The sequence below is a fragment of the Anopheles moucheti genome, chromosome 3 (assembly GCF_943734755.1).
Source record: "Anopheles moucheti chromosome 3, idAnoMoucSN_F20_07, whole genome shotgun sequence".
NCBI lineage: Eukaryota > Metazoa > Arthropoda > Insecta > Diptera > Culicidae > Anopheles > Anopheles moucheti.
The window spans coordinates 75,763,183-75,887,763 of NC_069141.1; the positions used below are offsets into that span (position 1 = coordinate 75,763,183).

At 43.5% G+C, this 124,581-nt stretch overlaps 10 protein-coding genes and 2 non-coding genes across 15 annotated transcripts; 7 read left to right on the top strand and 5 right to left on the bottom strand.

Moving 5' to 3' along the window:
• The first annotated feature begins 18,572 nt into the window (after positions 1–18,572).
• LOC128303834 (uncharacterized) lies at positions 18,573–43,487 on the top strand. The gene is made up of 9 exons (XM_053040910.1): positions 18,573–18,980; positions 26,703–26,820; positions 27,308–28,889; positions 37,955–38,199; positions 38,681–38,936; positions 41,021–41,189; positions 41,267–41,506; positions 41,568–43,174; positions 43,253–43,487. Exons 1-9 carry the CDS (start codon positions 18,892–18,894, stop codon positions 43,351–43,353), a joined length of 4,407 nt encoding a protein of 1,468 aa, XP_052896870.1. The 5' UTR covers positions 18,573–18,891; the 3' UTR covers positions 43,354–43,487.
• Positions 43,488–65,425: 21,938 nt separating this feature from the next.
• Positions 65,426–80,093, bottom strand: LOC128300995 (uncharacterized). The gene is made up of 3 exons (XM_053037275.1): positions 79,206–80,093; positions 71,264–71,405; positions 65,426–69,370 (listed from the first exon to the last, which is right to left on the bottom strand). Exons 1-3 carry the CDS (start codon positions 79,247–79,249, stop codon positions 68,666–68,668), a joined length of 891 nt encoding a protein of 296 aa, XP_052893235.1. The 5' UTR covers positions 79,250–80,093; the 3' UTR covers positions 65,426–68,665.
• A 2,727-nt stretch (positions 80,094–82,820) lies between these two features.
• On the bottom strand, positions 82,821–82,985 carry LOC128306096 (U1 spliceosomal RNA). The gene has a single exon (XR_008287525.1). It is a non-coding gene; the product is annotated as a U1 spliceosomal RNA (small nuclear RNA).
• Positions 82,986–83,356: 371 nt separating this feature from the next.
• Positions 83,357–84,506, top strand: LOC128303213 (uncharacterized protein F13E9.13, mitochondrial). The gene is made up of 4 exons (XM_053040087.1): positions 83,357–83,487; positions 83,546–83,628; positions 83,696–84,036; positions 84,104–84,506. Exons 1-4 carry the CDS (start codon positions 83,415–83,417, stop codon positions 84,435–84,437), a joined length of 831 nt encoding a protein of 276 aa, XP_052896047.1. The 5' UTR covers positions 83,357–83,414; the 3' UTR covers positions 84,438–84,506.
• On the bottom strand, positions 84,342–85,047 carry LOC128303214 (39S ribosomal protein L52, mitochondrial). Its single transcript, XM_053040088.1, has 3 exons — positions 84,942–85,047; positions 84,736–84,869; positions 84,342–84,666 (listed from the first exon to the last, which is right to left on the bottom strand). The coding sequence occupies exons 1-3, from the start codon at positions 84,985–84,987 to the stop codon at positions 84,481–84,483; spliced, it is 366 nt and encodes a 121-aa protein (XP_052896048.1). The 5' UTR covers positions 84,988–85,047; the 3' UTR covers positions 84,342–84,480.
• Positions 85,048–85,354: 307 nt separating this feature from the next.
• Positions 85,355–86,321, top strand: LOC128304350 (respirasome Complex Assembly Factor 1). The gene is made up of 3 exons (XM_053041529.1): positions 85,355–85,551; positions 85,776–85,879; positions 85,952–86,321. Exons 1-3 carry the CDS (start codon positions 85,444–85,446, stop codon positions 86,145–86,147), a joined length of 408 nt encoding a protein of 135 aa, XP_052897489.1. The 5' UTR covers positions 85,355–85,443; the 3' UTR covers positions 86,148–86,321.
• Positions 86,322–86,656: 335 nt separating this feature from the next.
• Positions 86,657–86,821, top strand: LOC128306098 (U1 spliceosomal RNA). Its single transcript, XR_008287526.1, has one exon. It is a non-coding gene; the product is annotated as a U1 spliceosomal RNA (small nuclear RNA).
• A 146-nt stretch (positions 86,822–86,967) lies between these two features.
• LOC128301346 (F-actin-uncapping protein LRRC16A) lies at positions 86,968–95,843 on the bottom strand. 4 transcript variants are annotated; one of them, XM_053037774.1, is made up of 19 exons: positions 95,661–95,843; positions 94,838–94,935; positions 94,701–94,751; positions 94,459–94,587; positions 94,305–94,388; positions 93,857–94,245; positions 93,495–93,780; positions 93,339–93,416; positions 92,391–93,277; positions 92,052–92,304; positions 91,807–91,982; positions 91,571–91,733; positions 91,420–91,491; positions 91,213–91,233; positions 90,704–90,965; positions 89,578–90,366; positions 89,448–89,507; positions 88,870–89,165; positions 86,968–88,620 (listed from the first exon to the last, which is right to left on the bottom strand). In XM_053037774.1, exons 1-19 carry the CDS (start codon positions 95,695–95,697, stop codon positions 88,528–88,530), a joined length of 4,224 nt encoding a protein of 1,407 aa, XP_052893734.1. In that variant the 5' UTR covers positions 95,698–95,843; the 3' UTR covers positions 86,968–88,527. The 4 variants fall into 4 exon arrangements, with proteins under 4 accessions (XP_052893734.1, XP_052893735.1, XP_052893738.1 ...); XM_053037777.1 differs by lacking the exon at positions 86,968–88,620 and adding an exon at positions 88,767–88,796; XM_053037775.1 differs by lacking the exon at positions 91,213–91,233.
• A 331-nt stretch (positions 95,844–96,174) lies between these two features.
• Positions 96,175–100,035, top strand: LOC128300290 (ubiquinone biosynthesis protein COQ9, mitochondrial). Its single transcript, XM_053036306.1, has 4 exons — positions 96,175–96,314; positions 98,731–99,410; positions 99,495–99,704; positions 99,774–100,035. Exons 1-4 carry the CDS (start codon positions 96,266–96,268, stop codon positions 99,810–99,812), a joined length of 978 nt encoding a protein of 325 aa, XP_052892266.1. The 5' UTR covers positions 96,175–96,265; the 3' UTR covers positions 99,813–100,035.
• LOC128300288 (uncharacterized) lies at positions 96,407–98,640 on the top strand. Its single transcript, XM_053036304.1, has 2 exons — positions 96,407–97,382; positions 97,454–98,640. Exons 1-2 carry the CDS (start codon positions 96,659–96,661, stop codon positions 98,620–98,622), a joined length of 1,893 nt encoding a protein of 630 aa, XP_052892264.1. The 5' UTR covers positions 96,407–96,658; the 3' UTR covers positions 98,623–98,640.
• Positions 100,036–100,051: 16 nt separating the features above from the next.
• Positions 100,052–101,925, bottom strand: LOC128300289 (suppressor of cytokine signaling 6). The gene is made up of 2 exons (XM_053036305.1): positions 100,858–101,925; positions 100,052–100,781 (listed from the first exon to the last, which is right to left on the bottom strand). The coding sequence occupies exons 1-2, from the start codon at positions 101,742–101,744 to the stop codon at positions 100,487–100,489; spliced, it is 1,182 nt and encodes a 393-aa protein (XP_052892265.1). The 5' UTR covers positions 101,745–101,925; the 3' UTR covers positions 100,052–100,486.
• Positions 101,926–103,937: 2,012 nt separating this feature from the next.
• Positions 103,938–108,659, top strand: LOC128303008 (scavenger receptor class B member 1-like). The gene is made up of 6 exons (XM_053039861.1): positions 103,938–104,118; positions 106,920–107,011; positions 107,083–107,304; positions 107,377–107,661; positions 107,753–108,347; positions 108,424–108,659. The coding sequence occupies exons 1-6, from the start codon at positions 103,938–103,940 to the stop codon at positions 108,657–108,659; spliced, it is 1,611 nt and encodes a 536-aa protein (XP_052895821.1).
• Positions 108,660–124,581: the final 15,922 nt, after the last annotated feature.

Genomic DNA, 124,581 nt, shown 5'->3' on the forward strand with positions numbered 1-124,581 from the left:
GTCTTCGTGCTCAATCAAGCCATTCGATAGTGCTATCAAGTGGCAGTGGATCTCGAATGATAAATAGTCTCACCGGTGCTCGCCCAATTCGGCATCCCGAAACCGCTCGGACAAAAGCCGTCCGTGGACAGGTAGATGGATTGGAAAAGATCATCAACCATTCGCCCGGTTCGTAAAAACTAAATAAACCCATAAACAACCACTCCGGGGCTTCCCGTGGTTTGGTTTTGCTTTACCGTTAGCAGCTGTACTTTTGCTTTCCTTCCTGCACGCGCGACGTAACATGTTTCTTCCCCAACGGGCTGTTGTTTTTTTTTGCTCGCACTTTCTCTGCTTTTTTGCGTTTCGTATTCTGATGGGCTCTTTTTGCACCCCATTTTCGCCCATACGCCCATGGTGCGGGTATCATGTTTAGCACGGAAATTATCGTGGTGTGCGAAAGCGGCTATCACCACCAGCGTGCTGCAATATTAATGAACAAGTAGATGCGAGATTTTGCACTCATTGCTCGTTCGTCTGCCGGTTGCTGGTGTAAATGAAAAAAAGCGCCGCGAACATCCGTCTCGCTTTGCGTGCGAGCCCAACGTACGCTAACCTGTAGCATATCCGGCATTGGCAATCGGTGGGAAGCGAACAACGGCCGACATTTTCGGGCACGATTTCAAATCGGACTAATTGATCCCTCGGGGTATCGGAGGACACACAAAAGTTGGACAATGCCAACTGAGTCGTAAAGTCTTAGCTTATTCCTCGTGACAGCCGTCAAATACACAGCTGGGCTGTGTTTTGTTGTATGAAGCAGCTTCCGGAGTACTGTTGAAGACATTCATAAGTTGAATTCCCGAATTTACAGACAATACGAAATATTCGACAGCTTTGATAAGAATAACATGTCTAATATATCATATATAATGATTAAATCTAAATTAAACTGTTTGAAACTGTGTATAAAATAGTGTTTTTTCTCCTAAAGTTATATTCTCTTACTTTTCTACTCGGTCTGTCTACCTTTGTTTGTCTTAAGGAAAGTGCTTAAACTTCCCAGGAGTAAAAACTTTTGAATGTTATCGTAACTATCCCAATTCCTAATCCCGTGTTTAGCCTCCTGGAAAATTTGAAAGCACTTCTCAGCTAAACCATATGCTATAGAAGGGGATAAATGAAACGATATTAATCTGAGTATGCACCAGCTGAGTATTCTCCCACGATTTTACAGAGTTTCTCCATGTGAATGTGCATAGACGAAGTTCAGAACCATCCTTGCATGCACTGCAGCGATTTTTAACTTTCCTTCATTTAGCAGTTTAAAGATGCTGCAACAGAACCGTCGGCCTTTGAGCAGTTCATTCTGAATAACTCTCATGTATAATCCCACCATACACAAGGTGAAGGCATCTTCTCATTAATATTCTTTTCTTTTTAGGTGAGAATATGACGTTGGCCAATGATGAAGGGACGTAAATAAACGTTTTTTTTCATTCTGCATTATGGTAATTTTCGTTATATCTTTCGGGACTGTGGCAAAGTCTAACGTGGAGCGTGAAATTCCGCACAGAAAATGGTACTAGACTTACTTAATTTGTTTAAAATTACTTATTTAAGTACGTAACAGCACAGTTCGATTAAATTTTACCAACTATTCACAAATTTCATAATCATCGTAATAAACCTGGCTTATATATTTCATCTCATATGGCATATGAACATCAGGTTGTTTATTCAACGTTCATTTAATTTCAAAGTTTGTTAAGAGACCCTGTGAAACTTCGCCAGAATTTCAATTTAATTTAATTCTTCTAACTGGCTTTTTCCGCATACATCATTGAGTAACATGCAGGCAATAATAAAATTAATTAATTTTGAGATTGCATATGGCAACCTTTATTCCCATCAAAACCTTGACTATTTTCATAATTCAATTTATAAAATAAAGCTCATAAAACCCGATCCAATGACGTCGTGTAAAGCATGCATCAAAATGTGTACAAAAACAGGTAGGTATAATCGATTAACTTCGTGCGATGGAGTGCTCACCTGAATCGTTTTTCATGTGCACTCTTTTGATGAGTTTGTTTATCAGCGAGAGTGCAAACATGTTATACCCTGTGCAAACAGCGCAAAGCTCGGCAGTGTCCCGGGTTTGATTGACAATGCTACCTATCGTTGTCACCCATCCGGCAGGTGTTGGCAAGGGTCACTAACAGCAACAACGAAAAATAAACTAACAGGCCCGAGTTTGCATCCCGTCTGCCAATCCGACCCACAGGACATATACGCACCAACTGACACCTCTGGGCCCGGGACACGCCGAGAGTGGATTCGCCCAAAAATAGGATTCAATTTCGCTGCAGCTGTCAATATGCTCCAAAGCTCCTGAAGCTGCGGCATTATCTAGCGCCACTCGAGCACCTCTCGGTAATCCAGCACTCCCGGCACGACCAGAGAGGAGATTGGATTTACGTCGGGTGCGTTTGCAACGAGACGGTTTTTTTTGTAATGCTCCCCCTTTGCGGCACATCGTTCCCACCAAATGTCAAGCGAATAGACGGCCGAATCAAAGATCTAGCAAGCAAACATCCGTCGTCTACTGCACGACTGCTGCTCGCTGGTACACGTTGGTACCAGGGTGTGAATGGCGCACAGCAAAAGACACTCACAGCAGATTGGGTTTGCCGTAAAAAGGATTCACGTGTGCTTCAACTCGCCGTCGCCCGGGGGATGAAGATGGAGTGGATTGCATGTTGGCAAGATGATAAAAACAAAATTTTATACCCCCCGTACTGTGGTTGGCCCGTAACCCGTCCCGATCCCGCACAAACACAAACAAACCAGAGGGCGCTCTCTCTGCCCCGTGGAAGAATGGTAATGAATAAGCGAATGCTTTGGGAAGGCAATCTTTTGGTAATCCGGTTTGAATTGTTTCATTCACATGGGAGATCAGTTAAGACACAGTACATATACACTACGGGAAAGCTTAACCATGTGACATCCATCAGTCAAAATCCCTTTTGCCCAGCGTCATTCGGAGTGCTGCTTTAATCCTCTGTTTGCCGACGCATCCACTCAATGACTGCTCATGAGCTCCCACCGATGTGTGGGCAAACAATGAGTCTCGATGCAATGCAACACAAATCCATCCCATTTTCCCACCAAACACTCCCCTTCGCATCATCCGCCAAACCCCGCAGTAACAAGCAACAATCGGTGTCTGAAGAGCTGCATCGTCGTACTCGTCGGATGATGGCACGAACGCCTTACTCTAGCACAAATTGATTTGGAAGACACTGTACTGCACCAGGCATGGGTTTTGTATGAGACCGAATGGTAGATGGTGAAACACTTCACCTTAAAACCAACGCTCTTCAAAGCTTTTCAATGAATTCTTCATAAACCATTACGTGCTTCGGGCGCGCTGGGCAAAGGGAGAATAATGCCACGAGTGTGCTAAACGGCGCACTGCTTTAAAGTGCGCTTACGAGTAATTGTTATTTATTTGCAACTCTCCGTTTGCTGCAAATTGACGCCCGATTGGTTCACCCCTTTAAAAGCCCATCGGGCACAGGCAAGCAAGATTAATGGATTCCCAGCCCCGGAAGCTGGCACCGTTGGTGGGAGTACATTTTTCACCTGACAGCACAGCAACGCGGGGCAACTGTGTCTCATAACCAGGCTTTTTAACCTCCGGCGGTGTGGTGTGTGCGCGTCAAAATTTTTCGCTACATAATGCAGCGCACATTTTTTAAGGCAACATTGCTTCAACCCAGAACAAAGAGCGCATACTTTACGGTGCCATAAATCATCCATTCGCCTAAAAACAGCAACAACAAAAAAATGCGACGTGAGTTACGTAAGCTTCTCGGAGAATTTTGTAAGTTTTGTACAGTGGGTTTGAACTTCAGCCTCGAGGGGGGCCAGGTAAGGAGAGAGGCACGATTTATCACCACAGAGACGGATATGTGCAATGTGGCAAATTCGAGTAGAGTGACCTTTCGTTATCGGTGTGTTTTTGTTGTGAAACAGTGCCGTACATCGCATGGGTATTCGTAAAATTTTTCCTTTTCCAGACGTCTGTCCAAGAATGAAGCGTTGGGAAATGTAACTGAAAATCCCATTATCAACTTTGGCATTTTGCTGATCGATTTATATTTAAACCATCTCACTGTTCTTTGAATACGAACAACGTTTTCTTCGTATATCGTTATTTTGGCCGAGGAGTTATTTATGCGGAGTTGAAGTTTCCTTTTGTCAATCAACAAGTATCTCGAACAATACGATTTATTTTATTATACAGAGAAGCTATCCTTTTTACCTCCGGGATACTTAGTTTTCCAGGTGATTGATCCACCCACTTTGAACCACAAAATAATGACAAACAACCTTTTGTAAGTTCTTCGTAAACATACTTCACTTTTATCTCATTGTGTAATGTGGCACTACTTAGGGGGAAAACAGTATATCTATTGCTGTTATTTTTCCAGCTCCTTCTCCTTATTCCAATTCCAAACCTCTTTGAAGTATGTCGTCAATTAGTGACGGTTCGCTAAACTTATCATCGTCCACCAATCAATACCTTTTGGACGCTGGTTCGTATCCAGCGCAAACTTTAACCAATCAAACCCACTCCTATCGCTCTTGAAAGCCTTGTTATGATATCAATCCCATGCTTTTCCATGAAAGTGGGGAAAATGGGTAAAAGAAAACATTTCCCTATGCTCGATATGTTTCATGTCACCTAATTAAATAACAAAACCCGCGCGCTGTACACCTTTTCAAATGTCCGTTTTACCTTAATTGGATAAGTTGCTCGCAGGCGCTTTGTTCGGTCCCGCATTGGCAAACGTTGGACGTTGCCCAACACCAAGGCATTATATCAATTATCATCATTCTTTTGAACGGAAATCCGGAACGGGCACCTGTCCGTATTACGTGTTGGATTTCGGTTGCCACCATTCCTTGCAGCGGCATTCCTGGAAGTGAACTGGAAAAATTATCGTTTGCTTCGTTTTGGGCACAACAATTTGAACACACTACCCACTGCTGGCACTAACTATCACGCAGCAGTTAGCAGCATTTCTAAATCCGTTTGGAAAAATATCGTCCCCATAATAATAAATTCCCTGAGCCCGGGGGGGGGGTGAGTGAGACAAATTCCAGCCTAACTTGCTTGCTGCATTGCTGATACTCCATCGGCATGAGGCCAGGGTTCTGTAGTGAAAGTAAACGCTACGCAGTGACACATGATGATTGATTACAAAAACGATGGCAATGGGCGTGGTGTCTGAGTTGTCACGTTTCGATTAATCTATCACGACATAAGCCTATGCGTCTTTAGTTCGAGAAAACTTTTCGTTTTTCCATTTCTCTGGTAATAACTCGGATATAGAACTTTCGAAATCCACAAAATGGGATAGTTTTTCCGAAGCAAACAGTCTTATGTCAGCCTAAAACATATGCGTAATTGGAAGAAAGTGGTATGTTATCAAAACAAACAAACATTAAATATGTTGAAGCTATAGAAAATATTCAAGCTGCATCGTAGCGATATCTTATAAAAAGGACACACCATCAGCAAACGTTTATGTGACGTTTTTTTGGTACAAAAAGATCTCCAAAAATGCCCAAATGCACCAAAACATGCCTGGTAACATCCCGAGCTAATACGGTACCTTTTACAGCTTGGTTGCCACACGAAGCGACGGTGAAGCTTATTTGTATTGCATTAAATATTCAAACATAATTTACCCTTTTCACTCAAAGTCACACAGAGACGGGCACAGTGAAAATCGGGAAAAGCCCAGGAAAACGCAACAGCTTTTACCAACGGAAAAATAAGCTGTTTTTGCTAAAAAAAAACCCGGCAACACCACTGACAGACAACAAAATAATGGTTGTGGCGTGTGCGTGGTATATTGCAAAAGTTTAAACACTGCGCTTTAACTATAATCACATCCACGAAATGGACGAATATACAGCCAGAGCTTTAAATGGTCGACATTAGAAAAAATAAGAAAAAGAAAGAAAGTTTTATAACAGTTTGGTCATTTCAGTTATTTTGAGAGATTTTGCCAAAAAGGATCTTGACCTGTATAAATAAGTTACGAGCTAAGCAAAATTATAGACAAACCAGCAAATATATAATGCCATAAGTCGTATCTGTGCTGGGACCAATTTGCTAACTTGACCTACTTTGTAAAAATTCTCAATCAAATCCGTAATACCATTAGCGTTGCGCCCAAACAACAACCAAAGGGTTCGATCGGTTCTCGCAACTTTCTCACAGGCAAGAGAACCACACACAGACACACACACACCAAAACATCACTTTCGGACTTATCGACCGTCGGAAAATTTTCCAACTACAATCTAATTTGCTGCGGAAATTGACTGTGTAAAAATAAATAAACCATCATTAACCGATCCTTGCTGGACCGGTGTGCAAAAATAGGCCGAGTGATGCCACAACACCGAACGGCACAAACATTGAACTGCCAACTGCCGTTCGATCTTTCCTTATGCCCCGGTGGCCGAATGTATGGCCGAAAATAACTTCACACACTTTGGCCGGGGGGTGCTTCACTCGCATCTTCATTTCGGTCTCGAAACACATGAAAAATAAATATCATTTTAGGCACTTCGCACAGCGTTGGTACCTGATGCCGAGCGCTTCCAGCAAGCGGGAGCTCCCTATACCTTACGCATACGCTAAAAGCGTGAACGGGAAAAATTAATTAATCGAATAATAAAAGCTTTCACGTGGTACGCATAACTTTTTGATGCAGGCACCATCCGGGAGGAATGATTTGTGAGCGTTTCGCAAAAAAAAGATGGTAAAGGATACATGCCCATGAGTATGCCTATGTAGATGTATGTATTATTGTGTAAATAATATACCGACTACATTTTGGTGATTTGTTGATTATTGGGTTCTAAACGTAAATGTGGTAATCAATTGAATATAGTTAAAAAAACATATTTTGTCGACGTAAATTAACGCTTTTTTTGATAAATATTGACAATGATTTATTGGTGTAGTAGGTTTAGCATGTTTGAAAACATTAAAAATAATTAATAAAAGTTGACATTAGACTCAAATTTCATATGTTTACTAATAGGTAGCGTTGAAAAATACGAAGCTGCATATTATTTTTCGCTTAGTTTTGAATAAAAACGAAAATAAATTTAAATGGAGGCGCATGGTGCTTTACATACTTTTACAGCAAAGAGGTCCATTTAATATAAAAAAAGTGTAGAAAAACACAAGAATTTCATATAAATTGCTTAAATGTCACGCAAAAAAGCAGGGCGATTATTAACTTTGTTGATTAACATCGGACATGGCACACTACAAAAATACCCAACACTTGTTTTTGCTTCTGTTTGGTTGGTATTTTTATATTTGAAATCCACAACTGCTGTGAGTATTGTTTGCCGATAGTCCAACCTTCCTTGTTTCATTTCCAACCCGCGTGACACTGCCTCAGTACGATTGCCATTTTTGCCACATTTATTATGCGAAGATTAGTGTGATGATACATTTCCTACCGACCTTGTGCTGCCTCTGTCTCGCCGGCTTCCGTTTTAATTTCGCTTAATTGTGATGAATTTGTCCACTGGCAATTACTGTGCCTACCTCTGTTTCTTTTTTTTAGATTCATCATAGACAGAGACAATTTACAAACCTCCCCGGTGGATTTCGTATCTATTCGTCTTTGTGTGCAGAAATACATTGGACACCACCGGGCTCTACTTAAATTCTCATTGCTGCCGCTCTTGAAGGCTAGCCAAAAAACTGGAGATGTCATCTTTCTCCCTTAGCGGTGTTTCTTTCCATCAGTTGAAATAAATTGAGCAAACCTAAATTGTTACCACCGCACGCGGAAGAATGGTGAATAATTTACTTATTTCACAATTTCTAGCTTCAGCTTTTTTCCATCCTCGTGCTATTCTGCGCTTCGCTTTGCTCTTCGTGGCAGATGAAGTAAAATATGAAGTAAAATATAAGCACAGTGTTTTCTGTAGCTGGCCACCAACCGGAAAAATCTGGTGACAAATTTTAATTTCATTTTCAAATGAAAATATATCGCTTTCTTATCATTATAAAGCAAATAGACATATGTTTTGATAATGCGCTGATTCTACTAGATTGATTATCCTCTAAGGGTGGCTTCAGTTCCTTCTATTTCAACACAATTCATTTAAAATCCCAAACTTCTCCACAAGCTGAAGACTAAAACAGTTCTATTACACTTGCTCCATTATTCTTTAACAAACTCCAAGCTTTCGCTTCCTTCCATAAACGAATTAGTGTAATCACATCATTTATAATTTCAACTCTACCTACTCAACGTACTGATTTACGTGAATGCTGTGCAGATTTATCAAGATCGATTCTATCACCCACCTGGCATCAAGCCATACCTTGGCAAAGGCACTGCAAGAACTCGCATCGATCGGCTCAACTCTAGACCAAAAACGCTTCTCATGAATATTTCAATCACAGCAAAACCACCCAGAAACCAGTGCTTCCCGTGATGGTTACGCTTCACAAAGTGGCATGCTGGTGACTTGGTGTACTGCCCTTTGCTTGGGAAACAATTTCGAACAGCCAAACCTTTTTCGGCATCATTTCCTGGAACCGCATGCCTGGAAAGTAATCACACGGAAAGATAATCGCATTCCATCCCGAAGGGCGATTTCCGTTGAACAAGCCTATATATTGACGATAAACAAAAAGATGCTCGTTAAATTCGGAGCCATTCGTCCCGGGGAATCGACATAGTTGAGCAGCGCTGCGCCGCACAAGCTTCGAGCGGGAAAATCGATGGAACGGTCACGAACCATACATTCTGTCCAAGGTTTGAAGGCTTGTGCCAACACCGATAAATCACGGGAATGAAGCTAGTGCCAAGATTTGTTACATCGGTACAATAATAGCAATGCGTCGAAGTTACCAGATATAGTGCCACACATACGTTTTGATCCTCCTGGTAGTAAATTTTTAATGAACCATAATCTACCAACAACTTTTTCTTGTACAAGATTGTGTGTTAAGTGAGAAAACCCACTCATTGGTACACGGGTAATCCATTTGAGGTGTCCGTTTTAGGCAAAAGTCAATTATTGGAACACTCATGTTTCGGTTGCTTTCATTCGGACCTTTCATAAATTCTAACCTTTACCGATGCGAACTGTGGGAATTCGTACCATTTCTATCTGTTGTCTATTGTTATCAGTTCAGTCCCTTTTTCGGTTAAGAGCTTTTGTGTTGTTTCTCTGCAGACAATCATTTCTGATGGGCTAGAATCGCTCTAGAAGGCTAGAATTCTCTCCAGATTTTCCAATAATAATTGATCGGCCTAGATTTTGGTTTTCTATTTATCTCTTGAGATGTTTGTACCCTAAATTTGTGTGTTTTATATTTAAGTCTTTGGAATATGCATCAGCTTACAATATGAATATTCCAAACAGATTTCTACTTCTTAGGTTCAAGCCCATAGTTTGCAGTGATTTCAAAATGTTTCTTGACGTTCCGTCGCTTAATTGCAACTATCTGATAAGCAATAAAGTGCCTACAGCGTCTAGCTACCTACAAAGCTCTCAATTAGACTGCCACCATTGCTTACAATCAGAGCCACTATTCATGGGACGTGGGTGACTTTACGCAAACAAACGTACGAACCTACTCGTTAGTTTGTTTGAGACGCGGCTTCGTGCATGAAATGTAGTCAATTTCAAACCGTAATCATCATCGGTTCGCACAGATACGTGTCAGAATCGAAATCGTGTTGCGATTACTATTATAATGCGAGGGGAAGCTAACAATTTATTTCAAACACCATCCGTTCGTTGGGTTTTCAAACGTTGTGGTGTGCAGATGAGCATGAGTTTTTTTATGTTAAATATGGACAATGAATTACGTATAGTAGGTTTAGCATGTTTAAAAACATTAAACATAATTTATAAAAGTTAAACGTTAGTCTCGAATGTTATTAAAAAATTAACAGATTTACAAATTAACAAATTAACAACATTAATTAACAAAATAAATTCAAATGGAGGCGCATGGTGCTTTACATATTTGCACAGTGAACAGTTCAATGGTGTCCATTTAATATAAAAAAGTTTAGAAAAACAAGAATTTCATATAAATTCGTTCGTGGGGTTTTCAAACGTTGTGGTGTGCAGATGATCATCTTTCTATCAATTATGTTCATAGGATATCTCGCATTGTTTGCTTTTTCGTTCTAATAAAATATATTAAAACTGATGCTTGAGGTCTAAAATTTATCAAACCAAATATTAATTTTCAGTACAGCTTTAAAACTTCGCCCCGTAACTTATTTAATACTCAAAGATGTTCTAAGGATATCTCCCAAAACGAACAAACGCGTGTCCCAATATTGAACACGCATTGCTTATATACCCTTTTTTCATAATTGTGGTTTACCTAAAGGACGCAGTAAATACGGCATACTCCTTCATCATCTAGAACGTTCATCGGCATGTATATGTCGGATCACAAAACTGAATGTGAGTACCGATTTTGATAAGCCACATTGAAGGCACAGAATGAGTCAAGTCCTAGCCTAAACCGATAAGAACATATTTCTACCCTGCGATGTCTGGCATCGTGACACATAATGTCGCATCTCGATATCGAGCCATCAAATGTGAGTCGACTGCATGCATTCCGCTTTGCAGTGAATGAACCCGACACTCAACATGAAGATAACTTTTATCGATATCCCATTCTATGCTGCCGCCTCGTTGTTGTTCTACCTGCAGCACCAGAATTGTTGTATTTTAGCAGCAATATTACGTGCAGTATAATCGATATCCACTTTATAGCACGTACCATACCTTCATGCGCCAGCTCATGCGATTCGTAGTTCATTCGTACCTCACACACCAGACAGAAGTCAGTTAATACCTGCCACGAATACCTTTCGACGCTCCGGTCGGGAACGGATAAATGGGGAGAAGAATTGTAAAATTGAATTCCACATCATGCTGCGTAATCTGTCATGCCGTCGTCTAACCACCGTCGTGCGTATGCGATTCGCCATACGCAGACCATCGATTTCCGAACGATGCTTATCATTGTGATGGGGAGAAACTCTACGTCAAAAGTTTTTTCCTTTTTCGCCCTTTTTTTCTCTCAAAAGCTGAACATCCCGATTCAACTTTCCTGGCTAGATGTCAATTCTGTTCTACTTCCAACGGAATGAATAAAAGGTTCGTTCCCACCCATGATATTGCAAAATGTTCGTTGGGGCAAACAGCTCCTTTTTTTGTTGTTGCAGGATTTCACCAAATATTGCAACAGCAAACGGAAATGACTAAGCTTTCCCCTAAGCAGCTTATTCTGAGTGGTGGGTTTTGTTAAATGTTTTATAAGTAAATTGTTTAGCATGCGCGATTGAAGTATTCACAAAACTGACACGGTTTTTCTCCCTTCGATAACGAGTTTTCATGCGTTAATCCGAACCGAATATCATGCTTTTCGATGAAATTTCGGTATATCTGAGAAAGATTATCCCCTGCCTTATCAATAACATAACAGTTTATTATGGTATAGAATTATGAAAAGAATATTTTCACAACATTCTCATTAAAGCAAGCAAATCTCTTAATGTCAACTCCAAGCCCACCCTCATGAAAGGTGGTGATGAAATTGGGACAACGAGTACGTTAATTTCGCCCCAGCGCCTTAACGAACGTTGCGTTCTGTAAATAGACTTCTCTCCCAAAACTTAATGTAATTTATTCCCGTCAGCCATTGAGCTCGATTGTTTCCTGCCGCCCTGTCAAACAGTGGATTCCTATGCGAGGGGCAAACAAAGTCAACCGGTTGATGATGTTCGCTAATTTAGCGGTGTTGCTATCAAATTTGCAAACATTAGTTCACCTCGTTAATATGGTAATGGATTTTACGGTCACGAGCGGCGAGCTACTTTCGCGCATAATTATGTAGGCTTCCGTTGGATTCCGGCTTTAATGCTATAATGCACCGCACAAAAATTTCCATTCCGTCAAGCAGAAATTGTTGAACGGACGAAAAACTCAATCAAGCCCCATTCAGTTGGGTTGTTAGTCGTCGGAATTTCGGAAACAGAAGATCAAAACGAACTGTAATAAAAGCATTCCCATTTTCGCTGAATGATAAACCCATCTAAACCAATATGTATTGGCTCGTATTTGGTGAAGAAATATTCACACTGCCCCCCCCGGAGGAAGCCTATCAAAACATGCAGAACAAAGAGAATCAATCGATCTTGCCTACCCCCGGAACCGTCACGGTCCGAAGGTGTTATTGCCAAACATTCGTCATGACTAAACAAACGATTGGTAAACACTTTTACCTCCCTAATAATGGATTTGCTTCTGGGACGGTACAATGGCAACTAACCATTCATCGATTCGTTTGCCCATCTTCGGTAGCAATCGATCGTGGCATAAAAGAGTAACATTTCAATTTTGCTATTCATACCGTGAAACGGTCGAAAGGTGCTAGAATTTCAATAAGATAAAGTAATTTCCGTTTCCTTACGGGTACTGCAAGAAGAAGAAAAAAAACCGGTTCCGTTGCGTTTTATTGCTTTTTTGTTGTTGGTGCGTATTTTATTTGACGAGAAAAACTGCTGACCCGGAGTACATAAAAACGCACATTAAATATGTGCTTAATGATGAATTTTTAAGTGCTGTACTGTGAAACTAACAATAACCAAACTAATCCAAACTCTCAGGATTTTTTAAGGATTTTTTAATAAGCATAACAACGCGTTTAATTACTTGATTTACTCGCATGGAAATTATTTGCGTAGAGTTGACATCTTTTTTTTTTCAAATGTAACGACAGCATAAAATACCTTACGCCGTACATTCGGCGTACCATCACAGCGTTACATTATATATGCGTAAACATAAACTTTTTAATGGCCTGCTAAACGACTAACTTTCTGGCCGGTACCTTTCCCAAGCTGCCACCCCGCACTCCGAGTGCACCTTCGGCCGGCACAGATTTATTCCGCAACACCTCCAGATACCGGTCCGGTTCGGTTTTGTAATATCCGGCCACGAATATTTACGACGCTTACTACCATCCGCGACTAAGGCGGAAATAGCTCTGGAAACGTGCCTGTGGTGAGAAACAAAACCCGCTGAAACTCACTGGCAAAACACAAAAACCAAACAGAAAAAAAAGCTTTCCCATCATCCACGACCCCGGCTCCACCCCGACATACCGGCACGTGATAACGGTTCGGACAGCCAACATGCAATGAACTGTAATGGCGTCCAAAGTGGGGGGAGGGGTGGGGTTTGCCTTGTTGCCTGCACCTGAATCTGACCTACACACTACTGAACAGAAATTGCCCTCCGTGGCAATTTAAATTCAATACACAACCGAACTTTCGCACTTTAAGTGAATCACGGTTGCTTGACGTGCAGCGGAAAACGTCTGAAAACTTTTGAGTTGCGGGAAATGCTTGTTGCTTGCCTGAATTTGTGGTGAATTATTAACAAACATGCATGTGGTTTGCTTTATTTCTTACCATTTAAAAGTAAACAAACTGATCGTTCTATTTTTTTTAACTTCAATGTACTCATTCCCAAGTTAATGTATGTGTTTCCTGATTATTGACCATTCCCCACAAAGATCTAGTGAATTTGACCGGTAGTTTCTACTGACCTACCTAGGCCTACAAAACGGCATATTATTCAATATTCTCCTGCTCTACCAATCGATCTTCTACACCGACTTTCATGGATCTAACCTCACATAGACTGGCCCCAGGGACACATAAGTCTAGTAAGCTACTCTTTGACTTTGAATGTCCTGGGCAAACAAATATCCGGAAATATCCTCTGTCAAGAAGACATTCATTGCCTAACAGAACCAGCAAGAGTCTTTCATGGCCGCGATAATTTGGACACAGTTCATACAGCTCGTCATGATAGTAAAATCCTCACAAACATTAATTTTTCTAGTACGACTAAAAGGGTTTCGTCAGAATTCAACAGAGTTCGGGGCTCAATTCTTTGAACTTCTGTTCCTTCTTGGTTCCAAGCTCAAGAAAGCTTAAACTCAGGAGGGCGTACTGTTTCTGGTGTAGTAATTCCTCATGGGGTTTGATACCGGTCTTATCGTGCCCGTCGCTTCCACCAGCTTAATCCCTATTCCTATTCTCCACTACCACCTATGCCACCGGGTATTCCGACCGTTTTTATAATTATTAATTTATACCTATTATTATAACTATTATAAGTTATACCTATTATGTCCAAGATTCAACCATCACATCAGTTAATTATGGCAAACAATATATTACTACTAAACTATACCAAAAAAACATTTCGAAATTTAAATGAAAAGTTCCGATTATTTAGGATTGTTGGACATTAATACGCCCTTTTCCCTTAATGATTAATGTCTTATGCAGTATCTATATGTTCTATGTTTCTTAACTGATTCTAACTGTAGTACTAACCTAAAGCCCATGAAGTAAAGATTGCCCTAGAAAAAGCCACCACAGAGAACCCAAAGACACAGATGGAGACAAGCTAATACACACGAACCAAAATTTTCACGCAACTTTTATTTTTCTACCACCACAATCTCCATCATGCCATTATACCATTCATAATGACGCTTGACGCGTCACTTTCATCGCACTCATCGTCACCCATAAAAATTGCGCCCATGCGAAAGGAATGTGCCGCACAGCTGGTGCGCTTCACAATTACTTACGGGCATGGCCCAGAGCTAGCCTTCTGAAACGGCACCTTTCGAAACGACGTTAAGTGGTTTTGTTAGACTTCTTCAGCGTTTCAGAGATAAACCAACCAACGCATATCTAAGACAGATCTGCCTTAGCTGGTGGAATATGTGGTTGATAGCTAACAATCATCAGCTTGCTTTAAAGTCCTGGCGAATGCGGGAAACCAGTGTGAGGCGAGTGTTTTATGTGGTGTTTTTGACATTTTTTTTTATGTTCTTGTAAAACATGGCAAAGTTGGTTGCGCAAATTCTTGTAGATCCTTCCCTAATACTTTGGCAAGCTGTAACTGCACCTTGAAATGTTCTATGCGTATCATTCAATTCGAAGATGCCACAGTAAACCGTATAGCACGGAGCTTAAAAGTTTTCTTCTATGCAAATTCAAAGCAGAAGAAACTTTCTGCATGAATATTTCATTTCATTAATTTTTAATTAAAACACTTTGGGTTTTATATGCGACTTGCATTAGATTATTGAAACAATGATTCATTTTCCTTTTTATATATGAAACAGTAATAATTTCTCCCATAGATAAATGACTGCGATTTTCTAATGAAATGTTTCATCTGCCACAGCGTGACGATTGAGCGATTCTTCATGATGTTTCAATTCATTTCCATGCATTTCCCCTTTGCAAACGATTTTCCATTCACGTTAAACTGTGCGAATAACGATGAAAATCCTTCCTATTCCACCATTAGTGCATCTGCTTTTTTACCAACCTTTTTCCATGAAATTATCGCTTCGCTAACACAGTTATGGCCGTGCACCATTTTTGCATAAACCCCACCGCTCGCTCCTGCACTGTCCGGGTATGTTTGCACGGCCCAGGGAACACAGGTGTGTAACATGATGCAGCACAGTTGATTGAATTTTAACCCGCCTTTCAACAGGTGCAAATAATCTAGCGAAGTGCACCTGAAAGAAAGCGGGATGCATTTTCACAGATATCGTTCGCAGCAACCGTGCGATATTTTATATTGCACAGTACAAGCGAAAGGCGTTTGTTTACATTTGCACTCTGCACATGATGCAATGACGACAAATTAAACGATGCACTATCGCTTTCACCATGGTGTGTAGGCCTTGGACAAAATTGTTCAGCGAACATTGGCAACATTATGCAAACTTTGGGCCTGATGCGTGCGAGATGCGGGCCTGATGCGTGCGAGTTCTGATAACTGATAGCGTTAATCCCATCTTTCCCGTGTGCTATACGCATCGTGCTAAACAATTTTCAATCTCTCTACACCAACCCACCGGTTTTGCAATCGATACACCTACTGTTAAACGGCTAAACAGTCGGCCACATCCGAGCCGCATGCCTTCCAGCGTACTTTGCAATGAAAATTAAAATTAGAAGGGATCGCAAATTGCTCCTAAAATGAACGTTCATCATCGTTCTTATCTACCGTACCGGATCTTACCGAAAACCCGGGGTGGCCCGACAAGGGAAAATCGATTCCGTTCCCGTTCTATAGTGCTTCCGATCCGTTCCGAACCGTACCCGATGCACGATAACTCGTTGGTAAAGCAATTCAATTTTACTTTCCAGTCACCAGGCGTTCAACGGCTTACCCCACCTCATGCCATGTACGGGACGCAGATTTTCCAACGAATTGCAAAAATGAACCTCCCCGCCCTTAAGGGGCTACCTGGGAGAGGCTTTTGCCCGATCATTACGCGAACACAGGATGTGCCGCTTTTGATGATGAAGATCCGTGATTCTGCACCGTGATTGCTCGCTAATGAAATGGAAAATTATGAAATGGTAGCTCGGTGGTAACGTGGAGAAAATTCATTTACATTTTAAAATGTTCGTTAAACTGTTTTGCTTGTTATTTTGGTTGTATCAAGATATTGTCAGGTCAGTCGGTTAGCACAGGTCAATACGATGCCATTTTATTTTAATAACTTAAATAAGATGTAACAACAAAACAGGCACGAGTTCCAAGCCGTAAACAATGATTTATAGCAGCGATGGGGCGATAGTGTAATTGAAAACGTTGAAAACCACCCGGTGTACTTATCAGTTTTCATTTAGAAATCAACCGGTCAGGTTGGCAGCCTGGGGAACGGCTGTGTGTATGGGTTGCTTTAACCGTAATTTTATGACACCTCGTTTTTCATGTAATCTCCAACGTAAGTCAGCAGTTAACACTTTATCGCTTCGGGGCTTTTCGTGGCCACTCCACCCCGCAAAAGTTCAACGTCCCGCTACTGTTTTATCGGTACAAAAATATCCGGACTGCGGGATGGCATTTGGTGCTCACTTCCCGCCATCTTTATTACTCGCCTTTGCGTCCGGTCTTTTGCTTCGTTCCTTCGCTGGCCGTTTGTTAAAAACCATCAGCGCTTTCGGTCGCGCTTTATGTGAGTTTATTCCACTTTTATCAACACTGCCAGAAACCAGAACCCCACGTTGGGGTTTTTGTTTATCACCGTGCACCACTCAGCCGAGTTCCCATTCTGTATCTGTCCTGTGCCTTGGCCATTTCTTTCAATTAACCTGTAATCAAGTTAAAACTTGTCTCTTCTTAAAGCTGCAAAATGCATTTGTGCTGCCTGTAGGTACTTTAACAATTTGATCAGCCAAATGGGTAACTCCGGGTTGCTCCATAATCTGATTTTGACGAATCAATAATCCATCAGCAACGCACAAATCCCTGTTGAAGCATCAACATCGGATTTCTTTTAATGCTGCTCGATTATGCAAATCGATCCGAGGAATTGATTGTTTTTTTAAATTGAGTTAAAGAAATACTTTCCATCAATACTGAGTTGATGAATGAGAATTGTTTACCTACTGCTGTTATCGAAAATACTTCGCCCTTTGTGTGTTACTTCAATTACATTTGTGTTTAAGAATTATTTTGTTTAATATTACGTCTTTTTAACGAACTTTGCCTGTCTTTTTTTATAAATATTAAACACTTTCCTGTACTTTTATTTCTAGTGTCACCTGAAACTTTATTTACCTGAAAAGTGAAGAATTTGTTAAACACACTTTTCAACAACCTTGTTCAAACAAAACCTCCTCAGAGACATTGTTCGCTCGCCAGTTGCGAAGCGAAATGCCGGCGGGCATCTTTGTACTGCAGCGAGAATTTAAAGACTCTTATTAATCTCATTGATGTCAGCTGCCGTGGATTCCTTTTTATCATTCGCCGCTCCATAAACGCAAAACCTCGCGCAAAAACTTGATAATAACGATACACAAAAGCATCCCGAGAATGTGAAGAGTTCAGACAAATATTCAGGCGCCCGAAACAACAAAAGCCGTCTGCCTACCGCTATCAAAGGGGAATATCAGCATCCACACTCCAGGCAAAGGAGGCTAAAAAAAGGGCCAGGCCCGAAAAAAAAATATCCGCCCTTTACGAAAGAAATGCAATTAATGTGAAATGGGTAGGAATTAAACATATCTTTTTTCTCTCTCGGTTTCTTTTCACTTTCAGGTTCTACCCTACTGCCCTGAGGCTCGGAGGGCCATCCCTGCGGTCCAGATCTGGCTAAAGTGGCTGACAAGCTGCCAGTGAATTAAGTGTAGCTCATCCTATTTCATTTCATTCGTTCGTTCGTTCGTTTTGTTTGTGACCTTTTTTTCGTTTTGGTGCGTCTGTTCACTCTGACGAACTCGAGATAAGTGAAGAACTCAAAGACATCCAACGGTGGAAGCTTTAGTCTACAAAAAAAAAACTCATATTGAACCTTACTGTGTATTATAAAGTGTGATTCTGGTTTTGTCTAAAAATAAAATCATCTTCTGCTAGAAGGAACAGTTGGACAGTGACAAACTATCTAAAGGACTATTAAACCAAAACAAAACCCTCTAAAACAAAACAAAAACAGCAAAAACACATTCAGGACATTACGATATCCTGACACCTAACCCAGTTCTTGCCCGACAGTTGCAGTTGTGCTACAGCAGTGACATTCCTCTAGCGAGCAACGATTTCCACTAGTGTCCGGTAAAAGTCCACAAAGAATTTAGACATTTTACTCCCAGGAAGGAAGGAAGAAGGAAGAGGAAAAAAAAAACAGAACATTCCAGATAACACAAAAAAGGCATAATACAACCGGTCGTGTATGAGTCTACTGGGAAACGAAAGATGTTCGGTTCCAAATTGCGATCATGGATGGAAAATCATATTGTGCGACCGAGAAAAAAGGGAAACAAAAATAAATCCGGAAACAACGGGTAAGTCGAAACGGATGCTTTTTTTTTCTTTGCGATGAGAATGCAGCAATGGTGGGCTCGGTTGAAATTGTGTAACATCCCCAGGAACAGGAAAGGGTTGAAATCTTATAGCATCGGAAATAGCATGAGCGTAATATGACAATAACAGCGAAATATAAAAAAAGAACAAAATACTTTAAACAGATCCCTGGTTTCAGTAACATATTGTGCCCAACAGTCGACCAACTCGACCAGTTTAAAGATAATAAACTATACTTCTTTAAAATTTATTTCCTTGAATATAATGTTTATTTATAATTCCGGTTTTAACTATTGCAACAACATTCAAATTCAAATAATAAAACAACTGTAGCAATGAGGCATTTTGGAATAATAGTAATTTATACAACTTTTGTATCTTTGTATTTTTTCATAATAAAATTTACAATATTTTTCATAAATTTTTTATTAACGGTAATTATTTACCTTATGAAAATTTCCAAATATTTTGCCAAATTTCTCTATCTTTTTAATTCATATTTAAATTTATTTACTATTTCTTTTACTACTCTTACTAAAGGATTTAATTATTTAAAGTTTTTAGTAAAATTCCTTTAATTCATTCCTCACTGTTGAAAAAGCTCTTTTCCTTTCATGTTTTACTTTTGTTTATTTGTTGGGAACTCTAAAAATTCCTTTCTTCTCTGTAACTTTTTTCTCGATTTTAAATGATTTTCTTTGTTCCTTTTTCGGTAACGACGCTGTGCACAAAATAATTCCCTCGAAGCATTTTCGGCTGCTTCCCTTTCCCTGACCTTATCAAACCCAAGCTTGCAACAGAACTTTCTTTACATCGAAACACTTTCATTGGATGTTTTTTTCCTTAGTTTTGTAACCCCCGGTGCAAAATAAAATCATTTCATGCTACAAAACCCACCAACAATGCCCCGAATGCAAACCTAGGCCTAGCCCTTCGCAGACAGACAGACAGACATTTTGTTGTAAGCAAATGGTTGGCTAGTGATTTGACGTACAAATAATGAAACCGAAAGCTTATCAGCCCACCCAACCGTTCGGTGTGCGGGAGGAGCCTTTGTCACATTTCTGCTGGTGCCATCATTTGCTATCGATGCACGTACCTGGAACGTGCCCCGTGCGGATTTCGCTCAACTTTCACTAGCAAAACTTGCGACGCTTAGGCACTGCAGTAGCAGCAGCAGCATTCACTTTTCGCTGTTGCAATGCAGATTGACAAAAGGGCAGAGCCGTTTTTCGCTCTGTCGGCACAACATGATCAAAAGTATCTAACGACCATAATCAACTTTTATGCTATTATGGCTTGATTGGTTTCAGCGCTGTTCAAACTTTGTTTGTTTTTTTTTGGGGAAAATGTTTACCCATCCTAGACTGCAGCTGCATGCCACCCGTGAGGTGATGTGGTCGCTTTGTCTAATGCGCAATTTTTGTATCTGTTTAAATTTCACACATTATTTTAAGTAAGCTCTTAATGTAAATTTATATGTAAAAATTGTATAAGGCATACATTTTATTATAAAATGTTTTGAGGTTATAAATTGAATTTTGAATACAGGGTTTTTGAGATGATATAACAACCAAAGCGCCACAAATGCAGCACATGACATTTCAACGGCCTTACTAGACACCACAACCACAGTAGGCATAGTACAATGCAAGCACATGATATTACAATCACAGCACAGCGGTTAAATGTCATGATTAAAATCCAAGGAGGCAATGCCTTAAAAAATTTGTACTCTTTTCAGCCAATATATGGCTAATAGTAAGGCAAAGAGCCATGATTAATGTAATAAAATAAATAAGTTAGATGTATTAGAATATAATACAATAACTAATTTGTTGACCTTTATTGAGCTGTACAAATGTAGCTTTTCAGTGTTTGACTCTGGAACGGAAAGTGACAAATGAACTTCAGATAAAGTTTACGATAAAGAAAACATTCCAAAGTAATTCTCAAGAAACCTGCAGTGTGTAGTTTGTACTTTCTCTGCAAGTCATCTGCCTTTGTTTTAATAATAATTCATCATCTCATAAAAAGGATACCATTCCTCCACACATGCACATTACGTTCGTCGCTTGCCGCAAGTTGAAGCATCCCCCATTCATTGCTTGTATGTTTGTTAACATGTGATGTTTGTTTGCCGGTTGCTGTTTAGAGTATGCTCTCAATTTAAGCACACAAAAACTTCCAGCAAAACATGGAAAGTTTCTCCGCGCCCTAACACTGTCCACGAATCACAAGAACGTCAGCAAAATGGCGCCCCATCTAACTAGACAGTTTTTTTCATTACTCAAACGTTGCACAATGCTGCAAACGTACGTACGTACGTACTGTAGCGGTGAAGCGTTATGAAACGGAATGAACAAAACCAGCCAACGTGGAACAACGTCCGGGCAAAGCGATGAAGAACCTTTTCGCTGCCAAGCCTATCCCTTTATTAGACCTTGAAATGCGGTCTCCACGAAAGAGCCTTGGCAAAACAATTGCGGTACTTTGTCCGGGTACTTCTGGAATAAAAACGAAGAGGGGACACCAGGAAAAAAAAACACACAACCATGCCTACATCACTCGAAATGCACCACATGATTGGGATGACAATCATGATGATGATGATGATGTTGATGAAAAACTGGCTGAAACTAACGTACTATTTTTACCATTGGCGAAGTACACCTTCCCTAATCGTGGTACAAGTGCGCTCCACCGCACGGTGACTCGCTTCAACATATCCACACGAGGCTCAAATTTTACACAACATCCTTAAACATTGCGAAATTTGCCCACACATTCGGCCCCGGAGTACAATGAAACTACGAAGGGGATGGAACGCCTACAACCCAGACATTGTTTACTCTTTAGGCTTCGTATCTTTCCCGGGGCCGTTGTTGTATTCAGCCGTCTATCTGAGCTTTTCGAGACAATTCCGTACAGGCAATCCATCATTTTTCGGTGTATGAGTCTTCATGTTTTTTCGCTTATCTTCGTGCAAAGCTCTCGTCCACTGTGTAGCCCAACAGCGCTATCCTAATATTTGCTTCCGAGCTGAAAAATAACAGAATGACGACCGCGAAATCGACCATTGCTCGTGCTCCGTGATTTCCGTGCCAACCGACCGAAGATAGACTTGAAACTGCAGAAGGCACAGTTTAACAACAACTCTGGGTCCTTGTTTTGCCAACGAATCCTTATCCACTGCGCACCAGTTTCAATCCAGCGCTTATGTGTCACTAATTCGATTTTGGAACAACCGTCATGTTGTTGATGGAGTTGGACGCATCCGTCATCGTGTGAGTGCGACCGAACGCGCTTTCTCTAAATCGAGCAAATACCCCCATTTTAAGCTGACAGATGTCAACCCGCCGACGGTACGATTTGATTTTACGCCTCAATTAAGTGACAGCTTTCAACACTTGAGATGCTGATGGAGCTGACGTGGAGCTACGGTGAAGATAAGGAAACAGATGCCAAATAAAGCAGAAAAAGAGCTACCCAAAAAGCCCGGAAGAACATTTTACGAGCCAATAATAAATAAAATCGATTTTTCCGATTATTTCCGATGCTTGGCATGCGAACGGTCCGACCCCAAAGGAATGTGCCTCGAATGGATGATTTAAAATCGCTAAATTCCGGCAGACAAATTCACTTCTTCTTCGTCGGCTTCGAATGGCAATAAAGTGAGGCTACCATTTCTCTGCGGCGCGTTGCTGTACAGAAAGTAGGTTTCAGCACAATTATTTTATGGGCCATTCGATGCCACCCGGCGAGAGTGAGAGAGATTTGGCAAAAGATTGTGCAAAACCTATATTGTACATTGTCTAGACAGATTTGTGCTGGGATCCAATCCATCCCACCGCGCTGACAGTCAGCGCTCTGTTCCGGTGGTTGGCAATTTGCCATTCTGCTTTGCTATTTCCCGATTGTGTGCAAAGCACAAGAAAACAGGGGAATAATTTCTGTCTAATTGACTCTTGAGCTTTATTTATTAGGGTGGTTCCCGTAGTCTTCCGGTGGGAGTTTTGTACAATGTATCAACATAACAAAAGCGTTCAGAATTTTTAGCAGCATGTTCGGATGACGGTGCTTGGAGCATGGAATATTAAGGGAAAAACTTGTAAATTTTATATTAAAACACAATACGAATTTGCTTTCATTCGTTTTTGCACATTTTTTTGCACAACAGAAAATCATTACCAGCAATATTTATTTATAGCATCCTTTATAGCATGCGATAATTTGTTTGCGCCTGTCAGTAGGCAATACGCATTACAAATATTAATTTGTTGGTATTTTCCGCAGAAGCTTATTAGTAATGTTGCTGCGATGTTAAACATAAAAATGATTGCAAAAATAAAACTCAAATCAGAGCGAGCATGTAGAGCTACAATCTGCTTTGCATAAAATACTCATACGATACTTAGCCGCATAAATGAGTGCATTAAATTTCTGCCTGCATTAACATAACATCCCATCAAAATCCACGACATGTAGTAAAAATGTGAAATGTGTCTATTCTAATTATACCATTCCATCTGCTATACGAGCAGAAATCCAGTGCGTCCAACAGTCATTTGCTGGCAAACCTTTCCAAACTCCCCTGTTCCTTCCATTCTCGTCTGCCAGTCAAAAAGCTAACGATACGAACCTTTATCAAAAACGACAGCATCCAGCATGTGTGTGTGTATTTGTGCGGGTGGATGGGAGGTTACATACTTGTTTATGCGCCATTCATCGTGCATGAGCAACGATTCGCGACGCCGATGTGTAAATGAAATCCGATTACAATTTCTGTACCGTCACGTCGCATTTCAACTACGTTGACATCTGCATCCGAAACGCTTAAACTCGGAAACTCCGGGTTTTGCGAAGTGTAGGGATGAACAGCAATGAATTTCATGTTGGATAAAATTTAATTTCATGCTGCAATGGCTTATGTCCGTGTGTGACATCGAACCAGCCCGTGCTTCACGATTCATTTCGATAGAATTGGAAATGCTTCGTTATAGCACATTTAAATTGTATCTCCATATCATCGTCGTTTTTCTCATAATAAATTCAACCTAATTATTAACTTTCATCAGGTACTGTCCATAAAGTTTGTAAAGCAAAGCGGGCACACCTGTTCTACCCGCTGCTTCATTTGATCGCACAACAGCACGGGTAACGATGCGGCTTACAAAACGGCGGCGAAACACTTCAGTCGTGTTTTACAAAACTCACCGATAATACTATCACTTTACGGCAAAGCTGGTGCTGGCTTTGTTACAAACACTCTCTGCTCATGCTCGCCTGATGGAAGCGACCGTTACGCTGAGTTCTGAGTGTTAATGCTGTTCTCAGCATTCTCATGATACCAACACACAAGTGATAACATTTATGAGCTAGTCATGTTTCCCTGCATGTGCCTCTTTAAATCCTAGCTACTCACATCCCACCAACGCGCGTCTCAGTCTCTTCGGGTAATGGTTTCTGCTTAAAAGCTACACCCCATATGAGGCAATGGTTATGTTCGTTTGCTTCCATTACTTCTAACTCCCAAGACACAACCGTAAGCCGTAAGCTGGTCGAGATTTAATTCGTTTCATTAGTAATTCTATCAATGTTTGTTTTTTTTTGCCATTTTGGGACTTTCTATTAATTCCGACGTTTTTTTGTTTTGTTTCATTCGTAGAATGTATAAGAGTTAAATATGTTTTATCTTGATTGTTTTTTTCACAAAAAATTCAGTTCGAATTCATTTAAAAATACTCGATTCGAAAGGAACAATGATTATTTTATTTATTATAAGCCTATTTTTATTATTTAATTATAAGTTATTTATTTAATTCAACATTTTATATATTATAATTATTATAATGAAGGGTCATTCACCAAAGGTTGCACATCGCTCAATTTTATTCGGTAAAAGTTCGTATACTAATCGTCATTTTCCTTTACTTTTTCCTCAAAACATTATTCCTAATTGCAAAAAATATTTTGTAAAGTAGTTCTCTCCACCATCTACTCATTTTTTAATACACTTTTAATAGTGTGCCTTTCTTTGTTTTAATTCCACCAACGAGTGTTTGTGTGTGTTGAAGCGCCTAGGTGCTTCTAAGTTTCATTTTTCCCCCGGGAAATGTGCTTATAAAAATTTATCGACCAGCCGGCCGATGGAATCGAAAGCTACTTGCTTCTTCCTTCCTGCTTTTTCGCCCTAGAAAGTCCTGCGGTATATTCCCGGGGCCCGGCCAAAACACACGATTGGACCGAAGGCTTGACAGAATAACCGCAACAGAAACTAAAAACCATCAAAAGAAGGGAGCGATGAATGCGGTGCTTCCCGTTTGCTAAACTACAGAGATACGGTGGCAAAAGTTAGCCCATTGGTACTGGTTGTGGCCGGTTTTAATCTAGTCTGTCCCGCGTACGTAGCCACCCATACGGTATGAGTGGTTTCGGGTTTCCTATCCATTTTCTTCGCTACGGTCCGCAGTCTAATGCTCGTTCGGGGTTTGCGATGGGAACAAAAAAGGAAAAAGGGATCATGAGTGGAAGCAATATATTTAACGACGCTTGTTATCTTTTTGGGCATTTTTCTTCGCCCAGCATAAAGATCAAAACCAAGTGTAAGGAAGGGAAGAAATTGCCAAAATACTTTGCGACTGATATATTTTACCGCTAGATTAAACTTGGCATTAGATATTAAACGTTTATACACCGCGATCAGGGAAGGTTAAGAATTTTGAACGAGACGAAAAACTATTTTTATTTATATGTTTCCTTTTTAATGACACGTTACAAAACCTGTCGGGCGGACACGCATAAACTGGAGCTGACAAAACTATCATTTCCTGGTGAACGAACCTTTCAGGCTAAACGGACACACACATTTCCGTCTGTCTCGCACACGTCTTTCACCTCTCACGAGCGAGCATTTTAACCGAAAGCAAACTAATTTCTCCACCTCTTGAAGTTCATCAAACGAAAGTTACTCGGAAGGCGGGTTTGGAGGGAAAAAAGAATCACACGTACACCTCGCACATGACACGTACTACACTTACAAACGGACCGGAAAAGTGTCTGGAACTTTCACCACTGAACTGCCACCGTTCGACCACCATTTCGTCATGCACCTGTGATTTACGATAAGTTTTTTTTCTACTTTTGCAACCAATTGAATTAGCGGATGCGGAATGCTTCGCTTGCAAACATGGGGTAGAAGAATTTGGCTAATCCCAGCTGAGACCGTTTACCCAGTACAAGTGCTTGTAGTTTTTCTTGTTTTGGTGGGTCTCTCACTCTATCAAGACTGCCATACATGGGGGGGAAATTCTTTGTACTTTCTGGGTAAATTCAATCACTAAAGTTTATGTTTTGTACCACCTCCCAGCCTCAGTTACACCAAACCTCAACCGTAAGAAGCCATTATTGAGCGTTCTTTTATGTCCAGTTGCTGCTCCATAGCTCTGAATAATTAATATCTTTTCATTTATTTGGCTGCGCTTGAAAAATTGCCCCCCCAGTAGGAATAATTTATATCACTACATTTCAATTAATCCTGTGTGAGCTATTTGCACGACCCAACATGACCTTTTGACGCAAGCGGAATGTAAACATTAAGTGTGCACTATAACTCTTCCACCTCTGGCAGCGGTTCGACTGCGTGCAATTAATTGGTACCGTGTTTTAATCCTCCACCGCCTTATTTGCTTCACTATTTGCAGCAACAACTTCGGTGTCCTGACGACGCAAAATGGCTACGGCAAGAGCGGTTCATTTGCAGCAGATTCCAACATCGGTAGCCCTGCGAGACGCAGCGAAGTTTCACCGATACAAAGCCATGTAAGATTGATTAGTATAAAAAATAGCTATTTTTCATATTGTTTATAAATTAATATTAAGTGTTCAAGAAAACAGTTTAACAAAAGCAAACGTTGAGCAAAAATAGTATGATAATTCAATTAATAATGTTTATATTTACATAAGCAATATAATTTTCTCAGTACTTTTTGTTAGATTAGAGCAGGCTCTTTTCCAATTTTGATTTATTATATAGATAATTATATAATTTTTAATTATTTCGTATTTTTGTGGTGTTATGTAGTTCGAAAAAAGTCACAAAAAATTATAATAATATTTTTTATTCAACTAACTAATATCAAAAAAGGGAATATTCTAAGATTTGAGACGTATTTTTATGCTACGCACCCCTAAAATATGGAATATGTTCGTTAATTCGCTAAAATTATATATTAAACAAATAAATAACTGCTTATGTAGCATATACGCTCATGACAACTTTTCAAACAAACCGTCCTCTCGTTGACAGACAACTAGTCGCCGCGGTTGGCACTCACCAAACCAGGACAATGTTCCGATTTCACCGAAATCCGATCACTATCCCGCACACCATCGCATCCACAGTAGACAGGCGCACGATGGAGGCGCCCAGTACTGGACAAACGCGTACGGCACCGTGAATGGGCAATCCGGTCCATCATCGATTCACCATCAACAGCAGCAACAGCAGCAATTCAATCCCGGCGTATCATCGCCAAAAAGCATCTCACGCAACGGCTCATCTTACACGCTTGAGTCGGGACCGACCAATATCTACTACTCGAAAAGCGTCGACTCGTACGCGGTGGACGGTGCGCTCCCGTACGCCATGCCGGAGTTTGACTTTCACGCCGGAAATGCCGGCCCACCGCGCGGCATCATGACCGGGGCGGGATCGGTTTCCGCCGGCCATAATGGGCACCTGATGACGGTACACACACCAACCGTCACGCGCAGCACCTACTCGACCGCGACCAGCTCCAGTAATGAACTGCTCGAAGAGCTGCATCCGTTCGAGGGGGCGCGAATCAAGCGGCTGCATCCGGCTGCCACGCGCATCAGCTCCTCCTCGTCCTCGTCCGTCAACTCGACGCACTACGGCGTGAACGGTAACCACAATAACAATAACCATCTGGCCAGCGGAACATTACCCACGCACTATGGGAGCTCCAACGGACATCACCAGCAGGCGAGAAGTCAAGCGGTCGTACCGTCTGCGTCCAGCGAGAATAAATATGGCAAGCTTCTGCAGCAACAAAACTCATCTTCCAAACAATATGGTCCCTACTACGAACAACAGCACAATGGCAACAACAACAGCTTACACTACTCCTCCAACGGTTCGGCAGCACCGAACTCCACTAATGGTGATGGTGGTGCTGGCAGCAGAAATGCTTCACCACTTCCTGCGCGTGGCTCATCGGCCTGCACGTCACCTGTGCTGCGTTCTGCTGCACCCAGCGTCAAAAGTAATCGCATTATCAATGGCAATAATAATAATAACAATAACAATAGCATTCACCTCGACGGTTCGGCATCCGGTGGCACGAACGGCAAAACGAACGTCGGTGGAAGCTCATTGACGGCGAGCTTTACCAGCAAGTTTCACAAACTGACGGGACATCGTTCGAACGCACCGGAGGGTGGCAACACTAACGCTAGCAACACTAAATTGAATCATGTTAATAACAATAACAATAGCACCATCACACTCCACCATGTCCCCGGCAACTCCACCAGCGCTGGGTCATACCATCACCACCACCATCAGCAGCAGCATCAGTACCAAATCAATAACGTCACGACACATCTGCATCCAACGGCGCAACCACTTCCGTCGGGTAAACAACAACCCCTGTCGTCATCCTCGTCGTCGTCCTCACCACCACCACCACCACCAGGGGCGCAGGCGGGCGGACACGGACCTGCACCTTCGCCGGGCGTACACCATCTGCATCATCCATCAACGCACGGTCACCACCATCATCATCCGCATGGACCGATGGGTCATACGCTTTCATCGCCGGAAAGTGCTTACTCGACCGGATACTCTACCGACGGCACGTCACCGGGTAAGTGTGTCACGGAGCAACTTTTCCTATCCATTACCTTCCCTTTTTTTTGCTTTTGCTTTTGGCAAACACCTCTTCACCAACGGCCATGCGTTGGCAGTGCGCTTTAATCGGCAATACGGTCGGGGCTTTAGTCGTTCCGAAAGTCATAATTTCAGCTGCAAGATGAGCGTTATCTAAAGCCCATGATGAATTTATCCGCCTTGTGTGGCGGGTAGTAAAAACACACGCGGCTAAACTACGATTCGGAAGTGATAAAAATGTATCTACTTCTAATCAACGTTCCAATAAATAAGTCGCCCAAAATGTGTCGTAAACTATCTTTGCTCTCGATAGCCCGAACGTTCTAACGTCGGGAACAAAGTCCTGCCAAAGGAAACGATATACTGTCGGTAGCCGCACGTCAAACGACTACAAAACATTCCACTCTTGGTGGCATCGTCACCGTGTGCTTCCCCCTCCCCGTTTTATGGTGTGCCATTATTTTTTTATGATCCGGAAGTTGCTTCAATCAGCACGATATGATCGGCACCGTCAATCTCTCGCCAGCGCAAGTGATACGGGACGTCCGGTTCGTGTTCTTAATTTGAATTGCTTGTTGTAAAAATGAAAAACAGTATATGATCAGTTAAGAACGTGCCTCATTTATTATGTTCCTTTGTATGCCGTATGCCACTATTCACCATATAAACGTTGAACGACACGTTCGGCAACTGGTGGAGGCAAAATTTCATTAAGAAAAACTATTAACAGCTTGTGCGAACAATCAGCAATTTATTGGTCTGGACGGTGTTTTCAATCAGAAGTCTAGCTATAATGTTGTGATTAAATTCTTAGATCGAAATTGGAGTTGAACGTACATAATGCCTATCAACGTAAGCACGCATCAGTAAACTCGCATTTAGACGAGATTGTCAATGAAAACCTCAAGATGCCTTGCATGTCAATGATCGACTCTCTTTGATTTTGGTCTTGGTAAGTTTTTTTTCTGAAATATTGAAATACTTTATTATATTCAAACGGAAAAATAGTCAAGAATAGGAATGAAAATGGAGTTAGGTTTCTAACCACACAGCTTGTTGAAGAAAATCTCTAGCTCTATGGCACAAGCGAACTTGTCCTCACTCACTCTGGAACACACTGGTTGAGTAAATTATAGAGTAAATTGATAAGTAGGCGTGGGAACTTTTGTGACAGTTAGATGAAAAATTGTTTACGTTTTTCATCCTGACAAAAAAGTGTTGCTACGTAAAGGGAAATCTCCTGAAGAACGAATTAATCGGCCATTTAGAGATCCGAACTTAAAATGACAAAGTTACCAACAACCCATTGGCAGATTCTACGGCATTCGATGTAGAGCCGCTTAGGGCCCTTTCATCAAGGGGGACTCCAAAGAAAACTGGGGTGTAAAAGGTGTTTGTATTCACCTCTTTTCGTGTGAGGTAAGAGAGAAAAAGGGTCCCTTGAAGGTCGGCAAGCATTTACGGGTAGGCCCCAGCTACCGTACCCCATCATGGGCTTCACGTAGTTGAATCCACCACAGTTGCTACGTAGAATGCGTATTTTGTTAGTTAGTTTTTTGTAAACACTCTTTCATCTAAATGTCAAAATCAAGCTCAAAATGGCGAACTACATCTGGGCCATACTTCGACCTGTATACTTTTTAGACTTGGGTTGCTAGATTTATGCAGTGCAACTTTCCTCCATGAACAACTTTGAAGGAAGAAAGCAATAGTCATAGTCTGCTTTGATGATATTTGCCGGATGCAGATGTTGGTCCAGACTATTCCGTTGATTGGGTGGATGGGGATTTCCGTGCTTCTTTCATATCCTGAAGTTCCTCGAATAGTATCCGCCGAAAATTTTATGTGATGATGATCGCTGCTAAGTTAGTTTAGTTTAAGAATATTTTTTACTGAGACGAGATATATATGAAGTTCAGTTGTTAGCTAGTTTAGATTCTATCAAGTTGATATAAAGTGTAATAGATCTCTAAGCCAAAGCCTACAATATACCGGTTCTACTGTTCTACTGGTTTCTTTTGGCTATTTGGCCAAGTTTCCTACCTATTCCAACACTCAGCTTTATAAATCAGCTCAGAGTAAAGTATCCTTGGAATAATTGGATTACCTCAAAATCCTTGGGGAACTCAAAAATCATAAAGCGCTTACGGAGAACACAAGAACATAACCACGTGTAGTATAACCCCCAACGAGAGCATTTTACTGATTGAGGAAAACACCCACCCCCTGTACGTACTTACACCTGAACATGCTTGATTTGCATATGGTAATTTGCTCGTAATTTGTTGGATTATTATCCTTTTTGCCACGGTTTTACCACATTTGCCATCAATCCTCATAACCGTACACTCGTTAGAATGTCCGCATCCTGCTGTTGTTGTTTTCTGGTGTTGCAATCTGTTTCATCCCCCCAATGATAAAATGCAAAGGTCCCGAACACAAACCGGGGGGAAGCTCAATAAAAATGAGTACCGCAATTGTCGACCATCGTGCCACATATTTCGCACAACACAAACGCTCAACTACTCGCCCCGGAAGTTACCGGTCTGTAACGTGGCCATTCGGGCGGTAGTATGATCTATGCCCGGGGCAAAAGGGTGCTATTTTCCATCATCACTCATCTGGAGCATTTGCCCAAGGTTTGTGCAAGCAACTTTGTCGGTTTGGTACCTGTTTCGCAAGTATTCTATTTGGGTCTCACAGGGACTACTGCCACTGTTGCCCGTACAATGGCTGGAAACGTCGAGGCACCAACAGACTACCGCTTTTATGCTAATGCGATTTACTTGAATACCTTTAATGTTGGCAAACTTCCTCCGCTTGCAGACGGTGCCCAAACTGAATGCGGGATCCCGAAAAAAAAACGCAAGACAGCAAACTGTTGGGCTAAGTTGATCTCCATTACGTTTGGCAATCTTTCGTGCATGAAAGTAGCGAAAAGGAAAATGGTATCGTCCCGTTTTTTTTTTGTTGCTGCGAGAACCTTAACGTCTTCGCCTCACGTTTTTGCTTGCTGCCCACAGTAAACCTCATTTCAGATGGTCAAATTTCGGGATACTCACACCACAACTTACACTTGCCTTCTCAACGATGGTGGTGTGCAGCAAACATTGCTCGCTGTCTCCGGGGCATTCGCTTGCTTCCATTGCAATCAAGAAGCGTAATCTGCTGTGCTTCTCGGCTGGTAGATCAACACCTTCGTGCTTTAGGTACAGGGTACCATTATCATCAACAGTTGTGAACCAGCTCGTGAACTAGCAAATTTACTGCTCTACTACCCTCGGGGAGATTTAGCGGGACTTGCAGCACCGCGCACCCCAAAGAGGTAGTAAAACAACAGAGCAAAACTACTCGCACGGAGGAGTTTGCTTCACCGGCTCTAAATCTTCAACAATTCATATCACACACGCATATCAGATGTTGCAGCACTCTTTCCCGAGCGATCAATCAAAATTCAACCAACACCACCAGGCCATTGCTGTGTCATGCGCGTCACTCACACGCACAATCCTCCTCCCTTTGCTTTTCCCGACAGCGCACGGTCATCCTCGATAATGATACGTTTCATTCGCATTTTCTCGCCCATTACACGTTTAATTGAATTCTCCAATCGAAAGCGGGAAATGTAACAGTCAAGTCATGTAAGGCAAATAAAATTGGCTCCACTAGCTTGTCCATCGTGGAGAGCGCGCGGGTGCCATTTGACTACAATCCAACCTGTCAGTTTTGTCGCTCATTTTGCGTTTGAATATTTCACGCACCGTGAAGCGTGGAGTTACGATGGAAAACTTTTCTTTTTTATTGTAATTCAGTGACCGGGTCGGGTGGAAAATATTGTTCCTTTTTTGTTCGTTTCCATGTGGGGGGGGGGGTGGGTTGACATTTCCGATTATCACTTGACGTGCGTCAATTTTCCTCCTTCCCACTGTAGGCGGATTCATTATTTGGCGCTTTTATACACAGCCCATTGTTACCAGATTGGAGTTTTCCAGAAGGCGACGGCTGTGTGCGTTGTAGTTTGGGTTCTCTCTCTATCATCCACTTCCAAGCGGAGCACACGAACAACTGCTGTCAACCATTACGATGCAATTAAGTACGAGTTTTATTGATTCGTTTGGGTTGTACCGGACCCCACCGGCTGTACCCGGACATGTTGATCTTGATGCCCAACCCAACGAATCTGAGATCGTTAATTCATTAAACTTAATTTCTCTCCCCAAACCGCACAAACATAAACGTAGCATACTCCTGGACATGGCATGTTGGCCATCCCAACAGAAGGCTCACCAAATGAGGGTCGTGGCAGTAAAATGATTAGCCTACAATCAAACATTTTGCTTATCGATCGTAGCCGGTCGTGATTTCCGTTATATTCTATTATAAATTTGAAAGTTATTAAAAATTATCACGACGCTTTTTTACTAAGCTTTAAGTTTTTTAAGGAACTGTTTTATTTTTCATGAACTTTATCAATGTTAATACACTTAAATTATTGAACTTGAATTAAAGGAACAGAAATATAAAATAGATCAGCTCAGATACAAGTAATCAGACTGTGAAGATTTCGACAATTCAATCTCCCCAAGAAAACCTTCTACAAATCAATTCTTAAACAAGCTTTTTTGAAGTTTTGTTTGCTGTATTTAAATAGTCAGCTTGTATCATTCAATTAACATCAATATTAACCTCCCAACCCATTCGTATGAATGTTTCCTTTTTCTGCAGTACATCGAATTGTGGTTCAGCTTAAGTACCAATCTACCTGAATAGAAATTCTTACGTCTGACTTCAAATCACCCTTTGCAACATGCTTCGAAACACCATTATGAAATTTTTGAATACCTATTTTCAATCCCACTACGCCTTTTGCGCACCGTAACACCGCACGTACCCAACCCACCGGGCCATACATTTCAATCTTATGCTTATTGCTTATTGCTACCAAAAGTCCACAATCACTTCATTCTTCGCCGGTCGATGATGCTGTCGAGTGCCTGTTTGCATACACATGGCCGTGACATTAGGGGCTTATTGGAAAGCATCCAACAAACACACACACACATCCAAAATGGCATTCCCATTCCCGGCTCGCACAACAATGTTTCCCAAAGCATTATGATACTTTAAGTTTCCGCCTCGTCTTTCAAACCATCAAACCGAAACCGAAACAAAACCGAACTGTTCAGGGAACATTTCCTGCAACATTGCCCAAAAAACCGGCTGCTTCTGCTGAAATGGGGCCGAACAACATACGGCAGACCGGGGGGAGGGGGGCAAAAAAAACGCACCCCCTACATTCCAACGACTCTACTCCGTCAGGCTCGTTCCCAGGGCTGTCGATGCAGGTGGAAAGCGAAATGCCTTTACCTTTTCCAAATATAATAAAAATAATAATAACTTGTCAGAACGTAAAGGATCCCAATCTCCAGAGCCATTTGGTCGGCACCCCGTGGCAACCATTTTGCCTCTTACCGCCCCATTCTGTCGAGTTTTGCCCAATTTTGTGGAATGTATTTCGGGAACGAGAAACTTTGTCTGGTACGAGCGAGTAGGCAAATATAAAAAATAAACAATCCACCCTCCCCCACCCAACACAACAAAACAACTGAGAATAGAATTTTGCTGGGGGTTGGTGGTCTGCGACATTCATACATACATTTCGGGGTAATTTCCTTCCCCGACCTTCCCCGACACATAAAGCACAGCCCTTTGACTGCACTGCAAGACATAAAGAAAAATCACAGCTAACTTATCAACATTTGTATGCTAATAAACTGTTTACCAGGAATCGTGTCTCGCCACCGCTACTACCCGGTCTGGCCAGAATCGTCCCGGACCGGGTTGGAAACATGGCACCGGATGTTGCCACTACGCCACAGCTATAGACGAAAAAGCTTTGACCCAAACCCCAACCCCTCCATGCAAATGGGGTGCGCCTGGTTAAAAGACGCATCGCACCATTTCCAGCCGGGAGCCGTTCCACGTGTCGCTACGAATTTAAGCTCCAGTGCAAACTGTAACTAACGTTGCGAAATCTGTGTGAACCTTCCGTGGCGGCCGGCGTTACAAGAGGCTTTTCAAACTTATCAGCTGCAACGCTTGGACCTCACGGTGGTGGTTGTGTTATCCCACGGAAAAGGCACGGCCACAGCACAGCGATGATTTGGGTCAGCACGTCCAAACTGAGCCGTGTTATGCAAATGACCTATCATGTTTTCATGCGTTCCGTTCCACCGTGAACCACTCCACTGCTCAGAACCAGTATCATCCCCGTATCAACGCGACGAGCGATGAGACGTTGAATGGGAGCAATGGGAGGCTATCCAACTTACAGCAAAATAGCTTTACCGTATCCATGTCATCGTTGAGCAGTGGCTACCAGGAAAACAATTTTCCTCCACGCTTTCCCGGACGGCTGCTTTCCCTTTATTTCAATTCCACGCCAAAGCGCCGGGTGGGTTGGTAGGATCGCAACTTTAAACTTTGCCGCTGTCAGCATCGATCGACCTAAATCAGGATTATGATGGTTGAAAGTAAGTGTTGTAAGGTCGGCACGGGCGGATGTGGTAACGAGGCAAACGGTACTCGACATCGACATTACACTTGTAATCGCAGCGTATTGAACGAGCTGCTGTCGATATAAATTAGGCCAATGGTGTATGTCTCATTCTGGGCTATAAATAACTTATCGTTGTACTCTCGATATCTTGTATATAACAAGCTATTTTAAACACGATTTCAAAACATTATGGAATAAGGATACTACGACAGTGATGTCGTTAATACTAATATGCTTACAATATACTTATGTACTAAAGCTATTGAAAAATGGATTAGAATTCAACAATTTCTTACATCTTTTCTACAAAGAAAAGATGTCATCTTCATATTGGACATCAAGAAACTTTCGGCTCAGTCTCAAAACATCAGCTGTGTAGAAAGTTGGAGACACACATTAGCATAACATAAATTTGAATATGATTGAGTGTAATGTTATTCAAACTTCATTCAGAATAGGCGATGAATTTAGAACAAAGACCTGAAAAGCTTCGGATTAGGTCACTTTGCAGAAGGCTTCAAAGTTGCAAGTTGGGCCTATTTGAGATGCTTTTTTGAGTTTTCTCGGCAGATCTTTGGAGCATTTTTTAAGAATGTTTGGAGATTCAAACTCCATTCAGAAAAGGCGATGAATTTAGACAAGCTTCGGATTAGGTCATTTTGCAGAAAGCTTCAAAGGTGTAAATAGGTCCTATTTGCTTGAGTTTTCTTGGCAGATCCTTGGATCATTTTCGAAGATCATCAGATCATATTTTTGAAAAACTTATCAAATATTTGCAAAGGAGATACCCGATCTAGTTCTCCTGGAGTTTACTCCCATGAAGATGACTCCCAAGACTTAAGATGGTCTTAGAGCATACACATCCAATGGGTATCCACAAATCGCATCCCAAATAACTATGTCGTGTCCTATTCTATGTCTCTCGGACATGTCTATTCCATGTCTGGAATGTTGAATGTGATATTGAAATGTTGCCTCTAAGCTTGAATTTGAACTCCTGTCATCTAGTTTCTTCACATTAAAGATGTCCGATTAAAAGGGTTATTTACGTAATTGTAGATGGATAGAAATATTGAAGGCTATTTCTAATCATCCTTGTCTTAAGCTCTATTAATTTTACTCATGTTTAGTATTCTCATTGCACTACTCATACCAATGAAGAATGAATAACGCAATTGTTCGAAATAAATAGTCCATTAGGATTCTCTTTTAACGAGGTTATTCCAGCGTAGCCTATTACCTAATAGTAGGCTCACAGTATCTTGTCACAGCATGGCTCACTGATAGAGAAGTTATGTGAGACTCTGGAAACCTTGGAAGTTTCCATATTCAAGCATTATACAAACCCATCTATTCAGATGATGTCCAGATTTAGCCCATCTTTTTCATCATGATTCATCGTTGAAATATTCAAATAAAGGTGCACACCATTAGGAATTAAATTCTTACTCACTTCGTTCCGTATTCTACAAACACCTGAATTTAAAAAGCTCTGAACGCATAATCATATTCAGATTCCGATCCGATCCGCAATAAAGGAAAACAGATTCCCACAATAAGTTCCAGGCATCACACGCTGCTAACAAGCAAAGCAACACCCAATATGCATCAAGCAGGCTCTGGCAGGAAAGCGTTTAGAAAGCGATTACGATTCACGATCGTTTCGATTCGATCAATGCCATTGCATAACAAACACATCCTTATTAAATCGCTTTTTCGCTCCCTGCCTGCCACAAAACCAGACGACCGCCCGGAGTACAATTCAAAGCATCTTTCTCCGGTCGCTTGATTTAATGCTCCCCACAGTCATCCTCAACGTTCGAGTGCCTCATCGAACGAATGCAGCACTTCATGGACGGCGCGAAAAAATATTTCCCTCCCACACTCCGCAATATACAAAACATGCAATTGGAACATTTCTGGATCCTTGTTCAATTTTATTGTCCCACGTCCGCCGTCTCATCGATGCGGAGTCGGAAGGAGCTTAGCGAAGATATAACGAAGCAGCTTCCCACTGTTCCCAAACCCACACACACACACACACATGGGATGAAGCGCTTCCTTTTTTGTGGCCGTTTTGTTCCACCGTGCGTCAGGATGAATGGTTTTATTGCTTGCTCCACACGTCCTCCACGCCCTTCGCCCATCCCAATCCGTCTACCGACAGTCACTTCTCTTCGCATTTTTGGCACCACCAAAGGAATCCGAATCGTGTTTTGAGGCCCCTTTTTTATTGTGCTATAAAAAAGCGAAAACACACCCATTTGTCAACTGAAAGCTTTCGAAGGTGGTAACTAAATTGAATAAACATTGCCAACGTTTAGGACTCTCGGTCCTAACACGCATACTTCCGGCTGCGTTCTGGTTGCATATGAAGGGTGTTAAAGTTGTAGAGTATGCTAGCAGAAATTCTTCAATTCAATTCTACCAGCACATCTTTCCCAACCATTTTCACCACATTGTTTTCCCTTCTCTCCGTACAGGTGGTTGTTCCTACACGCCCGAGTACTACATCAATATCCGCACCGGGACGCACTACTTCCCGAAGGGCACGACACTACCGGGTGCACTCCACGGCCGTACGGCAGCTGCATTCGATCGCACCGGATCGGCGATCGTGCCGAGCGCATCATCGGCGGGCAACCATCATGAGAATGGTTCCAAATTCAAATGTGCCCTTAATCGCATCGAAGAAAAGCACGTGGAGTTCTGTGTCGACGGTGAAACGGTAAGAGCGGCTCCCAGCTCGAGGGTGGTTCTCGTTGATAGTCCGACTGCATCGACTGACACGGCTTTACCGCACATCTAAACATCCTTCAGCTTGAAAAAAGTTCATTCCCGCCGAGCTTTTCTTTGTTTTTTCTTCTTCATTTAAGTTTCCGTCCGCCAAACCTGTCCATTTTCTGTGTCCCATTCCACGTCCCGGCATGACTGTCATCGTACTTTCCTTTTCCACATCTCAATGCAATGGCACAGTTTTTTTTTTTTTGTTTTTGCCCTCCCACATCTGTTTTATATCACTCTTGAACATCCGCCACGGGCAGAGACACGTGCATAAACGATGCAGTTTGTCCCGTTCCGACAACAGACCGACCAATTTACGCCGCCCCAGAGACTTCTGTGCCGTGCTTCAATAACCGTTTTTGTTTCCAGCATCCACAAAGGGTTCAATGATTGGTTCTATCTGTTTCGTCCCATTTCCCTTTCAGCACGTTGTCGGATCACGGGCGTGTGCAACCCCAACCCCGGCTGCACCCAATCTGTCGAGCTTTAAGCCCACTTCCGGTGCAGCTGGTGGTGGTCCGGCGGGCGGAAACGGGCCCGCCGCTTTATCGCAACTTCAGCAGCAACCGTCAGTGGTAGCACCGCAACAACCACAGCAGCCAAACCAGCCGCCGAATGCAGTTGCGATGAGTCCTATTATGCAGAAGAACCTCGGCATGCAGCACTACCGTAGTATTGAATGTGAGTATAATGCAAATAGGTAACATCGCATTTGTTGTGCCTTTTTTTGTGTGTGTGAGCGAACTGCTTTCATTTCCTGCCATTGTACTGCTGGTGTGCAGCAGAGTGTATCGAACCCCTCGAAAATGGCGGCTCGTGGCATCATTTGTAACATTTTCTCTCGCTGCACAATTTTTGCAGGTTATTCGCATAAAGTACCATTGTCTGTTGCAGCACTGTAAAATGCAGCTAGTGCAGTCGGACTTCCCCAGGAAGCCGGATGCAACCGGGGCTTCAAACTCGTTGCACCGGATAGGAAATAAGATCCATCCGAAAGATTACACACCCCGAAGGGCTCACGAAGCCCGAAGTTATGAATGTGCCCAACGACACTTGGTGCCCATTGTGCCAAGAAGCCGGGCGCGTGAAGGCTGAACTTTTCACCACTCAAAACCCATCTCCACGGATGTTCGGATACATTCAGCCTATGGAAGCGCTGACAGGAGCAAAAAAAAAAGAACGGGAACGAAAACTTTTCTTTCCAGTTCCGCTAAAAAGCGCAACTGTGGAAGCGCAACCACTCCACTTGTTACACCCGTGTGCACAATAGCTGCCGTATGTCGTGGAACTTGCACTTGCGTCAACGAACACCGGGAGGGTGTGTTGGTTAAATGCATTTCGCTGTAACTTGCCGGTGGGACAAGTTTGCTGTTGCATACATTGCGAATTTAATTACACGTCCTTTCGCACTTTGCTACGGTGCATTCGTTATGAGTTTGCAAAAAGAGGACATTTTAAGTGTACTTTAAGATTAGTTTCTGCATGGTGACATTCAACAAGCGACTTCATCTTCTGTCTCTGAGCTGAGTATCAATGTCGTGAGAAATCATTCACCTGGTTGAATTTTATTACCATATTACCATGACTCATGAATAGTCATTATGGTCGTCTGAATGTGTTTGTAGTCGGAAAAAAAGGAAATTTCCCATCGGGAAAAATATGTTCCCACTGCACAATATGACTTGCGCTTGATACTACTTGCGTTTTAGGCTCTATAAACCACAAGACAGTAAATTTAAGAACAGGACTAATTTTAATTGACACAAAGTCAATTGACATTTAAAGTTTAAAGTTTTAATTGTCATAAACTCCAGCAACTGCTTTTGCCGGATGACTTTAGATCATTTGGATGATTTGTTGACATGTTCTCCAATCCTCCATCGACTTTTCGTTTGATTTGCATTCGCATTATGCGGCGCTACAACCGACATGCAACTGCCACAACTGTCAGTCCATTATCCAGGTCTTTCTGGTGGACGCATCAACGTCATCACTCTATCTCAATTTAGGTATACCAGGCCTCCGCTGTCCATGTGGACGACTTAAAAGTACTTTACGGGCTGGGTCGTCCGGTGTCATTCTCGTGACGTGATCATCTTTTAGTGACTTCTCCATTATTCTTTCACCCATGAGGGGCCTAAAATCTTTCTGAGCATTTTCCTCTCCAACAAGGGTAAGAGGGTTTCGTCAGTTTTGGATAAGGTCCATGTCTCAGATGCGTTTGATTTGACTTCGGAACTTTTGGAATGCCTTCTCCTTTTGAGGTTCTTTTAAAAAAAAAACGTGCAGTTGGTCGCATCTTAAGAATATTGGATGGATTTGAGATCTTCATTAACCTCTCACGGCAGTGCGTCTTCCTGAATTATCGAGTAGTATAATGCTATGCGTATTATTTATTGATGGACATACTGCTTCCCGGAAGATAGTTTGTGATATCTTTATAAAACACTCAGAATATGTCGGTTCTTGCTGATCGTCTATCACAGAAGTAGCTGTTTCAAAAACATGGAGTCGTCATGGTTAATCTTCATGATGGAGTTCGTAAGGATTTCATCTAGTGTAAAGAAATTCTGAATTCTGAAGTTGGGAATTCGCAATTCATGATGAAGATTAACTGATTGCTTGCCGATCAGATTTGACCAGGGCCTTTAAAGAAATTTTTAAAGCACATCAGTTGACTTAGAATACGCCAATACACGGGATTTGGTCAACTTCTTCAAGAGTTGCATATAAATAAGAGATCTATTCCACTTTTTCTATTCCAGCTCCATCTCCTCGCCAACGGTGCAGAATCCGAACTAACCCTTGGTTGACGACGGCGGATGGAGCACTTGCCAGTGCCAACTGTATCAAACGAACGGAACAGGATTCGGGATCTACCTCGTCCGGTATCAAATCCAGCAGCGGAACAGACGACAATAAAAACGACAACAAGTAACGCTCGATACCCGTTGTTCTGCATAATAACCTCATGCCACTAACTATTCTTTTTTCGCGTTTATTCTTTCCAGCAAACCAAACGCACTATCCGACACAGATTCCAGCTCGTCCACGGAGAAGATCGTCAACAAAAAGCCATTCACACCGAAAAGTCTTAAAAAGATGTCGGGAGACATCTCGCGGCTGGACAGCAAATCTGCACCGGTAACGCACGGTTCCAACCAGGACAGTGATGAAGACGCTACCCTGAACGAGATGATGGGCAAATTTGATGAAAGTTACCACTACGAGAAGGAGACTGACATATTGAGGTGAGTAGTTTATCTTTGTGATCGTTGATGTGGAAATGACCGAATCTTCTCCGCTTTGCAGTTGTAGCGACTCGGATCCGACGGACTGTCCGACGGATATCGATACCGGTCAAGATGCGGGCGATGAGTGTGACACGGACGATCTGCTCGATCTGGACTTCATCGATACGGGCTCAGTGCAGGAGGTGCCAGATAAGGAAACCTATCGGCATACGGCCAGCTGCTCAATCCATCACTTCCCGGAGCGTAAGGCGTCCTGCAAGCAGCAACGATCGCAGAGAAGCAAACGCACCAACGAATGTGGTGGTGGCTCCAAACGACGGAAGAAGCTGGTCCGTACGAGAAAGAAAACGTCGGATCAGTCATCGGCACTGGGTATGGGTGATGGTACGGGCGTTGTTAGTCGCGGTTGCCGCAGTTTAGGAGGCACACCCGTCTCGTTACGGCGGAACCAACCGGATCCAGAGTCGCGAACACCGACCACCGGTTCGCCGCTTACCAATCGCTGCAATTCGCTTACCTTCACCGAGGTCCATTCGCTGCACAGTCGAATACTGGCCATTTCCGAGAGCGAAAAGGCACTGCTCAGAGCCGACCTGGAGGCGGACGTTAAGTACAAGCAGTTGATTCACGAAGCCGAATCGATCCTGTTCTCGATGAAGAGCAATAGTTCGATTTGCATCAAGGACCTAACCACCGTGCCGCCACCGTTGCCTCCGCGCGAACCGCAGCCACCGTCTGTGCCGTCACTCGCGAAAGAAACGCCCACGACTGCTACCAGCACCATTGCTAGCCCACGGCGCGTTTGCAATCCGCCGGCCAACAAACGGGTGGAGATGTTGCGCAACTGTGAAGCTGACCTGAGACGCGAGTTGGCCAAGACTTGTTCGCAAAAGTGCACCGATGGAGTCGGTAACACGGCCGAGCTAAATCCTGTCGAAGGGGTCATCGTAAACAAACGGTTGGAGGTACTGCGCTACGAAACTTCCTGCTCACTATCGGCGCCGAACAGTCCGAAAAATACACGCGTCCTGTTGCCTCGCAAAACCCACGTCACCAACTTTATCCACCATCAGGCCCGAGCTCCGTGCTCGTCGGAAGCCAACCAGGCGAACGATCTAAAACAAAGTGCCAACCTATCGCCACCTCCACCGCCCCCGAGGCGATTGATGTCAAAGTCACCGACCATCATGCGGAGACGTTTCCGCAGCCAGAGCCCCCATCTTAATATTGAGTCCGACTCTGATTCGGACGAGGTCAGTCGAAATTTGGATAGCAAAACGAACGGCAAGATGCATCGTGCCAATCACAACAACAAAGAAAATCTTACCAGCCATCCGCAACCAGTCTGCTTCCCGCAACCTCCACCTAGAAACGTTGCCGGCAAGCAGATGAACAACTATCGCCACACGATTCATGGTCCCGCTCTCGTAAATGGTGAAGATGCAGCGAATGGCTATGACGGTAACACCGTTGAAGGGATCCCCAATGGCAATCCTGGGTCGATTGGCATGCACAAATCGCCGCTTATATCGTTCCGTTCGGTGGACATTGGATCTCCGGTCACTGATGATAGCTATTGTCCGCAGAGCGAGCCGCTGAAGCGTAAAATATACACCTGCAGTGCAGCATTTGAGAAAATACAGCGAAGTCTTCACCATGATCCAGGTGAAATTCCCTTTCGTAAATAGAAAACAAAAACAAAAAAAACATCTCACTGCTATCTCCTTCATCTCTCACTTTCAGATGCAAAACAACAACTCATTATCGATGCACTAGCTGAAATAAAACGCAGCCTGGAAGACCAAAGTGTGGAGTTGCACGAGCTTAACAATACGGAAAATTAAATTTAACCGTCAACCACTAACGCTCTCTGGCGGTGGGTTAACGAAGCATCAGCACCGCTGCGCCATCTAGTGGAACCGTTTACTGCGCATGTGGGTTGTGTCTACGCTAACCTACTCGATGCGATTCGAGCCAACAAACGCTGCGCGCTCCGCATTGTTTTGCAACTTTTCTTCCCTTTTTTACCCCCTTCGTTAGTAAGTAGTAAATTTTTCAATGTTTAGTCCACGTAACCTGAATTATTGGCCGATTGTTCATTTTGTTACACTAACGTAAAGATATCTAAAATAATTAAACTTCCAAAAAGACAAAAAAAAACACTACTTTAGAATTTCGAATTCCATCCATCCATCCATTAGGTTGTAGAAGTGTTGATTCAACGCGTTAGTAATCAACCAACATAGACGCCGATGACGCCAAACGTAGTCTCGAACTCTAGTCAGTATCCTTAGGATAGAAACCACCCTTATCCCCAAACCCGATCTTATTCGATACCGTCATTAGTCATTTATCAACTAACTAGTTCTCTTACTCGATTGCATTCGAACGATAATCTCGTGTGGAACAGTAACAAACAAAGCGACTCGATATTAGTTTATAGAAATCTAGCAACGATTGCTCTAACTACGTTACGTGCAATGAACGTTTCTGTTCTTATCGATTTAATTTTTGTGATTAAATGTGCTAAAGTACAAGTAACCAAAGCTGCATTCCTTATTAGATGTAGTGATTGAACGTTGTTACTTATTACAATATGCAGAATATGTAATGGCGAGCAACAACTTAATCAGAACAAACTTAACACTTATCCTATTTGTAATACTTTAGTTGGTTTTAATTTCAAATAAAAACGAAACGTTAATGAATACATTCAACAAACTATAGAAAAATAGTGAATAGCTAGTTTTGTGAATTTAGATCAATTTGGTTATTGTCAAAGGTGTTTTACTGGTTGTTTTGTTTCATTAAAATAAGCATTCGTTATGTTATTTAATTGTTGGTTTTTTTTATTGCTTCTTTCATGATTGACTCCTGTTTTACTGGCTGTATCCATCTTTTATCTTTTCACTTATCTTATCTTTTTTTTCACAACTTATCTTTTCACTCTTTCATATCTTGCACTATCCTTTCTTTATTGTATTTTATACTTTAAAGCTCTTGTAGCGCCTTAAGCGATGTTTTTTTTTCTTTTTAAAATCACATACTATACCTTTAATGGGTAGAATAGAATAAATTTTGTTATATTAGCAGCGTAATCACACACAAAAAGAAGAATTGCGATTCACATTTAAAGGACCAAGCAACGCGAGCTTATGTGCTTATTTGCCGAACGAAACAAACAAAAGCCGTAAATGCCTTTCCCAACAAGCTGAGTATAAGAACTAAAGTCACAAAACTATTTATTCCTATGCAACAACTCAATCCAATCAGCAAGCGAAACAAGTTTTATGTAGTTGGGTTATTGTATCATAAGTAAGGATAAATAACTTCATGGCGTACAACATAATGGACTAGATTTCGTAACGATATTTATATTACCAAACGAGTAAACTTTTGTGGTAGAGTCACATTGACAAACACAACACACTTACATAGGGACAACCAGGGCAAATACGCAAAATTATCGCGCAATTTATTCGTACTAAATAATTATACACTCGATACCGTAAGCGTACTGTTATTGCATTAGTTGTAGGAAATAATAATAAAAAAGACACTCACACAACACAAAAACAAAACCATACAAACCCAATCGAGACAACGTCAGTGCTTTTCTAGGACTTCCGTTCGACCCGCAGGATGCTAAGAAATCAGTAAACAAATATGCAAAGTGTACACACATGATAATTGCCCGGGAATGAATCCTTACCAAGCGTGATTAATTGCTGACGCACTGCAGTGGTAGTGAAAAGGAAGTTGGTAGAACCCCGTCAAACCAAAATACAAATGAAAAAAATGAAACCCTACAGCTTCCCGCGTACATCCCGGACATTGTAACTATACTCATTTACACGATCGTATACAATGGCGCTCGTGCGCTGCATAACACTCAACAAAAGTAAACTCAACCAAACCTCGTATTTAATAAAAGAAAAAAAACAAGAATACTAAACTTTAAAACAAAAACCAATGCTCTTTCGTCCCTTGTTCGACTTTTGTTCTTCAGGATTTGTGCAGCAGTTATTTCCGCACTAATCCCACATCCAAGACTGTACAAAACCTGGAACGTTTGTACACGACACAAGTGGAGCCTTTAGTATCAAATTTACCCCCGAGGCCGTCTTCAAACTGCCACTTGAAGCTTATAGAGCCACTCTTATCAGTGCCCAGCTGTCCATCGTTTTCGATCTTCGCAATTCTTGCCAAGAATTGAATCATCTTCCCACCCGGGGAAACGGTTCCAATTGAGATTTTCGCTGTGACAAGATGATGTCACAAATCTCTTGTTACCCCTCAAAACCGGATTTCACACATAAACACGAGCGAATTATGAGCGTCGCTGGTGCAGACACTTCCTGTTGTCATCCAGCTTGCGTACTAGTGGTGTGAAATTCTGTCCACAGCGAGTGAGAAGTTTCTTGAACCTGGCCGTTGCCGTTACTGAAACCGATAATTGTAGTGTACAGTTGGAGTAAATTGGAAAATTAAATTCGAACACGATTACGGCAACCAAAAACCCCGTTAGCCAAACATCACGCACCTTCACGACACACAAGCTTAAATGCATAAATCAATGTGTTTGCGGTTAAGAGCACCAAATACTGCACAAAACCAACACTAACTTTTCACCAAGAAGCTTATCTCAGCTCCATTCAACTCGTTCTCGAACGGTTGTATTTTTGTACGTTGTCTTCCTTTGTGCAAAACTTGCGTGCCGGTTCTGTAGGAAGAGAAACAACCGAAAGTTCGAGATAAAACTGAAAACAGGATTTAGTTAGTGTAAATTCGTGTGCCACGTCTTCCTCAGCGGCGGCTTGTGCTTGACAGATGAGACTTTAAATGTCTGCTCATTATACGGCGAATCGTTATTAGTGCTTATGGCTCAGAGGTTATATATTCCTGTTTAACTAGCTGAATTCTTCGACTGACTGGAATAATCTAGAGCTAGCGTTTAACCCCAGCACGGAAATACTTTCAGAAGGTTCCGTGTTAGAAACACTCAGACAAACAATGTTTTCGGTTGAAATTTAGATCAGAAGCAAAGGGTGCTAAACACTGTAAAAGTTAACTTGTCTGTTCCAACCTCCTAAAGATCGTCTGCATTTGAGTAAATTGGTTCAACTTAGACCTAAACCCTGTGACGCTGAATGATGGACTAACGAACACAAAGAAAATGGTGGGATCAACTCACAATACTATATTATGGGCCGTCTATAATACAAGGTTCAACTCTTAAAAAATGGCTACATATCTCTGTGATTGGATATTCTTTCGAGCAATATTCAGGTGCTCTTTTACCTATTACATCTACTGTTTTTCAGATAAGCGGGACTTGCAACTTCCAAATGACTTTTATTTCACACAAAATAGGCAACGAAAAGAGGCGACTTGACACAAAATAGTGCAGTAATAGTCTGTTCCTCAATGTTTATCAAATTGTACTCGAAAACAATTCATAATACACCTATTTTATTGGTACTTTCCTGCTAGACATCTTCATTATTACCTCCTACGACCTATAAAACAAAACAAAGTGCTAAATCCCAGAGCCAGAGCTCGACCGGCCTCCATAAACCCTCCGACCAACAAAGCAAACTGCTATCAGGTGTGTTTCTTGGTACAATCAGCGAAACAAATCGATTACAAGCCACTTTCTTTCCTGGGTAGCAACCGATTGTGATATCGTTCTGGCCGGAACAGCTGATTGCCCGATTGGTGGGGATTTCTGTTGTTGTTTATGTTCGAAAACTCGCCCTCTTCATAAAAAAATCTCGGAAATCTCTCTCTCCACACAAATTAACTCGTGGGGTATTAGCAGCCCACCATCTCACTGCGGCCAGTCCCCTGCCAACGACTGCGGTTGCCAACGGCTGCGCTGGCTGATAACGAAGCCGGCCCACGCGAAACGTTCACAAACCCTTAAGCACTACCCTAGCAACAGGTGGGGACAACAACTCATCAACAACTGATCCAATATCTTCTTCATGAACCACTGGACTGAAATGGATTATCGCGAAATCTCTCCTTGCACCGGAGAATGTATCGATAGATTACGACGTTTTGTTGCTATATCATAATCACTAATCCGTGCCTTTCGCTTCGACCGATCAATATCAACAACAACCCGTGCACGTGTCCTTGAAACCTGTGTCACTAATGCTAACCTTTTTTAAAGCCACCTCCCCTATAACAATTCTGATTAACCACAGCATGCACCTACGGACAAACAATCACAGAACGCAACGCAAAACATATGGTGAAGTGCATCAACAGTGCAGCAACAAAGCCTCCCTCCCCCGCGGCGGAGTTTGGCGTGATTAGACAAAATTATTGATAAGCGGTAAACAATTTTGTTTTGTTTTGCCTTCCGGAATGGCAGAATTGAATATTGCACGTACGACACACGTTACTGCGGGTTGTGCGAGTGGGGATGGACGATTCGATAGACGATTTCGACGGACCATCATGAACCACCATCTGCTAAACGTGTTTTTGCTAATCCAAGCAACAGACGACACACCTTCGGATGTTGTTGTTCGCGTGTTGATGAGCGTTTCGTGACGAGTTTTGTTGATTGCGATTAGAAAGATTAATTCGACAGAAGAAGCTTTTCTGTAAAACAAAAACAAGGCGTATGGGGGGTGTTGTTTATTCATGTTTTTGAATATTATTTTTATGTTTTTAGCTATTTTATTCTGTACTTCTTTATATGGTGTTTTAGTTGATATTGAACTATTTCACACATTAATTTACCTCTTTTATCTTACTCTCTTTTATCTCTATCTGTCTGTTTTAATTATAAGTTATTTACTTATTTATTTATTTTACTATTGATTTATCTTTTCTTGTACATATTTCAAAGATTTTTAGATATTCTCTTGGTATCATTTTCTTTTATATCATTTGTTTACTTCGATTCTATGCACATATTCAACCGTTTCTTAATTTTTAACTTTATTGAACTTATTTCGGTTGTTAACCGAACTACCTAAATTAAATATATTGTAATCCTTCGCATTTGAACGGATAATCTCTTTTAAATGAGACTCCATGACTTTGTTTATCTCTATTTGAAGCATTCCCCACACAAACGCATTCTCAACAAAGCCGCTTGTAGGCAATCGCTCACCTATCTGGACGTCAGCAGACAGACAAGCTGTCTGCACTGTCCCTTATGCAGTGATCCCGAAACACACCTGATGCGACCGACATCACGTATACCTCCACCGAAAGGACCTCGAATCATAACACGAAGGCGCACTCTTGCTTCCAGACGCTTGAGTAAACCACTCGGAACCACCTTGGGACAACAGCTCGAACCAATCGAACCGACGCAAAGAAGCATAATCGATGCCCGATGTGTGGATGGGTGTGCTGCCTGGAAGTCCTTCGGATGACAACGACTGTGAGATAAAAAAAAAAACCGGACTCAACCCACAAGACCGGTTACTGAAAGCTCACCTTACACACGCACGTCTCATGCAAGCGGCACAAGCTTTATTTTTCCCTTCGGAATGTAACAGTCGCTTATAAAAATGATACCAACCAGTGATGCACCGAAGCACTCTGCCATCGTTGGTGATGCTTTGCTGTATTGTGTTGCACTCGCAATGGTGCAACATACTCGGCTCGGTCACACGAGCAGCCCTCGCGTCCCTCGCACAATCATTAGCAAAAGACGCGCTCAGCACGCGGCGGTACATTAGAGGAGCATTAGTGTTGATCATTCATGTTGAAAACTTCGGCGATCAGAGACGACCTTCTCTCGTCGGTGGCCCACCGGACGGTTAAGACCTTTCACGCTTGCGAGCATTCCGATGGAAGCTAATTATCACGAGGCCAACCGACGGTGCCGTGTGATTCAAAAAACGAAACAAAACATAGAAATTCGGTGCCCGCCAAATGCTTTACCACCGCCAGCACAGCCAGTCGCTTCTCACCTTCGGTATTCACAAGTTCATTGCCGAGATTGATTGCTGCCGGTCCAATAAAAAATAAACCCCGTACGCACATTTCTGCAGGCTCGCAAGAACCTGTGTACCTGGACAAAACAAAACAATTCAAGGTGATGACACATTTATTTTGCGCCAAAAATCAATTTCTCGCCGATCACAAGCGTGTTCCGATCGGTGCTTCTCACCGACTCGAAGGCATCATCTGGGTCTGGGTCTGGGTAAAACCTCGTCCCTCTTGCCCGACGAACGGCCCATCAGTAGCGCTATCCCGAAGCAAACTGGCCACACCAGCTCCATAAATTGCGACAGATGACGCACATTGAAAATGGGAGCCTGAACGACGGGCCACACTTAAAAAGCAATACTTGATGATGATCGCAACCCCGCAAGATCGCTCAATGAATAATGCAAATTAATCACTGCTCAAATGCGCGAGAAGATACCCACCCGGCACAGGACTCGCACTTTATCACCGCTGGCAGTGATACCAAAACCGGAAATACGACCAAACACAGAATAGTTCGCCTCTTTGTTTCTCTTTTGTTGGTTCACCATTTTGCTGTCTTGCCCCGTGTGCCGCTCGGTGAATTTCAAAGCAGAAAATCGCCGTCAATAGCTGTGCAAGTGAATAATTAATTATCGTACTGAAAGCGTTTTTGGCCTCGTTCCATATTCACTATGTGACAACGGTAGACCTCACACAGCTTTTACACCATCCAGCACATTGCAAGTCCAAATATATATTACAAAATTATTCCAGCTGATCGGGATCGTTGATGGATGTTGGATGAGTTGTGCTTCAATGTGCAGAATATATCGATTAGTTTATCTGTTACGATGTTATGATCTTCTAATTTATGTATTTACTTGTTTGTTAGGTGTTGAATTTTAAAGAGATTTAAACGGTCAATTTGAATTTTGGTTCAAGAATTTAAAATACTACATTTTGGCAACACTGCCAGTGACAGCGCGAGCAGTGGAAGCCAGTCGCGTACAAGGAGGCATAGCGAAAGGATGTGAATTGCTTGAAATTGATGTTAAAATAAAGAAAAATGAAACACACAACGTAAGGCAAGATTAACCAAAGTATCTCGAAGATATAATCACGTGAAGGAACGCAACATTGGGTAATATAGTTAATTTGCTTTGGTCGCTGGTGGAGTACCTTGGATATCTGTCTCTATTGAACTGATAACAACTGATAGTCGCTTAAAGAGACATTTGTACTAATTTGCGAACCTTGTTGAGCATCAGTATATTCCAAGTGTTAAAGCCTCGCTTAAGGAATTTTCTGTACGACGAGTTACTTCTTAGCCTACTAGTGTGACATCTGTCAAAAATTCGAAATTCTGTACAAGCAGGAAGTGAAGACCTTACTTGGCACATGCGTCGTACAGGCTATAAGCTCCCAATATGGGAAGGAACTCCATGTGGTCATTAAAGTGCTGAAGAAGACCTAAATGTTACTCGTCGAGATGTACTCGGAATATAGAGAGAGAGAATATTATTATCTATTTATGCCTGTAGCTGACAGAGAATGGATTCTGACAAAACTACCTCGAATTAAGGTGATACTAATCGAGATGTATCGAGCAATAATATAAGAATAGATTAAGAATTTTCCAAAATTCGATACTTTTCGCCTGCCAAAATTTACACAACCCACCAGACACGTTGGACACGTTTAAACTATCTGTAATTCCCTATTATTTACGATGGCGTACTTACTTTAGATCCCGTGAATGAATACTGCATGCATTCGGAGCAACTCCCAAAAGATCACATGAGGCAATCAGCAATAACACACCAAATATCGCGTTTTATGGTACTACTGTACGCTCTGTTACCTTTGGTTTTGGGAAATGAAAGTAACTGAGACACCAGCGGCAATAATATACCATAACAATACGCATGGTACTGACCCCGTTTCCAGCAGAGATGGTGTAAACGATGTGGACGACACCTACCATTACGAATCAGGCCAATATGTTTAATGGCATTCACTGAAGAAGTCGCCTGGGCTAACGACTCCTTCATCAGACGTGACAAAGTGATGGAAGGTGTCCTCTTGAAGTTTTGTTTTGTCTAACCGATCCATGATCTTCCCTATCCGAAGCAGATTTGGCGAACATTCATATAATGCATTAGTTTGCAAGAATTGGCCACTATCCCAAGAATAATTACAGTTTCCTCCAGGGAAACAAACATTGGCCTTTTGGCAGTTTCAGAGATCTCTCCGGATTGGGTTGTCCGGTAGTATTCTTATGACATGATCAACCTACCAGCTAATGGTGATGTTTCTTGTCGACACCTGTTGTCTTTAGAAGTGTCTATCGTTTGCTCCATTATCCATACTACTGATTTGACCGCTCAAGAGTCTACACCAGGGATCTCCAAACTTTTCAGTCCACGAGCCGCATTGGTTCTTGTTGGGGACCATTTACACAGAGGCTGAAGGCTCTCGCGAACCGCAGATTGGAGACCCCTGGTCTACACCATCAACTGTTCGAGCTCTAATGAGATACTTCCACGGGAGTTCCTTCACAATCCAATTCGCTTATTGAAATTCTTTATCAAGTCAACATGATTACACACCCGTGATGGATTGCTCCCTAATAATAGCTCCAATCACAGCTCTTACTTCCCTAAACAGCACACCAAAACCGAGCAGATGCGTTCGTTTCCTCATAGCCAATCGTTAAAACCTACTGCGCAAAAGCAACACGTCTCGTCTTCACTTTCGTTTCATCACAGCATATCAACGGATCCCCGTGCGTGTGTTTGTGCGTAAAGCTTGTGCGATGGTTTTGTAACGAAAGCACCCTTTCCAAAAAAACAACAACGTTAAGCTCGTGTCAGCAAACAACCTTGACCGATCGGTCCGGTGCGGCGGATGGCTTTTGAGCTCCAGCCGCAGTGACAGCAACAACGCCGACACGCCCTGAAAATACATCTACGCGCGTGTTTTGACCAGCAAAACTGGTCCGCCGTCAGTGGAGTATCAAAAGCTCGCCGGCGAAACGTTATCTCCGATCCTAGGTACGTATTCCAGTTGCGTGTGCGTTCACGCAACTCACCGCAAACGCACGTTGCATCGCACATGGAAATGCAGCCAAAAGTCGTTTTGCCGTCCGTATCGGGCGGTTACGGAACAGGCGTGGAACTTTCTAGTGATGTACCAGGTGGCCCTGTAACATTGCGAATTCTTATGCTGCGAGGCTTCTAGATGCAATCGCGCAGAGCAACAAGATTCTAACGATCACGATCATTAGCAATTATCGTGCCACCGCTAAATGTCAAACAATGTTCTTTCACCGCAGGTCAAATGCTTCTGGAAGTTCTTGCACCACAGTGTGTACATTCTAGAGCATGCACCTGCTCAAATAGCTTGACTTTGGCTCATTTACAGTGATCTGTTAAATGATTTGCCAAAAATTGAGGTACATGATGTACACACGCATTAAAACGGAACGATTCTTACCGTCATCTCTCTTTGCACACTCTGACGTCAGATGGTGGATCAGTTTCTACAATGTTCGGCAGGTGCTATGACGCAGGTACTTCGATAGCCAACCACGCCATGCTGTTTCCGACAATAGCTTCCTCAAGTACGGCAAGCTTCAGCGAGAACTCCCCTCAAAGGGTCACTTTGTGACGGCATGATCATGAAGGAGAGGAAATACCTGCTACTGTAGGTAATTATCCACACCTCATCCAATTGTCTATTTCGTCGCCTACTCTGTTTTCTTTACGATTTCCACAGAGTTGGGACGAACAAAAAATTAATCGAAATCCACATTCAGTTGACGTCGAAATTAACTTTCGTATCTCGCTGTGCTGCAACACTCTTCCAATGCATGGCTTTAATCTGAAGATCTGGCGACGAAAGACCTTTACAATGGGGGGGTTTTAGACGATCACGGTACGGGGAGCTTTGTGAAGACGGCTGTGTGTCCCTCGAACGAATTTCGACGCGGACAATTAAAGATTACTTATCGGTGGAGGCTCATAAAACTCCTTGACATCGGTAATTGCCGGTAAAATCCGCAACTCGGCACCGAGTACAGTCCCAGAGTTCGCACACTAAGCTTCAAAGCTGATGCAACTTTAGCGATCGATTACGGGATCAACCGCATCAATCTTGATCGTGCAACGCTAGCGAATACTTATGCGCACATGCTCACCCCATCCGTCCCCGAATAAGCGTGTGTTCGCACACGTTTGGCGACCATTAACCTCTGGGTTGCCGTTTGTTGACGTTTTTAGTGGGGTCGAAACTGTTCGACGAGCTTGAGCAGAAAGCACCCGAGGTAGGTCAAAACAGAGACAAAGATTGAATGAACCATCTCCTCAGTCACACGATTGCCAACGAGCAACCACCCCAAAAACTGGGGTGTTGGGTCCTGACGTTTCTTATCTGCGAGCACGTCTTCCGATAGTTGAGGACGTCAGGCAAAAACCGGGTCATCAGAAATTGCACGCCATCCGAGACAAACAAAACAAATGTCTTTCCCCCCCGCGAACAGTGCGCGAAGGCTTGCCCAGTGTGCTGATTAGCTCACCAACAGCGTACCGCGCGGTGCGGTACACCCGCGTACCTTTCGTGTACATCCTGCGAACCATGATGACCTTCTCGCGGTTCCCCCCGCTTGCGATGCGATGAGCAAAAGCGTACGAATAACACACCCCCCAACACATTGCACCAACACATGAAAACAAAAACAAAAGTCATCAATCGCATGATGGCATCTCTGGCGTTGATGACGAAACGGACGCATCGGTTGGCCACGGCAACGGTAAAAAAAAACCAACCCCACCGAGATTAACGCGCCCCACGGACGGGCGGAGTGACGTTTTCTGTCGTCCGACGACTGATTAGACGGCGAAGTAAATATTTTCATTGTTACCCAGCAACTCACACCGAGGGCTCTTCCAGGGTCTCGAGACGTTTAATCTGCACAAACAGTTCCAATATTTAACAAACTTGACGTTTGCTTTAGCTTAGCAGTACTAACACCTTCGTGCAGCAATTATGATTCGTTTATTTTTTCCAACAGCTAGATAATGGAGTTATCATAAATATCAAGGTATTCCTGAATGTTACACTTCTGATTAATCAAGATATGGTTCCAACAGAATCGTTTTATCCAGAAGTCCTTGGATATCGGAACTCTCTAAGTCCCTCTGTGCTCTGTAGCTTTCTGTAGCACTTCCAAGTCAGAACCACACATCGTCTTCTTATGATAACGTCCAAGAATGGCGAGTTCGATTGTCCGGTGTCAATATCATGACATGATCATTCGACCGTAGCCGACCTTGCTGATAGATCATCACAGATCTCGTGGATCTCTAAAGAAACTGAAATGGGGTTTTGCTAACTTTGGAAAGATTTGTTGCCCCAAAGGCTTGTGTAAGCACTTAGACTACTCAATGGGCCGCGGCAAGTGTGTCAAGTGGAGATGTTTTCTGGTGATCGTTATACGATCGCTTGTCAGTCAGCATTCTTTTGCGTATCTCAACATCAATGTTGCTCACCTTTGACTCCAATATTGGACTTTGAGACAATTTAGAGGACTTCGAGGTAGGAGAACCGTAACCCAATGCCGTCCGAGTCATAAGTGTATGCAAGATGTTAATTATCATGTAGAAGATGTCTAACGATTACCACTGAGCGAAATTCTTGATGAATCCTATAAAAACTTAATAAAATAATCTTCTCAAATCGTAAAAGACACTCTTATTAAGTAAGAGTACATAATTTAAAAGGATTCAAAAGAGATTTATTCCTAGTTTTTGTTGTGCTCCGTTTAATTACCATCTTGACCTTCCGCCACTTAGTGGTGGCACTTAAATTCGCTAGCAACTGTCAAGCTTTCATACGCTCATTCACTCGAGATAAAGTAACTAGCGCTAATTTATGCACCTCGCGTGCATGGCCTTCTCCATGAAATTCGTACAACTACGGCCAGTTTCAATTGCGAGGATGAGCAAAAACTTTTCTCCATGTGAAATTAAAACAACCTCCAGTTGATGCCGTGCACGCGCTGCAAACATTCGTCAGGGGGAAAAAAAGATATTTTACATGTGGACATCAAAGATCTTGTACTGTAGCTGTTATTTTTTTTGCAATTTTAATTCAAATAGTACATTAGTGCTCTTCATATCCTGATTGTTGACCTCCGTCCACTAAATATTGCTGCTTGCTGTTACAATAGCGCCTGACAAGCGTTGACTAATGCCAAACAATATCCCGTTCTAATTGCGTCACTGTGGCAGGCAGCAAACAAACAGTAAACAAAGACACTCCACTTCCCGGCGTGATACGCTTTTTTGTGTTTGTTTGTTTATTTATCTTTTAAAACCCGGAAAATCCGTAAAAGCGTTTGTTCACGCAAGAAACAAAAACAAAAAAACCCATTACCATCCGTCCACGATCGCGCTCCAAATCTCGCTGCCAATCCGTGGGCCAATGTCCCGCAATGTTGCACGTGTAGCAACTGGAAAATGGCAGCAACACCCCATCATATCTAGATCTTGAACGTATTTTTTGGGAAACCCCCAATAAACAGAAATTTGGTATGCCGTAGAGCGGCGGAAAGCCGACCAAACTGCTACAAAATGGCATCCGTGTGTGGTTGGCGGCGCCCAAGGACGTCCAGAAAAACAACGCCACGAAATCGCCACACTCCCTCTCTCCTCCACCGGCCAGAGCGGGCAGATGGTGGCAGTGGACAATGGTGTGTGTGTGTGGCGCGATCGCGATCACCATTCGGCGGTTGTAAATAATCACACACCGCAGCCACTTGCAATCCGATTGCTCGATGATGGAACGCGATGCGGCGATGCGAAGCTTCTCGAAATGCGTGTATGCGAACCAACCCTCCCCGAACCTTGCAGACAACGGCCAAGCTTCGTAAGCGGGGAAGGAAGTAGAAGGTGAACTTTGGACTATTCGATGATTACTGCTAAGAGTGTGCCAAACACAAAAGTATCGATCGATCGCGAGATTGCGCTTTGGAAACGCACTTTCGGTACAACGGTGGCACGGGAATGAAGATCATTAACATTCAGCACACCAGCCACAAATTAGCAATCCGTATCATCTTACGCGTTCCTCCGAACCAAAGCAATTTGCATCGTGCTGCTAAAACGAGGAACTAAGATAACGAAATCGTTTTGCGATACCGACGGTAACGCATTCTCAAACTGGTCCCATTAAAAGCTCTTAATTTTGGAAAACATTGAGAGTGTGTCGGAACCCCAGGGCCGTACACGTTATCGGGACCATTTCTCACCCTAACATCATGCTGAAGTCCTCAAAATTCCGTTTACCGTCACGCTGTTGCTGGCTGGATCTTCAAAGCTGTTCGCCCGTCCAGCAGTGCGGAAGTACGAGATGTCTTCGGTGGCCTCCACCAGTTCCAGCGCGCACCCAATTTGATGTTTTTTTAAATCCTGAGGTTGACGATCGCACTGAAGATCACACTGGAGATCACTAGACTTTTTCGGGGAGCTATGGAAGCTGCAAGGTGCAAAGCTTCGTAACCAGTCCGGTATGCGCTATAACTGATCGTGTAGACCACCCCGTTCTGCTGGGGGTTACCAATCCGGAAGTGATAAACCGCAATCGTGGAATCTGAAATCGGTACCGGTGCGATCGACGAGATCGTTTCCGTATTAGCTATTCGTTGTGCGGGCCCCCTATGTACACCACATATGGGCAACGGTAAGTCACCGATCCACCGAGCTGTTGGTGTGATCGAGAGAAACTGTCACAACACAATAATTACTAAGCTGCACGTGAAACTCGCGCAGTAGTTCATGCATTATTTAGTAATTGTGCTCAGCTCTGGTGCACTCTAAAGGTGGTGGCTCTACCACCAATTTACTTAGGTGTTCTGTGCCCATGTATGACAGCTACGGTATGAGCTTTTTCTTCCTACCTGAGCACCTTCTCTGTGGTGCCTCTACTACCCTCACTAGAGAGGGGGTAATTTTGAGCGGATTTGCGCAATAAATACTGCGCTCAAATTTTCCGCAACTGACCTCCATCCGCCAAAGCAAGCGCCAAAAACGAAGAGACGTAGAGAAATGTTCGAGGTCTTCAATCTCAAGGCTTTCCCAATCATCGTACGGTCGGTGGTGGTGTGTCCGTCAGGCTGGCACTTCACTTCAATTACGGCTACCACCACCGTTTGGGATCGGTGTTTGCGTCAGCCCAAAATTACCCACCACCACCGTTTTCTAGACCTGTGCGAGCTAAAATAAACCCCTGGCATGATCGGACAACCAACAAAAAAAAACTCATACCACGAGCCACTTGCCCTCATTCTCTTACCCCCTTGTGCCTCTGCCGCGCCAATTAGATCGTCGAAAGAATGGCTTTTATTCGGTTTCGGTCTACGATGCCAAAACGCGATCGCAGATCACACTGGCAAACCACCGACAGCAACCAAGCCCGTCCTCATCTTACCGGTGCGCTAGCGTCTATGCATTCTAGGCACGTCTTCCAAACGGCCCTGTAGCCCTGCAGAAAAGCGCGTGCGTGATAATGATCGAACTCTAACTTGAAACTATCGGCCATACCTATGCGCGAGGGCCGAACAAACGAAACTCATCAAGATTCGCAATTGATATTTGTCGTGCGCAATTGGTCAATTTTGGGAGGAGAATATTTGAAGAAGTACAAAGCGCTTAATTGGAAGCGCAAAATCAGAACTAATCGTCATTCTCCCCCCTGTTGGCGAGGTGTGTCTGGTGTGATGACGCACATGGTTGGGGATTTTTCATCTTCACGGTTCTAAGCAGGAACCGCCAACCAGCCATGCAATGGTCCATTCATGCGCGGTTTGAAAGAAAAAGCAACATCAACACGGCAGCGTACTGTTTTAACGAGCGCACTTGTAGCGATGCAAACGAAGCGATCGTGAGTTGGCAGGTTTGTTATGTTTTGTTTCGAGTCCTCGTCACATACACACACACTTTGGGCCAATATTTGTGGGCACTCCATCATTGGAAACTACTCAGGTTGAGCTGTACCTCGGAGAAGATCATGAATATGAGAGAGGTTTGTTAACTTAACTTGACATTGATTTTTGTAATTATATGCCTCATTTAAGGTTGCCCGTGAAATCGACAAACATACTAGTTCAATAACAATGAATATCCGAACTACATTTGATAGTACCATGAGACGAGAAAATATAGAAAGTTACCATGACATTGGGGTGCTTCGTATATATCACTAGAAACTGTATAGGATCATACCCACCTTGCGATAAGTGACTTGACCGTCTCTAACTTGAAGTGTCTATGGATGAACAGTGTAAGCTGGATGGGAAGATTTTAAACTCGCATAGGTATATGAGGCATTTATCAACGTTTATATTGTTGAACTCAACGTTATATCCTCGTCGTACTATTCGTTTCCAAAAAAGCTGTTCCACGATTTCAGTGTTTTTTTTTATGAGAATAGGAAAGGATCCTTAGGACCTTTCGGCATTCACTATCGCCCAGCACTGTCAAACAGCTGCACTAACACGTGCTTCATTCTCCTTCTTCAGATTCACAATCACTAAAGAAGTAAACTTTTGTGCCTGACACACGAACATGCTTGACCTGATAATGGATATCCCATTTTCAGCATATCTCCATTAGCTACTGAATCTCGTGTCTTGAAGGAGTCTTCTCGGTCGGTGGAGTTTGTGGAGCTCTTCAGAGAACGAATTGAAATAGCTCTCACGGAATTTCGATCGAATACACTCAACTTACACTCCAGCCATTATGTCTCGCCTCAACCACACTCGCTTCTCAAGTAATTCGTTTCCTGTAAGGATCTCTGCTTTTTGACATGTCCAGCAAGTATGTCGCAGAGAATAAACTTCTAGTCTTGTTGTTGTCTAGTGTCCTTTTTGAATACTTGAGGTATAGCACACACTTTCCACTCGTGCAATAGTTGTTCCTGACAACCTTCCAATCAACCTTCCAAGGAAATGCACGATAACGTAGAGAATTATCGGGTTATATTTTCCTACTGATGATGGATTGTCCGTTGATCCTCTTATTTTAATAAATGTTACCCAGGTATACGTGAGTAACAAAACTCTCTGAACCTTCGACAGTGCCTACTGAGATCTTTCAATCTATGGTTCTCTTGTGCATCCAAATCCAACCGTATCTTCTTCTATATTACGCCATCGACTGTTCGCATAAAGGGTGACGCAATTTTGCAACGTCCAAAACAATGAGATCAATAGTAATAGGATTCTGCAAAATAAATACAAATCCAATCCACCGTTTATTTGCATTCTCGCACTATGCAGCCAAGAAATTCGCAAAAAAATGAATGCAATTATTTAACAACAAACATCCATTACCCATGCGGGGGTTCAATATCTTTCCTTTGTTTTTGTTTTCGCAAACTGGCTGTGTTGCAAGGTAAATGTTAAATAAGTTTAAATAGAGTGCAACTTCCGCAATTTACCAGGCATCTTCAAGTATGGTATCATTCGGTAGAATCTCTTCATGGTCAGAATATGAAGAGCTATGTTGTGAATTCGATAAAATCATAAATATATTTATTGCACAAATACAGATGAAACCAAGGAATCTCTAATCATCTTATTAGCTAGAGTTGGAGATATTCCGAAGAGTTCTGATTCCACTGAATTCTGACCTTCTAAAATTGCTGGATCTCTTGAGAAATATTACTCTGATGTGGAATCGTTTGACTACGTCTAAATACCCAATTTCATATCCATATGTGCTTCAACTGCATATTACTATCTGATCCTACGTAGCGCATTCATTACTTCATTTAGCCATTTCAACTGTTCAATTTGATATACCCGAAGTTCGTTGATGACTAAACTATTGACAAATAAGGCAACATTGTTGTGAACTTCCGGTGCAAAGAATGGACCCTTACCCAAAGCGATGATTAATTCAAACCCAGTTTGAACTCGAGTTTGAACTCGATCCTTTGCGATCAGATATCGCTTCCGTTTGATTACCGTTGCGAACAAAGAACGGACAGCTTAGTAAATTAGCAAATGGATCCAGTATCCAGTTCATCAGCAAAACGTACAGTGATTTATGTCTGCGGCTTGGGTTTTGCTTATTTTTTTTTTTTTGTTCCAACTCGGCATTCACACCACCCACTGCCATCTGATACCAGATAGCAGCAGCAGTCCACTATCTGGATTGTAATTAAACTGTAACCTTCTTGCTTTCCGTACCCGCGTATCCGCGCCCCACAGAGTAGAAAGGTTGCATTTGTTGCAGTGCCGAGTGACAGGCGGAGGGGATGGTTTGAAGGCGAACTGCCACCTATCGGACGGTTAGGCAAACGTGCTGAATGCGTAATTTACCGCATAAGTTCGCCATAGCTTGAAACTTGATCAAGTCTACCAACCATGGCATGGGTGGTCAGCTGGCGTACCGTTGTTATTGCACTTTCCATCGTAAAGAATACAGAAACATTTACACAAAGTGGACAGTGCAACCGTAATGACTTCGTAACTCCGATGCGTTGTTCTAAAACTCCTGATCACTGTTCTGAAAAACAACTTCACATCAGCTTCTGCTAACGTACACCCATCGAAATGGTAACGAGATATTGGAATGGAGGTGTAAAAATGTCTGTTGAATAATGTTCACCCTCACTCAAAAACCGGTCAAACGATCTGTTTAATTCCCGGGTGCAAGGTGCATTCCGGACCAGATCACGCTTTCGCTGGGTGTCTCGTGCGTAGAGACGGTTCAACTTGCCGTGCTAGACACCGCCACCGCCGTGTTCTGTGCGTATGTCTGTGGTAGCGCCACCAGTCCCAAGTACCCAGCCCTCAATAGGGCTAGCCTTCGACGTCCAAAACCCGGCCAATGGAATGCCGTTCCCAGGCAGCCCACATGAAGAAGAAACCATCCCTCGAATCGGTGGGTACAAAGTCCAACCAAAATTTGTCGTCCACCGAGTGTTGCATTCTTCCAGCCAGTGTGCTGAAGTTGCTGTGCCCATCCGCTCACCCTATCGAACCTTCAGAAATACTGCTGACGACACTCTGCCCATGATCGGTAATCAGGCTTGTGCCCTTATATATTGGAAATAAGGGAGAAAAAGAAGAAAAACACACCAACAATCCCAAAAACCAGTACCCCGAAGAATGAAGAATGACAAAAACCGGGACCTGCATGGTAGGGTCGGACCTAGACCGGCCAACGTTCAGAATTCGTTATCGCTTTCAATTTCGGGCCTCGGGTTCTCGTCTATCGCACCGACTTAGGGTTCCTTTCACTCTTTCACTGATACTCACCACGGCGTTCTTACCCGACCCTTTGTCACTTTCCTTCGATTACCTCCGGAGCGGTTCCGTGTTTTTTTTTTAGGGCAGGAAGATTGCATCCAACTGTAACAGCCATAATAGCACCCAAAAAAACCCTCTGCATTGCATCATGATGTATGCGGATCGTGCATCTTGTGACCGATGCACAACGAGAATAATCGTTGGACGTGAAGGTCAAAGCGTACTCTGATTAGCGATCGACTGGCATGCCACACAGCCCGGAGAAAGCATGCCCGCATCACATGGTTCCCGGGCCCGTCCAAAAAGTAACCCGGAACCAGCGCACCCAAATGAAAACTGATTAACATGTGTGGCGCGGTTTCCGGATCGGTGCATAGCCTTCGATGTGCACGATGATCATGCGGACGCCCGTTGTGACACCGTGCCAAGAAGAAACCAACACACAGAGAGAGAGAGAAAGAGAGAGAGAGGTCGAGAGATGTCGCGTCGAATGCACACGCCTGCTGCTGCGATACGATAAGCGCGCACCCGAAGATGTCTGCGACCACGTGATCTTCACGTGGTTAAGTTCGATCGGCGCAGTGGCGTGAGAATGCTGCGACTGCGCGTATGCCGTACACCGGTTTGAGCTGCTTATGGGACACGCATTTCGTGAATGGGACTTTGATTTCGATTCATCTTGTTATTAATTTATTGCTATTGGGTTCGCTCCCTCCCTCTCCACGCTTCTAGCCGAAACCGACAAGGTTAGGGCATAGACCCGAGCCGAAAAATCCACTTGTGATGTGATGTAAAACCGCTTCCTAAAGCCTTGAACAATAGACGGGCGGTGGCGATGGAACCGGTCCTAACCGGACAACTGAGCGGCAACCGAGGGGGCATTCCCGATTGATAAGATCACAATAATGGAACATCTCGGTATATCAGGGTGAATATATTACTGCAACCCATCCTATGCCTACTATGTTGTTGGACACATCCATGTATATATTGTTGTTACTATACATCGGCAGGTGGATTTTTTTATCAGTTAGACACCATTTTAACCAAGCGCTTCTCTACATCATTGCCCACGATGCTACACGACCTACAGCGTCGTCAATGCTAAATAACGATCAAGGTGAAAAACTCGTGCTCGGATGCGTACGATATTGTAGGTTATCCGTTATCAACGCCACTTCCGTAAAGTGAGCATTGCGTGTTAAAACAATTGCTCGACGGTCTAATTCGATTAAAATGCACTTCAACACCGCAGTCAGATCGGACCCAGATTCGGTAGATAGCAAAGCTATTTCGCCGGCCGCGTACAGTTGGCTCCATGTGCACTTCATGCACGAACGAAATTAAATGCCCCTTGTGCCGTCTGTTTTACGCTTCAAGGTGACGCTTGAAGGTGAATCTTATCCTCTTTTTTGTCGGCTAGTAATAAAATTCATTAAAATCCCTTTTGTTTTTGTGTTTTGTGTTTTTTTCGTTTGTTGAAAATTTAAGAGCACATTTAATCTTGTCCGCATTGTCATTTCTCGCTGTAAAGATTGAGTTCATTGGTATTCACGTTGTATTCTCTCGTAAATCTTATAACATTATTTCGAATTGGTTGTTAAGATCATATAAACAAAATGATTATCATTGGAACACTTGTTTTATGTGCACTGAACAATGTGGAACGTCGGCTCGATCAATGGCTTAGTGGTAATGGCGTAGATCTCCACACCACAGGACCAAGCATCAAATCTCCTCCGGGATCGTTCCAGGTTTGACACCATGCAGCTCTCATTTGGAGGTAAATAACTTTAAGGAAAACCAAAGAAGTCGTGTGAAAGACCCTAAAAGACCCCCAACCCAAGAGGAAGTTTCAGTAACAAAATGAATATCCAATAGAGGACATGTGAAACTATTAAAATATGCATTTTTTCAAATTAATTTCAAAGTTTTGTGCGCACACCGTACGAAGTGCTGCAGTTCCCTCCTCGCTCTCCTACTCAAAATGCATCGCCAAGTGGATCCTCTCTAAACGTTGCCATTTGACCCCAACGCTGCTTTGACACCCGATGCCGATCGCTTGCGACAGTAAATCGATCACCACATGCAGTATGCAAAACGGGGCAGGGTTCTGTTTCGTCAATGTGCCCGCACTTTTGCCGCACTGTGTGTGGGGTGAAGTACCACCGGTGGAGAACCGATCCCTATCACGGTGCACGATATATCACCAACCATCGATCGACCGATCGGGTTGTGTTCAACCGAGTGCGATGCCACCAAACCAGGCCAATGGTCACTACTGCAACATCGATGGCACGCAGTTGCACAGCCAAGCGCAAGCACACACCACCAGCAGGTGCATTTAACAAAACGAACGCCCCACGTTTTCACTACTCCTACTATCTTCACCACCTGCCAAACCGTTCACCCACAGCGAATGAAACAGAGTATCACATTCTCTTCGCTCAACTTCGATGTTTGCTGTGTAATGCCTTGACCCATCGCTCGATGATCCCATATAGCCGAGGTGGTAGACGCTATACACTAATCCAACCTTTTTACAAAATCTAAAAGGTATACAAAATATAAATTAATCCCGAAGGGATCATTAACGCGCATGTGACACCCAGGAAGGATATATTGTTCAAACTTAATCATTGTCCACCTTTATACCACACAGACACACCGATTAGTGGACCAACCCCAAAAACGGAAGTTGGATAGATTAGGGGTTTAGGATAATGTTTCTACCCTTTGGACGGCCTTCGACGAAATGAAAAATTGTCGCACTAATTCGCTGCTCACACACAACTCTCACGCGAGCTTTCATCATCACACAACTCAGCTGGACTTTATCCAAGGCGATCGAGATCACTGCTACGCGATCATTATTAACCGCTTACAATTAACCAACGGTGGAAAGAGATTTTTACGATCATTCTAGAAACAAAGCAGTGTCATAAATGTTGCATGCGATTCAGATAGACAAAGAAAGAAAAAAAGGTTTTAATATTTGGCCACATTGCCTTTCGGTATTAATGGCTTTGTGTCATCTTTCTGCCAAATTTCCTGGTCGAAAGATGATCTTGTCTTTTGAAGCAATTCACCAATCAAACCCTTTATCGGGTGAATTACTAATCAACTACGCAACTGATCATTACTGATAATGTAATATCGTAATGGTTTCGTATCACTTCAACAACTCATAATACTGTACACAAATCTAGTCCCACCAATTTATCGTTGTCGGACGTTTTTGACCTTCCTTCGCGAAGGCTGTCGGTGACGACGAAATCTTCGTTATCGAACTACTCTCGCGACTCGAGTTGTTTAAATGCTTCGTATGTTATACCTTACCTTTCACTACGTGGAACAGAATAATATTGCCATTGTCCATCTTCCCAACTCCACGACAGTGTTTCTCAACTTAAAACCGTGTAACGGTGCGGTGTAACAGTTTCATCTATCTTGAAAGCGATAAGTGCTTTACCAAGCAGCACACCACGTACAGTAGTTCCAGCCCTCCGTTTCGTTCGTCACTTTATATCGCTAAATGAAGCACACAAACACACACCGATAGTATTGTTATTTAAATATATGTATATATTTTTTCTCGCTATGTCACGTTTTATTTTTTCCCGCGTTTCATTTCAGATTCTTTTCACTAGTTTCTCATTAAAGATAGACTAAACCGACTTTACACAATTTGACTTACACTGCGCGCCCGGTTTGTGTTTTTTTTTCTCCGTGTGTTGTTTTTACTTCTTCAACATCATCTTCATGCGCATGTCATTTTTCCCTACACGCGTGTATGTTTTGCGTGCACGGCGGTCATTTGCTTCTGCTTGGAATATTCGTTCGATTGCTTTAGGTAACACACACCCGTGTGTTGGGGGAAGCCGTTCCGTGTTTAACTACTCATTCCCGGGCGGAATGTTGCTCCTTCGAAGCAAAAGGCTCTGAGAGCCCGTATCTCCATCCTTCCGCAACGGACGTGAAACAATTGAAGATACGTCCGTCGCATTTCCGGGGGTAAGCACTTTACTGTTTTGTTATCTACGAGCTTTCATTACGTTCTAGCTGCTCTAGTTCTCTGCTACTATTTTGCTTTCGGCTATTTTTGTTTCATTTGTTAATTGTTGTTTTGCTATTATATGTGTTTTACATCACTGCTTCACCGCCGTTTTGCACAACTTTTCCAATTTTCATATCCTTTTTTATCACTATCCTCTATCACGTTCTTTTCTTTCATCTTTCAATTTCGTTTCTTCTAATTTTTATACATCCCGTACAATCTCGCACATATTTTTGCCTGTTTTTAACTTCTTTTATATTGATTATTTTTCTGTTTTTTTTTCTCTCCCTCCCTTTCATTCGCTTTTTTGTGTTGTGCTCTAAAATTATTGTTTCTTTTCATTATTACTTGATTAATGATACGGAATGATTTTATTATCTTTTTGGTGCCTGCTGTGAGTCACCGATTGGTGAGAAGGAAAGTAGAACTTTCTCTTCCCTGTTAACACAACGCCTGCTGAACGCCGTTTATAGCGATCCGTTGTGATTGTTTTACCACCAACAACACTCACTAGCTACAAACGAAACAAAACGGAGCACCGTAAAGCAAATGAATGACAGCGAAGACACACACACGTAATATTGTTTTACTGAGGCACAAGAAAAACAAAACCATTTTAGCTCTAGCATATCACCGATTATGTTTCATACCAGCTCGCCAAGCGACGATTCATGAATCCTTTTGCTTTTGTTTTACGAAAAAAGATACTCCCATTCGAATCAGCTGCCATGCACGATCCCGCCTCGCTCAGAAAACACTATCTAAACGTGATTAGCTTATCACCATGACTTCGCTTAACACTATCCCGATTTGACCCATTGACCGAACTCAAACAAAACGTATAATGCAAGGCTTATTCTAAAGCTTAAATCACCATTATGTTATGTCTCTTGTACCAGAGTATGCATTACGGTAGCAGTTCTCTTACGCCACTCATGCAACATGCTGCACTCGCACACACACACACGCAAAGTGATGAATGATATGGAAATGAACGTACGATTTGGATTTATCAAAACTAAACTAACGTTCGATCAACCGGCATGATGCGCACAAGCATTTAATTGGTGCAAAAGGAGTCCTCCTGAGAAGGTTTTCCCATATTTTGTTTTGTCTAAGCGTGTACTACTTCAAACATCCTCGTGATCGTTACTCTCCAGTTTGTTTCCTTTCTTATCGCTTCGTTCATTTCACGTACTAAATGCTTTCGTCTCTGAAATGCTGCACCGATGATCGATATGAAAGACTTGTTGGGCTTTGTTTGCTTGCCTTCAGAATGCAAACAATAGATTGTTCTGAACCATTTACCGAATCCCGAAACCGTGCCACGAATGCAATCGCAATGAAGGCAATAATGTTTGGACATATATAACGATAACAAAACACAAAAAAAAACACATTTTATTGCCCCTTGTATCCTGATGTTTCTTGCTGCACATTCCGATGGGTGGTTGGAAAATAGTGTTTTCTATAAACTGGATGCATGCAAGCCTAATGCAAACTAATGATAGCCAGGAATAAATAAGTTATTATCCGCAACTCAACAGGGCACAGCTTCTATTACACTTTTGCAGCGTTGCACGCCAAAAATTAGCACGTCGTAATGTTGATACAGGATAATCATGCAATTATGGGTTGGATTCTCAGAATGTCATTATGCTGTATATACCAGTCACTCCATGCATGCGAAACCGTCGAAAGGATATGCTAAAACCTTTCAAACAGAAACATTCAAAGATTTCACTTAAATATTCGAACACACACACACACACACAATCACCCAAACCAAATCGAATGAACATTCGGGACCGTGTTTCTCGCGTGCGCAGAAATACTCTCCTGCGAATGCTATTTTCGCTACAACCGGGAAACAATGTACAGGAGGGAAACTATAAATAATTTAATATACATAAAGCTTGTGAAAAAGAAAGTCTCAAGTACGCAACCCTTTTTCCAGGCAATTGGGAAGAGGGTTGCAATTTAGGATCGTTACGCGAGAGCACGCATGTGTGGTTTTTCTTTGTTTTTAAAGGAAAAGTGGACTACAACATATGAGCATTTATCTGCCAGAAAAGTTTCTCGCAGCAAGTCGCAACAATCAGCAGTGATGTCTTCTACGTTACACGTGTCTACTGGTCTACTGCTTTAGTGTGTCTTCGATGCGTAACTGTGTCTTGTTTTCACTTTCATGATCGATCGAGCTGACCTTTCTTTGCAATCTTTGCCTCAACTACACACACGCGCACATCCCTCTTTTTATCTTTCGCCGCTCTTGTAAACCAATTCCTCACGCGCTTACATCACATATACGATTAAACGAATTTACAATCATGAAGTCTATCACCCAGAAGGTATGTGACACAATCCCGTACCTCTAATTTCTCTCTTCTACTGCATGCTCAGGCACGAAAACAGATCTTCATATCCAGCCGGTTCATGTGAGCGATTTGGATTTGTTTGGTTCTTTGTGTTCCTTTTACTACACTAACACCCGCTGTCATTTAAAATGATTCTCTTTCGTTCAATTGGGATCTTAGGATCGTAGGAGAATTTTCTTTAGGCAATGGTGTCCTCGAACACACCCGCCCCATTTGTGGAAAGCGTCCGAATAACTGCCTCATAAAACTTGAAACACATAATGAACGAACCGGAAATGCAAACCCGCTACGCTGTCCGCGAGAAACCCGACAGCAATCCCACGGATATTACTCGGTGCACTGGCAATCGACGAATCTACGAAAGCAGCAAAAAGGGGGTCCAATGGTTGACGAACTGCCCCGCAGTATCCCCTCGGCGGGAGGGAAGAGAGATGTGTAAAGGCAGGCGCGCGCAATTCAATCTAAACCGGCCCGACATCGCTCTGATACCGTGCCGTCAGATAGTTGGCGGCTTCACTCATCTGCTCTAGCGACCGGTACAGGCCGATCAGATGCGTGCGAAACTGTTTGGCAAGCTCGGCGCTACGGTCCTGCTCTTGGTTACCTTCCGACTCGATACCGGAATCGTTTTCCGCCGACGTTTCGCTGTCGGAATCGCTCAGCGTGCTCGCCGAGTTGGAGGATGCGACCGATACCGTGCTCGGGCGTCGATTGTGACCCTTTGCCGATTGCGCCGCCATCGGAGCGGGACTGCTGTTCGCATCGACCACCTTTTCGCTTCCGGTCACCGTGCTGCCGGTGGATCCGGTACTGCTGTTGGTGCTCGTGGTCACGTCCGTGGCTGTATTGCTGCTGCTGCTGCTGTTAGTGCTATTTGCGGTGGAGTTGTTCGTGCCGGTGGTGTCAGTGTTATTGCTGTTACCCTTGGACGAGGTCGAGCTCTTCGTCGCACAACCCATTACCACCGACTCCTCGACACTGTCTTCCGCATCCTGGCGTCCCCAAAGCAAATCCACTTTCACCACCTTCAGCATGTTGTACAGTGCGAACAGTTCTGAAGTGTTTAGGGTTTCGCGTATCGACGCACGGTTCGACTTCTTGCCGTGATGTGCTCCGTGGTGTTGTGCTTTCGGTGCGGCTGGCACGGTATCTGTTGCATCACCAACCTATGTATCGATAGGGAAGAGAACAACAATACACCAAAGGTTAGACACCAGCTTTTATGCTTCTTTACTTCGCTAATATGTTTTGTTAGTGCTTCAATTGGGCGTCAAGTTAGAATAGCAAATAAATGCAAACACATCCAAAGATTCACCGGATTACAAAGCTTTCCATAAACATTTCACTATCCTACTTCTTGCATACTAGGTGAATGTACCTTCAGGCAACATCGTGCAAAGTTAAGGACCTCACTTAAAAAATGGCCGTGAAGCTTGTACCAAATAAAACTATTTTTGCGTATCTAAGTGAGAGTGCTGCTGTGCATTGACAAGGCAACTTGTCATCATCAGATTACAAAGCACAATAACAAACGGAACGAGCGTTACAAGAGTGACCACAATGCCTCTATTGTAAAGATTTCACTTTCATTTTGTAAAGAAAAAGAAAAATCAGTTATTACAACAATGTGATTGGCAGCATAAATATGCACAAAGACGCGAAAAGAGAAACTTATTTTCCATCGTGCGATTTTCTGCATGCAACAATCGATGGGATCGATGCACACACATACGATAGAGCTTTACAAGGGTTTGCAAAAATGCTCTAAATGTTATGTTTATTGCACACGTTTTATAGCTTGCTTCCGTTTATTATTGTCTTTGGTGTGTTGATAGATTTGGTATTAAACTTCATTGATAGTAGATGCCTGCCTGACTGACTGGAATTATCCCATTAATGACCACACATCTGATAATTTGCAACACTTTAGCAAGTGCACGTTGGCTTCAAAATTAACCATTCCCGTAAAGGGCTATGCTTTCACAGTTCCAGCGTATAAAGTGTCAGTGAAAGGAGGAAGGAAATACAAATGCATCGTATCGCGTAAGGGCCACTGCTCCTCTCGCGCGTTGATGCAACAATACACATTAACGAAAAACCGCTGAATAGAGCAGAGAGTTTGTGGATGTGAAGTTGCGAAAAAATGTCGGTGGATTTTTTGTTTTCTTTTGCGGCCACACTTGTTGTGAATGCATGGGGAAAATTGCAAACCATGAAGCCGCCGCCGCCGCCGAACGAATGGCGCCTCGCCACACAGTATGCAGCAGCGAGCAACTAAACACTTTCTTGGCTTTCTTGACCACCCAACACAAGCATAGCATACGCTACCGAACCGCTGCCGACTGTTTCTTGCCATTTTCATTGTGCGGCTAAAAGCGACCTGCTGAAAGCGGCTTGCTAGCAAACATACCTTTGCTATTGCCACATCAGAGGATTTGAAAAGTGGAAACAATCTACGAAAGGCAAAGCTTTGCGATTTTTGTTTTTCATGTTCCACTGCATAGTGATTATTTGATGGTCCAAAATTGCTGGCAATATTTACTTATTACCACTTACTTATTGCACATTCTAATTTGTAAAATTGATACAAACAAAATATATACCAATTTTAAAAATTGTAGGAATTTTCAGCTTTCCCGATGAACAAATATATCTCTTCAAAAATTGTCTATAAAGTAAATGATACAGAAGAGCTAATTCGGGTTTTCAGTATACGTATTTTAGGACCTCAAATAAGAGAGGTATTGACCAATTGTATCGTAGTGATCAATTGTTATAATTAATTATTAAAGTGTAGAAAAACGATTTTCCTTAAGCATTTCTAGTATTTAATGTGTATTCTTTAATTTGTATTCGTTATTTGGAAGAATATCTTCATAAAATATGAATTAATTTCAAGTGATGATTGTGTAACCTCAACAAATTAATTAAGATGAGATGGATAGGATGAATTATATTTCACTTTCGATAGAGAATAATCCATCCATACATTTTTTAATTGATGCATCATATATTGCATTTACTTTAAAGAACGCCAACATTACAATCAATCAATTTACCTTGCAATCCATTAACCTGCATGGTACCAGTATCGTTTCGTCCATGGTGTTTACGTTTCGGACAAACTTATCCATGGCATTCAATATACTTTGTTTAGAGAACTCCTGGTCATCGTGTCGAGCGATCCGTCGCAAGCAGTTTCTAAAATAAGAAGAAAAAGAAAAAAAAACATGAAACATTTCAAAAATACAAAACAAAACTTAATTACGGCACACAGTAGTAAATAGAAGCATGTGAAGGATACTGAAGGTGAACGACAGCCGGATATCAGTACTTCAAGGGCAGATTGTATGAATGATCGGTGCAATTAATATCGCAGTATATCAACGAGAAGCCAGGGAAGAGATAACTACACGTATGCTTTCCCATACTTCACTAACCTATCGTTAATCAATAAAAAAGTATTGTTATAATGACGTAAATGACCCGAACGTTATCAACCAATCATATCAAGACCTAGAATATCTCATTAATCATGGAAAGCATTCTGGTTCGCAAGTTATGAATTAATAAAGCAATCGAGATACAACATTCCACGCACTCTTCAGAAATGTCATGCAAAATTTAACTACCTCGGCGCACATTTCGTCAACCAAGGAGAGTTTGTGTTTGGGAGCCCTTTTCTGAAGCATCCGAAGCTTGTTTTGCATACTCGAGCATAAACACAGGTTTGCGGTGCTTTTGCACTAACGCTTACGACTAAAAACATTCCCCAAGAAGTGGCACAGCGTCAGCGACGAAAAGGCCTCAAGGTCCACGTTTACGTACACCGCGCCGTGCACAACCCTGGCCCCTCTTCTCTCTTTCTCTCCTTGTCCTCGCCTTCCGTAGCCGATCTACAAAACCGTACAAGTGTATGTTCCAAACACAGGTGCCGTCATACATCCATGTCTGGCTGGCTTTGCGGGGGGATCCTTCATAAATAAAGCACCCATATGTGACTGGCTCAAAGCGCAACACAAGAAAAAGTGGAACGAATTTTGTAGCAAAACAGGCGTCTAAATCAAATTCGCAACAGGGAAAAGCCTTATCGGAAGTGGCTGAAACGGTGGAACACACCTCAACAGTAAATGCAGTCAACATTTCGCATGCTCTTCGATGGCCCAAATATTGAACAAAACCTTCAAGTTCAAAAGCGAACCAAAGGAGAAATCATTGAAGTTACGAGTGAAAACTGTACCGCAGGTAGGCTGCTTGGTACCTCCCCGACATGCCATGGGTAGGTTGCCTTTGACCCAATCTACGCCCAACAACAATTCCGTGCTATTCTAGCACTATAGCCTCGCGCAGACCGGTGAGTGTGATAATTGGACTAGCCGTAATACTACCCTGGAACACGGCGGGAAACGGGTTACACGCATGGCGTAATCAACCAGGAACCGCAGACACGGCAAACATAATCGTGCCCGGTCATGACAGGTGCAATTGGGTACGAATCACATAACGATATCTCTCTATTGATCCGCCAGTAATGATGAAATACCTTTGGTAAAGGGTCGTTTGTCGCCATAACTGAGCGGGTGACATTAGGAAATGTTGCTAATGCTAGATGTAGAAGGGAATGTCTTGTTGCAATCTTCAAAATACAACTCAAAACTAACAAAACCCAAGACATTACACAGCTTATATGAATCAACGTTTCAATGTAAACAATTTACTCTGAATGAATATCAAACCCACTATTGGGTAATGGATGAGGTGGCCATATATTTGCGAACATTTATTTCTCGATACCATTAGCATCGAGGTGTGATCGACTGATTTTTCCACGAATAGTACTATCAGTTCCAGTTTGAGCAGTTATTCGTTCAAGTTCAAAACTGGTACGCGTTGTCACACATTTTCGTACGATACGTGCGCGGGGTACGACGTGGATATTCCATCCTAATCGCAACCTCCCGTAACCTTCTCCGCATTTTGGCATGCATGCAATATCTCATGCCAACGAATGTACAGTAATTGCTGGTCGTGATGCGCGGCGCAACATCGCAATCCTTCACCTTACTTCAAAGGGTATCCGCAGCACCCAACGAAACGCCTCCGTGGCGGCACTAGACCTTCCCCAAAAAAAAAAGGCTGCCACGTCCATCCGTCAACGCGCAGTTTCGCTACTGGAGGTCAATTGTCAAATTGTGTCGCGTCCAAAAACATCGAGTACGCTCACCAAGAGGAGTGTGACATTCCAAAGTCCAGCCTGACCATTCCAACGCCACCAACACCACCACCAAGGAAGGCAAGGCCTCCACGAAGGTGGGCACCGAATGGTTTCGGGTACCGTACCCGCTGCTGGTGGAACCAACACTGCGAGCCTTCCTTTACCACCATCTAACGGACAAACCAGTCCCTTTCATCAAACGTCTCAAGGTCCGGCAGTCGGTAGCGGACGACCATGCCAACTGGTGGGGCAGCGAGTATCACGAATAGACCTGCCCCCCCTAATAATCGCGTACTAGAGATGGGATGGTAATTTTGTTTTTGATAGCAAAAGGCGGTGCACGGACCCACACCATCGGAAGGTCGATGCGTTGTTTGGGGTGGCATTGTGGATGCAAGTGAGCTGCGCGATACTGCACGCATAATTGGACGCAGTGTCTTGAATATTAAGCACCTGTTCCGAAATAACGGTACGTGTGTCGCAGTCAGTAATGTAGACTTTTTCAATTTTGCTTTCACGTCCTGTGTTTGGATTTATTTCTTAAAGCCAGGCGTATTTTGAAGAAACTCTTAAACATCTAAATATGTTGGATTAACCTAACACTTTTTCAGCTCATAATACACAATTTTTATTCAGTCCCACCACTATTTTCCATGCCAATTTATGTAAGTTCAACATGGCTAAGACCAATTTTATTCTGAGGAACGGTATTCTAGTTCTTTACTATCATCAAAAGTAGATGCCTTCGAAATTGTTCTTTCCAGACTTCTTGATTCGAATTGATTACAATTTTAACCAAAAATGGTCCAAAAGCTTAAACTCCTAAAAGTTCGACGCCAATCGGACCTTGTTCGGAACCCAGCCCAGTAAAAAGTTTCTTCAGTTACTGTTGACGAGGGTAGAGGCGAAGTCATAGCAACTATAGGAGTAATAATGGAGTTGATCTTTTCATCAGAAAGTGTGAGATATTAGATTGACAGATGCCTGTAATCAATGTACGATGATCGCACAGGTGCCTCTACATTCTCTGCTATTCTCACAACAAAATTACGATATAATAACAAACAGCTGGGCACGCGCTTTTCAGGTGATTCAACATTTACCTCTTGATACTATTGGGTAAATATGTTTTTCCCTCCCCCCTTCAAATGAAAGCCTGTTCTTCTCTATACAGCTTAAAATCTCTCGGCTACTCTCGCTTTCATCTACGACGTGTTTAAATATGCCACCACCATGGGCCAAACACAGCCGCTGCGACTTTAAACCCAATCGAACGGGGCCGCGCGTGCCCTCTAGACCCACGCCCCACCTTTCTTCCAGCTGGTCTTCGGCCGAGATTGTGGTGCAACACACGTCGAAGATCTATCCCTACTACGAGCTTAAGACAGCAACGCACCACTATTGACACTGCAGGCGATCGCTGGTTTGTCGTGGGGACGGGTTTGGGGATTATTGCTTCACCGTCAACGTCGACTAGAGTCTGGGTCCAACCGGTCCACCTTTGTATGCTGTGTGCGCGGGCGCACACACACACACACAGACACACAAAGACACGACCGTCCAAGGAATGGTCGCGGCGTTCACTCGGTCGACCTTGGCAAAAATTAACTGTGAATGAACGCGACGCGATCTCATCGTCGATCATGCGCTACGAGACGCGATACAGCAGCGCCCTCATCAGCCTTTCCCGGTGACGTTGTGGGGGGCGTACGCCACAAAGCACGCCATCGACCGACGCGGTGCTGAATTGAGTCGGCAAACGCGCAACCAGCAGGTGAATGGTAGTTTTGTGACACGAGCAAGTGCAGCAGCCCGCGATCTATGCCGCACCAAAAATAAAACAATGACACACACGGGATGCCACGTAGCGTTTGCATGCTACCGTACTACTATGCAGCCCGCAGTAAGTGAGACAATAGTTGCAATCGGTCATTTCCTTTTAGCCTAAAGACTATTATAAAAATCACTACAAGAATTCAAATCGCTCACGGATCTCTAGGTTGATTGGGTTCCAACACTCACACTGCCTTGTCCGTAACACTCTATTGATCGTAACCTGCTCAATGTGGCCGTATCGCCTTGCAGTTGGTCCTCCATCAACTTCCATCAACTTCAAATGGGTGTTACATAAACGATTGACCAGCGATCGTACGACTAGCTCGAGGAATTTGGAGCGAAAGGAGACCAGTGTGATGCTGCAAACGCAACCGCCTCACAACATACCGAAACGATGCCTCCCGCTGCTCCAACTGGATGATGGAAATCTTAATCGCCAGACAAGAACCGTTGGAGGAGCCACTGTCGTAGACCTATCCCACCGTTTCTTTTTCTGTTATTTTGCTCCAGCATTGCGGAATGTATTGCGAGTTCCACAAATTTTGGAATGGCAAAACAAAAAACCCCCCTCATACACGGGACGTAACCGGGTTACGGTCGGATGATTTTTTTTGCGAAACTTTCGGACAACTTTCGATGCTTTGGACATCTCTCCCGTACGCTGGCGGGAGTGTCCTCGACATGCTTAGCGAAACCCCGATGCCCCCGATGGCCAAAACAAACAGGCAAAAGGTGACATAACGGCAACGGATCTGTAGTTTGTAATCACAAACATATATTCCACAACAATACTATTGCCCCAGACATCAGGAATAAGAAGTATTGAGAGAACATCGGTTTTGTTGCCGCTGTTTTACACGCGGGACACACATTTCCGGCAAATATTTACAACCATTTCCAGCCATGCAGAAACGGCCACTCAACTTGCGAAGCAACATAAGAACTCTCTGGAATTGTTTACGTTTTGCAGACATTAACACTGCGAACCGTCATGGTGGGGAGGCGATCATTCGTAGGCAATCAAGAAGTAAAAGTTGTTTCGAATTATGTTGTTCGTTGATGACCTCCCGGTTGGGGTCGTTTCATCCCTCCAAGGACAGGTGGGGACTGCCTTTGTAAAGATGCCCTGAAGGTGTGCCAATGTCCTTCGCAAGATCTCTTCCTTCTTCCCAATAGTGGGGTCTTCATTGTCTTAAGTTAGAAAGCTTATCGATCTTTGATTTGTAGTCAAGTTGTATCATGTTGAAGATCGGAACATCGCAGTATTGTCTTAGGCCAATTTAGACGTTGAGATATTTGCAACATCTCACTCATTCATTTCATCCGTAGTGTTCATTTAAATTTCTAAAATATGGTAAACATGACCTAAGCTGCGTAAAACCGACTAGAAATAACCTTGGATTTAAACATTAGTCGTCTAGCTAATCGGAGCTTTTATTCGGAAAACTTCTTCTTCTTTGGTTTGAGATTTCTGGCTTTCTTTTGGCTTTATTTACCTTTTGCTGAATAGTCAGTCTTGCGAACGGGGCGAGTTTGGTGCGGATGAGTTGTCAATGGAACCAATTGTTGAAGCTCCTACCGATTATACCAACGGGGCAATTCCCAATTTTTATTTTTATTCGAGAAAAACTATCAGGCCGTCTAGAAACTAGTGGCTTAACCCAATGGGCCAGTCAAATTAGTTTGAAGACATTTTCTCCTCCAAACAGCGAACAGCTTTTCCCGGGTGCACGCGGCCCAAACCCCCCCAATAGTTATTAGGACATCACTCTATGTACAGAAAGCTAGCAACTTTTAAGCCACCAAACGTGAAGACACATAAAGAATGACAATCTGAAGGTATCATAGTGCTCACAGTAAAGGTCCACTATCAGTACGTCATATTCTTTGTATGATAAGGGTTCACCAAGGGGTAACAACTGAATATTCATTCCCTTTACTTCCTAGCAACAGGTTGGGAAGGGCACCAGGTTAAGCAGCGTATGGCCACCGTTTTAATTCGATCAGCATTTAAATTGCAACGATTCGACCGAGCGGCTTGATGAGCACACACAGGTCAACGGAGTGGTTTTATAAACAAACAGTTGAAAAATAGCATTAATTATACATACAAAAACTTTCCCCCTCTACATCGGGACGGACAAGAAGAAGGTTGGCAGCAGTTCCCATTTGCACACGATCGCTGCACAACAATGCGATTAAAGTATGACCCAGTAAGCGAATAATTAATTCACCTGCCAATTGATTTTTCTGGCGGCTTCATTCTATGGTCATCTTTTTTGTGCAATTCTTCTTCCTTGAGTTGTATAACAAAAAACAAGAACACCTACACAGCGCGATTTCGTACCACTTCCTGCCCATCGGATCGGAGCGACCTTATTTGACGCATCGTTGCAAATTCCAATGTCGGATGATTTAACGAAGGGTGTTATCGAAATGTTGTTATTAACTGGTTTTACCGGTTATGTTATCGCTAAAATACCTTGCAAATAGATAGACGATCCATGCACCATCTGCCATACACAGGCGCGGGTCGATAATTTGTAATAACCCCCGATGTGGTTTATAGCAACAGTCACACACTCTAATCTGTCGCTTATCGCATTTTCCCGACCAGCTGTACTAGTCGATATAACCTCAGACAGACGGGGATTTTAAATTTGCAGACCCAGACCCATGGCTCGGAAGCCAAAAAGTGCGGAACATTCCAGTGCCATAATAATATTGGGTTTCCTCTACCCTCCAGTGTAAATCCATTCACGTGATACACACTTCTTCTAGAAGACTTTTTTTTACAGATTGTGTGCGTGTTTTTTTTTATACGTGGCTTACACATTTTGTAACCTGTTCTTCTCTTTATCCCTCGATACCGTTTGGACCAAAGAAGGAAAAAAACGCGTTGGTCGTGTGAAGCGCGAATGAAGAAAATCATCTGATCGACGCGGAACCCCAATACGCAACGGCGTGTGTAGCAATAGAAGCCGCGCAGTACGTTGGTGTGAGTGTTTTTTTTTTCACCCTAACACTTTCAAGCTAACACACATCTCTAGCGTCATAGTAGGCACTAGCCATGTGTACGTATGTTCCGCCAACAAGGTGCAACGCGTCTAGTGCGCATGCACCGGAGCACATCAAGTGGATAGAAAATGCTTTACCGCACTATAGCATACAGTGGTGCGCCATACAGACACATTCCTGCACTCGAGCGGTGAGGCAATATTTGACACTTCAAAACCGCTGGCCAGTCAGCCGGGCGTTATTATTACCGGACGGATACCGAGAGATATGGTACCGTTTTTCTAACTCATCGATGATCATACGGGTAGGGTCTGTCAAGAACTAGGGCGATGGTATCAGCAGCGTTTGCAACAGTCAAGAGTTGTTGAATCATTTTCTGAATCATCGCTCAACTGTGCTGTTGAATCTTACCCAGATCTACAACGAAATTCTGCACCTTGCCTTTTGCATATCTGAAAATTAACAACGCGTACTGATCACGAACTTCGATCTAAAGGGCTATTGGTGCACTACTTTACCCGTAACTTCGCGATCTTGCCTGAACATAACTGGATGTGCTGACCTTAAGGCAACGCGCGACTTGAAGGCTAAACTGATATGTGCCGACCTTACTAAATCGTATGCATACATATCCAACAATCTAGTCAACCATGGCCCCAAACAAAACGACTTCGGTACGGTGCGTACCACATGCGAACGATCATGTTTCGTTTCGAAGGTGCGTTATGCGTGAGTGATCGATAAATGTTCCACCAGGGCCAAACAGCAATTAGCCCAACCAGTTGCCAACACGCTGGCAAAGCCGTGTGTATATCGCGAAATCGATGATTTGCAGGGACGATCGAAACAGCACAGTCTCGCCAAAAAGAGGAGAAAGAGATAAATAAACGGACACATCGAAAGGACACGAGCGTGCTGTGGATGAAACTTACCGGCTGTTTTCCATGTTTGTGGGCAGATCCGTGTAACCGTTCATCGTCCTGTATGGCGCTTGGTGTGCTGGAGGTTGGATATATTGTCGTGTGGATTTTACAGATGCTTGAACCAACAGGAACAATCAGCTTTCTGCTTCGGATTTTCCTAATTTTCCGATAATTTTTACTTCTCGTCAGGCACACTCGAGTGTGCTCAGACACACACACACACGGCAACAAAAACACGCGCACACACACACACACTGTTACCGGAAAACCCACCGTCACACTATGGAACTATGGAGGCTGAATGCGGCAGAGCTACTTGGATTGTACAAATGTGTTTTTCCCTCGTATCCGACCGATTTCAGGGATTTCCTTACTTTTGGTGATTTTCTATCTTGCTCTCCCGCTCACTCTCTATCTTGCCTTTGCCTTCTCTCGTTGTACGCCCTTTCTGGCTTACGCACGCACTGATGCTGGGGAGCGCGCTAGCGGATATTTCTGATATTTTGTTTAACTGCTGCTATATTAACTTGCTTCGGTTGCCTTGCCAATGCTTCACATGCCACACTGCAATTTGCACACTGCAGAGACAAACACATAACACATACGCACGCACGCACACCACACGTTGGTTCAGCAGAGGAAAACGAAACTTTTGCTTGGCCGAAATTGTTGGATCATTCACAGGGACGACGACGACGACGACAGCCTTCACCTTTAGTATGGCGCTACGAAAGGTGTACGGAGACTTTTCCTTCGACGATTGACTTATACCCGGGGGTGTTTAGGTGTTTAGGATGAATTTCGTTTTCCTGGCTACGGGGGCGGCGAGCCGTTTTGAGTTTCTCTCGCGGACACACAACCTACGCGACGCGGCGGACGATTTCCAATTGAAAAAAATACGTTACTGCCGCGGAAGGTAAACGATTCGTGCCGTACCAAGCTGTACAGTGCACCACACTACCAGCGCACACCGGCTGTGTAAACAAGGCTGACAACTATCGTGCAAAAGGGCGCCCAACTGGTTCAACAAAGTGGAAATGCATTTGTTTTCCAATTCTTTTTATATTACGTCCGAAAAAAACATCACAAAACAATGTTTTAACTAATATTCTGTCGAAAAACTGTAATTTATTACCAGCAGAACCTTTCTGTCACGCACTGTCTAACGCACACATTTACACTGCTACTGTCAAGCGTCGCCTTGCATCTCTTTCTTACCGATGTGACCCATGCGTATGCCGACTCTTTCGACGGATCGGCTGATCGGCCATTCGGCTCTCTGATTGGCTGATGGCAGGCAAGCGTGATAGTGTGTGCAAAATTCGTCAAACTTTCTCATGCCAAAACATTAGCCCTTTTTTTAGCTGTGTGTGTGTGTGTGCTAGCTAACGGTATGAGACGAAAGTTTTGTGATACAAAATTTTTCAAATTTCAAATCAAATTTCCGTTAGTAAAGAACGTGCTGGAGGAAGCTTGTTTTAGATTAATATACCTTAGTTTTACTTATATATTTCTTAATTAATTTACTAATATATAATTGACTACAACTAAATATTTAACTAATTAAACCACGCAGGGGCCGACAATCTACTAAAACATTAGATTTCATAATTAAAATACATTTATACATTTTTGTACCACTCTTTGGAATATTCTTAAATCATCTGTCAATTATAAAAGCAAGCAATTGCAAATGTTGTCAAACCGAACCCACAATCAGAAAGTATCATTTAGTAAAGTACATTTTCTTATATAGTTCTTATAACAGACATAAATAATTGAGAATAATCATATGACGGCAGACATCAGGCCAAAGTAGAAGGGAAGAAAATATAATTGAAAGCAAGACAGTTGTACAGCACAGAAGTGGAAAAAACTACCGCGAGGATCTGGAGGCAGGAACAGCAAACATCGTATGATCGTACGATTTTTTGCCTCATTTTTTGGTCCACTTGAACCCTTTCATACTTCGATCCTCTTTTCTCCATCAGATGCATCCGTTATCCTTTAAGGTAGCTCACCATCTTTATGAGAATTGAAATAATTAAGATTTATTGCCTGATACCAAGATTTGTGATAAATAATTCTAGTTTGTTTGATGTTATTTGCACTGTTTCCATATGTGAAAAAGTAATCCGTTATCATTGAATAGTCCACTCAAGGGTTCGGTGAAGTAATATTGAAATATGAACTGCTCGCTAGAATGCAGTTCCCACTCACATCCTCTGCGGGCAGTATTACGAAAGTTCTAGGTCGTCGTTTCGTGTTTCGCATATTTTATTAATTCGATTGAGCTTTGCGAGAAGCAAGGGAATACGACGACAAAAAAAAACCATGTGGCGTGATGCAATGGAATCATACGACAGGGATCGCCAATTTGCACTGGCCTGATCACGATGGTTAGCATTGCTTTTGTCAAACGGAAAGTTCTAGATCTGGCATGATTTCGAATCACTTAAGCACACTCTAGCTCCTACCCTGTATGGCGATGGCTTTAGTGGTCAGTCATGTCACCCACGATGGATAATTTGTACGGCAAACAACTACTCATTATGCAACGGCTACAATTGAATGCACATGTGCCGACTGATAAGCCGACCCGACATTCACTTTCAAAGATTCATTCCGATACCAGGCCAAAACCTTTGCCGAGAGTATCGCATTTTTGATGACACACCGTTTAATGTCTTTTGATCTGAGTGACAAAGCGCTATCATTTCCCGTTGATAACGCGAACACGCGATTTTGAGGAAGTGCGAATAAGTAGTAATGACAAAAGCAGGAATTTAGGATGTTTCTCCCAAATGTTTACATATTCCAATCGGTACCAAAAAATAAGATTTTTTGATGTCAATGCTATAAATGTCTCTCTCAGATCATCATCCTGCAAAAACCACAAATAATATGACATCACACAGTTTAATGCGTAACACAAAAAGGTTTGAAAAACTTCTATCTTAAATAGCAACATTGAAGAACTAATAAAATATTAATCACCTGTAAGCTGTTAAATATTCGAAAGTAAACCGTCCTACCGTATATTAACTAGTTCCACGCTGTGTCGTTGTGGAACTCAAACTCAATTAAATTCTAGTTCCATACATACTGCGTAGGTGACACTTTGTCTGGTTTATAGCCCTAAGTCCTCAGGTATCTCCGAGTTTCACATTAACAATTCAGTCTATTGATTCATAAAAAAGCAGTCAGTACTAGCTAGACGTTGAAGGGATTCCTTGACGATCAACGTGTTCTCTCCATTCCTCATCTCAAGCGACACTTAAACAAAACAGGTCTTTACAGGTTTTATTGTTAGTAAAATGCTCACAGCTAATATACGGTTCAATAGACTAAACGCATTTATTTGTTGATAAGTATTGGGAATGCCAACCCTTTGTGGGAAGTACCGATGACTGAACGCACTATATTGTGGAAGCACATGTAACGGCATGTGCAGTTCATCTAATTAACGACTTGCTGTAATTATTACATCCAGTTGTCTGCTCATGCACTTCTGTATCACACGATGCTGCACTAAAATACTGTCATGAAATCAGTATCCTGTGTCCAGCTACGCGCCGTTGATTGTTACTACTATATATTATTATTTGTTTTAATCAATTAAAATCGGGATGTGCGCGGACGCACTTCCCGGCTACCAAAAATTGCGCATACGAGTCATCCACGTGAGGGATAATCGCAGGGGTCAACCCAACCCAGTGTGCAATGGAAGAGCCTCGCCCTGGGGGAACCGCCTTGCTGATCACGGTAACCCCTATGCCAGGTAAGTATGCTTTCTGCCACGCACTCTGGCCCACCCCATCGGCCGGCTACATGCAGCCCTAGCGATTGTTAACCGCCGCTCTACCCGTATCCTTCTCATCTCTCACACCACACAACAGCGGGTCCACACTGCGAAAGCAAATTCGCTTTTCAATCCCAGGTGGCTACGCACCGGGAAAACTGCTTTCTTGTACTATGGAAATTTTCCGGACTTACTTTAAGTGTATTGTAATTCAACACTTTTCTTAAAATATTAATCCTAAAAAAAATATACAAACATCTTGAAAAATGCACCGAACTCTTTTCTTTCTGCAATACGTTCGCTCCCTTCAAACGCTATTGACAACCGGCGCCACAGTTTTCCCAATGTTTTGCGTTTGTCAAAAGCCGGCTGGCGAACCGAAACAAATCGTTGCGTTGTCGTGTTGCAGCTAAAGAATGTCCCGATTTTTAGCTCTTTTCGCTAAACCATTTCCCATCATTGGAATGGTTCACGTGAAAGCATTACCAGGTAAGCGAAAGGACTAAAATCTGCTCCGGAAAACTTCACTAGTGTGTTCTACCCACAGGAACTCCTCTGTACCAGGGAAACATGGAAAGCATTATCAGTGCAGTGCGTGCCGAAGCGACCATTTATCGGGAATGCGGCGTGGTAAGCCTGATTGGATACATTCGCACTGTTAAGTTCCGGCTCAGTGAGACTTATTTTCATCCCGTAGGATGGACTGTTGGTTGAAAACATGCATGACATTCCCTACATTCGACCGGCCGACGGTGTCGGTCCGGAAATTACCGCTGCAATGAGCCGAGTAGCGCTGGCAGTACGTGAAACGGCACCGGACATACCGTGTGGAGTGCAAATTCTTGCGGGCTGCAATCGCGAAGCACTGGCCGTGGCAAAAGTGTCCCAGTTGCAATTTGTACGCGCAGAAGGCTTCGTTTTCGGTCACATGGCCGACGAAGGTTTTACGGATGCGTGTGCTGGGTCTTTGCTGCGATATCGTAAACAGATCGATGCGGATGATGTACTCGTGATAACAGATATCAAGAAAAAGCATAGGTTAGGCATAAGAGGAGAATGTTCTACATAGGTTTAGCAGAAGATACTGATTCTATCCTCTTTTCAGTTCTCATGCCATTACGGGTGATGTATCGATAGCGGAAACGGCACATGCGGCTGAATTCTTTCTATCCGATGGCTTAATCGTAACCGGAAGCTCTACAGGTTCTAGTGCCGAACGGAGCGATCTGGAAGCTCTACAAGGGAATACCACTTTACCACTCATCATCGGTTCGGGCCTAACGCTTGATAACTTACCCAACTATTGGACACTAGCACACGCAGCAATTGTTGGTTCCCATTTCAAGGTAAACGGGCATTGGAGTGCGGAGCTGTGCCGGACACGTGTGCAATCTTTCATGAAAGGTGTAGAAACGCTTCGTCGTCAACAGCCGAGCTAACTACTACCAATTAAACGTTTTATTCGTTTAAATAAAGCTATTTTTACGTTTTCTTTAGTAATAAATGACCCTTGGGTTTCAACTTTTCACCCAACTGCTTTCGTGTGGTTTCTTCTGCCTCCGCCAACTGTCGATTGTGTCGTTCTACGGCAAAGTCTACCTCTTTCGAAAGCGTTACGATTTGTTTAGCAATTTCTCGCTGTTGAATAATCCTTTTCTTCTGGTTGGACTGTGGATGAAGAAACAGATCAGTGCACGTTTTTCGATAAATTCACCCCACTATAATCGAAATACTTACCCCAAAGGGTGTCACACGCCCATCCATATAGGTGTAATCGGGAAGATGTGTGAGCGGACTGGATTTGTTTGGATTACGAACACATTTTTTCCTTTCCACATTCAAGACAGCGGCACCACGAGCAGATTGGACTCCTGTCGAAAGGGATTATACGTTTATTAAGCACACGTATCGCTACGCACCTTTTAACACCACGTACTGCCTACCTTTATGGAAAGATCGTAAAAACAGTACATTTTTAAGCACCGGCATTTTACACAATATCAAAACACTCCTCACGGTTCTATTATTTTGATTATCCAACAGCAAGGAATGTTGACAACAGCGGCGGAATATTTCCGCACACTGGTATCTCGCTGGTTCTTGGAATTCGCTCGAAATTAGACATATTGCATTATCTGGAAAAAAATGCTTCGTGAGAAAAACTCATCCTCATCTACTATTATTTTCCCTTGCATAAGATAATTGAAAAAATTAATTACAACGAATAAAATGCATTTCCGCTCAATCAACTCCAATGGTGCATAGCAGTGCTGAAACTAGCCGTATAGATGTATAGCTGTGATGTCACAACATATCAGTCAAACTTGACATTAATCGAAGATAAATATCAATAATATTAAAAAGCGAGCTGTGTGGAACTTTGTAAATTTTACCGTGCTGTGAATGGTATCACTTGAGCCAAAACCCAGCATTTAAGCAATAAAAATGGTAGTTAAAACAGCCAATTCCGACAAAGCATCGAAGACCAAACAGTCTCACATCGCTTCAGTGTGGAACCGTGCTATCAAACCCAATTCGGAATGGGCTGAAAAGGTACACCAGTTCTTCGGCAGAAGGAACTCCAATATACTGCTGCGTTCCATCTGAAACCCTAGTTAGGATTAATAACTTATCGAATGATTTAGAAACTATTTTATATCTCCTTATCTTCTTCCTCTCCAAGGAATTGTTAGTTGAATCTTAACAGTGAAGACAGAATCCACGTTCTGCTGAAACATGCCATACTAATGTCCACGTAATGCTTGCATTTCTTTCAGGATGATTTTCTGGATGTAGTATACTGGGCCCGGCAGGTGCTAAGCATTCTAATTGGAATAGTAATGGGTCTCATTCCACTGAAAGGATTCGTTGCGCTTGCTTTGTAAGTAGTTTAAGTTAACGCAATAAGGAAAAGTCCGCAAATATTCATCTCGTCTTTCAATCACTGCTACAGGTTTGCCTTGCTGAACTGTGGTGCCGTTTATCTGTACAGCACCAGCTTCCAGAACATTGACGAGGACGCGTACGGTGGCATGTGGGAAGTGGTGAAGGAAGGGTTCATGACATCTTTCGCGTGCTTTTTGGTCACGTGGATTATTTTCTACACCGGCATCCATTTCGATAGCGTTGTAATAGAGAAGAGTCTTTAGAATCTTTTCTAAATGCCATTGTTACACACTCATCCATGGGAGATTTGTAAAGCGGAAGTAAGGGGATGCGCTCGTTGTTTTGATTAATTTATTGTATACATTCATCAAATAAAACCCCGTACTGTGCGCGTTTTTACGCGTGCAACACAGAACAACCAAATAAAGAGAATGTAAAATGAATCAATCGAAAGTAGTTTCCTTATTCATCCTGGTGCTAATAATAAATTGTGGTAAGTTATTTATTGGTCAAATTACAAAGCATTATTAAAAATCCATTGCAAAAATAATAAATAAATTCCAAATCAAACACTTACAAATTGAATTCCCTTTACAATTGCATCGTCCTGTCAGGAGCATTACCGTTCGATCGATGCGTAGCCAACTGAGATGAGATGCGAATTTGCTTTCACTGTAGGAGATGAGAAGGATACGGGTAGAGCGGCGGTTAACAATCGCTAGGGCTGCATGTAGCCGGCCGATGGGGTGGGCCAGAGTGCGTGGCAGAAAGCATACTTACCTGGCATAGGGGTTACCGTGATCAGCAAGGCGGTTCCCCCAGGGCGAGGCTCTTCCATTGCACACTGGGTTGGGTTGACCCCTGCGATTATCCCTCACGTGGATGACTCGTATGCGCAATTTTTGGTAGCCGGGAAGTGCGTCCGCGCACATCCCGATTTCAGACACATCAAACAAACTCGGGAATTAACCCAAAGAGCATACGATTCAAACTTGGTGGAAAGAACCAACCGTGTTCGGACTGCAAAACAATGTTCGCTAAAGTTGATCGTTGTTCTTTTTAAAAATCTACAAACACTGGAATTTTATTGTTGGAGTGTAGTATTGTTGGAGGCTTACGCTCATCTCGTGTTGCTCTAGTTTATTCGAAACGACCCACAAACGGTCTAAGCTACGGAAAAATACATACGATTGTTTATTAACGTGTGGTTCTATTAGAGTGTCGGCTCAAGGGATCGATTACTATCCGGGTTCGTTGTAAGTGCCACAAAGTGCTGCTGCACCTGCAATTGCCCATACGCTCAGCCAAGCGCATCTTTATGTGCGACAGAAATGGCTTCCTCATCGGCAGTAGGGGACAATGAAACTTGGAGCTCATTACACACTTAGCATTTATATATTTGTGCTCAACTTTCAATGTCGAAATCATCAAACTTCTCTACCGTGGTTACGTTCTCGAACTCTGAGTATTATAATGCTCAAATGTGGGGTCTGTGTGTAATTGATCTAATGTGTGATCTAGTCTACTATACTGCTATATGCGGTTGCGGTTCGTTTATTCGTCACCATGACAACTATGTACGATTATCGATGTCTCTAGACGACCATTGGTTACTCTTCTAGAATGCTTTTTTTATTTGCAGCTGATTTCGCATATTACTATCCTTATTTTGGCACAGTTCCTTCTCTTCCTAACTTCGTCACACCAGTGTATGTATGTGTATTCTACAAAAAGAGATGCAGATCACCGTTTCCGCCCTACGAGAGCCAACACATATCCGATCATATTTCTGTTTTCAATTGTTTTTTGACCTGTCTTTTCGACCCGGCGTACCTGTGGCACACACTGTGGCATGTATGCTGCGTTCGATAGCCACACTAGAGTACCCTTAACCCCTAAACCTTACCAGCAGCCTTTAATAACATTCCTGCCCGTAAAAAAGATGCCCTGGACGAAGGCAAAGAAGTTAGCAAAAAACAAACCTTCATAGTCTTTTACACGCTAGGTTCTAATAACGCACCTGTTCCGTTACCAAAAAATGTTGGAGGACAATAATAACAGTCTTTTAATGAGCTACCGTAGGGTGTGGCGATAGTACAGCTAAACAAAAAAAAAAAGACTTACATTACACTAAACAGATAATACACATTAAAACACTCACAATAGGAGAGCACCGACTAAAGAGCAGAAACGATAAAAGAAAATAGATCGCAACAATAGATCGTTGTGTACACAACGCGTCTGCTCGCTTTTGGGAGTAAAAATAATACTTTTCTTGGTACGCATTAGAGTTGAGTCTTTGCATTGCCGAGTCTCGGTGTTGTAAAAGATTGTTAAAAGAATATAGTAGATCAACAAAAACGAACCTGTAAAAATATGCGATATAAAAAAGGGGATAAAAGAAACCTACGTTCTGATGTACCCTGCCTTATCCATATATCCTCTGCACCAAAAACTACTGACTTGTCTCAACCTTGTTCCACTACGGGGCCTTTCCTTCCGTGATGCTTTGCAGTGCTCTTGAGCGCAATTTGCTTTGTTCCATGGATGCTCCTAACTGCGTACCATTTGCAGTAGGACTAATTTTGCATTTGTATCAGTTGAGTGAAAAGTGGAGCTCATCCAGCTCATCCCGAGTCCGCGTCACACATCGACCGTGTCTTCGTCCTTGTAGACGGTTGACTCTCTGTACATGGTTTTACGTGATGATTTCTGCAGCCCTTCAACTAGTGTCTCCTGAAACAAGTAAAATTTAAATAAATACAAAACAAAAGGAACGTACTAACAACTAAAAGCAGATGAAAATGATAGAGTTAGGATACGAAATTAACAATCAAGCGAATCAACTACGTGCCGAATAATGGGAAAGGAGTGCTGAATGGAATAATTAAGATGGATCAGTCCACAGTCGACTGCAAAGTGATGAAAATGGTGAACATGTTTGCAGCAAATGATATCAGAACTTAAACCGAATGGGAAACCAACCTCAAACAAAGCGGTAATTTTCTTGCCAGCCACAATACGCTTAATGGGCGTTTCATCTTTCGGTGGCGTTCCGGGCGGTTGTGCGACGGTTTCGTCAGTGCTGCTGCCAGGCAGTGCAGTATCACCATTTTTATTAAAGCTGCTATTCGGACTGCTACTAGTACTACCGCTACTTTTAAAGCTACTACTTTTTTGACTATTGCGGTCTAGCAGTGAGGACGATGAGGTACGCATTACGGCTGATGCCGAGTGAGAGGAAATGGAACTTCGCATTTGCGAATTACGCTCGAGTTTCACTACTCGGTGAGAAGATTTTCGATACGACCACACGCACACACAGACCACAAATAATAGTAATAATGCCGAAAGTAAGTGCCGAAAAACAATGCAAACACACAAACACGTGCACGAACAATCGTCGTTCCATCGTTGGGAGGGGGGGAGCAGAAGTCGCAGGCGGAGAGTAACCGTATGCAAAAAGATAAAGTAAGTAAAAAATAAAACAAAATCAAACTTTTCTCTAACATGCACAAATAAAATCAAAATTGTGTTAGAATCTCGAAAGCTCGAAACTATACCTCCCAGTTTGTTTAGTCCTGCCGCCATGTCCTTGACGGATTTCTTCTCGATGACGGCACCTGCAACAAAATGGAACGTGTAATTAGAAACATTTCCCGAACTAACAAATCCACTCGTTCCCGGCCTTACCTGGCGTAATACCCAGTATACTTCCACCCGTGCCGGCCGTACTTATAGCACCGGGCGTTATGCCAACAATGGATCCTCCCGGCGTTTGGCCGGAGATCAGCACCAGATCCCCATCCGTATCGATGCTGTCGACAGATGGTTCGTTGAACTCAGCTTTTGATTCATGTCCCAGCACCGACCACGGCCGTGGTTTCGGTGAAATGATCGGTGTTTTCTGTCCGGTCCCATTTCCAAGCCGCGACATTCCATGTGGCGGCGGTTCCACGTGGTGACTACTACTGCGCACGGATTCGTTGCTAGGTGATTTACTGCCCGTTATTGTTGTAGCACCATTATCCACCGGGCGTGATTCGCGACTCGGTGTTTCCACCACCTCCGTGGCCGCTTTCACCAGGGGCGATTTACGGTTGACCGATGGTGATACCTTCTCCAAGTTGTCTGAAGAGCGTGAACGCGATGTCCAGTTCACGCCCTTTAGCAGTGGGGATGAGCGATCCAATTTCAGTGGTTTACGTTCTTCCAGTATCGGTGTTGTTTCACCGGATGTCACATTGCTAAAACGGCCACCATCATCGCGGCTCAACGTCGGACTATCGACGAAGCTCAGCGAACTACACTCCTCGGAGGTGGGCGAAACGAGTGGCGTTAGTGTGGATGGGGTGGCCGAACCAGGCCGGAAGAACGATTCAATGCCTTCGTTTACTGCCGTGCCACCACCACCCACCACACTGCTGTTATCCGTTAAGACCGGTTTCTTCGGTGCACGTGTTTTTGCACGCTTCGGACGTCCTGCAATGCGAGACAAACACACACGGAACAATAAATTTGAATCAAATCATTACCACCAGCCATCTACAGGTAAGGTTGTAGTCATTTCTGAATTCTGTTCAAGTAAATGTTGGAAAGGGTCAACACAGTTGAAGTGGCTGAATGAAAGTCAAACAACAAACAAAACCTATATCAACATGTAAAATCACACAAAGCTTGTAAAAAATCGTTCACAATCATCGTTTTCAGGCCATTTGAGTACATTACCCCCATAAAATGCATTAACTTGAGAAGAATCCAGCAAATGGCTCTAACTCTACTAGTTCAACCCGAAACCCCTCGCTTCATTTTGACTTACCTTTTACCAAATGTTGTAGGGTCAGCGATTGACTCGGGAGCTCCGTTATTGAGTCGCAACATTCGTCTTCCTTCGCGTTCGGCGATTCGTACTTCTTCGAACCGCTAGTGTTGCTGCTGCTCCGTGACACACTCGCAGTGGACGCTTCGGTAACGTCCGGAATGTTAGCAAGGCTTAGATTTTCTACACCCAATCCGACCACCGACTGGGGCCGTACCTTTCTTGCGATCGAACGACGCTTGTGTTGCAGTTGCGGTGTTGCCTAACGGGTGACGGCGGGTATAAACGTTACATTAGCGAAAGGTTCAACAAGGCTTCACACCAAAACAAATCATTTCTTTGGCATGGAAAATTGGAAAACTGGAACCGGAACGTGGGGAAACATGCCCCTTTTTTAATTTGAGAATGCAGGTAATACATAGAGGAGCAACATAAATAACACTACAGCCAATTAATGAGGGTGGGGAAGATGCATGCAATAAAAAGGTAGTGACCGCTATAATACTCACTAGGTTTAGGTATTCCAATTTCTGTCGAATGTGTGTGTTTGTGTTTGGGTGTGTGAGAGCACGATGTGGTAAGAGATGGGATGGAAGTAATCGGTGAAAAATGTTGGAATGAATTTGAAACGTTGGTAGAGAAGTATGATGAAAATAATGAGGTACAATTTACAACAATTGCATTGTGCACATTGCCACGACAGAGGCTAAACTTACCGTGGGTGAATCAAGACCAAGTTTCGGCAAATCTAATCCACGCAATTCGAAGTTTGCTATCGGCTCGGTGCTCTATAGTATGGGGGGAGAATAAGAAATGGAGTTGTTCAATTGTTTACCTTTCCACTTGTGCTGTTATTCACCACCGTACCTGACTAGAATTATGTTTGCTTCCATCCAACGAATGCAAATCGTCCGTATAGCTGAGTGGTCCCTCGGCGATGCCCAATCCCTTACGATAGCGTGTTAACGCTTCGAGCACCTCGTCCGTTGCGCGATCAGATATTAAACTTGCCAACGATTGCTCTACCTCGCTAAAGGAAGTAAAGAATGATAAAACAAAACTCTCAGTATAATGCTTACAATCGCTTCTAGCGCACAATATACCTGATGCGATTCATCACTTCCCCACCGGCACTGTTAACGAGGCAGCTTTGCAAGAACTCCTCGGAAATCGTCAATCGCTCTGCACATCCTTTACGTAGCTCGGTCAGTACTACCTGCGAGCCTAACGTTTTGGGACACTGTTCGATGCCAGTACGAAGCATGGTTTCCATCGTTTCCTATAGAATTAACAAGCGGGTTTCTTTTGTTAAAAGGTTCTCTTATCATGCTTATATTGAACACGTTACCTCCAGATAGCTCTTAATCGACTGGTGAAGTTCCGTTTTCATTTTCCCGAGCCGAACCTCTATCGGGTGCGGATCACAGCGTACGGATTCTTGCAACTTCGGGAGCAGCTGTTTGCAGTTTTCTGCATCCTCGAGTAAACGCGACAAGCTACCATCGAGAGAGCTCTGCCGGGAGGACATCGTTTCTTGCGTTTCTGCAACCAACTTATCCAACACTTGATGAGTGGATGAGAGTAGAAAACCATGCTGCAGTCTGTTGGAAAGAAGTTATTAAAGAGAAAAGGCATTTATTTAAGGTTTACGAGGAATCCTTTAAAAATATTCCACAAGCACACGTACCGAAAACCTTGGCCATGCGTACGCTTGAATCCATTTCCATTGCGGAACAATAGTTCCTGCATTTTTCGCATCAAACCATCAGTACGTTCCGGGTGTTGCTTCAGACAAGGCGCTATGTCATGCAACGGGAACGGCATGTTACGCACCGAGAAATTGTTCTCCAGCGCGTACACAATGTCCGCGTACCCTTGCAGTGTAATGTTGTTCCGATCGAGTGCGATCGTTTTCAGCTTATTGTTAATCTGCAGTGCCTTAGCAAGCAACCTAGCACCGATGTCACCCATCAGATTGCCCGTGATGTCCAGTATCTGCAAATGTTGGTTGCTGCCGAGCGCGTTGATGAAGTTGTGTAGATCGGTTTTAAGCCGATTTTCCGCTAACACTAGCTCCTGCAGCTGGAAATCTTCCTTCTGCACTAAATTCACCAACGAATCCATTACAGTGCTGATGTGTTTCAGCTTCATGCCGGTAAAGCATTTGCTCATGTATAACGATCGAATCGAGGGGTTTTTACCGATCGCTGTTAGCACGTGTGCTAGCTCGTAGTCCATATTGTTGTCGCTGATATCGAGGCTCGCTAGCACGCGCACGCCGTGAATGCAAGACTCGAGCACGTGAGCTCCCTGCGATCCTAGCGAGTTTCCGCTCAGATCGAGGTACAGTCCGGCCGTCGATTCATTGCATGCCAATCCCAGGAGGAGATGTTTAAGAGCCTCCAGTGGTAGCTTACAGCTGGCAATGTTTAGATGCTTCAGACTTAGACTGCTGGTGAAGAACTGCTTGAACGAGGGCGGTATTTCTTTGCCTTTCTTCGTACCGAAATTGTTGTGCGATACGTTCAAGTGTAGCAGATGCGTGGCGCAACCGCGCAAGAGGGCTCCAAAGACCTACACAGAGATTTAAGGCATTTTAAAAATCGATTTAAATTCAAGTTTTACATATACATACACTTTCTAATGTTGTATCCGTACGGGAAATATCCAAATGTTCTATTACATTAGGCTGTGCTAAAAAGTTGTACAGATTCTGGAAAATAATGAGTTGAAAATTAAATTTTTGTTTAGGGCCACCTGAGGATTTACGCCAATTCTAACGATACGTTACGTTTACGTCATCCTTAAGAATGTTACCACTCAGATCGAGATACGTTAATGAGTTGGAAATGTTTTGATTTAACGACAGCGAATGAGCCAACTGATTAACCCCTTTGGCCGTAAGGCCGCAATGTGCCAGCGCTAGCTTGGAAAAGCCTTTCGACATTTTTGCTATTGGTCCAGCCAAATGTGTAGCTCCCTTGTCCTCGATAACATTGTGGCTTAAGTCAATCGATCGTAATGCAGGCGCAGAATTTGATATCACAGCAACAGCTAGCTTATGTATAAAGTCAGACCTGCAACGGAATTTTAGTACAGAAGAAAGGAGTAAATGTGTTCAATTCTGGCGCCTCATGCCAACAATTTCCTTACTTTAATCCCAACGATTCCAGGTGCAGTTCTTCTAGCCAAAGCGAACGTCGCAGCACCTGCAACACCCGCTCGAGCGTTTCCGTGGACAGTCGTGTATGGGACGCTTTCAGTCCACGAAAAAAGGTATTATACTCGAGCGCGGCAACGATCGCCATCAGATCTTTCTGCTCCAGATGATCAAAGTCGCGCAAATTGAGAACACGGGCGTCGTGCGAGAGGTAAATGGTGTCGATGTCCCATGCTACCTCCTCCCGGTACTGGACCGCATGTAGATCGCACATGCAGGCGTACTGCATGCTAAACCCACCACATGGTCCCACATTGCGCGGATCGGATGGGCGCAATTCGTCCGAAAAGATGGAAGTACGCTCGATGGGATTTACATCGATCTGTGGAGCAGGGGATAATATTAAATTTAACATCCCAAATCTGCTGCAGTTGCAATTACCTTTCGTATGATGTACCGTAGCGGAACCGTTGGGAATATCTGCTTGATTGCAGATGATAGATCGGTTAAAATTACGTCGGCATTCTGTGGATGATAGGAGAAAAAAAGACGATAGATAAATACACGTTTCGCTACTTTCATTGATGATCCTTACCGATGTGAAACTTCCAGCATCACCAATTGTTGAAAAGGAGTAACTCTTATCGTTGGTGGTTATTGTAAAATGCGTTGGCTTCCGACTTTCGATCGATTGTATATCTAGGTAGTGAAAATGGCAGTCTATCTGCAAGGGGATAAGATACATCGGGTCGTTAAGTTGAACTGCCCTTATCGATGTCCGTATCGAAACAAAACACACGATAAACGGTGAGACATGCACGTCACGCAAAGACTTACCCTTGTCGGTACTTTGGCTGTAAGCAGATACACTCGCACGGGTGTGAAAACCTGGAAGCAGGACACAGTTTAGTTTAACCATAAATGGGTGTTGGCGGTGCTATCATCGCTGAGACAGTCGGCTTACATGTACTTACCAAAACTCTGTTCTCCGTTTTATCGCTTTTTACCTCAAGTTTTACCATGTACTTTACCAGAATTTTGGTGTGGCGGCCTAGAAGAGTCTTTACACTCTCTGGAAATAATAAAAGCATTATAAACTCGCATTAAATTTACATTTTATAAGTTTATTTATCAGTGTCCTATAGAACTGGAATCTCGCTGAGAACAAGCTCGTGAGGGGTGTACGTATCACCTGTTATATTTTTATTAGCACCCAGGTGAATCATTAGCAAAACTTTTGCCAAATATTTTGCTGCATTTTCAACAATTTGTGCTGGGGTGAGTTCGCTATTACGCTTCGAAAGCATGTTGACGGAACGTTCTTCAAATTGACACTGTCCTCTTGAGCACCTTGTGAAACCGAAAAGCTTATCTTTCGAAAAGCCTGCTCTTATCAAACGTATCGATACGATATCACTATCGTCATGTATAGGTCTTCGGTTTACGATCTGCTGCGGTCGCAACTTAACAACACGAATCATACGTGAAATTGCATCATAACAGAAACAGTGCTGCTTGGATGCACTTCCAGGCACCAGCATGACTCAGGCTGCTTGCCGAGTTATGTGGGTTGTGGCTTCGTATCGCATCACCGATTGGTTTGCGGTCATTGTTTCCTCGCAAAAAGGGGGGAGGGCAACTTGGCTGAACATCATCATTCACCAAAGAAAGGACCGTCAGAAAGGCTTCCAGTGATGTGTGTGTCCTAAATTGCAATCTCAAATCTTTCCTTCCGAAGCGCAGTTTCTGCAAACGGTGGGCTGGGTATAAACATTTTCTTCTGCAAACATTATTTACCGTTTAGGTCTTTCGTCAGTTGCGAACGGGTCGACATTATGAAGCGGCTTGGAATGCACGTAACGTAGCCTGCAACTTTCACCACACGACACTAGCTTCACCTACATAGTTAACGATTTGTGTTAAAGCCCTGGTGCCTTCGGTGCTTTATTGGGGGTGCAAACTGGGTGCAGTGATTACAAATTTATAGGCGACGACTCTGACAACCATCTTTGATAATCCTATGCAAAAATTTGATTGGGTCTGTATCCCGCACCTTTGACAGCGGAACAAATGATACCGGGTTTAGGATATCGTGTTGAACGCTGGAATTTTGTGGAATTTTCAAACCGTAATTTTGGTAATTAAATTAGAACCCTGCATTACAACTGTGTCACAGACGGCACATTGAAGAAATCGGGGATGTTTTTCTGTCTTTTAAAAATTTTCTAATTTTCAAATTTCTACCCTTTTGCGTACAAATACTTCAGCATTCAGCACTCAGTCAGCAGATCTGTCAAACGGTGTTGATGGAAGTATTTCAACGAAAAGCATCCTCGAGATCATTCGAATTTTAGCAACTCTAGTAAGGAGATTGAAGCGCACGGCGCCCGGGTGGATAAAATATGTTTCCCCGTGCAATTTTCCATTTTCGCCAGTCATCATACAGCTTAGGTAAGTTGAGATATATCCGTCGTTGTTCAGGAAAGTCGAACTGTTTCGTAAGCGAATGACGTTCGTCGAACCGTTTACATGCGAAGGGTTCAGCTACTGGGGGCGCGATTAGTTCTTGCGTGTTTGTTTTGCTCGGTAGAATTTTTGTACAATGAAAACATGGTAAAGCGAATCGTTTTGTTGTATTAAAATACTCGTAAGATAGTGGAAAAGATTAGCCTTAAAACGTGGATAATTGCCTGCTCGGTCGGAACATATTTGCCAACCTCGTGCGTTACGTCTGAGTGCTGTAATCTGGGCATTGCACATTATTGAGCAATTCGGTAGCGTCAATTTGCTCCCACATGGCATCGGCACCTTCCTCGGTCTCTTCCACGATGGATGTGCTTGAATCGGTGCTAGTAAAACTTGATGAAGGGGATTACAAATCAGCCATCGATATCATTGACGATCCTGCAAACGATACCGCGATAAAACTCCAGTCGATGGACTTGGTTTCACTGATTGCCAGCAATCTAACCGATACCAATGCCGAAAATAAACCCGAACTGTATTCGGCGACGGAAACGATTTTGAATCGTGTAGCACAAAAGTGCAGCCCACCGGAAGTGCTCTACGAATTGATGGAAAAAATCCGCACCACTACGAATGACGAGGTGTTCACCAGCATTCTGAAGACAATGCAGATTTCCGTTCTACGCCTTCCGGCAAAGCGAGCCCGTTGCCTGGAGTGGGTGTTTCAAACAATCATTGACTATTTGGACAAAATTCCGCTGCCCGAAGTGCTGAACAAGGACATGGAGGAGCAGGAAGAAGATCTGTTGGAATGTGACGAATCCATCCGGCGGTTGTTGCAGCTTTATATCACATTGCTGCTGTTTTTGGAACCGATCGTTAAACACCTGGCCGACCAGCCATCAAGCACTGTGTTTTTCGACTCAAGTCTAACGCAGAAAAATGCATTAATATGTTTTTTATTACGCCTAATGGGGAAGCTTTTTCCCATTCTGCAACTGCAAAGAATGGAGCAACCGAGAAAAACTTTGCGCCGTCCGGCGAAATTACCAGGTAAACGTCTACGAAAGCGGAGCCGATGGATCTTCCTCATGCTAACTTCATAACAATTCACCTCATTTCAGCCGGCAAAAGCTATTCGATCCAAGTAGCAGAGGACATGATCAGATCGTTTGTGGTGCTCGTGAAAGATCCACTGTTTCTGCTACCGTACGGAGAAAAACGCAACAATCTAGAAATCAAGCGGAAGAATACCGATTGCGAAGAGAAAGCAAACAACGATTGTTTTCTGTACCATGAAACATACACAACGGAGGGTTTTGCTGTGTTGTTCTATCTTTTGCTGAGCGAAGGTTTGCTGCCGGAAACTGTGCCTCAAATTTACCATCGCCGCTATATTTTTGAGCAGGGTTTGCGCTACGTTGTGACCTTACTGAGCGGCGAACGTACCGTCGTGTACTTCAAGGGCATTCGATTAGCTCAAGCTTTGGTAAAATTGGTAAAGGACATGAAACTTTGCGCGCGAGACCTAGGGGCACCAATCCACAGCACGTTCTGCGAGCGGTATGTTCGCGCATTAGAAAGATCGGGAAGTGTGCGGAACCGGGATGTTGGCATAACCGTGCTAACAGATTACATTCACACGTTTGACGATGAAGGCCGGTACATGATTGTATCGCATATGCTTAAAACGTTCGACGACGATTCGGTACGAGCGTATGCGATCACCGTTTATAAGGATTTAATAAGCGGTGATATGCGTGAGAGAATGGACGAGCAACCTCCGGTCCGATGGTACAGTGGTGAAGTTTTGCAAGACATGCTCACCAACCATATATGTGTGCTGAGGAAAGGGGTTAAGACGGATCTGATAGATAATAGCTATAGCATTACAAGTGCACTGTCGGCACTGTGGGTGCTGTTGAAGACTGATCAACGTAACAGGAGCCACATATGGGACTATTACGGTACGCTGGAGAAACAGTTTCTGCTAGAGCTTAGGAAGGCAATTGATTTGACCCGTGCGCATTACCAAAACGAAATGAAGGTATCTGCGGAAGACAATAATCCACCGACGGCGGGTGTAGCAAATTCGGCCGAGATAACAATTAGCACACTAAACGGAGAGTTGCCACCAGTTATGACTAGGGAGAGAAAGGTAGAACTGTGTCAGGGAATGTTATTGCGGTTGGATATGTTGGATTTCCAGTTGGCTAGAGTTAATGGAGCGATTGAACAAATGAGACGTACTATCGTTAAAAGCGGTTCCAAACTGCCAATGGATACTGAATAAATTGCGTTGAAACATCGCTTGCAAAATAGTTGTTTGTTTACGTAATTATAAATTATTACCTATTTCACACACATTTTGTAACCAATTTCTGTAAATTTTCTATTTTAGGTAGAAATGTGCTGTCCAATTCCAGAGTGATCGGGAAGACAGAAACTAGCAAGACCGCGAGTGGGATTCCTTCTAGATGTTTTGGAAGCTCCGGAATTCTTCACCGGGCGAACGAAAGTTTTGACGATTTTCGAGCACGCGAAGAGAAGAAAGAGCAGGAGTATGCAAAACAACAGACAGCTGGAGCGACTGGTACGGGTCCCGGCACAACACATACCGACACATTTTCATCCACTTCGGACCACCAGGAACCGTCCGATCCCGCTGTTGAACGCACGAAGGCAATGATCCTGGATGCCGCGCTAGAGTTTGTACAATCACACGGCTGGTCTAAGCAGGCCATTGCAAAAGGAGCTGAAGCAGTCAACTATCCAAGCGTTAGCCACGGGTTGTTTCCACGCGGTGGAATAGAGCTCGTGCACCATTTCTACAAGCAGTGCAATCTAAAGCTCATCGACTACCTCAAGCAAGAGACGGTGGATGTGGAAAAGGTTCCCAATCCATCTGATTTTGCGCGCAAAGCGATTGAATTTCGACTCCGTATGCTTGAACCGTACCTGAAGTATTGGCCACAGGCACTCGGACTGATGGCGTTGCCACCGAACGCACCACACTCATTGGCGAACGTGCTAACGCTAGTGGACGACATTTGTTACTACGCCGGAGATCGTTCGGTCGATGTAAGGGAACTTCATCCTGAGTACACTTGTGTTGAAGAGCAAGATTTCTTATTTTGAATTCCGATTCTGTTTGTACCATTTCAGTTTAACTGGTACACACGACGCATTGGTTTGGCGTGTATCTACAAAACAGCCGAACTTTACATGCTACAGGATTCTTCGGTCGGGTTTGAAAAAACGTGGAAATTTCTCGAACGTCGTATGGAAGAGGCTAGCTTAGTGCACGAATTTCTGGTCAAATCGGAAGATGCCACGCATCACCTGCAGAATGCCGTCGGTTCGGCCTTCACAACGGTAAGCTGGAATTTTTTTTAGCAACTAAGAATGTATCCTAATCTTAAAGGAGCTTTCCTATCGTTTCAGGCACGTAACATTCTTGGCCTAAACTTTGATCGTCGATGATATGACTAAACGTGTTTGGACACAGAATATGAGATCCGTTAAAGCAGAAAGGAAGCTATTCCTCGCAGTTAGTCAAAGCCATTTCACAGTCATTACATCCAGTATACCGAAACCCATTTTGTTGGCTCAGGAATGACACAAATAAACGAATCAAGTTATTTAAATGGTAAGAGCTGAACAGAACTGCATACAATTTCGTAGTACAGGAAATTTCCACACAATACTGTTAGTTTCATACATTAGAACTCCTTTTTATTGTTTAATCAATCAATTCTTTTCTTATCTTTGGTGATACAATCGTGACAAGGACAATTATCTATGTACACATTATGTGTTTGTGTGTGAGTGTTTTCTCGTTTCTGAAGACAACTAAGCTTGCAAAGAACTTTATCATCTTCCTGGTTGGAATTTATCTACTTTGCTAAGATGAATGGAGCGAATAGTATTTGTTATAGCGCTGGTTGTCTGTTATGGAGGACGAAACGAACTGTTTGAAACGTGATCATGTTATACAGAGTGTGTTCGAATCGGCCGCTCATCTTCTTCATCTGATGACGAACTCGCACTGAGAACCGAGGCTTGACGTTACCTAATTGAGATTTCACTGGTACAAAGGACATTATGCTGTCCTCTGTAGTTATGGATCGCTACTATCCAAATATCAAATGCCTAACCTAGAGATCATAGAAGTTCTCCTCGACATATTCCTTCAGCTTGTCCGGCAGTGGCAGTTCGTCGATCGATTTCGCATCAATCTTTTGCCGTATGATAAACCGGCATAAATGCTGCAGGGAGGAAACTTCGTAGAATCGATTGACCGGCCTCGTAAGACGGACAGGGAACGGAGGCATTAAGGTTGTGTCCTGCTTCACGTAACTTATCACGCCGTATTCAGATTTTTTCATCGTATCCTGTATCAAGTCTACCATCGTTTTGTATGGTGTGGGTGTAGTTAAGCCTGAAAATGACCTGTAAGAAGGAAGAAACAAGGATTACAACATTCTGCTAGCAAACCCGGGCAGTGGGTCGAGAACAGACAACTTGCCAGTAATTGTTTTCAAAGTCAATACGACAGTGCAGCGTTATGGCGGAGCTTCGAAAGCTGACCGTGAACTGATGCTTTTCGGTTTGTGAATCGCGTACCAGAAACGTCCCATTCACCTTCTGGGCAAGCCGTTTCTGGGCCGCCAATCGTGTCAGTTTGCCCCAGTACCAACCGTACTGTAGCAGATCGATGCGCATCTGTGCCATCATGTTGTCCATGTCCGGAGCGCTCTGGTCGGTTGGGGCGGTGACGGATGATGGGTCCACCAACGATGGCCTTCCATCTTCGGCCGTATTTGGTTCAGTATCTCTACTGTTCATTATCACAGGCAGGTTAGCGTTGGGCGATGAAAACCGTATCGGATTCTGGGCATGCCGCTCAATAACGATCCGTGCAAAATCACTTCCACACGTATCGGCCGGAAGTCGATCCTGCGCCATACCGTTGCAACGGTTCGTATCATTGCAGTGCGTATTTACGGTGTTGCCGTTCGTCGTGGTCGTTGTGCCCAGTGTACTGGCCACGTTCGGCTCAAATGCTTTCACTTTAACCGAGGTAAATTTCTTCTGGAACCGTTTGCGCAAGGTGTAAAACACGCTACCACCTTCGTGTTGACTGTTGTGATTGTTTTCATCGCTGGTAAACAACTCATCCTTGACAGGTCCCGCACTGTTGTCGTTCTTTTTACTGTGGGCCGTGGCCACCACCACGGTCGTGGCCGACGAGGACCGTTTTCTTCGGAGCGATAGGAACCAATTGAATCGACAAATGCCGTCCGCCGACGATGTACGTGGTGCGGTGGCCGCTTTCGAGATGCGGTCGATGTTGGGCCGTTCACAAGCTTCCGCTGCAACGGTGACGCTGTCCGTCTGCTGCTCCATTGTCATCGATGGTAAAATCTTTCGGACTTTACCGTACTGAAGCGACGAAAGCACACACAAAATGAACGATATTCACATTAGATATGGCTGAGTCTTTTGAGCACCACGGTTAGAAATTGCTTTGTTTTAGATTTGGGGTTTTGTTTAGCACGGTCCGTAAATCTTGCACTGAATTACGGGGCCAACGTTGAAGCCATTCTTGTTGATAGAGAATGTACGGAAAAATATCGGAATGTTTCGGAGAGCGAAAATATGACAGAAGCGAGTTGCAGAGAGCGAGAGAGAAATGGTGTCTACAGGGTTCGACAGCCACTTTCTCAGCCATCACAACGAAAAGGCTTTTTTCTTTTTCAAAAATTCTGCTTTGTGGAAATTATAACTTTATTTATTTGTACCATGTTTGGTGAATATTTTAAACTTGATTTTACATCGAGTGCTTTCTCGTTGTTAGTTGTTCAGTTGTGTTTCTCGTTAGTTAATAGGGCCAGTCCTCGGGATTGGGTTCGAATCGATCCGCAACTTTCCCATGCGATTAACGGCCTTAGATGATCTTCGTTTATCTTTTCTGGCCTTTTTTATAGATATTTATCCTTTTACTGGATAATAAAGCCTGCACACAGAATACACAGGACTAATATGTAGTGTTGGGTGTATCTGATTCAGACACATAAATCTGAACGAATCTTTGAACCGAATGAATGATTCGTCAGATGCATAACTCTAAGGGTTAATGTGTTATGCATCCTCAAAGATTAACCTCAAAGAGAGATGCATCCTCAAAGAGTAATGAATGCTATAAGATTCATAAATTAACAAGAAGTCATGGTTTTATACATTTTTGTTTTGTTCTAAGCATCTTCATTAATAATTTCTACACAGAGAAACCAGACCAAATACAGCTAGAATTCAATCGCCATGACTGATGATGAATCTTTGAGGATTCATTAACTTTTAAAAGATTCATCAAGAGAGAGTGAGAGAGTCGACTCATGATTTGAATGGCTCCTCGCTGAAGGTTAAGGATAATGATAATAATATTGATTTTTCCAACGCGCCGTGGCTCGATGATCGTATCTTAGCTTGACCGGCCCCTGTAGCAAGGATTGACTATACGGTAAAAACCCAGTTACTCACTTTTTGACATACACGACCTAGTGGATCGTTAAGTCGAGAAGAGTTGTTTACACCATTATCTGTGTTGTTTAATCAATTGTCTTGACTCACTGCTGCTTTTTTATCAACACAATAACCTCTAGAGAACCAGAAAGGCTTGCTATTTCTGACTGAGCGTCTCCATTTACCCGTATCGGATTGGATTTTACACCGATTCTGACGTGTGAAGACCAGCGCCGTTATCGAATTCAGCAACGGGCCGCCCTGACTAGATCTTGATTCACTAGCTTACTCGTGTTTTACTCAGTTTAGATTCAGAAACCACAATCCTACTTGCAAATCGGTTTCGTCTATCTTCTGTGCTAGAGTATGGCGCACTATGGGAGAAAATGAAATCTTTTACAATATTAATTCTCAAATGTCATAATAGTGCCGATAGTGTAGTTTCACGGTCCATTGGTGGCTTTGGAAGGCAAAAAGATCATTTAACTATAGTTTCTATATTTGAACTGTACTCTGTTTGAACAGAAATATTACAAAACGCACAATGAAGACATTTTCTCTTATGTATGAGATGGCAGTATCCGATCGTGGCAGTGTCGCTGTCCTCAGACACTATCGGTAACGGTCGTTGCTGTGTGTTTGTGAATGAAGGGCTCATCAATCGATGATCGCTTAATGCCATGCTGAGCTATTTCTTCTCCCTTCTGGCGCAGTTATCAGTCTAGCTGACCAATACAAATATAGTTCCCCGCGGCAAGCGATAAGGCGTTCGGCGTGCGTTAACAGCTCCGAGGCCCCGCTAGAGGAAGAAAGCATCAAAAGTGCTCAAAGAATAGATTAAGGACTTCAGTCTAGTGCTGCGAGTCGACAAGTGCGCGGTCCGTGTGAGTCGTTCAGTTCTTTCCGTCGTTGGCCCTCGCTTGATTAAGGGCACAATAGGAAGAGAGTGCTTCAACCGCTTGACTTGTGCCGCTGTGCGTTTAGGGTATAGAGCGTAGTGCGGTCGCCAGCGTCAACGTATGCAAGACATCAGCGTATGGTACCGTAGACGCACCCGTACCGAACCGCATTCAAATCGCCAACATGCCCGAGATGGTTGCCTTCAATAGCCCAGAGACGGTCATCCCGACCAGCGCCGAAACCGACCGACCACGGAAACCGCTGAAACGGAGAACCAGTGCGTTGAACACCATATTGTACTACCTCGACCTAGAGCAGCGTTCCGGTGCAGATGCCAAAGAGAACCAGTGCATCCGAATACTTAGTGAGTTGAGTGTTAACATTGTCCGCGGATTGAAACGTTTAGAAGCCTTACTTGCAACATTCGCAACAACACGCGAGCATGTTTCGCGTTGGCCATCGTACGATTGGTTGATTACGCACTGGGTGTCTTCTGGTGTGACCATGTGCATGACAGCTGATGGCAGGTGAAATGTGATGGCTTCTCAAGTGGTAGATTTAAATAATGAACTACGCCTGACCTCTGGCGCCTTATCTGTTCGATTTATCATGGTTCGCGGGCACCGAAAAAATAAGGGACGGTCGTCGAAAGTGAAACGTAAATGCGCGTGTTGGTTCATATCGCGATCGTACTCGTTTTACTGCACAACATGCTCAACACTCACACACACTCTCTCTCTCTATCCCCCTCTCTCTCGCACTCTCTGTTGGCCTCGTGGAATCATTTCCAAACGAACAAGTGCGGCTGCGATTTGATGGTGTATATTATTTTGCTTTTTTAAGACCGACACATTTTTGCTTCCGCATTAGATTTTACGCGCGCGCACAAATCATCACTCCTGCGCGTTTCCAACGCGATCGCGTCGTTAAAGTCGCCACCGGACCCTGGCGCTATGCAAGTCTTTTCAGCGGTGGTGTCGTCGATCGTCACAGCAGCCAGCAGCGTTATTAATCAACAACGCGGACCGGACGATCGGGTGATATGGGCGATCCATATTCGGGACTGATACATTTCCAGTGCAGGACGCAATATCAATTTTTGTGTAACGAAAACATGACATTGCGGGTCAAGGATTGTGATCTGCGTGTGCGCTAAGCCGAGCAGCAGCTAGAATCCGAGTTCAGGCCGAGGTGTAATGATGATGGAAGCTTCTTGATTCACTTGTCGATGCTCCGCTCGCCGCTAATCTAGCAGGAAGTATGTGAGGCTTTAGATTAGCCACCCTGCTCAAGTCCCTGTTTTGCTGACGCTATTCAATTAGCCACGAAAGTCCTTTGTATGGTTGAATGAAAATGTGCCCGATCACTTCACCTATCGATACTCTGTGACGCCATTTTGCCGCTCCGTGCACCTTGGGTCGTCGCCGGCCCTCGCTGACCGTCGTGCACAATCGGCCATTGTGCGGCCCCGAACCGCCGTGCACAGTCTCTGGCTGTGTTACGAGATTTTGCCCGGCGAGTGCAAATGGGCGGCGAGCATTATCGCGTAGCGTTGATCTTGCCGGTAGACCCCGAGTCATGTCAAGGCAATTGAAAACATACCCTTTTGTGTTGTGCCACGCTCCTCCGGAATCGGAAGAAATTGTGTTTTTTCCCTCTGCTTACGACCGTACGTACATGACACACACATGACACTGATGTCCCACGAAACAAAAAGGAGACAAAGCGCATGCTTTACTCCGTACAATGTTATTCGAATCGATCGGTTGAACCAACCCGTCAAGTGGCCACCAAAATCCTTCCCCACAGCAAGGAGTAGCCGTTTGCGAATGGTTCTCGTGCGATAATCCGTCGCTTTGTCGCTACTGTGCGCTTTGTACCAAGGCCTCGAAAGGTCACGAAGCACGCATCTGAACACGCTGTTGATAATAATTTGAATCCTTTCATCTAGCGCCATAAGTGATTAATAGCAATGTGTGCGAGGTTAGACAAGCGACAAGCGTTTTGATTGCCCATTTACAAAATGTGTTGTCAGGCTTGGTTTGTCCCCCCGATGGGTGGATATCTGTGCAAACATTTAAATCATACAATCCGCCTAGAGCATGGGGTGTTTAACCGTATTGAGCTTTGAAGTAGTTTTGTTGCCAAGCGCTGCTGAGCCAATTGTCCCATGGGTATGATCGATGATAGGATAGCTCACTTCTCAACGCCATTCGACGAAGGGTTTGAATAATTAGTCTTAGGCTTCTGTAGTCATTAATTCGTCTCTTATAGGCTTAGTTTAATAGGGACTATTGGGTCTGATTGTTCTGGAACTCTCACCAAGACATTTTGACCTCCCTCAATCAGTGTTACCCAATCATCTGAACCAACCTCTCTAATGTCCTTCTTCATATGCGCATAGCTCCAATGGTTACTAAATTGCCAAATAGTTATTTACGTTGTCCTGCATTAGGGGATACCATCATCACGATCATTCATTGTTTGCCTTCTGTAGAGGATCAAGATCCTAGCAAACCCAGATCAGAACTCTGAACTAATAGCATTAAGTAATTTGATAGTTTTCGTTTCGATTCTTCCGGAGATTCCTGCAGGACATCCGATTTTCTATGAATTCTTTATGATGGGTAGTAAAATAATTCCTGCAGTTCTACTTTTAGCTCTTTGTGACTTAACTTCTACCAAGATTTTAAAATGCATCCGTATATTATGTCCTCATAATAAGGGGACGATCCTGATTTGTTAGACCAAATTATCAGAAACTGTGAGATCGCAACGCCATTGCCCAGTCTTTTCGCTTGATCTACCTATATGCCCTAATTCTATTGTCTACTAGAGCTTCTGAGCCTGGACATAGCTTTGGACAACAACTAACCCTTGTGCAATATAAATGAACCAAAGGGCGTAATAAGATACCTTGTTCACGGTCTCAGGCACATAAAATTATTCCTGTTGCTTCCATAAGGTATCAGTAAGTATCAAAGATGGTTTGATAACTTTGTCAATATCAAAAAGGATTTGATAATAAAGTTAAAAATATTTTAAAACATAAACTATCTCAACCGTACTTTCTCTATTGCCATTAATTCTTTTACGAATTCGTAAGCTGTCGTAACAAAAGAATATTCTTCATAAACTTATGACTTTCTCTTCTCTTCTTTTCAGTATTTGCCGTTCTATTTATAATATTTGTAGCGAGTGCAATTGGATTCTTTATCATGTGGTGCACGAACATGTACAACAATTCCCTACTGAAGGTAGTTGTCCACAAGCGTTGCCTTAGACCGCGTCCACCATTGATCCAACACATTCTTTCCATTTGTTTTAGCAATTAATACTTAAGGAAAACTCCACTGCCGCAGAATGGTGGGCCAGACCGCCCGTGTTTCCGCTACTTAAGGTGCACGTGTTTAACTACACTAACGCACAGGAGTTCCTCGACGGTAAAGCGTCCAAGCTTCGGGTGGAAGATTTGGGCCCATACGTTTACAAAGAAACGGCGAAGAAAGTGAACGTATCGTACAACGGTGACGGAACCATCTCGTACCGGGTAAGTGAACAAGCGTGAACGACTGGACGACGGCAGTAGTTACGATTCTGTGCGTTTGCTTGCGTTTGGTAGGAGTATCGTGACATCCAGTACCTACCGGAGGAGTCGAAAGGCAAACCATTCGATCAGGTGGTAGTACCGAACGTGGTGTTCCTTACCGGTGTGTCCAAGAAGCGTGTGGAGGGAACCTGGAATCAAATCACCTTCAATGTCGCCGCCAGTTCGGCTGGTTCATCGGCATTCATCAAAAAACCGGTCGAATCCTTGCTGTGGGGCTACGAGGACGAATTGCTAAGTCTCGCCAAATCAATGTTTGGCAATGAAATCGAAACTTCCAAGTTTGGGATGCTGATGACAGTAAGTACGATTAGCGTTGGGTGATGGACAATTCCCGTACAACGGATTGTGGTGAATAAATGTTTTTTTCTGGTTTTCCCTATCGCCACAGCGCAACGGCACGAGTGCGGAGAATTTCACCGTCTTTTCGGGCGAATCCAGTCTGCAGCAGTTGGGCATCATCAAACACCTGGACGGTAAACCGAGGCAAGATCTGTGGCACACGGACGAGTGTGATCATATCGGCGGTACCGATGGTTCCCAATTTCCGCCCCATCTGATGGACCGCAAGCAACCGCTCAAGGTGTTTATCAAGTCACTGTGCCGAAAGTTCCCGCTCGTCTACGACAGCGAGGTGACGGCACTGGATGGCATACCCGCGTGGCGGTACAAAATTCCCACCAATGTGTTCTCCCATCCGGACGAGCACATGCCGAACCATTGCTACTGCCATCTGGATACGGGCTCGTGCCCACCGAGCGGGTTGTTCAACATCACCGGCTGCTCGATGGGTGCGCCCATCTTTGCCTCGTTTCCGCATTTCTACACCGGCGATCGGCAGCTGATCGAGTCGATCGAGGGCGTGGAACCGGTACAGGAAAAGCACGAAACGTACGCCGACGTTCACCCGCGGCTAGCGTTTCCGATCGACGGTGCGTCACGGTTTCAGATCAACGTGCAGGTGCAGAAGGCAGCCATGGTATCGGGTAAGCTAGAATTGTGGCGGAACGTACCGATAATCAAGTTTCATGACAAGTAACGTTTTGCTCCGTGCTGTTGCAGGACTTGACAAGTTCAAGGAAGGACAGTATTTGCCGGTGATCTGGCTGGAAGTTGTGCCGGGAGTCATCTCGGACGAGCTGCGTGCCATGATCTACCACAGCACGTACAGCGCTAACGCGATCCAGATGTCACTGCGCGTCGGTACGCTAGCGATCTTCGTACTGTCGTTCGTTCTGCTCATCGCCAAATGCTACTACCATGCCAGGAGCTCCAGGAAAAAGGAATGCTCGGGCTGATTCGAGCCCAAACCCGCCTGTCCAATATTTCACTATGAATACTCACAAATTCGCTGAGCGTTACGAGTAAGAACCGTTCGGTAACGCCACCTCCATTACATGCGTATGCTCTTCTGCAGCGATAGCACGGGAGTTTCGCACGTAAACCGTACGCTCGGTGTTCGAATCATTCGAACAGCAGGTTGTTTGATACGCAGCTACAAGTGCCCTTCGATTAGACGTTTCGTTTTTTTTTATTATCTTAAGATGAGGTTTAGGGTTCTCATAGCCCCCACCTGCCGGCCCGCTATGCTCTCCGCGTTAGTGCGCAACTAGATGTGTGCCAGTTTAGTAAGAAGTAAGCTAGAATACGTTTTACGTAGTTGTATCTGTTTTGTTTTTTTTCTTTATCTTGTAAATTAGCCTCCACCCCACCCCCCATTCCTTCATGCGTCTTAGCCCGATCTAATCCGTATCCAGCTGTGTGTGTAGTGCGATAGTTTTCCCTGCTTCTACACCACCAGCTCTAGCCATCTGGCCGCTGATTGCCGATATGCATGCCCAACCGGGGAAGGGCTAAACCAAAAGCAAAAAAAAAATCGCTTTAGAACGTGCCTCGATGCGCTGCATTGCATCCCAGTGCTGTGTAGCGCCCCGTACAGCTAAGCCATTAGTGGGGCAAATTGTTTCAGTACTGCGTATTACACCCAGGCATCGCCTTCCCGCCGTACATGTTGTTTGGCCGCTGAGAACCGCTTGGCGGCGGTCTGATAATAGATAATGATAATAGCAAAGCCGTTTGCCGTAAGTGACGTACCACAATGCAGGCAATAAAACAAATTCGTTGCAGTTGTGTGGATATGAAACTGATCGTATCGATGCATCGAACTGCATTGTTTGATTGGAAAGAAAAGAAAAATCACACTACCGGGTATTTGTGTTGCCTCATATGAGATTGATTGTTTCATCATGTTTGCATATTTTTAAGGAACTGTTTTTTTTGTAGAATATGTAAATGTAATAGTTCTTTAAGTTTAGTTTGGTGAGCGTTCGTTACATGCATGTCTGATTTGCGTTTAGATCTCGATCCTCTCCATAAGCATAACTAAATGTACGATTATGGGTAATTCTAATGGAATAGTCTTCGACTGATCGGACGGAAGCATGATGGTAGCGACGCCGGTCTTTACACGAACGAACCGGACCAAAATCCTATCCAGATCAATCCCCTGTAGCAAGGGCTGTGACTATCCGGCCACGTGGTAAAATAAGTCTAGTAAGCCAGAAATTCCAGGTATGACCTCTTAGTTCCGTTCAAAGGGAAGATGTTCAGAAGAATTTTTGGATCGTTATTTGTGGTAGGACAATGGAGAAGTCACTAAAATGACGAACTCTATGAGCTGTATGGCGAACTCATACAGCGGATTAGACGCGTCAGATTCCGGTGGGCTGGTAACGTCCTGAGAGTGACTACCCAGTCCATAAAGTCCTTTAGACTCCGCCAGAAAGACCTGGATAATTGATTGACTGGCGACGGCGCTCGACCTTGAGCGATTTAGGGGAGCAGGCCAAGATCGCGAAGCAGGGGTAGCGTCTGATAAGCAAGTAAGTAGGTGAATGAGTGAGACTTAGTCAGAGTTTGTTGAAGTTGAAGAGATATCAGAAATTTTTGAAGAATTTAGAGCAATGGCTTCTTGAAGAATATCTCCAACGTCCTTCTAGTTAGTAATTTATTCTGGAAATCTTCAGTAGTTCCAGAAGCAACTACTAGATCTTCTTTGGAACTCGCCTATATACACATGATAGGTCTAGTACTAATCCCCAACACAACCCCTCCATCGTAGACAGTAGTACCAAAGAGGGTTACATAAATCCAAGAAATATCCTATATGGTAGTCCATGATCTGTTGATGTTGTATCTTTATATTACCGCAACAGCAGTTATATCCATAGACTGTTACCTATTTCGTGCGAAAAAAACCTCCCCAAACCAATCACACAAAATGGAGATTTAGAAAGAAATAAGCATGGACATTTGATTCCCTCGCATCAATGTTCGATTGTTCACGTAATGTCTGCCCACGAAAGCAAAACACACCCCGTAACTTTCCATACACTCCATACAAATATGCATACATTTAGCATCGTCGATATTATTGCTAACCTTTCTAATATAGTCACCTTCCATCTTTCTCCTATCCACGCCAAAGCCACGGTTGCTGTTCAATGTCTGGGGGCGTTGTGGGTGCAAGAGGACACAATTATAACGCATCTGTTTTGGTCTTTTGCGTTATGTGTGCCGTTTCACCATGAACTATTTTTTGATAAAAAGAAACAAACAAAACGCCATTATCATTTTTGTATAATTCATCAGCACATTTTGCTCACCGTGCCGTGCCGGTTTATTTGAGTGTTGGGTTCTGCAAAACTTTCTTCCACCGAAAACTGTCTGTGCAGGTAGTGGCCATCACGGTTTTGGTCAAAAGTTTGCTAGCGTCATGGTGCGGCAGTACATAAACAAACAGCGTTCTTCACAATTAGCAAACAGACCACACTCTGGGCTCTGGCTTAACGCTTGAAGTTTCCCTCCGCTTGACTAGCATTGAAGTCTTTCGATGAGTAGCCGAAACGCTGTAGGTAAGGGAATTGAAACCAATCGAATGACACACGCGGTCCTCGGAAATCGGAAAGTCCGGTCCATGGGCACATTGAAACCACCGCTTAACCCTCTAGTGCACAAATAATGCGCCCTGGAAAGGGAGCGTAATTCGTAAGGGGGTAGTTTAATGTTGGTGGAAATATTACCAAAACGGTCGCATTTAGTCGAAATATCCTAACGCAAATTTATCACACACAGCTAACAACTTTTAACAGCTACACCGTGGCCTCATAGTGCTTACCGGAGGGTTAGGTACAGTGGCAGGAAAGCAAACACCATTATCTATCCCGTCGGTCAGATCCCCCACGCAAACGCGGCTCTCACCACAGAGCCGCGTATGGGCGATCGCGCAACGCACGGCGGTCGGTTCAGTCGGTTGGTTGAACTCGACACGTTCGGAAGTAAGTCCGCCGCGCGTACGGAGTGGAACCGTCGCACGCACGCACACACACACACACGCGGAAAACCTTTCCCTTACGTCCAAGCCCACAGCTCTGGGTCAGTCCTTCTCGGTGGTTGCTTTACGGTACACGCGTAACACACCCCCGGTGGCCGGTTAGCGGTTTTTTTTTCGGTTCTTCGGTCTGTTTGGTTGTGGCCCAGTGTGTATGTACCCTTTTATGTTGTGCCCATCGCAGTCTGGATTAGTGCCGTGTGTGTGTGTGTACGCGTCTCTGTTGTGTTTAGGTTCTTTTTTTGTTTTGTTTTGCACAATCCCGCAATCCCGTTACGGATGTTTGAAACAAACAAAAAATCGGTCACAGTCCAAGCGTTACGCTGTGGGGATGAAAAACGAGGAGGTAACGGCGTTACCGGCATGTGATCTCCGTTGTCATCTTGTCGTAGGCGCGTGTTATCAAACGTTCGTCTAAAAGGTGCCCAAAATCAAAAACGGCCATCGAGGCTCATTGACATCATTATTAAGTCTGTGAAATGTGGTGTGAGTTAGCGATCGATCAGTTTTTTTTTTCTTTCTAATGCGTTCGTGTACATGCGTGTCTGGTTCTTTTATCCAAGCAAACCACTTTACTTCCTCTTACTTCCGGTTTATTTGCCAGCTTGCCAAAAAGCTTTCTATTTATGTGTTTTTTTCCCGGTTTTCTTTCTCCTGTGTGCCTCATTTACTGACGTCACGTACCAATATCAGTGGTCGAGTTTTTTTTCGTTAATGTTTGTTTAATATATCGTAGCTTTCATCCGCTTCCGTGTGTAGCTGTGTGTAGCCGGAGTTCGATCCGTTTCGAAAGCAAAGTTCACCAGCAAGTGCACCAGCAGTTTCAGTGTAGCGCAACAAGGTTCCTACGCGGTGGCCTTTTACCTATGCGCGAGGATCAAGTGTGATCGTAACCTCCGCACGTGCGCTGAAAAGCATCTCCGTTCCAAGGTGGTGTTGACATCATCCAGTCTCGACTGGTGTTTTTGGGGGCTTTCCGCTCACCGAAACCAGACCGTATAGCATCTGCGTAGAGCGTGTTGTGTACTCGTCACCACCAGCCGGATCGGATCAGCTGCAGCTTGAACGGGGAACCAACCAATCGGAGACCTCAACTCATCATGTTTCTCGGAAGGCGCAACTTCAAGCTGTGTAAGTGCTTTCCCATAGTTTGCCGTAACGTAATATGACTCAGCTGTGAATGTTCCGGGGGTCCTTTCACAATTGCGATCGGGCCATGTAAAGCAAAATCTTCGATGCTTTTTGTTTTGCTTCTTAACACAAAAATTATCTGCGTCCCCCTTGCCGTTGCAGGGGTGGCAAATTTTCTCTTTTCACAAATTAAAAAAACAATAAAAACAAATCATATCCACACATTTCCACATGCACCGTCGTGTGGTATCAACTCTGTTTCTATACCGTTTTTGTTTTTGTTTCACCGTACCGCTCTCGCCGTTGGTCTTTCGTTCCAAACGGCGGCACGAAAACTGTCGTGCTGCATGCACCGGAGCGCGTTTGCGTGGATTTAAAGATTTGCTAACCGACGCATGACCAACCCAATTCCGGTGCAAAAGCTTTAGTAGCAAAGGTGCACGAAACGTACGATTGCTTCTTCATCACCGTTCGGAGGCCTCGAGAAATCGATCAGTTTCACTGTCAGTAGGTCACGTGCCGTGCGCCTGTAAGATCCTTGGTTTTTGCGAAAAGTGGCATGCAAGCAGCGGTGGAAAACGGTTCATGGCGTCTACTGATCCCAAAAAAAAACAAAAAACAAAACAAAAAAACGCAACCGAAATTTTCCACCGCGGCGCACGATTGCGGGTTCGATGCGGTTTTGCGCGCCCGCGCTCACTCGGATGTGAAGCGTTAATTGATCTCGCTTAAATTTGGTGGTTTTGGCTTAACGTTGAAGGTGGGTTTTTTTTTGCTCTTCAGACGAGCAAACGAAACCCAAGAAGGAACTGCGTGTGTGGGCTAATGCATGGAGGTATTGCTTTCGCACAACGTGCTGGTAATTAGTGCTAATGGTCGCAATCTTGCAGCGAGAACGCATTTTAGACCATTTAACTGTTTCTAATGATTTAGTGTGATTAGAAATAGAATGCATGTTAACAAAAGACACAATTTTTATCACATTAATTCTTGTGTTTTGTATGATCGTCCTTCGTTCTCAAGATCGTTGGTTTACAAATACAAATTAATAATTATATGAAAAATGCCTTATTTATCTGCAATTGCAAATATCAATAATTGTGGTTATGTCTTGAAAGAATCTCTAAGACGATTTACAACATTTTTGAAATTGTTTTGGGTTTATAACAACATTCTAACTTAAACTCAAATACTCAAGGGGGAAGTACACTCGGATCTGCGACCTTAAAAAATAAGTTTTCATAATTTTTGTTCCTACAATAATTATAAATGTATGACAAAAATCAAATACACATGTTTATTTCGTAGTCTTCCGGCTACAATAATTAATGCTTCGACTTACATTGGGTAACTCCTTCGGTTGCTACACCAGTTGAAGCGTAGCGCCTCGGAAGCCTCTGTTAACTCACCGAAGCATAGCGCCTCGCTGACTGCGTGGACATTATAGAAGCCGCATCTTTAGCGCTTAACGTAGTTTAATATTTTGTCTTTAATTCTTTAACCCATGAAAACTTTGAATATCTTCAACACTCCTTCGTTATATTGGACAGTGACTTTAAGACTGAGTGTTATAATGTGCACTAGCGGCTGGTACATAGTGTACTAATGTGGAGGAGTACACTACCATCCCTAATCTGAAATGTGTCTTGAAGAGTCTCGCGTAACAAAGCACGTCGAGGCAGTACATCACAAGGACATCTACTACTTCGAAAGGGGTTTTGTTGTTTCTACTTCAGTACGCTCCACATTTTACAGCACAATTACCGTTGATTGTACCTTTAAACTTGAACCATTGATATAAAAGCATCCTAGCAGCAGATTGCTCTTCAAACCACTATTTCAGCTTCCTTGTTGTGTTATTGCTGCTGTACCGTATTATTGCCACTGTGCCCAATGGTAATTATAAAAAAGTGATTGTTCAAATTGTAGCGCAAGTGAATCATTTCCGAGGATGACCCTCAGTGCGTTTTGGGGTTTCCATTTGGTAGCGAGACACTTGTCCATGATTCCTGACATATTAGGTAGTGTTAATTTCAGACTACCCCAACGAATGTGAGTGTTTGTTCTTTTTTTTTTTTGCTGTAGTTTGTTGTCTATGCGCAGAGCGTTCCTAATGACCGATCGCTGTCAATTGTTAGTGGGGGCAGTTAAACAAGACAAGAAATACTTCACAACCTTCACTGACTTATCGGTGTGGATGCGTGACTTCGTTACCAAATGGCCCAGCTCAGGTCGGTAGCGGTGTTGTGCTGTGCTAACAGAGTGCCTCAAAGTATGAGCGTTTGCTTCAATGTCAATGGTAGTAAATGAAATCTAGGCCTGTGCCAGTGTGCTTATTCAATGGCATGCGGTTAGTGGGGAAAACAAAACAATCAGTTACTTTCATCCAATCCATAGCTCACGCTTTGCTGTTTGAGGTTATTTTTCAATTGTTACATAAAATGTATGGAAGAGGTAATCACTTTAAAAGCCTATGAGTTGCCGATTAACTAAACATATTTATAAAATACGATAAATTACATTAAAATGACCCAAACAAATTTTTCCTAACATCACCGCAACAATGTCTATAGATGAGAATTAACATTTTTATTCAAATAATGTTAATATCTTTCTTTAAATGTATTGATCAATATTTTTATCACTTCACAGTGATCCTATTCTCAAGTAATAGCAATTAATCAATTAAAAAAAAACTACGCTAAGGGTAGCTGGGCGAAAGCTTCCGTTCGAAGCGAGTTTGACAGCACTGACAGCATAAACGCCGTAAAGTATGCAATGCGGTGTTACATCGGTTCAAATTGCCTAAAGCAAGTTGTTGCTTCTTTTGTTCGTTGTTTGTGTTATTGATTTGTTGTAACTTGATTACTTATTGGTTTATATGTACTCGTAAACACATTATTTCATACTTTTATGTTTTATTACGTATTACATTATTTTACACTATCGGAGGATCCAGCTGTTCCTGCTCGTGACGCAAACTCGACTCCTTTTATCCTCGCGATCGGGACCGAGATAACGATCTCGGTCCATCCCGAGATAACGGCACTCGTCCACATCAACCGACGAGAGATCACTCTCCCGGAGAGCGTGAGTGCCTCGCTGCGTAACGTATCCAACACATACTATTACTAAATTTTGCTGCTTTGACTCCATTTCATTAAGCCACATCCTTGAACAATGATTCTATAAATGCTCACCACCCTCATTTCTAACGGACAACGAATACATTTAACTGCCTGGTGGCCACCATTTTCACGCCCTTCGGTTACGATCACTCATTTTAAGGTCGTTTGCTGTTTGGTGCGCAGACTAAGCAGTACTCAGCAACTCCAACACACACCCGGACCGCATTCGGTATGCCATAAAGGTCCACGCGCCAATGGTGACCATTTCTTAAAAGGTTACCGCGGTCGGCGCAGTGCGCTGAATATGACCTTCGATTATGACGAGACGGGCGTGCGAATCCTTGCAGGAACACAATGAACCATTGCAGTACGGTTTTTTATATTGCTTGCACATCACACCGTAGGTAGCATCGTTTCATTGAAACTAACAATTGGCGGTGTGTGATTTTTGCCACGGGGGGAAATAATATTAATGGCAATACCTGCCGCATATGCTTTACATGAGCGTCCACATAGTCTTAACATGAGTCATTGGTTTTTTGTGTTTGGTTTGCTGCTGCTAAAGCCAGAGAATTAACCCGTTAAAATGTCACAAACAACCAGCGATAACAATTAGCGCATCGTCAATTGCTGTAGAACATCTTGTGCGAGTGATTCGAGAAGATGAAAATCCGGTCCCAAAACTCTTATGCAAATGAAAACATGTCGAACACAATTTTTGCTCTGTCATGCTCTATACGATCATCGCCGTGCCGTGCCGATGGAGTCTTCAATTATCCATCGACAACATTTAGTGTGTTTAACAAAACAAAATACGCAAACGCATTTATAGAAGATTCTAGTTGAGTCATGGAACTGTGTTAAATTCCTCGGCGCTCTGTATTGATTCATAACTCCGGAGCATGACGTCCAGTTCCAGGAAGTTATGCTTCTCACGCATATCGTTGTCCAGTGACGTGTAACGATGGTTGCTTTGATTGCTACCCACCGTCGAACTGGTCAAACGCTCGCGTCCGGTTTAGTAGCGTTCCGGGCGGCAATTGACGGGGGGAGGGAGAACCAGTACAGGCAGGATCCTCGGAACCGTTTCCTATTACGCCTCTAAACCCTTTTCGCATTATATCACTCGACTGGCAGAACACGTTTGCACAAGTGATAGCAATTAAAGCCCCGTGCCCGTACTGTCACCTCGATGGCATTCGCGATCGATCCTTATTATACAAAATTGTTAGAAGGTCAAAAGAAACGAGTCACCTTGCCGGTTGCGCTACGGTAGATTGCCACCGTTGAAGCGGGGGGAGACCCACTGGGCGAGATGCTGCCGGATGAGGTGGGAGGGGAAAGGAAAGGGGAGGGGTTATCACTCAGAACAACATTTGGAATAATTAGCATAAAATTGCAAGCTTACAAAAGCCACAACAACAGCGAAAAAAAAAACGTAGCCTGTTATCAAGACCGAACGATCGAGAGCCGGGCGGCTGTGGTTGGTGTATTCTAGCTTTCTAGTAATGTGCCACAGCCGCACCGGCACAATGGCTCGTGGCTCCGATTTACAGCGCCCGAAACGACCGATCGTGATCGTCCGGAACTAAGCGCACCGAATTTCGTTGCGTACGCTTAAAACAGGTTGAATTTTCCCACCGTGGCGAAGCAATTATAAAATAGTTTTATAACACACCCCGAATGGTAAAAATGAGATCGTATCGGGATCGCTAGTGCATCGCGATCATTCTGAATGATCGCACCCATTCAAATCACGGCGATATGAAGCAATCCGATGTAAACGCATGAAAAGCAAAGACTGAAAAAACACAATTCCTCTGAAAAGAACCTTAAAAGCATCGAACGCAACACTCAGATCATTTCTCATCTCGTTAGGAAAGGGAATCGTTTGCACATGCCACGTCGGCTCATCAGGCGTTCGTTATTAATGAACCGCAGGGCACAATCACACCCGCGGACCCGTGTGCGTTGCGCGTGAGATCAAGCGAAAATAATTGGCTAATTGTGAAAGGTGATAAATCTCTTTTGCTAGCACAATTTGCACCTTAATGATATTGATCGTATTTTTGCTTCATTTGCCGCCAGACATCGGTGCTATCGGCGCTTGGTTAGACGGGTTTTTGCTGCTGTTTTTGTTCACCTTTTAGCCTTGTTCTCCGCTTGTTCTTGACCGTCTCGCAACCCGATAACGTTTATCGGTTGTCCTTGATGGAATATTCCATTTCCTTCTTTAAAAAAAACGATTTTTAGGCACATAACAACCAAATTCTATTAGCATTTCACAATAAACTAATACGCAGCCTGCTTGAAACAGTCTTTTATCAATAAGATAATGAGTTCGCGGACGAAATCCGGAAATTCAAAACTCGATCAAACGGGAAGGTTTGCTACGAATTTAATTAGGTTTGAATATTTAAGCATGTTTATCGACCCAAATCACGACACCAAACCACCAACACTTCAAAGCTTCTTGAATTTGAGACGCTGAACGTCTAGAAGAATCCCTACCGGTAACCGGTATTGATCAAAAAGTTTAAATATTGTTTTGAATAAATAAACAACATCGTCCGAAACATCACTATCGATGTAAGTCTCACGGGGATAGCTCGGAAGCGCTGGTTAATGGATTGCCTAGAACATTCATGCTGTTGCCCATCTTCTGCCTGCGGACAAGTTCTTTATTTATTTTAACCCTGTTTGTGTGGGATTTTATTTTGTTTTTCGTTGCTTTTGGTCGTTCTCTCGCTCCGCGGCTTGGCGATCATTTGTTGATTTTCTGGTGGCTTCGTTTCGCGTTACCACAATTTGTCCACAATCAAACAGCCCGGCGCGGAGGCTGTGACGACGTGCGAGATGAGAAAACGGTCCCGGGCGCGTTTTGTTGATATGTTGTTCGTTTTGCGTCAGCAGTTTGACCACAACGTATCGTCGGTGTTTTGCCGATTCGTTGGTTCTTGGTCCGTGCAACACACAAAGCCTGATCAAACCGGAGTGTACGATTATTTTTGCTGACACTGCCAGTTTTGGGCAGGGGAAGTACGAAACAGGGGAGGTGTACGGATGGACACGAGGAGGACGGATGAGAGAAAAGACCTTCAGCGTCCTTGCCCTCGCGCGTATGGCGCGGTCCCTTTCCGAGTGGGGCACCGCCATTTTTCGAAGCTCCACCAAACATCGAACGGTTGAAGTGCTGAGCGAGCCGTTTTAGAGGCCATCCGTGATTAGAAACTGAATTTAAAATAGCTTACCCATCGCTCGACAGGCCTGTTTGGTGTTGAGGGCCAAACGCTACCGTGGCACCGTGGCGTTGGTAATTTGTCATCGAAGCAGATCAACCGTTGATGTGCTGTGTCCCATGGTTCATTAGCGCGCCCGGGTTGCCTTCGCACTGTAAAACGGTTTCTTGGCGCGGCTGCGGCGAGCGAACAAATACAGACGGTGACAATGGGGAGAACAACCATCCTTCTTTTAACCTTTCATCCACAGCCCCTCAGAAGTAATTGGGGATTTGCTTTTCGTTGCACAAATAAAGAATGAAAGCCAACAAACAAAAAAACGGCCTGAATGGAACAGCTTTCAGTAATAAATATATATATTTTTCAATGGTGTGAGCAGACATTGCATTGGCATTGTCCGGCGGTTACGTAAATGATCACCGATCGAGATGAAAGATGAACCCATCAGGCAGCAGTACCAGTACCCAAAAAATGTATTTATACCACAAAAGCGTGTGACATTTAAATTGCTCCGACGAATACCGCACACGGACGTTAATGGAAATCAAATTCTTCCCCGTGACTGAGAATTGGCATCCACCCCTAGCGAGTTCGTCCATTTGAGTTCAAGGTTTGATGGGGTAGTTTTTTTCTTCTCCCCACTCTTTGCTGTCATGTTTCAACCCCCGTAAGGTACCAAGGTACCAAGAAGGTGGTTGGCAAGACAGTGCCCGGTGGTGACAGTATCAATAAAAGCAGCAAAACAACGATACACCGTCAACCGTCCGCTGAGCGTCAACCTTCCACAAGCAGCAAATTCCAGCCGGCCGCCATAAATTTTAACTTCTAGCAAACCTCCACCAGGCCCCCGCTCGGTACAATGGAGCCTGGCCCGTTTGCTCGGGTATGGAGGCATTGCTTAATCGTGCGTTAAAGAAATTAAAGAAAGCTCTCGGTGTACATGAGGCCGCGCGCGCAGCTTTATGTGCAGGCTCAGCACACCACTCTGATTCTTCCTCTGATCGGGGGGGTGGTGGATGGTGAAGCACCGTAGCACCGTACAGCACCCCCCGCACAATAGTCAAAGCACTGTACACATTCGTTCCTATGCGAGGTTTTCCCCCAACCCTTTCCCAGCCAGCCCCCCCCCCATCGGGTGGCCTCTGCAAATGACTGTGGAACATTAATGTGGCTGTGGAGAAGAGGAGGCAAGAGAAAAAAAACACCATCGTTGCTATGAAACAACTCGGTACACTGTTCGCCACAGCTCAAACTACTCCTAGTTGGGGAAGGTAATTCCTTCAGTTACGTTTGGCTCTGGCTGTGGTGAGCCCCGGCCGACTGTTGGTGGACTTACTGGCAATGATTGAAAAGTTTCTTGACGTTAACCCGGTTGATTGGGCGCATTTTACAACTATCCTTCTTTACTTTTGCGCTCTTTCTGTCGATCTATGCTGTCAGAAGTTCGATGTAAGTTGCTTTATGTTATGGGGATTGGGTAGTGTTGTAAAGGAGAATTGCTCTCTACAAAGAATTATTTCTTGAACAGAAGATGTCTAGAAGAATGGGGACACTCTACGACCTAGTATCTTTAGAAATATCGAACTCTGTCGAATGACATCAATAGATACATTATCCACTAATATCTACACAACACAGTGGAGCTCCGATTATCCGTGCTCATCGAGACTCGACAGTTGCCGGATAATTGTTTATTGTTGCAAAAGAAATTGTAGTTGTTTTTTTTTAAGAATTTGAGCTCATTTGATGATATACAATTGGGTCTTTCAATTCATCCGTCAACGGTTTTGTCTGAAAATATCAAATTTTCTTTGGAGCTGTCATTTCCAAGCTGCACGGATAATCAGACACCCGGATAATCGGCGATCCACTGTACTAATATGTCGAATATTCATAATTTAATTCTTTTATAATTTCAATAGTGATCAAGGACAGTATAACAATTCGTGTTGTGAAAATACTAAATCACATTGGATGAATTTCAATTCAATATCAACCTATCTCATTAAATGACTATACATTAATTTAAATGAGCCCTAGAGCCAATTAATGGGGATCGAATTCAAACAGGAATCAACTGAATTTCTGAATCTCAGTCTCCGAATCTATACTCTCCTATTGATTCATGGTGATTTAAGTGAGTTATTGCACTCATTAATAAGATATATCAGCATGAGTGTATATCGGTGGAGTGATTGAGTGAGTGCTGAAGTGTCTTGAGTAGACAATCTCAAATTAGCTCCCTGTATGAGTGAAATAATGATACCTTAGTATGAAACATATTAATCTTTTTAATTTAAAACCAATAATTTTGCATATTTTAAAGGTTATTCGTTGACTGACTAACAAAAATGATAACATTTTCGTAATATAATCATAAAACACTATGAGTCTTCTCAAGTGAACTTTGAGGATATTGGCGATATTTTTGATACTTATTGAAAGAATGTTTTAACGATTATTGTAACTCACAAAATAATGAAAGCATTCACTAGGATTCCAGATGTTAAATGCCATCATTCATTTCGATCCACTCATTCCAAACACTTATCAACCCAACGAGCGTCACAAAGCACTAGCAATCAGCCCTACGGTATAGTGATGCAGTAGTAATTTGTAGTTCGCCGTAGGTCTACAGCAGCCCACCAACATTTACACATACATACACATTTCTTACAAACACACACACTCACACACTGGCTCGGACTCGGTGCTAGCACATCGGTGGTGGCATTCCGAAAGGCTCTAGTCATCTAGTGTGCCCGCACTAAAAGTCACCGTCGCCGTTTGTACGATTTCGCGCGTCTTGGTGATCGTGGCGGCTAGGCGATCGTCGCCGTCGTCGTCGTCGTCTTGATTGGGTGGCCGATGATGGGGAAAAAAAAGGCAGCAGCATGAGTTGGACTTCGAAATGCTCCCAAGACGTCCGCGGGGACCAGTTTTCGAGTGAACGTTGAAGCGCGCACACGCAACGTCGGCTGGTGCGGTTCGTTCGTGCGTTGCGGAATTTGTGCCTGTTTTTCGCCCTTTCCATTCGGTGTTGTGTGTGTGTGTGTGCGTTTGTGTTTTTTTTTCTTGTTGTTTGATTTATTTTCGGTTTGCAAAAAGCAGCAGCATTCCCACCACAATAACCATACTACACGGTACCCTACATTCGACACGTGCTAGAGGGGAGAGCGAAACCCCTCGCATTTGATGCTGTGTGTAGCATTTGTTTTATGTTGTTTTGTTTGTCCGATGTTATTTGTTCGCTTACTTTCACACTACACTCTCCGGGTACGAAATTTTGTCGCCAAGCTGCAGTGGTACTTCGCGCCAGGCGCGCACTCATCAATAGGCAAATCAGGCGTGCACGATGGCGTTCCGTGGCGGAACGAAGGTGTGAACTTAGAGGCGCGCGTGTGACACAGTCGCCGTTGGGAAATGTTTCGCGGTTGACAAATGTTCCGCAATCGCGCAACGGATTGTGTGTTTGTGCGTGAGTGTGCGTGCGTGTGATATAGAGGGAGAGAGAGAAGGAGAGAGGGTAGACAACCGGCCTCGATATCAGAAAATCCGGAGGAGTTGAAAGAAAAAAAAAATACACACAACAAAGTCCAATCGTTCGATCATTTGAATCGAAACGCACAACGCGTCTGCGAATGTGAATACGCGTCCGATTGCTGGTAGCACAGTTTGCTAAAGTTGATCCCGTCCGTTGTGCAACCAGTTGGCGGTGGCGTCCGTGTGCCGCACAGCGCACGAATACAAACGAAACGCACCGTTTCGGACATGCATTCCATCCCCCCGTGCAGTGCTACCGTTTTTCCACCGGGAACCACTGGGACGCAATAAAACAGTAAGGGTTGATAAATATTTAACCAGTGCACCCAACGGGCAGTGCAGCTTCCAACGGTGCGGCGTGAATGTGTAAAGTCAACGCCAGTGCGCGCCAGTGTTAAAAGTGATAGCTCGCGCAGAGCCAACATGTCCACCAGAGCGACTTCTTGCAGCTATGCGTGTGTTTGTGTCCGGCTGGTTGGCTTACTTTGTATTGTTCTGCTGAATTTAAAAATAAAAGTCCTCGAAAATTGACTGAGCATTGCTGTGGCCCCAGCACAACAGGGATTCACTTCACTTCGCTTGATTTATCTGCCACCGTGTGTGAACGCTGTGTGTGATAATGTGTGCAGCACGAACAATCGGTTACCGGATCGGTTTCGACACCACCGTTCAGGGCAGGTGTGGTGGTAACACCACGCCAAGAACGGTCTCGAACGCGCGCCCTAGACCGGTGGGTGGGGGAGGCTAGAAACGAGTTTTATGCTCGCAAGAGATATGCAAGATTTGCCAGTAGTGGGACAAAACACTACCTGTACGGTGCGGTGAAGTAATCACCTTTACCTATACGCCCTTTTACTGCTGTGAAATGATCCCGTGACCCGGGGATCACCAACGATCCGGTCGAACCCGACCACCACCTCGTACGACCTTGCATTTATCCAATCACAAGAAGGGAGGGGAACAGGGGGGAAAGGGGACCGGAAGAAGTGACCGGGTCGACATGCCTTCCACATACCACACGACACTAAACGACACAGTTCACCATCACCCCCGGAATGCCCGTTGCCGAGCGGTCGTAGCCGGCGATAAAACCGCCCCGAACGACAAAAGACTTGAGTGCGGCGGCAAGCGACGAACGTACCGAAATTTGTTCCCCATTAACGGTGAAGTGTTTGATGAATGCTTCACATTTCACTGCGAACCGTTGCGTAAACACGTCCGTTGATTGGGTTTTGCAGACACACAAATTCAACAAATGGCGGTTGAACGATAGAAATGTAATTTTATTTTCATCCAATCAAAGACAACAACCTATTGGATTGGAGAGCATTAAAATGTAATGTTTCAAAATTGTATATTCTAAACAAATGATACCACACATTGCACAAACGGAAATTAATATTTGCAATAGAAAAAAAAACCTTTGCCTCTTTTCCGCCCAGCACACCAAAGACGGATGTTTGTGAAAGAAATGTGTTGGCAAACAAAGGTACTCTACCCCCGTTGCAAGACTGTCCGTTCGGGGTGGCTTTCTTTTGTCGCTGTTCAGTCTTTGTCGTCGCGGTTGGGTCAGGGCGAAACTTTTCCTTCATTGTGCGCAGTCCCCGAGCGAAGCAGAAATTAAAAGTCGCCACAAAGGGCACTGCAACAAAAAAAAAAACGGCCAGGCCAGAAGTGCAGAAGGAAGTGTGTAATGATGCAGGCAGAGGGTAATTTAAAGCAGCATCAACTCTAAGGCACGTTGCAGTGGGGTGGCCTGCCAATTGAACTGCACAAGATTGTGCTAAAA

What these genes read in the sequence shown, in the direction of transcription:
- LOC128301346 (XM_053037774.1), bottom strand. Translation starts at nt 95,697, where the DNA reads ATGTCGACCCGTTCGCAACTGACGAAAGACCTAAACG. An exon ending in CGATTAAGAGCTATCTGGAG is followed by an intron (nt 91,983 to 92,051) that starts GTAACGTGTTCA and finishes TTAATTCTATAG; the next exon opens with GAAACGATGGAAACCATGCT. An exon ending in TTGGTCTTGATTCACCCACG is followed by an intron (nt 91,234 to 91,419) that starts GTAAGTTTAGCC and finishes CACATTCGACAG; the next exon opens with AAATTGGAATACCTAAACCT.
- LOC128300289 (XM_053036305.1), bottom strand. Translation starts at nt 101,744, where the DNA reads ATGACAATGGAGCAGCAGACGGACAGCGTCACCGTTGCAGCGGAAGCT. An exon ending in GACTTTGAAAACAATTACTG is followed by an intron (nt 100,782 to 100,857) that starts GCAAGTTGTCTG and finishes TCCTTCTTACAG; the next exon opens with GTCATTTTCAGGCTTAACTA.
- LOC128304350 (XM_053041529.1), top strand. Translation starts at nt 85,444, where the DNA reads ATGGTAGTTAAAACAGCCAATTCCGACAAAGCATCGAAGACCAAACAG. An exon ending in ATTCGGAATGGGCTGAAAAG is followed by an intron (nt 85,552 to 85,775) that starts GTACACCAGTTC and finishes CATTTCTTTCAG; the next exon opens with GATGATTTTCTGGATGTAGT. An exon ending in GGATTCGTTGCGCTTGCTTT is followed by an intron (nt 85,880 to 85,951) that starts GTAAGTAGTTTA and finishes TCACTGCTACAG; the next exon opens with GTTTGCCTTGCTGAACTGTG.
- LOC128303008 (XM_053039861.1), top strand. Translation starts at nt 103,938, where the DNA reads ATGCCCGAGATGGTTGCCTTCAATAGCCCAGAGACGGTCATCCCGACC. An exon ending in AGTTTGGGATGCTGATGACA is followed by an intron (nt 107,662 to 107,752) that starts GTAAGTACGATT and finishes CTATCGCCACAG; the next exon opens with CGCAACGGCACGAGTGCGGA. An exon ending in GAAGGCAGCCATGGTATCGG is followed by an intron (nt 108,348 to 108,423) that starts GTAAGCTAGAAT and finishes GTGCTGTTGCAG; the next exon opens with GACTTGACAAGTTCAAGGAA.
- LOC128300995 (XM_053037275.1), bottom strand. Translation starts at nt 79,249, where the DNA reads ATGAACGGTTACACGGATCTGCCCACAAACATGGAAAACAGCCG. An exon ending in ACAAACATGGAAAACAGCCG is followed by an intron (nt 71,406 to 79,205) that starts GTAAGTTTCATC and finishes TTCTTATTTTAG; the next exon opens with AAACTGCTTGCGACGGATCG. An exon ending in GCAGGTTAATGGATTGCAAG is followed by an intron (nt 69,371 to 71,263) that starts GTAAATTGATTG and finishes ATCGATACATAG; the next exon opens with GTTGGTGATGCAACAGATAC.
- LOC128300288 (XM_053036304.1), top strand. Translation starts at nt 96,659, where the DNA reads ATGGCATCGGCACCTTCCTCGGTCTCTTCCACGATGGATGTGCTTGAA. An exon ending in CCGTCCGGCGAAATTACCAG is followed by an intron (nt 97,383 to 97,453) that starts GTAAACGTCTAC and finishes ACCTCATTTCAG; the next exon opens with CCGGCAAAAGCTATTCGATC.
- LOC128303834 (XM_053040910.1), top strand. Translation starts at nt 18,892, where the DNA reads ATGTTCGGTTCCAAATTGCGATCATGGATGGAAAATCATATTGTGCGA. An exon ending in TTTCACCGATACAAAGCCAT is followed by an intron (nt 26,821 to 27,307) that starts GTAAGATTGATT and finishes TCTCGTTGACAG; the next exon opens with ACAACTAGTCGCCGCGGTTG. An exon ending in AAGGAGACTGACATATTGAG is followed by an intron (nt 41,507 to 41,567) that starts GTGAGTAGTTTA and finishes TCCGCTTTGCAG; the next exon opens with TTGTAGCGACTCGGATCCGA.
- LOC128303213 (XM_053040087.1), top strand. Translation starts at nt 83,415, where the DNA reads ATGTCCCGATTTTTAGCTCTTTTCGCTAAACCATTTCCCATCATTGGA. An exon ending in TCACGTGAAAGCATTACCAG is followed by an intron (nt 83,488 to 83,545) that starts GTAAGCGAAAGG and finishes TTCTACCCACAG; the next exon opens with GAACTCCTCTGTACCAGGGA. An exon ending in GATATCAAGAAAAAGCATAG is followed by an intron (nt 84,037 to 84,103) that starts GTTAGGCATAAG and finishes TCCTCTTTTCAG; the next exon opens with TTCTCATGCCATTACGGGTG.
- LOC128300290 (XM_053036306.1), top strand. Translation starts at nt 96,266, where the DNA reads ATGTTTCCCCGTGCAATTTTCCATTTTCGCCAGTCATCATACAGCTTA. An exon ending in CCGGAGATCGTTCGGTCGAT is followed by an intron (nt 99,411 to 99,494) that starts GTAAGGGAACTT and finishes GTACCATTTCAG; the next exon opens with TTTAACTGGTACACACGACG. An exon ending in TCGGTTCGGCCTTCACAACG is followed by an intron (nt 99,705 to 99,773) that starts GTAAGCTGGAAT and finishes CTATCGTTTCAG; the next exon opens with GCACGTAACATTCTTGGCCT.
- LOC128303214 (XM_053040088.1), bottom strand. Translation starts at nt 84,987, where the DNA reads ATGCCGGTGCTTAAAAATGTACTGTTTTTACGATCTTTCCATAAAG. An exon ending in TTTACGATCTTTCCATAAAG is followed by an intron (nt 84,870 to 84,941) that starts GTAGGCAGTACG and finishes CCCTTTCGACAG; the next exon opens with GAGTCCAATCTGCTCGTGGT. An exon ending in GGCGTGTGACACCCTTTGGG is followed by an intron (nt 84,667 to 84,735) that starts GTAAGTATTTCG and finishes CTTCATCCACAG; the next exon opens with TCCAACCAGAAGAAAAGGAT.